General features: G+C 52.1%; 4 protein-coding genes and 2 long non-coding RNA genes across 9 annotated transcripts; 4 read left to right on the top strand and 2 right to left on the bottom strand.

The window, feature by feature from the left end:
* Positions 1-7,506: 7,506 nt before the first annotated feature.
* Positions 7,507-22,493, bottom strand: SLC2A10 (solute carrier family 2 member 10). The gene is made up of 5 exons (XM_058685840.1): positions 22,373-22,493; positions 14,482-15,762; positions 13,904-14,026; positions 11,580-11,715; positions 7,507-9,353 (listed from the first exon to the last, which is right to left on the bottom strand). Exons 1-5 carry the CDS (start codon positions 22,374-22,376, stop codon positions 9,275-9,277), a joined length of 1,623 nt encoding a protein of 540 aa, XP_058541823.1. The 5' UTR covers positions 22,377-22,493; the 3' UTR covers positions 7,507-9,274.
* Positions 22,494-28,168: 5,675 nt separating this feature from the next.
* On the top strand, positions 28,169-31,231 carry TP53RK (TP53 regulating kinase). The gene is made up of 2 exons (XM_058685845.1): positions 28,169-28,510; positions 30,046-31,231. The coding sequence occupies exons 1-2, from the start codon at positions 28,228-28,230 to the stop codon at positions 30,522-30,524; spliced, it is 762 nt and encodes a 253-aa protein (XP_058541828.1). The 5' UTR covers positions 28,169-28,227; the 3' UTR covers positions 30,525-31,231.
* Positions 31,232-36,315: 5,084 nt separating this feature from the next.
* LOC131485879 (uncharacterized) lies at positions 36,316-39,855 on the bottom strand. 4 transcript variants are annotated; one of them, XR_009249049.1, is made up of 5 exons: positions 39,774-39,855; positions 38,614-38,726; positions 37,482-38,154; positions 36,484-36,533; positions 36,316-36,400 (listed from the first exon to the last, which is right to left on the bottom strand). It is a non-coding gene; the product is annotated as an uncharacterized LOC131485879 (long non-coding RNA). The 4 variants fall into 4 exon arrangements; XR_009249048.1 differs by having other exon boundaries at positions 36,316-36,333; XR_009249051.1 differs by lacking the exon at positions 36,484-36,533 and having other exon boundaries at positions 36,316-36,403.
* On the top strand, positions 38,873-42,387 carry LOC131485882 (uncharacterized). The gene is made up of 3 exons (XR_009249054.1): positions 38,873-38,938; positions 41,219-41,451; positions 42,181-42,387. It is a non-coding gene; the product is annotated as an uncharacterized LOC131485882 (long non-coding RNA).
* Positions 42,388-43,390: 1,003 nt separating this feature from the next.
* On the top strand, positions 43,391-118,015 carry SLC13A3 (solute carrier family 13 member 3). The gene is made up of 13 exons (XM_058685839.1): positions 43,391-43,565; positions 71,251-71,516; positions 74,178-74,338; positions 84,523-84,589; positions 87,392-87,574; positions 90,482-90,607; positions 93,476-93,574; positions 94,549-94,653; positions 98,664-98,761; positions 103,810-103,922; positions 110,183-110,344; positions 113,548-113,685; positions 116,439-118,015. The coding sequence occupies exons 1-13, from the start codon at positions 43,455-43,457 to the stop codon at positions 116,613-116,615; spliced, it is 1,806 nt and encodes a 601-aa protein (XP_058541822.1). The 5' UTR covers positions 43,391-43,454; the 3' UTR covers positions 116,616-118,015.
* Positions 118,016-124,938: 6,923 nt separating this feature from the next.
* OCSTAMP (osteoclast stimulatory transmembrane protein) lies at positions 124,939-132,123 on the top strand. The gene is given in 3 exon segments (XM_058686414.1): positions 124,939-124,945; positions 127,310-128,394; positions 131,326-132,123. Coding segments are annotated over 3 exon segments (1,644 nt in total). The 3' UTR covers positions 131,878-132,123.
* Positions 132,124-140,449: the final 8,326 nt, after the last annotated feature.

Genomic DNA, 140,449 nt, shown 5'->3' with positions numbered 1-140,449 from the left:
TTCCGGACTTCCGGCCTCCACAAATTTCTGTCGTTTGAAGCCACCTAGTTTGTGGTGCTTTATAAGGGCAGCCCTGGGGACATTAATACAGCCCTCGTCGCCACCTCCTGCTGATGCAAGCTGATTTGCACCCCCCTTCTCCCCGCCCACCAGGACTGGCTCAGAAATGGACGATTAACCCAATCGGAACCAACAAAATGCTGGAAGGTGTTTGCTAACATTCCCAGAGCACATGAACCTGGAAGGACGCAGCCCGAGTCGCTGCTGGAAGAGCCTCTGGCCGGGCCCACCTGTGACCTTCCGAGCACAGATTCCCTTGTCACTTGCCTGTTCAGTTTCAGCTTCTGTGTAAAAGCTTTCCAGCCGCTGCAGGGAGTTAGAAAGCGTTGAATGGGGATGTGGCCCAAACAGCCCCAACGAACTGGGTTGTTATTTTTCCTTTCCTTGACCATCTCCTTTAAATTTTTTTTTTAATGTTTATTTATTTTTGACAGAGAGAGAGAGACAGAGCATGAGCGGGGGAGGGGCAGAGAGAGAGGGAGACACAGAATCGGAAGCAGGCTCCAGGCTCCGAGCTGTCAGCCCAGACAGGGGCTCGAACTCACAGACTGAGAGATCATGACCTGAGCCGAAGTCGGAAGCTCAACTGACTGAGCCACCCAGGCACCCCCTGACCATCTCTTTTAATGAGCCTAGAAATGAATTCTGGATTCTTCTGGCCATTCCCCAACGCTACTCTTAAAGAGGGCAAATAATCGACGAGGCAATGTCACAAACATGGATTCAAGACTTACCCACTAGTCCTAGCTCACCCTGGCCCCAGGAATAAGGGCTGGGGGGCGGAGATGGAGGGGATTCATTTGCTGGAGGGAACTGTAAGGGGCTCTCCTATGCAGAGACACTAAGACAGACACGTTTTGGAGGAAATCTCCCACCCGGCCTGCTAAGCCACAAAAATTTGTCACCAGAGCCTCCTGTCACTGCCACTTCTGAGCTCCAGGGTTTGGCCATTTCTGTGGGATCCTGGGGGCAGCTGGTGGAGGGAGGAAGGGCCAGGGCCCGTTCTCAAGCTGTGGTTCCAGGGACCAGAGGACACTGAGCTTGCAACTCCTCTCCCGTCCCCAGTCGATCCAATTTCAGGGACTCTTACTTGGACCAACCAACCAACCAACTAACCCATAGTGGTTTTACAAAATATGGTTCTGAAATGAAGTTTGGAAGGGAATCTTTCTTTCAAGCAAAGAAATCGCCATAACTCTGGCATGTCAAAAAAGCTGGCATTGACCACAAACACCCCCGACTCAGGAAAAGCAACGAGTTATCGATCGTGTTGCTATTATCTTCCCGATCCTTCTCTGTTCTTCTTTTACTACATTGTTGAGACACACTCCTTTCTTATGACCATAATTTCATAAGACCGTTTTCTCTAGAGACAATAAAAAGATTATGAAATCTTTTCTGTAGCACGGTGGCTTGAAACTTGTCTTGTTATTATTGAGGTTATAGAAAAATTCTTTGAGATTCACAACTTCCTGAGATGCCATGCTGGTGCCTTCCTCCACTGGGCTCGAGGTGCTCCCGGTCTGGGGCGAGTGCAGGGGAACTGGGGCCCCTTGACCTCCATGGGCGATGTTGTTTCTCTCTCCTCCGTCTCCACCGGACTCCCTCCAGCCCTGGTTCCATCTCCCTTCTGGCCTGGTCTGGGGGGACAGACCATGGGTGGAGTGGCCATGAAGACCTTGACAAAGGGGCCCATTGGCCAGAACTTGGTCACATGACCCTTTCTTCTGTAAGGGAAGCTGGGAAATGTCATCTTAGGGGAATGGCCATGGATCCAGCTAAAACAACGGGATTTCTGTTGCCAAAAGGAGCAAAGAGAGAGTGGATTTGGGGGAACAGTTAGTCTTGTCTGCCACAGGGCTTGCTTGGATATCGTACTCGTCACTTTGGCTCGCTCACAGTGACCTGTACTCAGTCACTTGGCCACATCTGGCTGCAAAGGAGTCTGGGGGCTGCAGTGTTGGGTCCGGGCAGCCATGTTTCTAGCTAAACATCGGGGCTCTAGTGCGAGGTGTAAAAGAAATAACAGATATTGGGGGGCAGCATCTGTCCCATTTCTGACAACTTCTGCTCATCTAGTGAGGTATACGGCCAGGTTAGCAGCTGACAGTGGGGGAGACAGAAGGGATGGGAGAGAGTTCAGTCGGGGGATCAGAAGAAGCCGCTGAAGGAGCAGAGGAGTGTGCCTGGGCGCATTTGGGGGTTTTGGGTTGTTTTTTTTGGTTTTGAGGGGTCTTTTTTACTTTATTGGCAAATAATTGACTAATCGTTGTACCTATTTAAAGTGATGATTTTAGGGGCGCCTGGGTGGCGCAGTCGGTTAAGCGTCCGACTTCAGCTCAGGTCACGATCTCGCAGTTTGTGAGTTCGAGCCCCGCGTCGGGCTCTGGGCTGATGGCTCAGAGCCTGGAGCCTGCTTCCGATTCTGTGTCTCCCTCTCTCTCTGCCCCTCCCCCGTTCATGCTCTGTCTCTCTCTGTCTCAAAAATAAATAAACGTTAAAAAAAAATAAAAAAAAATAAAGTGATGATTTTATGTACATATGATACAGCGTGATGATTTGACATACATACGTGTCGTGGAATAAAAACCAGGATCAAGGTAATTACACACCCATCACTCACAGAGTTAACACTTTTACGTATGTGTAGGGACAATGCCTAAGGTCTACTCTCGGAAACTTTATTTTTAAACACTTTTTAAAAATGTTTATTTATTTGTTTGGCGAGAAAGCAGAGAGAATGAGCAGGGGAGGGGCAGAGAGAGAGGGAGAGAGAGAGCATCCCAAGCAGGCTCCACACTGTCAGTGCAGAGCCCGACGCGGGGCTCGAACTCAAGAACCATGAGATCATGACCTGAGCCGAAACCAAGAGTGGGATGCGCCACCCAGGCGCCCCTGTGGGCAACTTTCAACTACGTGATACAGCGTTATTAGCTCTAGGCGCCAGGATGTAAACAGAGCCTCAGAACTTACTCCTCTCGTAACTGAAAGTTTGTGCCCTTTGACCTCCATCTCCTTATTTCCGCCCAGCTCCTGGCGATCACCATTCTACTCTCTGTTTCTGTGAAATGGGCCTTTATTTCTTTTTTTTAAGATTCCACATATAAGTGACCCCATACAGTATTGGTCATTCTCCGTCCGGCTTACTGTGCTTTGCATGGCGCCCTCCAGATTTAGCTACCTTGTTGCAAATGGCAGGATTTCCTTGATCTTCATGACTGAATAAGAGTCCCTTATGTAGATACATATACTGTATTTTCTTTATCCACTCATCCACTGAAGGACATTTAGGTTGTTTCCATATCTCGGCTATTGTGAATGATGCTACCTTGTCTCTTGGACACAGAGATTGCATTTCCTTTGTGTACATCCAGGAGTAGGATTGGAGGAACCCATGATAGTTCTATTTTTAATACCTTGAGGAATTTCCAGACTGTTTCCAAGGTGGCTGTACCAATTCACATTCCCGCTAACAGTGCACGAGGGCTCCCTTTTCTCCACATCCTCGTCAACACTTGTTAGCTCTTGCCTTTCTTATCACAGCCATCCTAACAGGTGTGAGGTGTCATCCCATAGTGATTTTGACTAGCATTTCCCTGATGAGGTTGGGCACCTTTTCATCTACCTATTGGCAGTTCATATGTCTTTGGAAAAAAGGTGTATTCAGGTCCTTTGTCTATTTTTAAATCGGATTATTTGCTCATTGGTTTCTAGGAGCTCTTTACGTATTTTGGAGGCTAGCCCTTTTTCAGATGTATGGTTTGCAAATAGTCCCTCCCATTTCATCAACTGCCTTTTAAATGTATTGGCTGCCGTGCAGAGGGAGTATTTGGAGGGGGAGTGTGAGGTTTGAGTTCAGGAATTTCAAGGGAAACCTCTTTGTCGGGTTGTAGGACTTCTACGTCATTCTCTGCCCACATATGAGCAGAGAGAGGATAGGATTCGAACGGCGGGGTCTGCAAAAGGGCGTGTGCGGGGATTGATTATAAGGTTGGGATGTGGGATCTGGGTTGGACGAGACGGACAGTGAAGGCTGTGAACTTTTCCGTGGATGCTGAAAAAGCAGTAAGGTCGGGGACTGGCATGTCGAGGTCAAAGGTCCCAGTGAGGTCAGAGAACTGTGGCCTTGGGGAGCATTAGAATATTAGCAGAAATGTTAGGATAGGGTGATCAGGAAGTGGGACATTTGAAAGAAAACATTGAAAGTATGCGTACTGTTGGGGCGCCTGGGTAGCTCAGTCGGTTAAGTGTTCGACTCCTGAAATCAGCTCAGGTCGCGATCTCGAGGTTGTGAGACTGAGCCCTGCGTCAGGCTCTGCTCTGAGCAAAGCCTCTTTGGATTCTCTCTCTCTCTGCCCTGCCCCCATTCATTCTCTCTCTCTCTCTTTAAATAAACTAAAAAATATAATAAAGCACGTTTACTGTTGAATGTGTTTTTGATGGAAGAGGTCGACATGGGACCACAGAGACTACCAGCCAGGAGGCCAGCCTGGCGAGGGGTCATCCAAGCGGATGTGGGGTTACGGGGAGGCCGGCAGGAGCCTAGGGAGGAGAGACTCAGCCCATCTGCCTCCTAAGCCTCAGCTCCCTGACCTGCAAGACAAGCATGGAAGTTCTCCACCCCTCAACCCCGGTGTGACGATCTCAGGTGCGGCAAATGTTTGATTTCGCATCTTGTCTCTTCTCTTCCTCCTCACCTCTCCCTCTGGATGGCCAGCCCTTCGAGAGCAGCAGGGAGATAATGGCAGCGTCTACACAGCCTTCTCCTCTAACCGGAGGAACCCGCGGCACTCCTTCCTCAGAGGACCGCGGAGACCTCGCTCTAAACCGGGTCCACAGTGACACTGAGAATGCTGCTCTCCGGGACAGCGTGAGGTAGGAACAAAAAGGCCACCTGTCTCTGTCCTGATGTTACGGGTCCCTGACCGTCGGCACCTACCTGTGGTATCACCCGTGGCATGTGCAACGCTCCTAGGCTCACAAACGCCACGTAAATATGCGGCGTCCTCCTTGACGCCCCTCCAATATGGGAAGCTCAGACTTACCTCAGGGCCTTTGCACATGCTGGCCCATCTGCCTGGGATGCTTTCCCCCCTCCAGATCTTTCCATGGCTCACTCTAGTCCTTTACGCAAGTCCCTGCTCGGATGCCACCACCGCAAAGAGGCTGTCTCTGATTCTCCCAGCTAAAGCTGCATGCGAGCACACCCGTCTCCCCCTTATCTCAGCAGTCCTCACTTCCTGACACACACCTGTCTCTCCATCCAGCCATCCAGCCATCCATCTACTTTTCCTTCCTCCCCGTCTTTCCTTCCCTTCACTACTGTGCCCCAGGGTCTGGAACAGCGCCCGGCACACGGTAGAATTCAGTAAATTTGCATTTGATTGGAAAAATAAATTAATATAGTTTCTTTTTACTTTTTTATTGTTTTTTAATGTTTTATTTATTTTTGAGCGGGGGGGGTGGGGGGCAGAGCATGAGCAGGGGAGGGGCAGACAGAGAGGGAGACACAGAGTCTGAAGCAGGTTCCAGGCTCTGAGCTGTCAGCACAGAGCCCGATGCAGGGCTCGAACTCACGAACTGCGAGATCGTGACCTGAGCCGAAGTCGGACGCTTAACTGACTGAGCCACTCAGGTGCCCCAATATGGTTTCTTTTTAAAATACATTTAAGCTGAAAAGCAAATCACTTAAAAAAAAAAAGTACTGGGTAAGTAATCTATGTAGTGCCATTTGGCAAACAGCAGGGAGGTACTTTGTGATGGGCCCACATACGTAAAAGGCTGTGCCTGAGACTGGGGTTTGGGAAATGCTTCCCTGAAGCTATTCTGAGATTATCTGGGAGAAAGAGGAGAATTTCTCACTCCCTGCCCTGAACATCTTTGACCAGTCCCTGTGTCTTTTCTAGTTGGTGCTAAAGACCCCTGATCACCTAGTAGGTACCGTACATTCTTCGATTTCTTTGGTGTCCTTCCCCCCATTATGATCGGCCACCTGGTTCTCGCCCTCTCTATCCTCCTCACCCAGGGCCAGACGCTCCTGGGGGCTGCTGGGACTCAACCACTTCTGAGCACCTACTATGGGCCCAGCTCTGAACTGACGTATATCATCTCTAAATAGTAGGTAGTATCCTCCCCATTACACAGATGAACAATTACCCAAGTTACACACCTAATTGTGCCCGTACAACATGTCTGGGATACGAACCATTCTTCCCTCCGTGACACTTTCCTCCACGTTCAATAACAGTCCCTCCAACTTACTCAATTCATGCTGCTTTGGCTACTCGATTTGCTTGGCATTGACTTCCAAAAGCCGTGACCCTTTACAGAGATTACGCCGGGAGCCCCAAGAATCCAGACGCAAGGGGGGCCTCAGAGGGAAAGGCCTCGAGAGCCGAGGCACGCACAGAAGGCCGTGAGTTAGCCACAGGCATGTCTTGTCGAGCTTAAACGCTATTTTTTCACTTAAGCATCGATTGTCACTATTAACAAATCGGGAAATTTGGCACCCAAGTCTGAGTTGCTAGATTTTCTTGAAAAGCCAGATGGTCGGGCCACGACAGGCCCACAGTCCTCCACGGCAGCCACCAGCTGGAACTGGATGTCAGACGTCCCCTTTGGAGACAGCCTGTGTTTGCCTGGTTCCGAGGACAACACTCCTCCCTACTAAAACTCACCGCAACCGGTTCCGCTCATTTACAGTCCCTGTCCCTCCACTGAGTTTATGACCCTGACCAAAAAGCGGGGAGTCCGGTCTAGGACTGGAAAAGCATTCTCTATGCTGATAGGAAAGGGGAATTGAGAGAGGCTTGAAGACAGATTTGGATCTGAACGGCCCTCCAGGACAACAGATGCGAGCGGGTGCACATTTTACTGGGCTAAAGGATGTGTTCGTTGCACAGAAGTCACCAATAATCACACCTGGTTGTAAATATTCTTTATTACAAACTCCATACCCCGCCAATTAATTCCCACACGAGGGTTTTGCAGGTGGTTTGCCAAATTCTTGTATCCAAAGCCAACGATCACTGCCCTGCAGCCACGACTTGACAAGATCACACTAGGAATAAACGCCCGGCGACAGAGGAGCCCCCCCCTCCCCACAGCCCTGAAGAACGAACGAGTGTAGTTTCGACATGAAACGCGGGCTGAAATTTTTGTTTACGAGGGCAAAGCAATGAAAATGCAGGTCAGATCGTGTTTGTTGTGTGGGGTAACAGCCTTCGAATACGGGAAGAATATTCCCTGAATTTGTCGTGCCACTCACGTGTCAGCCACAGACGCAACAGCGCTCGCAACGTGCATGGCTAACATTGTATCCATCACGCCCTTAAGCCTGGGACACCAAGGAAGCAGTAAGTCAAGCCCCCACTGGCAGCGCTCCCCCAACCCCCCCGGTGCCAAGACACCCCCCACGTGGGCAGTTTTGCGTGACCACGTGATGTCCCCATGTCTCTCGTAAGATACACAAGGAACCTCCAGGGCAGAGCGAGATGTAGCGAGATAAGGAAGTGATGGGTTTTTAGCATCTATTACTTTTGTTGTTAATAGAATTTATTGAAGTGTGAGCTTAAATAATTTAATTTCTCTAAATGGCTTTGTTCAACAACCAGCTGGCAAGAGTCCTAAAAACTTAATGACGGGCTCTCACAAGCTAGGCTGAGGGGCCTCCCGCACACCACTGGGTGCAAGAGAAGCATCTAGAACAAGAGGAGAGAAGCCGAGAGTCCAGAGTCTAGTGGCCACGGAGCAGGCACAGATGACCAAGGTCGTCCCACGTCAGCGCCCTGGGTCTGCGTTAGCTTTTCATTTGCCTCAGCATCCGGGAACTCATCTTTTTTGTTTTTTAATTTTTTAAGTTATTATTTTTGAGAGAGAGAGAGAGCATGCGTGTGAGCAGAGAAGGGGCAGAGAGAGAGGGGGACAGAGGATCCGAAGCAGGCTCTGTGCTGACAGCAGAGAGCCCGATGCGGGGCTTGAACTCACGAACCATGAGATCATGAAGCATGAGACCTGAGCTGAAGCCGGACGCTTAACCGACTGAGTCACCCAGGCGCCCCGGAACTCACTCTTGCCAGGCCCTTCCTCTGGTGACCTCTGGCCCGAGTTCCTTGCTTAATCTCTGACTCACCCCTCAGGGGCTGACCCTTAACAGTGTCTCAAAGGTGGGGGCCTCGGTAATTGAGGGTGAAGAGAAACCCCCCCCCCCAGGCCCTGACTAGCTGGATGGGACCAGCTGAAGACCCTCCTGCAGTCAGACAGGGGTTAAATACACCCCCGGGGGCCCAATCATCCCCATTCTGTAGATGTGGAAACTGAGGCTAGAGGGAGTTGTTACCCAAGGCGACAGAGGCAACACCAGCATCCAGGCTTGTCAGCCTCCAAACCCATCTCCTGTCTGCAGAGCTGTCCTGCACCATCCTGGAAACAGCTCCCAGGGCTTGCTTCACACACCATGTCAGCTCTTGGATTCTAGTGCATACGATTCTGGAATTCTATTTACCATTCCCCTAATTAAAACTCACATCCCCTGAAGAGATGGCCGGCAGCTTGAGAGCAGGGCTCACGCTGAACCTGTGTCGAATTAGCAGCATTTAGAATTCCAGCTCATTGGCATCGGATGTGATCTTAAAGAACTCCTTGGTCCAGGTCCCCCATGGTACATATCGGGGAAACTGAGGCCCACGGTCATGTCGCGATGACACCAGGGAAGCGGGACTAGAACTCAAGCAGCCTATCACCCAGTCTGAGCTGCTGGTGACAAAAGCAGGCTCCCCTCTCACCAAAAAGTCCCAGCCGGCTGGAAAAAGAGAGCTGAGAGTATGGTGTACCCTCATCTGCATTTGGGGGTGATGCCAGAAGAGACTTCCTTCCAGGACTGGTTCCTTAGAGGTTCTCTGAGAAAGCCCAAGGAGCAAAGGAGACTCCATGAGATGTTGTCAATATAGGTCCTGCAGGGACGTGCAGAGACAATGGGGAAACCGAGGCAAGAAGGCACATCGTCAGGGGCCCTCAGAGCCTGAGATTCAAAACGAAGACTTCTAGGTTCTCAAATTTTCTCCTCTTTCACCCGGGGCCCCACAGACCTCTTCTAAAGCATGGGTGACTCTTACAGGACCACTCAGAACTTGTGCCCCAGGGGCCAGGCAAGCAGGAAGCTGGAGACTGTCTGCTAAAGCCATGGTTCCAGCACCTTCCCAGGCAGACGGATTCCTCAGGAGGCGGCAGCGACCTCGATGCGGGTGTATGGGATGCCAGCAGAGCTCTGCCGGGGGCCAAAGCTCAGGGCGAACCTGTCAAGGAGAGTCGCAGGGCGGGGGTGGGGGTGGGGGGGGACAGCGAGTGTCTCCGTCTGTCTCTGATGTCAGGGCTTGATATCTGAACTCTAGGGACTAACTAAAGTGAGGACTGTCAGACCATGTCAAAGCCCCTCACTTTGACCTGTCTCCTCCTGAGGTCATGGCAGACCCAGCTTCCTTTCCCCACAGGCTGGTGGCCCAGCCTCCGTCATGTGACCCCAAGTTACCAGCCTGCACTCCCCTCCCTCAGCTGCAATTACGTCCTGCTTTAGCCCAAAGCCGGCTTCCACCTGCCTGTCTGCCTCCTTAGCTCCTCATCCCAGAGGAGGCGGCTGGAATCTTCTCCCAGGAAAGCCCGTATGGAAGAGATTCCAGTGGCTCCTGCTATCAGATTAAAGCCCGTTTCGTGTGTGTGTGTGTGTGTGTGATCTTTTTTTTTTTTTAATGTTTATTTATTTATGAGAGAGAAAGAGAGCGTGAGCGGGGAGAGGCAGAGAGGGAGACAGAAGATCCGAAGTGGGCTTTGCGCCGACAGATGTGGGGCTGGAACTCACCAACCACGAGATCGTGACCTGAGCCGAAGTCGGACACTCAACCGACTGAGCCCCCTGGGCGCCCCTAAAGCGCCTGTTTCTCAGCCTCCCCTGCAGGCGGCTGTCGCCAGGTTCTGTACAAAGGACGTGGGTGGAAAATGACAGGTGCATCGTCCCCCTCTGGCCCTCCCCTCTGCCGGGACTGTGGCGGCTCACCGTCCCGGGCTGTGTGGGAAAGGTAATACGGAAGAGAAGGCGGAACGAGCAGAGAGAAGGAGCCTGGGACCCCGGATGGCCTCTCGGAGCACAGCTGCCTCCCCAGCCGTATTCCGAGCAGCCAGATCCGTTTCCTAACCGACAGGGTTGGGCTGCTGAGGGGTCATCCAGAAAACAGGGGGTGTTCCCCTTGCAGAGAACAGTCAGGGGCGGGTTGGAGCAGGTTGGAGGCCGTTACACTGGACTAGTTCTGCGTCCCTTCGGGGACCAGGTTGGGTGGGACTTGGCAGGCCGGGCAGCTGCGGGAGGCGAGTTCTAACTCACTATTAGAATGACTTATTTTTTAAAAACCGTTTAGGGCCTCCCAGGAATAGAACGGGCAGTCAGGTGCTGGGGACTCCTTTTACTACAAGAAGTAACCAGGGACATTTGCCAAAGGCATATAGGATTACAGGTCCCTTCTGATGCCCCTATTCCTCTCTTCGCTTATTTGAATGGCCCAAGGCCCCACGAGGCTGAGATTCTCAACTCCTCGCTATGATCTAAAGACCTGCCACGATCAAGCTCCTACCAACTTGGATGGTCTGATCTTCTACCCCTCCTGCCACCCTCCCTCCCTCTGTTCCAGCCACCCTGGTTTCCTCGTTGTTCCTTGCATATGCCAGATACGCTCCCAACCTCAGGGCCTTTGCACTTGCTGTTGTCTTTGCCTGGAATCCTCCTCCCCCTCATCTTTACATGGCTGTCTCCTTCTCCCGAACTTAAATCGCACCTCCTCAAGGAGGCCTCCCCTCTCTGAGCACCTACTCTAATTTAGCCACAACGCCTTGCTCCTCTGTCCCCCTCTCTGTGAATCAGGCCTTCTCAACAGATTTCACTGTTTCCTTTTCTTCCAGCTACATATCACTCCCCCAAATGCTCTTGCTGATGCCTTGATGGGCTTGTTTATTTTCTGTCCCTACTCTCAGCCTCCTTTCTGCTTGTTTATTTAAGTCCCTACTCTCAGCGGCTCACTGTCTGTTTCCAAAGGCCCAGACACTGCCTGGCACAGAGTAGGGACTTAATAAACACCCACTGAACTGAGTAGATTAAGCCCACAATTCTCTGTCTGTGACTTTAAAAGGCCACCGTTATAAAATTTTCCTCTACGCTTCTCTGATTCTAAGATTCTGCGACATTAGGACTTTACTATTCTAAGCTCATGTGATCCCATAACGACATGGTTTTAAAATTCCCATGAGCCGGGCCTTAACGTCACATGAAATTCTGCTGTAGGTAGAGATCAACAACTCAAGGGAAACAGCTCCTGTATGAGGCCAAGACAAAACTGACCGCACGCAGGCACTAAGAGGGTCAGGAAGAGGAGAAAAACGCTCCCTTGCACACAGAAAGTGTGAGGACTAAATCCTGAACTGATTTGCTCAGGATCTGATGTGACTCTTTCCCAAGGCCCAGCCCTGTCCCCTCTCACCGTCTCCTCTGGAACAGCTGGTCTATCTCTGCCAGTGACTGGCCTTTGGTTTCGGGGACAAATACATAGATGAAGCCCAGGCCGAGGACAGCGGTCAGCCCGTAGAGCAGGAAGGTCCAGGACAAGCCGATAGTGCCTGGGAACAGGAGGGCGGGAGTGTGGGCAGGGGCCCAGCCCCAGCCCCACCCCCACCCCCACCCCCGACCAGATCCTCAGAAATTCCACAAACGGGTTATTGGGTGAATGGATTCAGGATCCAGGGAATCGAGTTTTGCACCGCGTGGCCTGTGTCTGACTCCCAGCTCCCCTGCCCTGGCCTCTCCCCCAGCCTCACCCAAGCCTCGAGTGAGGGCCAGGGTCTCGGGGCCAGCAGCCGGGACGCCCGAGGTGACCCTCGCTCCTTTGAAGCCTGTCAGCCCAAGCCGGGGAAAGGAGACGATGAGGGAAGGGCTTTGTTGAGGAAGAAACACAAATTATGTTCCAGAGCCATTACTATTCTCATGTCAGAGGCCATGACCTCTGAGCAACCTCCCTGACCAGCTTGGCCTCCCTTTAATCCCCATGCCAGCAAGGAGAGAGCTGGCCTGGGAGTCAGGAGGGCTCGGGGCCAGTTGTCTCCCTACCTGCTGGCCTTGGGAAGGACGCGTTGGCCCATATGTGAAATGGGGGTGGTCAGGGTATGATACAATTCTCATCACTCCCTCCCTCGCCTCCCCCACCTCCCCATCCTCCCTCCCTCCCTTCCTTCTGCCCATCCTTCCACCCCTCTCCTTCCCTCCCTTGCCTCCCCTCTCCTCCCATCCTCTCGTCCTCCCTCCCTTCCTTCCTTCTTTCCTTCTTCCTTCTTTCCTTCCTTCCTTCCTTCCTTCCTTCCTTCCTTCCTTCCTTTCCCTCTCCTTCTCCCCCTTTCTCTCTCAGTTATTCCACATAAAGGGGATGCTCGAAGGCTGAGGCCATAGGAAGCAGCCTGGCTTCCCTAAGACTGGGGGTGGGAGACTGACACTGTGGGCAGAGCCTTCTATCAGCCTTTCCCACAGGCCCCAGGGGTGGCTGTGCCTTTGAGGAGGAAATGCTTGGCTGCAGAAAATGGGAAAATAACTGAGCCCTAAGAACTGTGCCTTGGGGCTCACAGTGAAGGAGTCCTTCCCACTTTGGCCCCGGTGACCAGTGGCCTTGGGCCAGGAGCATCTCAGCAACTCGGAGGTCCTTTCTGGGTGGTCTCGGCCCAGAACACTCCCCTCCCCCCCCCCCCCCCCCCCCCCGCCCAACCCTACCATGGCTCAGACTGGGTTCGAATGCCAGGTAGGAAGAGATAGTTGTCATCCCAACTAGATAGAAGATAGAAGAAGCTGACAGGTGGGCATGAGCCTGTTTGAGCCGGTTTAGAATAAAAAAGCTCACAACTCCTATACCCCCCGGTCTCAGACACATTCTCACTAGCGTGGGTGCAGACTGGCACGCAATCAAGCCTGGAGACTTTTACATTCTGCACCAAGTCTGATTTAGAGAATAGTTGTCTTGCCACAGGTAGGGACTTTTCAAAAACTCCCCTGCTTTAACGGCAAGGGCCTTTGGGCTACGGTGAAGAAAATGGGCTTGTTGGGGGGGTACCAGAGCCCCACACTCAGGTCTCCAGACTCCCCCATCCCCCCACCGGGGGCTCGTTCCCTCCCCTCCCACACCAGTCAGATGGCTTCCAGATGCAGGACTGGACGTTTCAGCTCTTCCCTCCTTCAGCCCCAACTCCCAACTGCCATTCAGGCCCGGGCTACTCACTGATGGGGCCTGGAATGGAGTAGAAGCTTCAAAGGTCGTGTCTTCTCTCGTCGTGGTTGCCTTGTCTCCTCCCCCCTTCGCACTAACCCTCCTTTGCGGAGCTGCCCCTCCAACCTCTGTCCAGGCGGTTGGGTGAAGCGGTCCCCCACCCACCCTGACTCCAGGGGGTGGTATACACCCCAGGACGGGCATCAGAATCTTACAGCCCTCCAGGCAGGGATGGGCATCCCAGGACTTGGGTCAGAACACCGGGAAAGAAACGCTCTCCTTCCGCGGGGGTGCCCAGCCACGACATCCGCAGGTGGCCGTCTCGGCCACCACGAGGCCGGGCTGCCTGGGAAGGAAGCCCACAGCGTGGCAGGCAGAGCGGAAAGAGGGTGGAAGCTGGTGACAGCTTCGTGGCAGCCCGTGGGTCGGGGGAGCCTGACACTGGCCACCCTCCCGCTCTCCGTGACTTAAGACCAAAATCCTCCCTTTGGTTCATAAACTGGTTTGCACTGGGTTTTCTGGCACTTGACGGGACCTCGGAATTAGGTCACAGGACTCACCGATGAGGTCGAGGAAGGAGAGGCTGACGAGGAGGTTGCTGGCCCAGTTGAAGCTGTTACAGAAGGCGAAGGCTCTGCCCCGGATCTCCGCGGGGTAGATCTCGCTGAGGACGAGCCAGGTCACTAGGACAGGAGAGCAGGGCAGACTGGTGGGTTGCGGCGGGGACCGGGGCCTGGGACCCCCCGGTGCAGCGGGCAGCCCCCAACCACAGAGTGTCAGGCCCCCCACACCCACTCCGCCCGCTGCCTCCCTCCTACTGCGGTAAGAACTCCTTCTGAGTAAACCCCGAGTGAGCTATCCAGGGGCAACATTCAGGTCTTCTGAGGCTTGAAGCTTAAATAATTTGGGGGCCTTTGTAAGGAAAAAAGAAAAAAAAAAAACCAACTAGGAACAGGAAATTAGGCCCCGCCCTCCGAAGGAGTGCCCACCAAGGGGCACGGCCAGTGGAAGCTTCACTGGCCTCACGCTCAAGCCACCTCTGCTGTCCTTCTGAGACCCTGACTGACGCGGTCCCCAACCTTTCCCGCTGGGTGGGGTAGAAGGCCGCAGAGTCACCTGCGAGAGAACCCTCACCTACCTGGTCCAAATCCAAAGGAGAAGGCGCTCACAAAGACCATCATACAGACCAGCGCGGCCCAGTGCAGCAGGACACGCTCTGGGGCAGAAGGGGGTGCCGGGGAGGCGGGGCTTAAGGCCGGCAGGGCCGCGGCCGTGGGGTCCCCAGCTCCGGGAGGAGGCTGGATCGTCTCAGAGGTCGACAGGGCCGGCCTCCCTTGGTTCTCACTGGTTGTCGGCGGTGGAGGGGGAGCCGTGGCCCTCGGCAGGCCGGAGTCCCCAGGGAGGCCTGACAGCCTGGTGGCATTGGGCACGGCCAGGCAGCTTGGGCCGGAGGCCACGGGCACGGCAAAGCTGACAAGGCCTATGCCACTGACCGACAGGGCCATGAGGGCACAGCCGGCCAGTAACAGGGCCCTGCGGCCTGCTCGGTCCACCAGCCCCATGGCAGTCAGGGTCGCCAGCACCTTCACGGCCCCGAGTCCCACAGAGGCCAGCACCGCGGAGGAGCCTCCCCGGAAGCCCACCGCCTGGAAGACGGTGGAGGCGTAGGACAGCACATTGGGCTGCCCCGTCAGCTGCTGGAAAATCACCAGCCCCAAGCCCACGGCGGTCCGGCCTCGCATGTTCTCCCGCGCCCTGAAGAGGTCCAGGAGGGAGGATCTTGGCCTCGCCGGGCCCAGCTTGGAGGTCCCACCTCCCTGGAGAGGAACGAGGTCCTTGGGCGCCGGAGTCTCGGCGGTGCCAGCAGGGAGATAAAGGAGGCTGAGGGACTGGAGGAGGGCAGGCGCAGCGGCCCAGCTGAACATATGCCTCCATCCCCAGGGGGCGCCAGCCAGGGCGTAGTTGAGTGCATAGGAGAGCAGGATGCCCGCGGTGACGCCTGCCTCGTAGAGGGACACCAGCACGCCCCGCTGCCGCGGCCCCACCAGCTCTGACACGTAAATACAGCAGGCCATGGAGGAGAGAGAGATGGCAAATCCAGCGGCCAAGCGCCCCAGGACCAGCCAGGCCAGGGAGCCGGCCAGGCCTAGGCTCAGGCTGCCCGCCAAAAGCACCAAGTTGCTCCCAAGGATGGCCCGTTTCCTGCCATACTGGTCGATGAGGACGCCGCCCACCAGGGAGGCGAGGAGAGCCCCCAGGAGCAGGCTGCCCACCAGGAGCTCCTGCTCCGAGCAGGACAGCCCGAAGTCCAGCTGCAGTGGCAGCAGGGCACCCGATATGACTGCCAGCTCATAGCCGAAGGTCAGGCCACCCAGCGAAGACACAGAGGCACACAGGGGCAGGAGCAGTTGGGGACGGCCTGGAAAACAAAAGTGTCAGTTGAGGCTTCTCTAAAGAGGGAAGATTTGAGCAGAGATCTGAATTGAGCGAGGGTGAAAGCCATGCGAAATCTGGGAGAAGAACATTCTAGAGAGGGAACTGCAAACACAAAGGCACTGAGGCAGGACAGTTTTTGGTATGTTTGAACAATAACCATGAATATTAATAGCTAGTGCTTATATGGCACTTACTAAGCGTGTCTTAAGAACTTTATGTGTACTTACTCGTTGAATTCTTACCACAATCCTATAACATATTATTATCAGCATCATCCTTTAAGGCTCAGTGAGGGTAAGAAACCTTTCTCATGGTCACACAGCAAGTGGTGGCAGATGTAGCCAGAGAGGGCAGGCTCTTAATCGCTGTGCTATCAGCGGAGGTCAGCGTGGCTCCGGTGACAGGAGATAAAGAGACAGGAGAAGTAGCCTGATCACGTGGAACTTTTTAAGTTGTGAAGATGGTAAGAAATTTCATTCTTAGTGGAAGGAGGCAAGTCTTTGAAGGCTTGAGCTGGGCAGAGAGAGGTGATCTACGGTAGTCACCAGCACATGTGACTCCTGAGCCCTTAAAATGTGGTCAATGTGATTAAGGAACCTCAAGAGATGAGGTGACTTATCTCAGGTCAAAAGTAGCTGAGCCTAGATTCAAAGCCAGGCAGGCGGTCTGGTTCCACAATCCACACCCTTCACCACTCCGTTACAAAACCTTGGCAAATGGCGATTTTGCTCTCTTCTCTCTTGCCTCTATCTCTCCCCATCTCTGTCAGGCAATTTTTGTGCAGGGGAAGGAGTTTCATAGGTGGAAGGCTCACCCCCCCCCCATTTCTGTTCCCCCTTCTCCCTCCCAGCCCTGCCCCCTGGGAGGTAACCCCCTATCTTTCCCTGGCTGGCCCCGCGTTTCCTGCTCACGACCCGTGAACAAACCCCCTAGGAAGATTGTGCGACCCAGGTCCTGCCCTGTCTTCGCCTCCCTTTGCCCCCATCTCCCTCGGTTCCTGGAGTTCACTGGCAGGAGGGAAGGTTCTTTCAGGCCGTGTGAAGCAATCGGGTGAAAACAGAATTTGTTTGCCATTTCCTCAGCTCCTCTTGAGTTGAAAGGGAACCCAGCCAAGGGACTCGGAGGCAAAGGTGACTGTCGACAGGTTCCGCCGGAAAATGCATCAGGGTGGATTCGGGTCACGGTGGGAACAGCAGAACAGCAACGATAACAGTGAGACAGAATAGTAATGCAACCGAGTGTCATTGATTGAACATCTCCCCCACGGAAAGACTTTAGTGCCTTCGGTTAACTCATCTTCATAACCGCCTCGAGGTGGTGCCGGTGCAATTGTCCCCACTTTACAGACGGGGAGGCGAGGCTCAGAGTCTTCTCACAGGCAGGAAGCAACAGCGTCAGGCCTCCGACACTGATCCAAGTGACTCCCAAACCCATATACTTAAGAGCTCTGCTGAACTGACCTCAAGCAAGAAGGACAATCAAGGAGAGGCGGGGTGTGAGGAGAACAGGGGTGCAGGTTCAGAGAGGGAGGGGAAATACTGATACATTAGCCCTCAGGGAAACCCAAGTCACAAAGCATAGTGAAACGACGGTGCCCCAAGAAACCACGAAGGAGAGGCCCCCAAGGAGTCAAGGCCATTAGAACAACGAGGGAAGCACATTCCCTTCTTAAAGCTTTCCATGGCTCCCATCGCCTGCTCGAGCAGGTCCTTAGCGTGTCATTCCAGGCCCTACCTGAGCAGAAAGCCCCAGCCGAACGCCTCGGTCACTTTCCCACCCCGGCTCTGTCCGCACCTCCCCACCTGCCTCCCACAAGCCCTGCACAACTGGTTCCCAGCACACACCATCCATTTTCACGCCCACCTACCCCTCCTGCACTGCCTGTGCTCCCCACAGGTCCACGTATCCTTGTGGGTCCCAGCTCACGGTCACCTCCCAGAGGGGTCTTGAGTTGCACATGTCGGGTATTTGGCAACCCCCCACCCCCACCCCGGCCCCAACCCCGTCCTCTCTTGGGGCTCTGGTCTTCTTTGCCCTTTGTCTCTCAATCTGCTGGTTTGGGCAGAAATGGCCACCCCCACCTCCACCCCCACTGCCTCACTCCAGGGCCATGGCCATGACCCAGATCTGACCAACCAGCAGATTCCCAGGCCCTGGGCAGCGATGAAAACCACTTGGCTGAACCTGGGCCAGTGTATTTGCTCACTGTAGTTTACCTGCTTGGAGCAGTTGGGTGCCATCTTCCCCCTTGGTGGGGGTGGGAGGGGGGGGGAGGGTTCCCATGCCTGAGGCCATGGGATTTTCAGAGACAACCTTTTTTCTTTTTTTTTTTTTTAATTTTTTTTTTCAACGTTTTTTATTTATTTTTGGGACAGAGAGAGACAGAGCATGAACGGGGGAGGGGCAGAGAGAGAGAGGGAGACACAGAATCGGAAACAGGCTCCAGGCTCCGAGCCATCAGCCCAGAGCCTGATGCGGGGCTCGAACTCACGGACCGCGAGATCATGACCTGGCTGAAGTCGGACGCTTAACCGACTGCGCCACCCAGGCGCCCCTTCTTTTTTTTTTTTTTTAATGTTTTTAAATGTTTTTATTTATTTTTGAGACAGAGAGAGACGGAGCGTGAGCAGAGGAGGGGCAGAGAGAGAGGGAGACACAGAATCCAAAGCAGGCTCCAGGCTCCGAGCCATCAGCACAGAGCCCGACGCGGGGCTTGAACCCACGAACCGTGAGATCGTGACCTGAGTGAAGTCGGACGCTTAACCGACGAGCCACCCAAGCGCCCCACCTTTTTTCTTTTCTTCCTACTTTTTAAATTTCTTTTTCTTTCTTTTGTTTTGTTTTATTTTGTTTTGTTTTGGTTTAAGCTAGTTCAAGGGAGGCCCTGGCTAATTCCTGTACATCTTCCTCAACTTTCCAAGCCACGTTTTTCACTTCCAACCAACTCTGCATTCCCCCTTTATTTACTTACACCATCCCAAGGTTGCTGATGTGTCTTCCTTATTAAACTGGGAAGGGCAGGGACGGAGACTTCCAGTCTGTGCATCCTGAGCCCCAGCCCCGTGCTGCCGCCCAAGAGGGGCTCCGTAAGATTTCTGCCGAATGAACCAATGACTGAGCTGGGGACTAGGGAGGTGTCACTGCGTGGCATTCCAGGGGCCTGTGTCAGATACATGTGAACCTAAGAGAATGCTCCAGGACAGCCGGAGGGGTCCTGTGAAAGCCTCAGTCCTTCTGCTCACAGCCCTCAAGGCTCCCGCTCTATTCTATTCTGAAAAGATGCCAAGTCCTGATGGTGGCCTTCAAGGCCCTGCAGGATCTGCCTGCTCTCTCCTGGCTCCATGCCAGCCAGCTTCCTTGCTGTTGCACCTCATTCCTGAACTCAAGGCCTTTTACCAGCTGTCACCTCTGCCAGGAGAGCACCCCCCCCCCCCGCCCCATTCCTTCCCTCTTTCCCTCTGGTCTTTGCTCAGACATCACCTTCTCATGAGGCCTTCCCTGGCCCTCCACATAAAACTGCAACCTCCCCATCACATCCAGCACTTAAAAAAAAATTCTTTTTAATGTTTATTTATTTTTTGAGAGATAGAGAGACAGAGCATGCGTGGGGGAGGAGCAGACAGAGAGGGGGAGGCACAGAATCCAAAGCAGGCTCCAGGCTCCCAGCCGTCAGCACAGAGCCCGACGCGGGGCTCGAACCCACGAACCGCGAGATCATGACCTGAGCCAAGTTGGACGCTTAACCAGGCGCCCCTCACATCCAGCACTTCTAACGCCCTTCCCCGTTTATTTGTCTCCACGGTACTTCTCACCCTCTGGAAGAACAATACATTTTACATATTTATTGTTCTTCCTGACCAGAACATTGGCCCCAAAAGAACAGGAATTGTTTGTTTGTCCTTAGCTGTCTCCCTGATGCCGAGGACAGTTCCTGGCATTCAGCAAATACTTGTTAAATAAACAAGATGATGGAATGAAGGAACTCTGGGGGGCTTAGGGAGTCCAGAGAGAAAGGATCTGGACTCTTGGGTATTTGGAGACGTCTAGGGCCTGGAAGCGGCCACACTCCACAGCAAGTAGAGTAGATTCTGGCCCCCCAAGTTCGAGCCTAGCCTGGGTTTGGGAACTGCTCTCCCTTTCTATGAACTATCCGTCTACATATAGGTTGTATGTGAAGCTGTCTCACGCTGGAGGAAATCCCTTAATCCCCTAGGCCCCTCCCTGTGGAGGACAGGGCTTCCCAGGGAGAGAATCAGGGAGTAGAGGAAGGGGCAAGAGGTCGGGTTTGGGGTAGCTGTATCACCAGCTGCAAGTCCCCGGGAGCCTCCCGTGGGTGACCCTGGAACAGCATCTCAGCCAGAAGTCACAATGCCTTGGGGCCCTCCCCTACCGGAGATCTGCCCTGGCTTTCCCTGAAGCTCCAGGGAGAAGGCGGAGCAAAACTGAAATATGCAAATACCCTTACCTGGGAGGCTGGCCTCCAAATGTCCCAACACAGCTCATACTTAGGGAGCACTCACCACAGCCGGCCAGACTGCCACTTCTGGAAGCTCTATCCGTATCAGCCGACTTAATCCCTACAGCAAACCTATGACATGGGCCCTGCTGTCATTCCCATTTGACAGATGCAGCAACCGAGGCACAGAGAGGTGAAGACATTTGCCCAAGGGGGCAGTTTTGTAAGTGACAGGGCAGAGGCTCACCTTGGCCAGTCTTTGACTCCAGAGTCCCAACACTGGGTGTGATGAAAAAGGAAAGCTCACGTTAAGTGACCGTTCACCGTGGGTAGGTGGGGGGCCGAGCCCTTTTTGTGCATTTGCTCGTCATTTTCACGGCTGCCTTGTGATAAGCGTCTTGTATGTGGGTCGTTCCATAGATGAGGAAGCCGAGGGCCAGGGAGGTTGACGAGATGATGGACCCAGAGTGGGAGAACGGGAGCTGGAACCCAGGTCTATACACAGGACCCAATCCCTGAGAAAGGGAGCCCGGGAAAGCAGCATGGGGTCTCTGGGGAGGACAGAGCCCGGTGCCAGTTCGATTGCACCTCCCTCCTTCACTCCCACTCAGCCCCAGTTCTGTCCTTAGGTGATGTTCAGTCAACAGCTGTTGAATTAACTTAGGAGGCAGCAAAGGGGTAGGAGGGGCAGGTGCAAGGGACCAGGGTCAAGCTGAGTGTTCTTGGGAGGACCCCTCTGGGCCCAGGATTCCCTCGGGCGCTGGGGCAGTGTGCCTTGAGGGTTAAGAACATGGACTCTGGAGTCAGAGCTGGAATTGGTGACCAGTTGTGCCATGACTCTGCATGAGAGGCTGGGTGGTACGGTGGTTAGGAATGCAGACCGGAGCCAGAGTGCTGGGGTTCCATCCCAGCTTTTTTACTCCACAGCTGTGTGACCTTGGGCAGCTCCCTTAACCTCTCTGAGCTTCCCTATCTACAAATGTGGATATTAGTCATATCTGTGTTGGATGCCTGTCTAGCTTACAGTCACTGTTAGCTATTACGATTCTCCACAGAATGATCCAGAGTTGAGTTTTTAAAACACAATTAGGGTCATGTTCCACCCAGCTTGAAAGCCTTCTCCAGCTTCCTCTGTCATTTGGAATAGAATTCAAACTGCTCACCATGGCCTACAAAGGCCTACACAGTCTAGCCCCTTGCCTACCTCTGACCTCCCTCCCACCCTTTTCCCCTTGCCCACTGTGCTCCAGCCACACTGGCCTGACCATACCAGCTCACTCGTGCCTCAGGGCCTTTGCACCTGCTATCCCTCCCCCTAGAAGCTCTTCTTCCAGATCTTAGCAAACCTGTTTCTCAGCTCCAGTGCCTCCTCTGGCAGGCCTCTGCTCTCTCCCTACCTAAAGAAGCCGCCTCCCTCTCCAGTATCACATGACCTTATCCTATCACTCCTGGAGATTATTTTATTCATTTACTTGCTCATCCAGCTTCTCAACTGGAATGCCAGCTCCATGGAAGAGAGGACTATCGTCCACTTTGTTCCCCGCTGAGTCCCACAGTAGAGGGACGAATGACGGAGTGACCACACGAGGCTCTGGATCCAGAGAGAGACATGGAGATCCTAGTCCCCTGTAGCAACAAAGAAATTCTCTATTCCCCTTCCACGCACCCACCCAGCCCCAGTGCTGGATTCCAGTCTCCCTCTCCCTCATTGAATATCTCGGAAGCAGAAGTTTCGCCCGCGTTGCTCACGGCAGCATCCGGAGGCCTGGCAACAGAAGTGCTCAGCAAACTGATGAATGAATTTGCTCCTTTCGGAACCTCGATCTCTTTATCTGCAGGCTAGGAGCGGTCTCACTGGCCGGGGGTGGTTGTAAGGCTTGGAGCGGTCAGGAGAGGGCCTGCCCTGGGTCCGCAGCTCAGTATCAAGTAAAGAGCACTCTCGGGTCACTTTTTTCTGGGCAGAAAGGAGCCTGGAAGGAAGTGCGCCCGCGTCCCCTCCCAGCGCGCGCAGCCAGCCAGGCCCGCGGTCCCCACCCGAGTGGGTGGTTGGGGGGGGGGAGACGGTGCAGCAGGGGGCGGGGCGCGCACAGATGGGGTCCCCATCTGCCCCCGCGGGCAGCGCCCGATCTCCACTTACCCATGGCGAGCTCGACTCCCGTGCGAGCGGGGGCGCCGGAGCCGCAGCCGGGGGCGCATCCCCGGCCGGAGTCCCGCCTCTGTCGCCCGACAAACTTTCCGGCCCGCCTCCCGCCCTCCTCCTCCTCCCCGCCCGCCTGTCCACAGCGCCACCGCCACGTCGGCCGGCCGGCCTTGGCCCCCTGTGCGGGACCATCCCTGCCTGGCTGGGGTCCCCACCCACTGTGCTCCTCCTGGCTCCCGCCCACTGTCATCCCTGTTGTGGGGGACCCCCACATGCTCCTCTCCCCTGTGCTCCCTGCAGCCCACATTACTAGTCTGGCCTCTCCAGCGTGTATACACACACACACACACACACACACACTCACTCATGTGTCTACTGGGACCGACACACTCACATACCTGGTTCAGCCACTCAGACGTTCCCTGGATTCCCTGACCCTTCATTGGACAGTTGGGACAGTTGGGACAGTTGGGACACCTCCCAAGTACCCACAGGCACCGTGGTGGGCCTTAGCCACGGGCTGGAAGAACAAGACAGACTTTTTTTTTTTTTTTTTTTTTGGTAATTTAAAAAAAAAGTTTATTTTGACAGAGCGAGAGAGCGCACGCAAGCAAGTGGGGGAATGACAGAGAGAGAGAGAGAGACAGAGAGAGGCTGATGCCGGGTTCAGCCATGAGATCATGATATGAGCCGAAGTCAGACGCTTAACTGACTGAGCCACCCAGGTGCCCAAACAAGACAGATCGTGTGTGTGTGTGTGTGTGTGTGTGTGCGCGCGCGTGCGTGTTCTTGTGGAGTTTGCTTTCTCGTGGGGGAAGAGGAGAAGTGCATGACTGCAGGAGCCAGAGACGCACCAACAGTGATTAGCGCTGGGCAGGGAAGGAAACCAGGCTGCTGGGTGTACAGGCCCAGGTGGCTGTTCCAGCTGGGGGCCTGGGACAGCTGCCCTTAGGGGGGATATCTGAGCTGAGACCTTAGGTGCCAGGCAAAAAGGAAGAGCAAAGGCGAAGGCCTCCGTGGAGGGAGCTTGTGGAGTATAAAGAACAGAAGTGAGGCCATCGTGTCTGGAGCACAGGGGGAGGTGGGGAGAGCGGAGAGTGGAGGGAGATAGAGCCCGAGGGAGGGGCTGGCCAAAGCCAGATCGGTTAAGGCCTTGGGAGGTCAGGGTAGGGAATGCGGGTCTTATTCCAACGGACACAGAAAGAATCGGGGAGGTCCAGTGGGTTACGGGGAGCAATGGCAGAAACAGGAGGACCCGAGTGATGGAGGCTGGCGGGAGGTGAGAGAGAGGCTGATGTGGACTAAGGGAGTGGAGGAAAGTAGGAAGATGGCAGATAGACTCAAGAAGGACTCACCGACTGGGAGAGGAGCAGCCTGGGACAGAGCTCGGTTCTGGCTGTGCGACACTTAAGGTCCTCATTAGGCATCCATGTGGAAACAGGTAGGCAATTCCATATATGAGCTTGGAGCTCTGGAAAGGAGCCAGCCTGGGGACACCCCACTAATGCTCCTTCTCGAGCAAAAATGCACGTCTAAGGTCAGCACTCACACGGCCACAGGCTTCTCCGAACTCTCAATGCGTGTTCACACAAACACACTCGTCCACGGGCATCCACAGCCACACTCTCACCCAGCAGGGATCGTGCGCACACACACACACACACACACACACACACACACACACACGCGCACGCGCACGCATACACACACACACACAGAGCCATCTCAGCAAAAAAAAAGAAGCATCGACAACTCCTTCTGAGCCAGAGGACCCTTGTACAGTTCTGAAAATAATAATGCCTGGGGGCAGTTTGAAACATGGCTGCAAAATTCTTTGTTCCATCCCTTGAAATCTAAGTAGGTGGCTCCAAGGGGCCCTGCGTTGACTCCTGAGACTGAGTCACTGGGACAGCGACACCTGGAGCCCTGCTGATCTCTGTGACTTGCATTAAAGTCATGAGGGTGGGTACGTGTTTGCTGCCGGCCTCTATCTCCCCTAGAGAATAGAGAAATCCCTCTTCATTTGTTTCCCCCAAATGAGAAAGGAAATTATCTAATTGGTCCTTTGGGCAAGCATCTTCACACACGGCTTCCCTTGAAGGTGGGCAGGACCTATTAATTCATTTCCTAGACAGCAAAAGTGATGAATGTCATCTTAGAGATGAGGTTATAAAAGATGGCACTTTCCATCTTGTTCGTCCTCTCCTGGTGTCTCACTCACTCTCTCCGATGTCAGCTGCCCAGTGGAGAGGTCCAAATGGCAAAAGGTGAGGGTAGCCTCCAGGCAATAGCCTGTGAGGAACTAAATCCTGCCACTAATGGAATTGTCACACGAACAAACAAAAAAAGAAAGTCTGTGACGATACAAGAAAACGGGCACCAGAACTCATAAAAGTTGGATTTTCTCTGCTCTGAAAAGTCAGAGAGGGCCTCCCTGAGGAAGTGACATTTGGGCTGAGCATGGAAAGATGTCTGGATGGGCTGAGGCAACAAAGGGAGGGAAGAGCACTTCTGGCATAGGAAACAGCAGGTGCAAAGGCCCTGTCGCAAGAGGGAACCTGATAAGAATGAGAGACTGAGAGCAAGTAAATGTGTTTGAAGATCAGAGAGCAAACGGGAACTTGGTGGGAGACGAGCCTGGAAGGACATAGGGTCCCACGCAGGACCTCATGGGTCTTTAATCCTAAACACAATAGGGAGCCGATGAAAGGCTTTAAGCTAGGTTTTCCTACCATAGGAGCCAGAACCAGTCTGACCATAGCAAGCTTGGGACTTGCAAATATGTTTGTACAGTGGATTTTCCAAAGGAGGGGTTCAGACAGATTTGGTAACCATGGAGATGGCTATGTGGACACTAACAATTATGATAATGAAGCCACAAACTTGGGAAACCGGGCGTTATAAATAGAATTTGTTCCGGGTGATCTTTGAGTAGTCTGGGCTGACGAAAGGTGCTGGAAACCACACTGTGCCAACACAAAGGGTCTGATGTCTGAAAAGGTGGCTCGCCCTGTGTGTGAACGGCGCGCACGGACTGCAGAGCTGAGGGCTGGTGCCATAGCAACCCTTGGACGAAAGGGCCTTTCTTCAGTATTTCAAACAGTGTCCCGATGATGGGAGAAGGGAAAGGAACATATGCAGCGTTGCCTGCCATACACACCCTCACAAGCAATATCTTATTTAATCTTAATAAGTAATTGCCACAGTAAAACTAATTATCCTCGTTCTGAGGATGATGAATCTGAACCTCGGAGAAATGATATTTGTGCCTAGCTCCCTTCCTTCTTGCTTCTAGAGCAGGTCTCTGTCTGTCCAGGCCCAAAATGCCAGATCCTGGGGCGCCTGGGTGGCTCAGTCGGTTGAGCGTCTGACTTCGGCTCAGGTCATGATCTCGCGGTCCGTGAGTTCGAGCCCTGCATTGGGCTCTGTGCTGACAGCTCAGAGCCTGGAGCCTGTTTCGGATTCTGTGTCTCCCTCTCTCTCTGCCCACCCCCCGGCTCATGCTTTGTCTCAAATATGAACAAACGTAAAAAAAAATTTTTTTTAAATGCCAGATCCTTACTTTTCCCACATCCTTTGCAGTTACAGCAAAGGCACGTGGGCCAGTCGTGGCCAATGTCCTGTAGAGGAAGCCTGGTGTGAGAGGAGGGATGTCCAGCGAAGGGTTTTTTCCCAAATAAAGATGTAGAGGACATAGCACCTCTCTTCTTTAGACAGATGTGTTTGTGTCTTCATATCACGTGTAGAGCTTGGTGGCCAGCTTATGACAATAAGATGACAAGTGTAGGGACCAAAGCTGAGGCTGGCAAAGGGCACGAGGGTAGAAAGATGGAAAGACCTTGGGTCCTTAAAATTAAAAAGTGACTGAAGGACGCTTGGGACCCCTTACTTCCTAAAATTTTGTTCCGTCAGATAATAAATGAGCGTATTGTTTACCCAGAGTAAGCTATTTAGCTGACCAATCTGCTACGTTCAGCTTAAAATATCAAAACTATGGCAGTCTAGGGGCGCCTGGGTGGCTCAGCCAGCTAAGCGTCAGACTTAGGCTCGGGTCACGATCTCGTAGTTCATGAGTTCAAGTCCCGCGTTGGGCTCTGTGCTGTCAGCTCAGAGCCTGGAGCCTGCTTCGGATTCTGTGTGTGTGTGTGTGTGTGTGTGTGTGTGTGTGTGTGTCTGCCCCTCCCCCACTCACACTCGGTCTCTCAAAAACGAATAAACGTTAAAACCCCACAAACCTATGGCCGTCCACTAATTGCACCCTGTTCTAATTCCTCCCCTACTTCCTTTTAGTAATAATCTCCCCAAGTTTTAGCTGAGCTCACGGCTGCCCTGCTAGAGAATATGTCTTCCAGCTTCCTTTTCAGCTTCAGGGGCTCTGTGACTGCGTCTGGCCAATGGGATGTGAGTGGAAGTGACGTGTGGAACTTTGGATCAAGTTCTTAGCTGCCTGTCCTCACCCTCATCCTCCTTCTTGCCAGCTGGAGTGCTGGACAGCTGGGATAGACTCAGAGAAGGTAACAACGGGTTGAGGATGACCCATCTACACTTTTACATAAGAAAGAAAGGAAGCTCTCTCATAACGAAGCCATTATTTTTAGGTCACTGTGTTACAGCGACTTATCCTGGACCCTCGCAATAACCAAAACACACAGGCATTCAGTGGCGATACAAGTCAGGGTTCTTGCTGGAAGCCACACGAACCACCTTGCTCCTGTGTTGGAGCACGGGCAGCCAAGACGTGGAGTAACAGAGGGTCTTCCAAAGTTCAAGGTGGGTGTGGTGTTGCCCCCGGGACACAATGCTATCGGGAGGCCCCTTGCCTCTGAATAATGGATGCGGGGAGTCAACTTCATAGCTATTGTAGTAAGCCCTCCCTAAATAATAACAGCTTTAATCTATGGAATGCTTATTATGTGCCTGGTAATAGTCCCATGGGTTTTACCTCTAGTGACTCATTTAATCCTCACAAAGCCCTCTGGGATAGATATGATTCACAATCTTATTTTGTAGATGAGAAACTAAAGCATAGAGAAGGTTCAATAACCTGCTCTTGCTCAAACATGCCAAGCACATTTCTCCCCCGGGGCCTTTGCACTTGCTGTCCCCTCTGCCCAGAATGTTCTTCTTCCAGGCATCCATCCACAGGGCTCAAACGTCACCTGTTCACAGAAGCCTTCTTCTTTTTGCATAGAAGCCTTCTTAACTGTCTTACTTTTTTTTTTTTTTAATGTTTATTTATTTATGAGAGACACAGAGCACCAGCGGTGGAGGGGCAGAGAGAGAGGGAGACATAGAATCTGAAGCAGGCTCCAGGCTCTGAGCTGTCAGCACAGACTCTGGGGCTCCAACTCCGGAGCCCCGAAGTCACGACAGAGCGGAAGTCCGATGCTTAACCCACTGAGCCACCCAGATGCCCCTTCACTACCTTATTTACAATCTTACCGCTACCCACTCGCCGCCACCCTCCACTCCACCAGGGTGACCATATAATTTATCACCCAAACCAGCACGCTCCGAAGAGCCAAGAGGGGACACAATCGGTAGGTATCCTATTTCCGGAAAAGAGCCGCAGAACGGGTGGCAGTTCGTCGACTCCCGACCGGGAGGCGGGGCCGCCTCGGCCCCTCGGGCGGGTCTCCGCGCGCTGCAGGCCAGAGCCCGGGAGGTCGAAGCGCTGCCTCCCGAGCGCCGCCGAGGGTTTACGGAGACAGCCGAGGACGTGGGAGGCGGGGCCACGTCCAGAGGCGGAAGCGCCGGCGCAATGGTGGCCGAAGAGGGCCGGAGGGAGTGACGTCACCGGCAGTCTCCGGAGAGAGCCGACGGGCTCCGAGCGGCGGCGCCGAGGCGCAGTCATGGCGGCCGCCTGCGCCGCGGCCGCGGGGAAGAGCGAGGATCCGGCGCCGGAGGCAGCGGCGCTGGCCGCCGCCCGGGAGCGGAGCAGCCGCTTCTTGAGCGGCCTGGAGCTGGTGAAGCAGGGCGCCGAGGCGCGCGTGTTCCGCGGCCGCTTCCAGGGCCGCGCGGCCGTGGTGAAGCACCGCTTCCCCAAGGGCTACCGGCACCCGGCGCTGGAAGCGCGGCTCGGCCGGCGGCGGACGGTGCAGGAGGCCCGGGCGCTGCTCCGCTGCCGCCGCGCAGGTGAGGCGGCCCGGCCCGGGGAGGCCTGCGCCGCGCGGCCGAGGCCCTTTCCCGAGCGCCGCGCCTCGTTTTGCCTCGGTCTCTCTCTCTGCACCCGCCGCGTGAACTTCAGTTGGGAAGTGTCGGCCTTTCTCCCCCGCCCCCCTCCCCCCCGCCTTCGTTCATTTCATTCTTTGGCCTTGGCACCCGCGACGAGCACGTGTCCCGGAGCCGTTGCTCCTGGTTCAGTTCCCGGCTCTAACTGTCGCTCGGCGTTGAGCACGCCGTGTGCACCGTCTCCGTGTTCGATCATTATCTTTACGTTCGTGACTTCTAAGAAGCAGGTGTCATTACAAGTACGAACTCGCTGCGGAGGCTGTCGGGGTTCCAATACCGACACGACCGCTTCCCATGTAGCCTTACAACAAATTATTTACGCTCAGCCTCAGTTTCCTCCCCTGTAAAGGGGAGTCATGGTATGTTTGAGTGCGTGATTGGTACATAGCGCTCAGTAGATTTTAGACTCCGTGAACTTGTATATTGACTTTTTCATTAAAACACCATCGTCCACCACGGTATAGCCTTTGTCCTCAGATGAGAAACTGAGGCTCAGGCGGGGGAAGTAAATTGCCCAAGGTTGCACAGCTAGTGAGTGACCCAGCCAGGCTCCCAGCCTGTAGCCTCTGACTCAGAAACACCGGCTTTTCAGTTTCACACATCTTTTCTTTTATTAATATTCGTTAGGCACCTGCTTTACCCCAGGACATTGTTAGGTGCTGGGTGAGCTGGAGGAAATTCGGTCGCCAACAAGCAGACAGATCTCTTGCCCTTGCTTGGATGTGATGAAGCTATTTGTGTGTTCCTATTTTCAGTTTTCATCTGCTCTAGGATGTAAGGTCCACTAAGCAGGGATTGGCTGCTTTGTTTCCTGCTGTATCCCCACTGATAGGTCTCCAGTATCTAGAAAAGTGTGGTGGGCCCAATTGTCATTCAATAAATATGCATTGAAACTCGAATTCAATGAATTCTTTGCATTACTGGAGGTATTGTTCCCGCGTTATGGAAACAGAAACGGAGGCTGAGAGAATTGATGGGACTTTTAGGTCATACAACTAGTAAAGGAAGGATACCAGGATTTGAACCCGGCCTTTCCGAACGCAAAGATGAATCTCTCAGCTAGCGCACTGCTTGGCCTGTTTGTGTTCTGGTCAGGTAGAACAACTCTGACTGGGCGATGCTTACCCTTCTAGGTCTTTGTTTTGTTTTTAGGGAGTAAGTATGACAAATGCAATCCAGTCATAAAGGGTAGAAAGGAGGAGGGAGTTTCGGCACTACTAAACTTAGCTGTGGGGTGGCTTAAGGCGCAACCCTGCAGGGCATGAGCCGGGGAAACTTCCAGATGAGTTAAATTGTACTATTCTGCAGCATTCCTAAATTTTATTTTTTTTCCCTGAAATAAGCAGATATGCACTGTAAAAGTCTGGCCCAATCTTTGAAAATTAAGCTTAACATGAAGAGAGAATCTCATCCAATAACGATTTGTATCTTGATTGCAGGGATATCCGCCCCCGTTGTCTTTTTCGTAGACTATGCCTCCAACTGCTTATACATGGAAGAGATTGAAGGTTCAGTGACTGTTCGAGATTATATTCAATCCACTATGGAGACCGAAAAAACTCCCCAAAGTCTCCTCGGCTTAGCCAAGACGGTTGGGCAGGTTTTGGCTCGAATGCACGATGAAGACCTCATTCATGGTGATCTTACCACCTCGAACATGCTGCTGAAACCCCCCGTGGGACAGCTGAACATCGTGCTCATAGACTTTGGGCTGAGTTTCATTTCTGCACTTCCAGAAGATAAAGGAGTCGACCTCTACGTGCTGGAGAAAGCCTTCCTCAGTACCCACCCCAATACCGAGGCTGTGTTCGAAGCCTTTCTGAAGAGCTACTCCACCTTCTCCAAAAAGTCCAGGCCGGTGCTAAAAAAGTTAGATGAAGTGCGCCTGAGAGGAAGAAAGAGGTCCATGGTCGGGTAGAAGAGTCTGACAAGTACTGACGTGCTGGCCATTTGCGTCAAAGGGAATTTGAAGGAAGGCTCCGAGTATGAGATTAGACCTAAATAAAGGCATTGAGATCCTTTTGAGTGCTGTCTGTGATCATGCTTGTTCAGTGTCATTATCGTCTGCGGTCGGCTGTTCTCAACAGCTTACTGTGGACAGAAGACAAGTTCTAGGCAGAATTGGGTATTTAAAAGAAATCTAGAACGGGCTTCCTCTTCGGCCAGGCCGCGTATATGTCAGGTACCTGGGTAGTGGCATTGCAGAATGTTGAACCACGTGATGAGAACGTTACTCTTCAGTCTTTTGGGTGATGTGGGGACAGAGTCTCAGTTGGTGACAGATATCTTTATCAACCCACTAACCCAGCAGTTTTTTTGTCGTGTATATGACATATTCCCTCTGAAACCAATATAATGGGATACAGCCAGCATTTTAAAAATGAACTAGAGGGGCGCCTGGGTGGCTCAGTTGGTTGAGCGTCCAACTTCAGCTCAGGTCATGATCCCGCGGTTCATGAGTTCGAGCCCCGTGTCGGGCTCTGTGCTGACCGGTCAGAGCCTGGAGCCTGCTTCCAGTTCTGTGTCTCCCTCTCTCTCTGCGCCTTGTCTGCGCGCGCTGTCTCTCTCTCTCAAAAATAAATCAATGTAAAAAATAAAAATGAAGTAGAATCATAGAATAGAAAATATCAGAGTTCCTTACGTGTATTGTTTAATAAAACTTGTTTCAAGTGTATGTATAGATGTACAGATACCCAGGGTATCTACTGGGCTTTGATGTAAGACACATTTCTTTTTGAGAGTCTTTGCAAAAAAAAGATGAAAAATACTGCTGACCTCCAATTAGTCTCGTTTTAAAAAAGCAGGCTCCTAGCTTTCAGGCAACTGGAATTTACGTGATTTTATGCAGCATTGTTTTTATTTTTGTTGCTCCGTATTTCTATGATTACCTTGTGACTAAGACAAGTGACTGATCTAAAGTTCCTTTTAGTTTAAGTTCCTTTAGTAAAAGAAAGTGAGTTGATTTATATCACAGATAGTAAGTACGTAGAACAAAAGAGGTGAAATTACCTAGAAATGACTAGTTTGATAAAGCCTGGTTTAAGGGAAGGGGCCGGAAAACAGCAAAGATATGCAAAATGCCGCTTTTTTAGCTTGCACTTAAAACCCCTCCCAGCCTCAGTCTCTTCCCCAGAGATGTGTGTCTGTGGGGAGGGAGGTATAATAAAGTGCCTCTCCTCCTTGTCTGCACCAGCCAGCAAATAAGTACTTTGCCTTCTCTGTGCCCCGTATCATTGGCTACTGGGTGCACGGGCAGTGAGCATTTCCGTGGGTCCAGGACTGTGTGTTTCCTTCACCACAGTCAGCCCTGTGCCTGTGGCAGATGCCCAGGAATGAATGAAAACTTCCCTTCCCGGGTACTGGTGACCAGTAGACAGGAGAGTGAATATCGTTGCCTGGTTATCACTCGTCAGATACCGACCGTCCCAGGAGTGTTCATATTGGAATTGAAACAACTCTAAGGTATCATCCCCAGTGTATCGACGGAGAACTTGTCCAAGATGTCACAGGTAGCAAGGGAGACTTTTACCTGGCTCCCGAGCCCGTGTGGCCTCCACTGATGCTTTAGGAAACGAGATGCTGGAAAGGATACACTTTTGATAGATCTTGACCTTATATAACGTTATTTTCCAAGAACTTCAAGGGCCCCAGGGGCAATGATGTTTTCAAGGAATACTGTCAACGTGACTGAGAGCTGTCTGCCTCGGGGTGAGAATGACTGGTGGGCACACACGTGCAGGTAGTAAGTCGGGAAATACCTGGAGCTCGCCGCGTGCGGGGGACCTAAGGCTGCCCTTACTCAACGAGGAAACAGTGACATTAGAACTGGTATGTGAAGGAGAGCCAGGGGCACCTGGGTGGCTCAGTCGGTTGAGCGTCCGACTTCGGCTCAGGTCATGATCTGGTGGTTCACGAGTTTGAGCCCCACGTCGGGCTCTGTGCTGATGGCTCAGAGCCTGGAGCCTCCCTCGGATTCTGTGCCTCCCTCTCTCTCTGCCCCTCCCCTGCTCGCGTTCTGTCTCAACTTATTTTTTTCTTAATTAAAAAAAAAAAGAACCGGGAGGTGGGGGAGCGTGTCCCAGGCAGAGACCCATGAGGGACAAAGTTGGTAAAGGAGGGGCATCCCTGGGCAGCAAGGCCAGGGTGGCCAGTTCGCAGCGAGCAGAGTAGAGGAAGAGCGGGAAGTGAGATCAGAGAGGTGGGTGAGGACCAGCTCGGGGCCCTGTCACGAGCCCGGGTATTGTTCTCAACTCGACTGGCGGTTTTAAACAGGGACGCATCTCATTTACGTTTTCAAGGGATCACATCGGGAGAAAAGGCGGTAAAGGGGGGCTGGAGGGGAAGGGAAAAGCCTTTGCAACTGGCCGGGTCAGCGACAGTGGCAGCCTGGGGCAGAGGCCTTGGCGAGCGTGCAGCGATCCGCTCGGGCCCGTTGGTGTGTGTGACGCGGTGGCCAGCACGGCGGAGGCGGCAGCGTTAGGGAGGCTACAGTGACGTTTGCAGGCATCGAGGGCGAGGGGGGTCCTGGAGCAGCCACACATGTTCCCAGAACTGTCCATCTACGTACTCAGGCCCTGGCTCGGGATGGGAAACAAGGGATTATCACACAGTCCCAGGCGAGCAGTGGATTCCGTCCCTCGTTCAGCATCTCACAAAGGATCAAGCAATCCTCTGCAGTTCCAGATCCCTCAAAGTCCACATGGGGACAGCTGGCCCTCTGCAGCGGTGAGCCAACGGCACTGGCAGCTCTGTGTGAATTCCATCTGGAACCTTCCCAGACGCAGCTTATAAACCTCATTTTACAGACAAGGAAAGACGCTTCACGATGCAAACTATCATGTCTTAGGGTCACACAAGTTGCAGGGCTGGGATTCGAACCTCCATTTTTAACAACAGCCGTTCGCTACTGAGTGGTTACTAAGTTCTTTGCGTGCATCAACCTATTTTGCAGAGGAGGCAATTGAGGCACAGAGAAATGGAGCCTTGCCCAAGGGCCACGCAGCTAGTGAGTAGCAGAGCCGGGGAAATGTGATGTGATACTGAGATGTGTCCAACACTGAAGAGGACACAACGCCCACATCTTCTAGAACATTTAAAAGAGCTCTTGTGGGGCGCCTAGGTGGCTCAGTCTGTTAAGCATCTGACTCCGGCTCAGATCGTGATCTCACGGTTTGTGAGTTCGAGCCCCGTGTTGGGCTCTGCACTGACAGCTCAGAGCCTGGAGCCCGCTTCGGATTCTGTGTCTCCCTCTCTCTCTGCCCCTCTCCAGCTCGCACTCTGTTTCTCTCTCTCCCTCAAAAAGTGAATAAACATTAAAAAAAAAAAAATTTTTTTAAAGACCTCTTGTGACTGCGGGCCACAGCATGGAGCCACCCACGTTGGGCATAGTGAATGCTTCTTCAGTGTTCTCGTTAGGGGAGCTGACCACGCTCGCAGCATGTGCCAGCCGAGGGGACCCGGGCACACCTGCACTAGTGAAGGGATGTGCACGTAATCTCAGCTGTGACCGAGAAAGGAAACCAGAATCCTGATCCCAGTTCCAATCCAGCTTGTTTACAAAACCAGGCGGGCACCTTGTGGGCCATCGTTTGCCAAGTTGATTTTTTAAGATACTGCATTAAAAATGTGTGTCTTGATTACTGGGTTTTTAGGTGCCCCCTCGAATTAGTGCCCTGGTAAGAGGCTCGCTCACCTCATCCTGGTCCTCACCCGGCTGCCACTGACCGCTGGAACCCCCGGCCGTGGGAGCCCAGCTGACAGGGCCCTGGGAATCTTCTCCTTGAGTCCTGAATTCAGAGTGCCACAACTCCAAAGGACCCAATTCCCCTTTCCTGAGCCCAGACGAGTGGCCGTCCTGGCCAGCAGAGGTCGCCAAGTTACCGTCGTTATCCATGCAGGGGAGCTTCCTTCCCCTTCCATTCTCCTCCTCCACTTCCTTTTCTCTCTCCCTTCCCTCTCTCTCCCTGCTTTCTCTTCTTCTTCCTCTTTTCATCCTATCTCCCTACCTCGAACTTGGCTCACTTATCTGCCCAACACCGAAGCATCCCCGTGCGGCAGGCACCGTGCAAATCACCCAGGCTACAGTCAGCAAAGACGTGGGATGTCTGGTTCCCTCCTGCCCGAATTTTGTCATGCGCTCTCTCCCTTCCTCACGCCTTCATTCACTGGGTATTTATTCCACACCCCGGCTCTGTCTGGCTCTGTGCTGGGTCCCAAAGAAGCTACTGGGATGAGAAAGCCCACAGCTACCACCCTGGAGCCCCTTCCCCTCCCCCTGCACTCTGCTGCAATCGATGGTTTCCCCACTGCTCCCCACTGTTTCTGCCCTGCCCATTGACCCCCCCAAAACGTTCTTCCTTATAAAGCAGCCAGAGGCACCCTTGTAAAGCCAGTTTATGTCACTTGTCTAATCGGAACCTTGATGGCTTCCCATCCCATGTCTCCTTGCTTACCAGCTACATGATGAGGGACCCCCTCACCGCGCCTCTCTGAGCCTCGGTGTCCTCATCTGTAAGATGGACCCATTTTACAGATGAGGAAGCTGAGTCTCAGAGATGCTAAGCGACTTTTCTAGTCATCAGCCTGTAAATGATAGACATTGTGCCGGGCACTGTCTGTTGCCTACCCAGAGCCACACTCTTTATTCCTTCTGGACAGAACCTCTGTTTGTCCAGGTATCTATTAGGTGAGAATGGCTTCATCTCAGGGAAGGTCAGACCGGTCCCTGATGTACAGGTGGGCACGTGGCTCCTTTCTGGCCAGTAAGACAGAAAAACGAATCTGCAGAAGTTGCTTCTGGGGAAGATTTTCTTTCTTATAGAAAGGGAGAAGGTTGTGAGAATTCGCTCCATGCCCTCCAACACACCCTCACCAGCGTTTCCTGCCTTTAAATGCAGTGGTGATGAGTGGAAGTTCAGCAGCCGTTTTGGGGCCGGGAGGCCGACGGTGAAGCACCTGCGAGGGGAAGACAAAGGAGTCAAGATCGGGCAGGGTGTGAGTCCGTCCTTAGTGACGCGGGAACTCGGACCTTTCTTCCCTGACTTATTATTTGCATAAGTAAACATCTTCAAAGCCGAAGCTGCTTTAGTTGGGTTTTCTATCACTTGAAGCAAAAACATTCCTAACCAGAACAGATACAGATCCCCGTCCCCACCAAGCCACACGCGGGGTCACTGGCATCTGGCTGCCTTCCCCGGGGTGGGCTGGCATATCAGGCGGCACAGGCCTCTCGCCTGAGATCAAGGTGAAGGAGCCACGGCAGACAGTCTCCAGCCCCTTCTCTTCCAGGGCCGGAAGGTGAGAACCCTGGACTGAGGTTCAGCCTGTGCGAGGCCTGGCCAATGTGCCCGCAGCTTCCTCTGTGTGTCTGGCCCCTTCTGCTGTTACTCTGCCCCCACTTGCGCACGCTGTTCGTCCAACAGACAGTCCTGCCGCTATCTCAGGGTCTTTCTCCCTGCTGTTCCCTTTGCCCGTGACACTGTTCCCCGCAGACCTCTATGTGGCCTCCTCCCGCACTTCCTTTAGGCCTCTGCCGGATACCACCGTGAGATGTCCCCCGGGAGCACCCTCTATAAAAGGTGACACCCCCCTCCCCAGCCCTCCCCGCCCCTCCCCAGCTCTGTTTCCACCCCGTTCACCAGCACCTGCTATCCTTCAGATTCACCCGCTCGTTTGCATCCTGCTCGCTCCGTGGGCAGGGGGGCCATGTTTGGTTTCTGCAGTGGTGCCTGGAAGGTAGTAGGTGCTCTGTAAATATTTCCTGATGGCAGTGGAATTCCCTCGTGCAAGCGTAGCCTGCTTGTGGGAAAGAAAATTCATGGGGCCACATGAGCCTCCCTCCCACTGCCCGCCCCCCCTCGCCCCCACGTGCCACCTACCCACAGTCTTCCCTGCTGGAGGCAAAGCACAGTGTGGCCCCGGCCTGCAGCTTAGAACAAAAAACATTCAGAACCCTGGGGATTTGGTGCCGATCAAAGGCTTCCTCGTGTTTGTAAACCTTCACCCTCTGCCCAGGACACAGAAGGTTAGGGGCGGCCCAGAGCCCAGAGTTAGCCGCCGTTCCAGGCCAGGGGACTCTGGGCCTGCCCCTTCCCCGTCGCGAGGAAAGGCCCCCCACCGCAAGGCCGAGCAAGGGTTGAACCCAGCCAGGGATCTAAAAGGGGTAACTAATCCCACCCCCAGCCTGAGGCCCACCTGCCGGCCCTTGGATTCAAAGCCAATGTTACTCTTGGAGCTACGGAGGCCTGACCAAAATGTCACGCTGAAGGATGCTGATAGTGATGCAGCTCAGCGAGGCGGGGGGCAGGCGGGGAGGCTGTGAGTTCTCCCTTCCGTGGAGGGGGAGTGGGAAGCTGGTGCCAGCATGCTCTCCCCTGCCCCAGCCTTATTTGTCTTCATAGCACTAAGCACTGTGGGATATGTGATGTATTTCCCTCACTTATCTTATGACAGAGCAAATAAAAGGGAGGCTCCGTGAGACCAGAGACCTTGGTCTTGCTTGTTCACTGCTGTAGCCCCAGCGCCCAGAATGACACCTGGTATACAGTAGGCACTCCACGAATACTTGTGGACGTGGGCCGCCCGGGGGGGGCTCCGTCACGTAAGCAGCGCCCGACTCCTGATTTCAGCTCAGGCCATGATCTCACAGTTTCATGGGATCGAGCCCCGCATCGGGCTCTGGGCTGGCACGGCAGAGTCTGCTTGAGATTTTCTCTCTCTCTGGCTCTCTGCCCCTCCCCCACCCACACTCTGTCTCTCCAAATAAGTACATCAACTTAAAAAACGACTTGTGAATAAGTGGTAGTCATGATTTTGGTTGATGTTCACAATAGTAAAGTGCGACAATTTAAGACAGGTTCAAGTTTTCAATGCTTACTGAACCTCCGCTATGTTCCAGGTGCTGTTCCGGGCACTGGGGATACGGTGAGGTTTAATGAGGACTCCCGGTTCTCATGGAGTTTAATCTAGTAGGGAATGGTTTGAAACGATGACTCGTGCTGTGAAGGAAAGAACTCGGGGGAGACTCGACATAGAGTGTGTGACGCAGAGTGGAGGAAGGTTACGTTTCAGTAGATTGGGGGTGGGGGGGCGCCTCGGAGGAGGTGACGTTTGAGCAAAGACCCACGTGAGAAGGAAGCAGCCACTGAGATGGGATGACGCGGGGATGTGGGGGGGGACATCCAGGCGGAGGGAGCAGTCCGTGCGAAGAACCTGGCATGTTCAAGGAGCAGAAAGGAGGTCGTGAAGAGGGTGGCAGGCGGTGATTGAGGGGAAAGCAGGTAGGACGTCAGGTCAAAGAGCTAGGCATGGCTCGATCATTCATGTCCGTGCCCAGCACAGTGCTTGGCACATAGCAAGCCCTTAATAGCTGGGCTGGTGACTGTAATCAGTCGATCACATCGATGGTTATTTTCCTCTTAGAAATGGGGAGGGGCAGTGGCGGTGCGGATCATTGGAATTTCAGCCCTGTCGTGCACTAGCTGTGTGACCTCGGGCAAATGTCTTAATCTCTCGGAGCCTCAGTTTCCTCCTCCGTCTAACAGACAAGCCTAGTAGGGAATGAAAATAAATGCTGGTCAGACCATCCATCAGCTGTGGAAGTTCTTTAAGAATTTCCTCCCACTTTGGGGCAGGGGGACGGGGGGGGGGGGGCTGGGTAGGTCAGTCGGTTACGCTTTGGCTCAGGTCATGATCTCGCAGTTCATGAGTTCAAGCCCCGAGTCCGGCTCTGGGCTGACAGCTCAGAGCCTGGAGCCTGCTTCGGATTCTGTGTCTCCCTCTCTCTCTGCCCCTCCTCTGCTCATTCTCTCTCTCTCTTTCTCTCTCTCAAAAATAAATAATAATAATAAAAACCCTTAAAAAACAAAGAATTTCCTCCCACATTCTACGTGTAAAGGGGGAGGAAACAAAGACAGGGAGTTCGTGGGTCCAGCCTTGGAGCCGCTTTTCCTCCCACAGGGGCTAAGGTCCAAGCCATCCAACTAGGGGCCTTGTGTTGTGTGACTCACCTTCCGTTAGAGGCTCTTCTTTGAGGACTCGGCCTATGCGAGTCCTGGCCGATCTCTGCCACCTGCTTCCTCTGTGACTTTGACCGCTTCTTCTGCTGCTCTGCCCCTACTCGCTACCTATTAGTTACCTAATAGTAATAGTTACCTATTGTTGTTGTAACAAGTTGCTCCAAAACTTAATGGCATAAAACCACCGTTTGTTATGCTCGAGGATCCTGTGGGTCAGAACTCTGGAGAGGGCAGCACGGCAGAGGGCAGCACATCGGCCGAAGGACTCAAAGGCTAGGGGCCGGAATCATCGGAAGGCTCATTCGCTCACAGGCCGGTTAGCCCTTGCTGGCTGCTCGCTAGGAGCCTGGCTTACTCTCTGTGGATCCCCGACCCTCAGTGGGAAGAGCGTCCATCACGTTTAAGAGGAGCATATGGGAGGCACACGCAGGGTGGGAGAGAGATAGGTGCCATCCGGGGAAAGCAGAATCTGCCACGAGCTAAATGATAATAATTGTCACTTGCTGAGCACTTACTATGTGCAGGCACTCTGCACCACGGCCTTGCTTATTAATTCTTCCCACATCCTTGTGAGCTACGCCCCCTTCGTGTTTCCATTCCAGACAAGGAAACAGGCCCACAGGAGTTAAAGCTCTTGTCTAGGGTTGCATAAGAAGCCAAGAGGTACGGCTGGAATTTGAACGTCGCTTTGTGTAATGCAGGGCGACAGACGCAGGGAATGCGTACAGCTTATCCTACAGATTAAATGAGTTAAAACATGTAAAGTGCTGAAAGCAGTGCCTGGCACATAGTGAGTGCAGTATATTGCCATTATTATTATTATTATTATTATTATTATTACTATTATTATTCCATTTGAGCCACTGGAATAATAGGGAAACCTCTGCCCTGATACTAAGTACTTACTGTCCTCTTAATCTCTTAGCTCCTTCCAGAACAAGGGAGCCAGTCCAAGGGCCCTGGGAGCAACATACCCTGGTCCCAACTGCCTCCATCAGGCTTTGGGGAGTGACCACAGTTTCTATGACGTCAGCTGGACTAAGTCCCCAGGAATAGTTTTTCCCGTTTGGAAAACTGTCCTCCCACCCCTGGGCTTTGAATGTCCAAAGTGCTCCCTCTGGGGCCTCACCCTTTATCCGAGATTGTCTGACACTAACCTGGTTGGAACCTTTGATGAAGCCGGTTATGGAGCTGCTCAAGGTCAGGTGCCCGATCGGAAAGGACATGGGAGGAAGTTTCATCACAGCCTGCCAAGGGCCCATTGGGAAATAACTTGCCCTACGGGCTTACGGGCAGCATGGCAACGTGACCTACCTAGGAAGCGGGCACTGCCCCTCTTTCTGGTCCATATTGCCATCTTTGAATGAAAAGCGTTTACATTTTATTTGTATTTGTATTTATTTATATATTTTTAGAGAGACAGCACGAATGGGGGGAGGGGCAGCGGGAGAGAGAGAGAGAGGGAGAGAATCTTAAGCAGGCTCCATGCTCTGCGCAGAGCCTGACACAGGCCTCGATCCCACGACCCTGGGATCATGACCTGAGCTGAAATCAAGAGTTGGATGCTCAGCTGACTGAGCCACCCACGTGCCCCAAAGCATTTAAATTTTCAGTGAAAAGGACGCTCATTAGAATGGCCATCGTAAAAAAAAAAAACAAAAAACAAAAACTCGGTTAATAATAAGTGTTGGCAAAGAGGTGGAGAATTTAGAACCCTCCTCTGCTCTTCATGAGAGCTCTAAAATGGCGTGGACACTTGGGAAAATGGTCTGGCAACTCTTCAAGAGGTTACATACAGAGTTAACAAATGGCTCACCAATTCTACTCCTAGGTATAGACCCAAGAGAACTGGAAACATGTCCTTACAAAACTTTGTACAGGAATGTTCGCTGAAGCATTATTCATAATAGTCAAAAATGGAAACAACTCAAATGCCCATCAACTGATGACTAGACAAATAAAATGTGCTTTATTCACACAATGGAATATTATTTGCCCCGTAAAAAGGAGCAAAGCACTGACCTGTCATGCTAAGTAAAAGAAGGCAAACACAAAAGACCATATATTGTATGATTCCATTTATGTGAAATGTCCAGAACAGGCAAATCTGTACAGACAGAAAGTAGATGAGTGTTTATCTACCATTTGGGAGGTTGGGGGGTAGGAATTGGGGTGACCATTAATGCGTATGAGGTTTCTTTTTGGGGTGATGAAGTTCTCTACAACTGATTGTAGTCACGATTGCCTGTGTGAGTATACTAAAAACCATTGACCTGAACACTTTAGATGGGGAAATGATATGCTATTGTTATTTAAAAAAATTTTTTTTAAACATTTATTTTTGAGAGACAGAGAGAGACAGAGCACAAGTGAGGGAGGGGCGGGGGGCGGGGGGGAGACACAGAATCCGAAGCAGGCTCCAGGCTCTGAGCTGTCAGCACAGAGCCCGATGCAGGGCTCGAACCCATAAACCGTGAGATCATGACCTGAGCCGAAGTCGGACATTTAACCAACTGAGCCACCCAGGCGCCCCTCCTATTAAGTTGTTATTTTTCAAATGAGAACAGAATATGCCACTCTGCTTAAATCCCTACAGTGGTTGCCTCATCATCGCAGCGTGGGTACAACTGTCCTCACCCAGGCTTTCAAGATCCTGGGTTGTCTAGCTGCTGGCTGTCCTGATCACACCTCTGCATCCCAGGTTCTGGATCATTCTAAGCCACCCGGTTTGTTCCTGCCTTGGAGCCATTGCACTCGGCTTTTCCTTCTTCCGGAAGGAATTTTTCATTTCGCTTGAGTAAACACCGTGCTGATCGGGATTGCCGAATGGTTAAGATAGACGGGTGTTTATAAGATACTGATGTATTGTTTTCCAAAGTGGTTGGCTAAGTGATCATTTCCAGTAGCCATCTGTGAGGCTTCCAGTTGCCCTAGAGTCTGGCCAACACTTCACGTTGGCCTCTGTTTAACTTTGCTAGTCCAGTGGGTTCGTATCACCCTGAGATTTCAGTTTGTATTTCCCTGATGGCTTGTAATGTTGAGCATCTTTGTATGTGCCTAATGGTCATCTGTAGGTTTTTTTTTTTTTTTTTTTTTTTTGGTGAAGTGTCTTGAAATATTTTGCCTATTTTGAAATCGGGGTGTGTAACTTGGCATTATTGAGTCGTAATAGATTTTAGAATAGAGATACGAGTTCTTTGTCAGATATAGTTTTGAAGATATTTTTCCTGGATTATGTTAAATTTATATTTCAAATGCTCATCTTAGGAAAGGAGAAAGGTGTAAAACCAATGATTTCTAGCTTAAGAAGCTAGAAAAAAACAAACAAACCAGAGACAAATAAGCCCAAAGTAAGTAGAAAGAAGGAAATAATAAAATAAGAACAGAGGGGCTTCCCGGGGAAGGTGGAGCAGACCTAGTTTTGTCTACTCTTCCTGCGGAGGACGATTGGGAACCCTGTACCCAAGAATACTTCAGAGAGTGGAGAGGTGAAGGCGGGGACTTGGGACCCAAGGAACAACATGGTGATGGGTTTTCTTTCTGCCGACTCTATCTCAGACTTGGAAGCCGCAGGCAACCTGGAAATGGCAGCAGGAGCTGCCAAAGAGCCCCGACGAAAGCGAGCGCTCTGTAGCCAAAGGACCAGGAAAAGTTCAGCCAAGAGAGACCACTTTTAGACAGAACCTTCTCTACTCCAGCTGAACACCATGGGGAAAACATGGGAGCTCGCTCCCCCCAGCACAGGCTGAGTGAAGGGTCCCGACTTCGATCCTCACCGGGCTACGACCCTGTGTGCCAGCTTCCTTCCCAGGGTGGTGTCAGAGGAAGAGGAGGAGGGGGCTGGGACTTGTGTGCTCCCTGGTTAGTAAGGAGCCTCCTCTCCTGGCACCCCCTTTCCGTGTTTGCTGGTTTTGGTAGAAGGATGGAAAGACAAGCGACAGCCTGGGAGGAAGTGTTTGCAAACCGCCTATCGTATCCAGCGTATATAAATCACTCTCAAGCCTCTAAGACCACAAGGCGATGTGTCTACACCTCTATCAGAGGGGCTAAAACAAAAAAGTAGGGACAACACCAAATGCTGGCAAAGATGTGGAAAAAACTGGATCACGGATTCACTGCCAGTGGAAATGTAAAATGAGGCAAACACTCTGGGAAACAGTTTCGCAGTTTTCTTTAAAAGCCAAGGAGGCAACCACCGTATCACTCAGCAGTTGTGCGCCCGTGCATTTATCCAGGAGGAAGAAAACGATTCCTTCCTCCAGGCTCCGATCTCCAGACGGCTCACCCACCCCGGGAGCAAAGCAGAAACTAAATCAACAGCGGGGACCCCCGCTCGGCGCTGGCTCTGTGCCAGGCGTCGTGCTAGGCGTCAGCGCGCCATCCCCCTCAACCCTCCCAACAGACCTCTAGTCCGGCAGAGGCCACGATCATCATCGCCCCCACTTTCTGAACGAGTAAACCGAGGCTCCAAGGCCGTTGCTCCTGGCCACGCGGCTAGGCCGTGCAGAGCCTCACCTGGTCATTACCAACCGTTTAACGGGGGCGGTAAAAAGCGTGGGAAAGGTGTGGCCGCGGCCGCGGGTTAGACCCGAGGCCACGCTGCCCGGAGGGCCGGAGTCTGGTTCCCAGTTCCTGGGCCTGACTTCCCTGAACTTCGCCGGGCCTCTCGCCCCCAGGCCCAGGGGCGCAGGCACCACCCTGCAGGGGCAGGAGAAGGCGGGCCCCCGAGCGCAGTCCCCTCCCCGAGCCCTCCCCCGGGCTTTAAGCCGGAGCAGGGGAGCGGGGCGCGGGCAGTCCCGGGCTGGCTCGGTCCGCCCGGCGATCGCGCGGATATGGCGGCGCTGGCGACCGTGGCCAAGAAGGTGTGGAGCGCGCGGCGGCTGCTGGTGCTGCTGTTCGCGCCGCTCGCGCTGCTGCCGGTGGTCTTCGCCCTCCCGCCCAAGGTAACGCCTCGTCCGCCGGGCGCCCCCCCCCCCCCCCCCCCCCCCCGTCCCGCGCGCCCGCCGGCCCGCCCCCGAGGTCCCAGACCCGACCGATTTCACCAGAACCCCCCGCCCCCACCCCTCGACCCTCTCCCCCTGTGCCCTGCCCCCTCCAGCCCTTTCCGGGCCGCGCCTTGGAGCCGGAGTCCGGCCCAGCCTTCGGGATGGTTTCCCCCCCCCCCCCGTCTGCCGGAGCGAGTTCTCTTTGCTGGGCTCGGCGCGCGGGGCGCCGGGTTGAAGGCTTCCCTAGATGATCCCGATGAACTGTTCACGAAGGCCAAGCTGAAGGGCCTGGGGCAAGTCACTTAGCTACGCTGGACTTCGGTTTACCCAGATGTAACAGTGGAGGCAGCGACGGCGTTGGGGCAGATATTAAATAGGGCAATCTATGTACCTCTCTTCGAACTGAGCCTGGCCCACAGGAAGTGCCCGCTGCCCCACTGGCGGGTCTGATGCCAGGCCCCTTACCTGCTGCGAGCAGGCCGAGATCGGAAGAACCCCCTGGAGCCAGGCGCGGCCCTAAGCTTTGCCTTAAAGCGCGTCGTTTTATGTCATCCTTTCAGTGCCCCTCAGGGGGTGAGGATTATTTATCTCCTTTTCTAGAGAAGAAAAGTGAGGCTCAGAGAGAGGAAGTGACTTGGTCAGGGTCACATGGCTAGCAGCTGAGCAGGGATCCATTCCCTGGCTTGTCAGAAGCCGCTCTCAAAGAAAGCAATCCCTCCACCAAAGGCTGCAGATTGAGGTCGGGAATGTCATGATGAAAGTCAACACCAATGGGGGCCGGGCAAAGATGGGTGTCACAGGTCCCTATTGCGCCCCTCAAGGGCATAGGACAAGGCTCCTACCTCCAGGAAGTTGTTTCACTATCTCTCAACGTGAGACTAAATGTTCATAAAAAATAAAAGCAGAGAGAGGGTGTCAGTGGTACATCACCCAGCACCCGCCAGCAGAGACCAGGGGAGCTGGGAGAGGTATTCGGAGAGGGCTGCCTGGAGGAAGGGGTCCTCCTTGGGCACAGGGAGTGAGGAGGTGATACCAGTTGGTGCCAGAGAGACCCAGAACTAATGTACAAACATGGTCTTTAGTGTGGGATTACCTAAACGCTTCGACTTTTTTGACACAGAAGAGAGAGAGACAACAAATGCCCGAATAAGGATTACGTCACTTTCAAAAACCGTCCCGTTTCCAGCCAGGCGCTGACCTCAGGATCTTAGTCCAACCCCCTTTCTTCTTTGGGTCTCACTTTCCTTGTCTGTAAAATGGGGCCCTCGTGGTGCTGGCTTCTGAGAATTGATGTGAAAGGTTGAGCGAGGAAGTTGCCTCACTTCATGGGGCATCATTAGGGGAAGGACGGATGGGATCTGTGATGTCCCAGGTGGAGTCCCAGGGAAGAAAAGACAGAAACACCCAGGGTCTTTCTCCTCAGGAGGGGGTTCTGCAGGCTTCTGTCTGCTCTGCCCTCCAGCAACATCCACGAACTCAGGGACGGATCCAAGGGTTATGGGGCCTGAAGCATACAGTATTTGAGAAGTGCCTTTTAAGAAAAAGCACACGGATTTACGAAGAGAAAATTCAGTATAGGGCTGGGGAGGGGCTCAGAAGCTTAAGCTCCATAAGCTTCGAGGTGAATCCACGTCCATGGGAATCCTAACGTGCACAGGTGCAGAGAGCCTGTAACCTTCTGCAGGGGTGGTAGGCCTGATAAGTAAGGTGTTGTGTTGAGTGCTTAACGCTTAGTATGTGCCAAGCGCCGTGCAAAGAGCTTCTCAGGCATCGTCCTATATAATGTGCACGCACCCAGGGAGACAGTTCTGTTAGCTTCCCTACTGGCCAGCTGAGGAAATGGACCTCGGCAAGGTTAGGTGACCTGCCCGAGGTCACACAGCCTGTACCGAGCCAGAATGCAGGGTTTGTACTTCTCCTCATTGCACCGTATAGTCTTTCTTCAGTTGTGATTGAATAAGAGTCTTTCGTGTTCCCTGCAGATCTTGGTGGGGACGCTTTGTGTGGCCTGAGATGTCACTGCCTCTTTAAGTGGCTGATAAATGAGGACCTCCCAGGAGGCAGGTCTGGCTCTTTGGCGTGAGGGGGGGGGGGTCTTAGCCTCCCTCAAAGATCTGTATCCCATACTCAAAGCCTCACCCCTGATAATGATATACTTACTTACTTACTTATCATTATTTTATTCTTGGCTAGTAACTGACATGTTTCTCAACCTGCTGTGCAATGTGAATTACGCATCCTTAGAGAACATTGAACAGAGAACATGGCCGTTTTTATCGATCTGGGGCAGACGTTTAAAGCAAAGAGTGGGTGTGCTAGGCAAACACAGCTTCCAGACAATTTCTGTAGTAATCTTAACCAGTTTCAACCCTGTGCTAACCTCCCCAAACAAAGCCTGGGCAGGGGGCGGCTAACAAAAACTTCTGTTTGCTGTGCAAATGTAGCTTCGAGGCAAGTGTCCTTGGTGTCCGCTCCCACTCCCAACATCACATTGCCACTTCTGAGCCTCTGTCCCATGGAAATTCTGGAACCAGCACCAGTGCAGGTTATGTTGTACACATGGGTTCCCCCCAGACTTTGCAGATATCAGATCAGGAAAAACGATAGAGATGCTTGGGCATTTGCCATCTCCCCCTCATTGGGTCTTGATGATGGCTCCCAGCCACCACTCCTCTGATGTTCTGGGAGTCTGTGTGGTCGACAGGGTTGGCCCTCAGGCACCTGTTTCCCCCGGCGGCTGGTGAGCCGGTCTGCGGGGAGGTCAGGGTTAATCTGAAGAGCGGATGGGAGGGGGGGAACGATTCTTACATTATGTCCTCCTGGCTTGGAACGGAATGCTGTCAGCAGGGATGAAAGGAGTGGGATGCCCTTCTGGAATGCAGTGGTTGCAATTTCCAGTTCCACTGGAGATCCTGGCTCTTGCTACAACAGGGCTGGAGACTTAGGAGGTCAGGATGCTGCTGGAGGGACCACCCCCAAATCTTCCAAGAGTGGCCATTCTGGGAGAGGGAAGTTTAGGGACTGGCCTTGGGCGGCCAGTGGGGATAGATGAGGCTGTTAAGGCAGCTGGCAAGGGAGCGCTAGCCCCATGTGTTTGCAGGGAAGTCTTGCCCCCTTTCCTACCTTACAACCCACACCCACCGAAAGCAAATGTAGCCAGATTGACCAGGTGGCCAGGATGAGCTCTTGTAGTGGGTACTCACAGGTGACTCTTTCTAAGGACGCTTTGAAGAGGAGGAGTCTGGGGATATTCTAGGCAGGACTGCTACAAGCTGTGTTGTTGCACAGGCTGTGCACTGCGCAAGGGGCCTCGGGTTGGCAGTGAGATTGAACCACCCTGCACTTTACCTGCCAAGCGATGTATCCTGGTGCAGTGCTAGATCTGCCTGAGGAAGAGCTCCCCCCCCGCCCCCCGCCCCGTCCTAATTTGCACAAAGGTATCAAGTCTGGCTAGCAGCAGACTTGTTCTGAGATGGTGGAATTTTTTAGGCAACAGTAGTACACGTGTAAGGTCAGAGGCCCTTTGGCATTTTCCTAATTCTTGTGGGTGGCATTTAGGTGGGTGATGAGGAAGAATGGTCATTACATTCCCGGTTTGGAGTCTTGGGAATCAGAACTGGATTCCCATTCCACATGCCTGCTCTGTGACCCCGGGCAAGTCATTTTACTTCTCTGGGCTTCATTTTCTTCACTGACAGTGTGGCCACAAGACCACCGTCCTCCCTGGTTATTATTTGGGCCCAGTGAAATCATATACTGTGCGTGTGCCCTTACTTCCTGCTTTTAAATTCAGTGCTCAAGGCATGTCTCACCTCTCCCGTGCTTTTGCTGGAGAAACGGAGACCCAGAGAAGTCAAATGACGGACAGAGCACCAGCCTAACCACCGAGAAGACCTGCCTTTGGGTCTTGGCTCTGAAACTCTGAGACTGGAGGCTCTGCATCTCTGAGCCTTGGTTCCCTCATTTGTGAAGTGAGGACTCACACCCTTCCCAAGGGCTTTACAAGACTCAATTAAGAGAACATACAGAAATTGTCCCGTGGGGCACCACACGTAGTGTGGTTTCTAATAACTGTCAAAATGTTTCCCCACTTACCCTTTGCTGACTTACACGCCTTTCAAATTTTAGTGTATTTACTCTTTCCATCGCCTTAAGAAGAGGGAGTAATGACGATCCCCATTAGTACAGATGACGAGAACAAAGCACAGAGAAGTTAGGTAATGTTCCCGAGGTCACACGGCTACTGAACATTATTTTGGTCACTTCTCTTGGTCCTGGGTCTTGGAAGATAGGATGGCCGGGGTTCTTCGAGACCCTGACTCTTCCCTTAACAGGGGCTTCCCAGAAAACCCCACAGACCCCGCCCTGTGGGTCGAGAAAGTTCTCTGGCCAGATACTGCCCTGCTGCTTTTAATTTGTATCCTCTCATTGAACCCAGAAAGCTTGGAGAGGGAACCCCCCAAATGGACTAAGGTCTGATTTAGCTTCCATCATCCAAATTCCACCCACAACATTTTTGCCAGATCCCCTTTACCCCGCTCAGTATTACCATATTCCTGTCACCACCCCCTTCTTTCTTACATTACTACTGCCTTACTCCCCCTCCCCTCCTTTTCAAAAAACTTATATACAGTGACTTAAAAAGGAAATTTAATGCCAAGACCATGTATGGGAAAACCAGGATCACAAATGACTAACAGAAGAAAAGTAGCAATAAATAACTCTGGCATGTTGGTGAATTCTGGCTGTATCCTCCTGCCCGCTCGAAGCTGAGGGCCTGAGACCCGCCCTCTCTGTGTTGCACAGGGAGGCAAGCGGTCAAGGGAGGTGGTAAAGACAAGTCAGTACCAAACTGAGACTCTGTTTTGGAAGGAACGAGAGGGAGGAAAGAATCCGAAGAGTGTCTTCACCCCGCCCCGCTGAAATGGTTCCCCACCTGATAGATGGATTTGCTCATAGTCCTTTCCTCCCAGGATTTCGTGATGACGAATAAGTTCATGTGCAAAACTGCATCTCAGACACACATACATTTTGTTTCTTTTGCGTTCTGTCCTTTACACGCTTTCTTCCTGGAGGGATCTTTGAGGCTAATTGGGGGAGGGGAAAAGGGGAGATGCTTGTGGTGTTTGGCGGAATGAGCTGCATTGAAATGGTCAGTCCTAAGCCTCAGTCTACTCATACGGAGATTGGGTCTAATCATACTGGGATGAGTTCATATGCTTGAGGCACTTCGCCAAGTGCTGGCTCTTAGTAGGCGCTCAATACATGTCAGCTGTTGGGGCGCCTGGGTGGCTCAGTGGGTTAAGCGTCCACCTTCAGCTCAGGCCACGATCTCACAGTCTGTGGGTTCGAGCCCCGCGTCGGGCTCTGTGCCGACAGCTCGGAGCCTGGAGCCTGCTTCGGATTCTGTGCCTCCCTTGCTCTCTGCCCCTCCCCCGCTCGCACTGTCTCTCTCTCTCTCTCTCTCTCTCTCAAAAACTAAATAAACGTTAAAAAAAATGTTTAAGTAAATGTCAGCTGATATTGCAGCTACTGTCACGATGTTTCAGAACTTGGGGATCATTCTAGTTCAACTTCCGCAAAGAGGGAACTGAGGCCCAGAGTGAGTGAGTGACAGGGTGGGGTGAACTTCCTTCCCCTCTCTTTGTCCATTGATCCAGCCATCATGTTCCAGCTGACACTATTTCCTTCTGTCTTCTGTGGGCCCTCAACAAAGAATAAGAACAGCTCATATTTATTGAGCATTTAACTAGGAGCTCTGGTCCCCTCGCTCCCTCTGCTCCCACATTGACCTTGCCCTTTCTAAAATACCTCAAAATTGCTCTCACCCCAGGGCCTTTGCACTTGCAAAGACCCTCTGTCTGAATTGGTCTTTCCTCAGCTATCTGCAAGGCTTCCTTTCTCACTTCATTCACCTCTGCTCAAAGACGAACCTCCCTGAGGTCTTCCCTGACCTCCCTATCTAACAGAGGAAACAAAAAATCCTTCACACTCGTTGTTTACTATCTCTAGGAATTAGCTAGCCCTGGTAGGGGCTGAACTTCCAGGGTTAACAAGGTCCCAAGATGTCAGAGCATCAAATTCAGAGACTAGAAGACATGTGCTTGTTTCAATCTCCCACATTCTCCCCTCGCTGTAATCTGGCCTCATAGGCCTTCTTTGGGTTCTTCAAACCTACCGAGCGTGTTCCTGCCTCAGGACCTTTGCACTTGCTGTCTTCTCTGCCTGGTATGCCCTTGCCCCTGATCTTCCTGATCCTTCTGGATCCTTCTGGTCATTCAGATCTTAGCTCTAATAGCATCTCTTCTGAGGAGTCTCCCTTGATTTCTCCTTCTCAAGAACGCTTGTCCTCCTTACCCCCCAAACAACTCTCTAAACCAGCCTTCTGTTTTATTTCTTTCGTGGAATTCATCCCAATCTGAAATGGTCATTATATGTTCCCCGTCTGCCTCTCCAGCTAGACTATGTAAGGGGATGGCCTGTTCCCTACAGCATCCCCAGTGCCTAGGACAGCATCTGACATATAGTAGGTACTCAGTTAACAAGTGAATGAATGAATTTGGATTTGAACCTAGGTATCTCTGATTTCAGAAAACATGCACTTTTTTTTTAATTAAAAAATTTTTTTCAAATGTTTATATTTGAGAGAGAGAGAGAGACCACAAGCAGGGGAGGGACGGAGAGATGGAGACAGAATCCGAAGCAGGCTCCAGGCTCTGAGCTGTCAGCACAGAGCCCGACACCGGGCTCAAACCCGTGAGCCATGAGATCATGACCTGAGCCAAAGTCAGATGCTTAACTGACTGAGCCACCCAGGCGCCCTGGAAAACAGGCACTTTGAAAAACCGCAGACTGCTGCCCATTTGTGGAAGACTGGAGCTGGAACCAGTATTCCCAGCTCTCCTTTTTTTTTTTTTTTTTTTCATTTGGGAAGACTGAGGCCCGGAGAGGGCCTGGAGGGGCTTTCGCGGCCTCTCCCAGCCCGGTGGCCCCAGAACCCTCATCTGTGCCCTTACACGCTCTCCCGGAGGGTCTGACCCATTGCCCACACAGGCCCCTGGGCCTCGGAACCGCTCCTCTGAGGCCCGGCCAACTTTCCACTTTCCTGGAGCTCCAGCCAGGTGTGTAAACAGGCCCATGCAATTCCTGGTGATGCAGCAGGGAGCAAGATCGTCCCCTGACCAGACTCAACAGGACAGTGCCCTCTGGACTGATGAGCAGGATGTTCTGACACCCCCCAGACCCTGAAGACACAAAGTCAGCACCTTAGCAAGGCCGGACCCGGCCGGGCCTAAGCCAAGTCACGCACGCGCTCCCGAGTCACCCTCTCTGGCTAGGACGCATCAGGAAAGAGACGCACAAGGCCACAGTTCAGAGCACCTCCTGGCCAGTCCCCTCCCTTCCCTGAGCCTCAATCTCCTCACCTGCAAAGTGGGCATAATGACACCAACCTGCTGGGAAGACTTGAAGGTGTCTGATGCATAGTAGGTGCTCAATAAAGGAGCCTGGCTGTTACCGTTATCTGCATAATAAGGGTACCAGGCTCTTGGCCCTGCTGCCTGTCCCGGAAATTTACAGGCGAGGGGCAACGAAGGGGAAGGAGCCTGTGTTGTCGGGTCAGGGGAAGCACGACACACAGGACCGAACGGTGATCCCCAGTCGATAAAGAGGTTGGAAAAGGGCCTGGGGTGGGGGCACAGACCAGGGTGGGCCAGGAAGTGGGGTTTGATTTCAATCGTATTAAGCGCTCCTACGGGAATGTGCTGGTCCCTGGGAGGCTGCAGGAAACGAATTCAAGTTTGTCGACGTCCTGCCCCACAGGCCTAATTCATGGCCCCTTTTCTGTTCCCCAAGAGGCTCCTAAGAGTCACAGCCAACACTTCTCCAGCACGGCTCAAAGCACTCAAGATCCGCTAGCTAGCACATTTACGCTTCCTGCAGCTCTGCGGGGCAGGTGCTGTTAGCGTCCACATTTACAGACGAGGAAACTGAGGCACAGAACGGTTTAGTCACTTGCCCGAGCTCCCAAGGCTTGGGGGTGGCAGAGCTGGGACCCAAACCCTGGCACTCTAGCTCCAGAGTCGGTGCTCTTAGGCACGATGGGTGACACAGGGGTAATGGACCCATTTTATAAGCGGGCAGGTCGAGGCCGAAAAGCGAAGCCACTTGCCAACACCTCACAGTCACTGAATGAGCAGCGGGACTGGCATTTGAGCCTGGGTCTACCTGGCTGAAAGCCCACACTCCTTCGTGGTTCAGTGGAGGCAAGGGGTAAGGAAGGGACTGTTGTGCTAGACTTGTTGGGGACATCAGGAAAAGCTTCCCAAGAGACACCTGTCACCCAAGTAGGAGTTCGGAAGTCTCTCGGGGAGCTCTCTGAAGACAGGAACGAACACAGGGGGTCAAGCATGACATGTAGGAGCTTGGCTTTCGCCGCTCGGGTTCAAATCCTGGCTTTTTCATAGGCTGTGTAACCTTAGGCCGGTCGCTTGGCCTCTCTGTGCCTCCATTTTCTCTATACGCAGGTATGATGATAATCGAGGATGTTTGTGAAGGTTTCGACAGACGTTGGCTGACTTCACGGACAAATCGCCTACTACGTTCTAGGCTCTGGGGCACGCTTTAAATCAGGGATTCTCAAGCATTTTGCTCCCCAGGAGACGGCTGGTGAAGTCTGGGGACATTAATGGTTGTCACAGCTGTGCTGGAGTGGCCGCTGGCATCTAGCGGGTGGAGGCCAGGGATGCAGCGAAACATCCCCCCGTGCCCAGGACGCCCCACGACTAAGTCCTCGGGCCCCAGACGTCGGTGGTGCGGCGCTTGAGAACCCTGCCTTCAGTGTGTTTGTTATTTTGATCCCCACCCCCCGCCAGCCTGTGAGGCAGGCGCGGTCACGTGCCAAGGCCACGAGGGGAAGTGCAGGCCTGTGGGCACACGGCCTGGCTGCAGACGGCCTCACGGGGCCGAGAGGGTTTGGAAATGGAGGGCGTTCCAGGCGAGACGAAACCCCGGCCACCCAGCCTAGCTCACAGACCAGCTCCAGGCAGGCGGAGCTGACCCGTTGTCCCCTCTGCCCTCGGGACTCTCGGCGGGCGGGGGACAGCCACCTTTGCCTTGGCTGGGAGAAACAAGGGAAGCCCTTGTTCACTGCCACCCACAGCCTCAATTGTCCCCGAGCTTTCACAGGCTGCTTGCACCTTTCTCTCCTGACAAGCTGCTTTCCCCGCTGGCCGGGGGCCTGGAACAGAAGGGGGGGTGGTGAAGGAAGACAAATCCTGCCCCTCCCTGCTCCAGCCCCAAACACAGACGTGTAGACGGTTTGCTGGGGGGGGGGGGGGGGGGTGTGCGAGGGGCGCCCACGCCCGGGACCGGGACGTGAAATGTGGGGACCCGGAGGACACGGCAGATGCCTGGTGCGGCACCCTGCCCACGGGTCGGCTCCCGCCTCTTGTAGGGGACCCCGGGGACCCCGGGGACTGAGTCCCGTTCTGAGAGCACCTTCTCACCCCCGCTGAACCGACCGTCAACCCGGGAGGCCTGGCTCCGTTTCCCGCTCCTGACCTTTTTCTTCGGTGGGGCCTGGGCCTCCTCAGGGCCTCGGCTTTCATCCTCTGGAAAATGGGTCCACCCACGATCACTGGGCTGGGGTGCCCGCCCCCAGAATCCCTTTCTGAGGTGGCGAGGGCAGAGTCATGAGAATACGAGCCCTGGAACCAGACTTCCTGGACTCCTCTCGCTCTACCCCTTCCTGGCTGTGTGACCTCGGACAAGTGACTTAGCCTCTCTGTGCCTCAGTTCATCCTCCGTGAAATGAGGACACTGCTAGGACCCACCTCATAGGGGTGCCGTGAAGATTGGCTCATACACCTTAGAAACTTTCGGCTGTGCCTAGAACATAGGAGGTGCTACGTTCACGTTTGCTAGTTGTGTATTATTAATAGCGTTCGCGTTTACAAAGGAGCCCACGAATCCGGAGGTCTGGAAGTGCTTTACGGGAAGTGAGGCTTGCTCCCGAATCCTCTTGGCCTCCTCCCTTTCCTCACTGTGTGGGTTCTTCGTCTTCTGAGCTCTGTTCCCTTCCTCATAAGATGGAATAAGTTCCTCTCCCAGGGGCTGCCGAGAATATTAAGTGAGCTAGTGCTTATCAGAGAAAAACGTCTTTTTCTTATTCTTGGCCTGAAACCTGGAGCCCCAGAGGCCTGAGAAGTGAGGGATTGTGGGCAGTGGAGGGTCATTGTCAAAAGGGGCTTGGAAACTCCACAGGTCGGGCCTCAGCGGCAGGGGCCAGCTTCCCCCGTCATGCACCACACCGGCCCCCAGGATGCCTGGAGCGGGGCCAGCTGGACCAGAGTAGGGGTGGGATGATGGGAAACAGAACTGAGAATGTGAGGAGCAGGGCAGACCCCCAGTGCCTGAAGGAAGTGAGGCAAAGTAGTGCTTGCGGGGAATACGTGGCCTCAGCTGACCCGGGATGGATGCCAGCATGGCCAAGAACTTGCTCTGGGAGTGGGGGGGAGCACTTGCCCGCCTCGGTGTCCTGATCTGTCTCATGGGCCTGCCTACCGCATGGGGCCATGGTGAGGATCCAGGGCCAAGAGCTTTGTATCCAGTAAAGTGCCCTGAAATCGTAGGGACCCTGTCTTGTTCACCAATGCACCTTCCCACACCTGGCACACAGTAGGTGCTTAATAAATGTGTCCACAACAAATATGGAATAAAAACGGGTATTTCTAGTTTCCTGTGTGCCAGGCCCTGTCCACAAGTGATGAATGCATTCAGTCAAACACTATTCATTGAGCACCTACTGCATGCTGGTTGCCATCCCAGAGGAACGTGGCAGTGAACCGAATAGTCGTAAGTCTTTATACTTGTGGAACTGACGTTCTAGACGGGGAGACATTGAAAACACCCACAACAGGTAAATAAGTAAGGTCTAGGATATGCCAGATAAGAAGAAGTACCCCGGGGAAATAAAATCGGGGAAGGGGAGTGGGAAGTGGACAATGCAGTTTTAGAGTCAGGAAGGTTTCGTTGAGAAGGGACATTTGAACGACTACCTGAAGGAAATGACACTTGAGCAAAGCTGGGCACATGTAAGGGAGGAGCAAGGAAACGGCAGGTGCAAAGGCACTGAGGCAGAGCGCGGCAGGTGTGCAGGAACCATCAAACGATCTTCTTGGGCCCTCGAGACAGCCCTTCCCGGGAGACAGACCCCTGGCCCCCTGGTCATGGAGAAACTAAGCTCAAGGGCCGAGCTGGGATTTAGAGTCAGATCCTATGCCAGCGCCTTCAGGCCGGAGGTCCCTTCAGCCGGAGAAAGGGCTTCTGTTCGTACAGGGTGGGGAAGGGGATCTGAGGAGAGCAGGGTGAAACGAAGAAGCTTAGGTGTACCCCTGCCCCATGGTGGGAACCGAAGGGCCCTCTGGACGGCTAGGGAGACAGGCCCAGAGAGGTAAAAAGAGCCACCCAAGGTCCCACAGTGGGCGTTGCCCTCTTTTTTCGGAACAGCGTGTTCTGTCCTTCTTGGGCCGAGTCAGGCCCCTGGGGCCTCGTGGGTCCCGTGGGGCTCCCACCCTCCCCACCTGTCTGTCTGGCTCGTGAATGGTTAGTGAAGCTTGGGCAGCTGTGTTGTGTGAGCTACCCCAGGAGCACTTTTAATGAGTGGCTCCAAGAGCTGGAACTTGTTAGAACATCTGCTAATGAGTCCAGGGGTCTGACCCAGTCCAGTTCAAAGGGAGGGTAGGAGGGTGAGGTGACTGCAGCCTTCAGGTCTCCCGAGGCAGGTCACTTCCTACCGCTTCTTCCTCTTCTCCCCCTTGCGTCTAGGGCCTGGATGGACACGGGTGGGTCCTGCTTTCCTGGGTGTTTTCAGGCCCAGGAGAGGGTAGGCGGGAGCCCTGGTTGCAAATTAGAGACCCAGACCTCCCGGCTGCCTCCACGATTTCCCTCTGGGTCGCCCTGGGCTAGTTTCTGACTTAACCTTCCGCGCCCCGGTCTCCTCCAGAAAATGGGCACACGGAACTCACCCTCAAGGTCCACACTGCTTATCCTCAAGACTGAACAGACGCAGAGAGGGCGCGAACGGGCTTGTAGAAAGCCTTTCTGTTGAGGATCCTTTTGTTTTCTTTAATAGAACCTTCCAGACTGCGTGTAGAACCAAGGTCGCAGTAAGTCTAAGGAGCTCGGCCGCGCACAGAGTTGGTCGCTCAGTGCTGGCTGTTACCGTCACTGTCGTTGTCGGTGCTGAGCCTGGTCGAGGGCTCTGGGCTCAGACCATGTGGCGGGAGTCGCACTTCACCCCTGGCTAGAAATCCACGTGGAGGAAAGAGTCACGGAACCTGTCTGGGCCTGTTTTCTCGTTTCTAAACAGGGTCTTGTGCCAGGCAGCTGAGTTAGTGAGTGTCGGAGGCACGCTTGGTGGCTGGCCGGGGCAAGGTCTCCGGAAACGGTAGCCGAGTTAGTCTCCTCTCCCGCTCACATTGAGGCAGTATGACCTTGGGCAGGTCGCTCAAGCTCTCTGAGCCATGGTAGAAGGGGACAGTGGTTGTGGCTGTGGCTGCCTCACGGAGCTGGGGGTAGGGCTAAAAACAAGGAGTCCACGGGAACCCGCCTGGTGTGGAACAGCGTTCGGTGCATGTGGCCATGTCGAGTAGCGGTGGTATTGCTCTGAGGCAACGAGGGACAGTCCCTTGAGAGACTGGGGGCTGGGGGGAGAGAGGGGACATGCCCAGAGCGTTGCAGGCCTTTCGGAGAAGGGCCATGGCCACGTTCCCTTTGATCGCCCTCCCGGCTCTCTCAGGACGGCGTAATATGCCTCCTCGTTTACGAACGAGGACCCAGAGGCTCGGGAGGGACATGTGTCGGTCCAAGGCTTGCAGCGTGTTGAGTGCTGGATGAGGGTTTACTCCCAGGACCACGTGGCTCCCGGTGGCCTGTGCCCCTGAGCCGCAGCTGGCTTCATTCCCCTCCCTCTTTTCAAATGGAGGCCTCATGCCTAGATGCCTCTTGGCCTCTCTCAGGCTCTCTCTCGTCTTGCCAGGCTGGGCCTTTTCCCTGGGCCTGTCGTGTGTCTGCTCCAAACTCCCTTCCCTTTGGGGTCCATATCTGTGTCCCGCTTAGAATCACCACCTTTATCCTTACGGATCATTGGGGCGAAATAGCGCATTTCGAAGGGCAAGAGAGTAAAAGAAAAGCAAAGGGGGCAAGACACAGAGCTCGTCAGTAACGGGGGACGTTTTGTGAGGTGCTAACTCTGCCATCCATCGCTCCCAGCCCTTCACCGACGTTAACTTAGTTTCCCCTTGAGACAAGAACTATGAGTCGAAATCCTTATCGTCACCATCATCCCTGTGTTGCGGATGAGGAGACGGAGGCATAGAGTCAAGTCACGTACTCCAGGAAGCATAGAGGCAGGATTCGAACCCAGGCACCCCGGCTCGGGATGCCAACGGCGTGACTCATAGGGGCCTCTGCTTTTTGGGGGATCAGGCCCAGATTTCAGCCCCCGGGTCCTAGCTCCCCATGCAGGTCTTGTTGATCTCATCAGCTCCTGCCTCTCGGGGGCTGGCCTTCCTCCGCGTGCTGGACCATCCTGGCGATGGGGACACCATCGCTCCTACGTCACCTGTGAGCAAACCGAGGCTCCGATGGGGAGGCGGCCTGCTCGAGGTCTCTCACACCAGCAGCGATGGCTCCAGAGGTTCCGGTCACGGCACGGGCCCTGAGCTGGGGTCATGAGAGGATATGCCAGGAGGCTTAAGGCATGGTTTCTGCCTTGCTAGAGTTCGAGGCTTCCCACAGTCGGCCCTGCGCACTCCTGGGGAAAGGGCATTTTCTGGGCAGCGGGAGGGCACCACCGTGGGCAGCTGGCCCCAGTCCTGCGCCCTGAAGGGCTGGCCGACCAGCTCTCTGCCTGGCATGGGGCCTCCAACCGGTGCCCGCTGAGAGCTTGGCCGTGGCTCAGCGCCCTGACAAAAATGCCCACAGCGACCCAACAGGGAGATGGGGCGCAGGAGGAATGATGGCCACAGACACAGTTTCTGGCCAGCGCCTGACCCTGCCCTCGCGAACAGACCGTTTGCTGAGTGAGAAGGGGCAAGCCTGGGGGCGCCGGGGCAAAAGTGGCCTCGTGTCTGCCTGGAAAGCATTCCCCAGCTCAAAAATTAACCACCTGACACGGCATTTTCTTCTTTCTGCCCCACTCATCTCCGCGTATTTTGTCTGCAGACTTTAATCCCTGTAGTAACGGGTTGGCTAAATCCGAGAGGCTGGGATTTCTTTGGTGGGGGGTGTGTGTGTTGGGGGGGGGATTATAAGGCTTCCTGTAAGGGTCAGGGACTCTGGTGACCAACCCCACCATTCGTGGCTCCCACCCGGGGCCAGGAGGGGCGTAAGCCAGATGAGGCACCCACAGAGCAAAGTTTAAGCTGGGCTCTCCCTCATCCAGCCCTGCTCCCGGCTCCTCTGCCTGGCAAAGCTCAAAGCACAACAGTCTTTCAATGAAACAAGGTACAAGTTCCTCACCTCTCACTTGCTGTGTGACCTCAGGCAAGCCACTTTCATTCTCTGGGCAGCCATCGTACCAGGGCTTAGGGTAGACCACGGTTTCTCAGCCTTCACACTAGTGACGGTGACAGCGCTGGGAACAAATAATTCTTCCTTGTGGGGCCGTCCTGTGCATCGTAAGATGTTTAGCAGCATCCCTGGCCTCTACCCACCAGGTACCAGTAACACCCTTTCCATCATGGCAGCCCAAAGTGTCCCCAGATAAGTGCCCCCCAGGGGACAAAAGCCCCCCCCTATTGAGAACCATCGAATCGAATGATCTCAGGGGGCGCCTGGGTGGCTCAGTCGGTTAAGCGTCCAACCTCGGCTCAGGTCATGACGTCGCGGTTCATGAGTTCAAGCCCTGCCTCGGGCTCTGTGCCGACAGCTCGGAGCCTGGAGCCTGGAGCCTGCTCCGGATTCTGTGTCTCCCTCTCCCTCTGCCCCTCCCCAACTCGTGCGCTGTGTCTCCCTCTCTCTCTCTCAAAAATAAACATTAAAAAACATTTTATGCAATGATCTCAGGTTCATGCTGGCTCTCATATTTTAAGATTTATTTTAAGAATGACGAATAGCATTTTTGAAGCCTAGCTTCAAGAAATTAAACCTGTATTATTAAGACTATAGTACCATTACTCTCTGATTACTACTAATAAATAAAACATAACAGCTCATATTTATTGAATATTCTCACAGGACTATCGCTGGGTAACTGCTTCTTCTATTACATAAAATAAATCACTCTCTGAGGTGGGTACTATTATTATGTGCTTACAGCAGATAAGGCAACTGAGGCAGAGGCCAGTTAAATAACCAGATCACACAGCCAGAGTGTGGAAGGATTGCATTTCTAATGCAGGCTTGCCCAATCCCAATGCCCGTGCTATACTTCTGTTATGTAAAAGGATTAGAAAATACAGATATACAAAAAGCAAGACTGTAGTTTCTGGGAACAAGATTGCTAGGTGGGAGGCACTTCTGGTTTAAGTTGGTGGCATCCAGCCTTTTCTCTTCCATTCACCTTTCTGAAGCGGTCTGCAAGCAGCAACAAAGAGCAACAAACAGAACATGCCGTCGCGAGGAAAGGCGGCAGTCCCCAACGCTGCCCCGGGTGCAAAGAAGGGCTGACGACGGCAGTGGGGTTTGGACCCCACTGCGGGACACCAAGAGCGAGGCGAGAGCCTTCGCGGTTCCTGGGCAGAGGGCAGACTCTCCGCAAGCAGTTTTCGACTCCCTGAGCCCTTCTGGACGCTGGTGAAGCCTGGGGCATGCGCGGCAGGGAAGGCTGAGTCCCCGAGACCCATGTGACAACACAGATGAACTGGATGAGGAGGCTCGAAGACCCTCGGCAGGAAATAGGATGCTTTAAGGGGGCAGGAGGAAGACAACGGATGGATGACGACCAGCTGTATGGTTGTAATGGGTCTCGTTTTCTTCGTCGAAGAGGCGTAAAGCCCAAGGAGACCCCAAAGAACTGGGACATTCTTGGGACTTCACACTTAGTCCCCACAGTGAGCTCACTGCCTAGAGCAGAGACCCACTCCAGGGCAGTGCCGGTGAGACAGGGTTCCGAGAAAATTCGCAGAAAAATGCCTAGACACCTGCTGCCTCGGCTCCCCCCTCCCCTCGACCATCCCCTCTCCCCTCGACCATCCCCTCTCCCCACGCCTGCCTTTCACAAAGAACTCATCTGAAAAGAAGAATGCCCCTCATTCTGTGTTGATGTGGAGGAACCAGCATGAAAAATAAAAAGACAGAGGACATCGTAAAAAAGGAAACAATAAATGCTGAAGCGGCTGTGGTACCAAGTAGGAGAAACTACCGAACAGACGTTTCTCTGTGAAATATGAAACATAAAGAAATGATGGCCTTCCTAAAATAAATCTCAAGATCAGGAAATCAAAGGGTCAAAGAGGAGACCGTGAAAAGGAGAAGGGCGTGGGGAAAAAAAAAAAAAAAAAAAAAAAAAAAAAGCCCTGTTCCGGAAGTGGGTGGGAGAGAACAAAATCAAGCCGTTCTAGTCTAAAAGCCATACTAGAAACCGAAAGGTGGAAAAAGATTAAAAACATAACCGGGGACGTGATGTCCAGGTGGAAGACTGAACAAAATGAGGCATTAAAGAAAGAAAGGATGAGAGGAAAAATGATCCGTATGGAATCCAAAGGAAATCTGACTTCCGCCTAACTGGTGTGGCTCAAGGCGAAATAAGGAAACAGACAAAGGAAGCAGAAAACAGCACAACTCCCTCCACTTACATCCCGATGAGCCCCTTGTAAGTTGAACATATCGCGAGTCGAAGATGCGTTTCCTGCACTTAACCTACCGAATGGCACTGCTTAGCCCGGCTGCGCTCGGAACACTTACATCAACCTCCACCTGGGCGAAGTCATTGGACACGAAGCCCACTTGATAATGAGGTGTTGAATATCTCAGGGGATTTATTGAATACTTTAGTGAACATGGAGGGCAGAACAGTCGTATGGACGCGCGGTGGTCGCGAGCGTGTGGGTTGTTGACCCTCGGGATCGCGGTGGCCGACCGGGAGTTGGGGTCACGGCCGCTGTGCAGCGTCACGAGAGAGCCGGGCAACATATATGGCCCGTGCTGGCGGGAAAAGATCAAACTTAAGAACTCAAAGTACGCTTTCTACCGAACGCGTGTTGTTTTTGCACCCTCCTAACCTAGAAAAATCATTAAGTGAAGCCGTCGTACGTTGGGGACCGTCAGTATTAGAATCTCTAATAGCAGAAAACTGCCCCGAAACTAAAGGAAAACATATGCAGATTTTCTGTCTCCCAGAAAAAAATAACGTATAGAGACTCATCAACATTGAGATGTGTATGTCATGGTAACATTAAGGGACTAGAGGGTTAAACAAAAAAATCTTCTGGCTATCCAGGCAAAAAATTCTGGTGAGCTATAAGGAGGAAGAAATCAGGCTGGCCTCAAATTGCTGCACTAGAACAATGAAATGTCTAGTAATCTTCACAGAAAGGAGCACACCCCCAGTGTGTTACAGATCTAGTGCTTGTGTGTATTCAGAGACTGTCTTCTTTAAGAAAAAACCAGGGTCGCTTGGGTAGCTCAGCCGGTTAAGAGTCTGACGTTGGCTCAGGTCATGATCTGGAGGTCTGTGGGTTCGAAGCCCGCATCGGGCTCTGTGTGGACAGCTCAGAGGCTGGAGCCTGCTTTGGATTCTGTGTCTCCCTCTCTCTCTGCCCCTCCCCTGCTCGCACTCTGTCCCTCTCTCTCAAAGATCAATAAACTTAAAAAAAAAAAAAAAAAAAAAAAAAGACAAACCATATGTGTAGTTGAAATTTGGAAAGTAGGGAAAATAATGAAGAAATAGACATGTATTCATTCATAATCTCACTCCTAAAACAGCCTGCCCGATGGTTGCATATTCCAGATGCCTTTGCACACATCTCTTCTGATGGGATCCTCTCTGATGTAACATCCCCGGGTCATTATTATTATCGTCAGTCGGCAGGTGCAGGAACTTGGGCTCAGAGCGGTCAGTGGCTTGCCTTCAGAGCTCCGTAGTGGAACCACCACACACGGGCTTCCTGGCCCTCGAGCCCATGAGCAGCTCCATCCAACACAACTTTCAGTGATGATGGGCATTTCTAGCTGTTCCATCCGGAATGGTAGACCCTAGACCCTAGTCTCAAGTAGTGAGCTGAGCCCCTGAAACGTGGCTCACGTGACTGAGACACTGGAATTCTAAATTTCCTTCCGTTTTAACGAATTCAAACTTGCAGAGCAGCGTGTGGCCTGAAGCTCTGTATTTGGCCAGCCCGGCCCTGGAGATCTCGTTGGAGATCTTCTAAGAAAAAGGCTGGCCACTTTCCGTTCAGCATCCCCCAACCCCATCCACATGAAGTTCGCCCAAAGCCTGGCCCGTGAGTCAACCGTGATAACCAGGACCAGCCAGAGCTTCTGGCACCTGTCTTATTGGGCCGCAGCCTCCTTCAATGGCATCCCCACCCCTGGAGGCTTCCGTTGAGTTGCGCCAGCTTCTAATGGCAGAGGGGACGGGCCAGGCAGCTGAGAGATATTTCACCTGAGGCCATGACTCCCTCCACCGTGGGCCACCTCAGCAAGATGACCGACCTGTCCTGAACAAAGTGGCGAGGAGGCCAGTTGCTGACTCAGAGATGACCCAGAAAGGAAGTCTGTGCAGGACCAGACACCTGCCCCAGCCAGAAGTTAAATTTCAAAGGAATGAGGCCTTGGGATCATGTGACTCTGTGCTTCGACCCGAATCTGCCCTTGAGGGATCAAGGGAAGTCTCCATTTGCAGACCAGCAGAAGGAGCCTCCGTGCAGCCAAGTGGCTGGTCTGAGTTCATGGAAAAGAGGACCCAGACGCAGAGGTGGGACAGATGTGCTGTGGGCTGGAATAAAATCATGGATCCACCCGGACCCTACTCCCTGGTCCATTATTTATTTAATCTTATTTTTTGAGAGCAAGACAAAGCACGAACAGGAGAGGGGCAGAGAAGAGGGAGACACAGAATCCGAAGCAGGTTCCAGGCTCTGAGCTGTCGGCACAGAGCCTGACGTGGGGCTCGAACTCACGGAGTGCGAGATCATGACCTGAGCTGAAGTCGGACGCTTAACCGACTGAGCCACCCAGGCACCCCTCCCTGGTCCACTGTTTAAATGGCAACCAGGCCCGGGTGTGGTGAGATCTGCTTTTGAATTCTGCCTGGTCCTCAAGAGATCACTGTTCCTCACCAGACCTCTGTTTCTATAGCTGTAAAATAGGAATTTTAAAAGGGAGTGGAGATTTTAAATATAGCATCCTAGGATCCCTAGTACTCTGTAAACAACTTGACATTAGATTCGGATTTGGGTCCGTGTAAGCCCTTTTCTGGGATTTTACACCAATGAAAACCATTTAAACTAGAGATCATAAACCGGTGACCATGGGCTTGCTACTGTTTGCCGATGTGGGCTTTTTGTTTTTGTTTTTGTTTTTGTTTGCCTACACTTTGCTCTTACTAAGTAAATCTTTTAAAACTCTGAGCTTCCACATAAAAGCACAGTTTCAAGCTTCTTTTGAAAAAGCAGGAGATCTGGCATCGTGGGGCTCATGTTCTCATGAACCGGGCAGCAGTCGGTGTTCTTGGACAGGCCTGTACTTCCCGTGTGTCGCCGTCCCCAACTCCTCCCTGCTGCCCTCGAGACGCTGAAGCCCAGCGCCAGCTCTCATTTGTCACCAAGCTTGGGCTTTTCCACTCCCCTTCCAAAGGGATGGTTTTCTGTACCTACAGCACTGTCAGACTTGAGGAAACGATGTGATGTTTCTCACGCCAGCCCACTCCACTCACTCACTTGTCGCCCGCCCTTGAGTTTGGATCCCTGACTCGGATCGTTTCTTCATTCATTGAAGAGATATCCATTGAGGCCCTGGAGATAGACGTGAACAGATAAAGGCAAGAGTCCTGTTTGTTTGGAGCTTAGGGTCTGGTTGGGGGAAGAGAGAACAGGAAGCCAGCAAACGAGAAATACTCGGGTTAATTGTGAAGCGCTTGACGAGAGCAAGGCCAGACAACATGGAAATCAGACGATAATCGATAGCCTGGTCAGAGTGGGACTCCCGGAGGAGGTGACCTTTGAGAGGAGGGCCAAACAACAAGCAGGAGCCAGCTGCACCCGTGGTCAGGGTTGAGGGGACACAGCAGAGCGGGCAGCGGGTGCAAAGACCTGGAGGCAGGAACTGGCTCGGCCTGCTTGGTCTCTGAGAGCCCACCACTTAGTGTGTACGTAGGCAGCCGCCCTCTCCAGGCCTTGCCTGCACGCCTCCTGTGTGATTTTTGCTCTCTGGAAGTCAGTTCCGTCCTCAAGGCCTGGCAGGGATGGGGGGTGAGGGCCAGTACTTATTAATTCCCCGCCAGATGTCTGGCATCCAGCTGGTGATTGTGAATCCAGTTGCCCACAGGAAGCTGAGCTGGGGCAGGCAAGCAATTTGGGGTCACCTCGGCCCTGCTCCAATCCCTAACTAACCAGCAAGGTAATGAAACACACTCTTGACCCACTTACTGGCAAAGCCCCATGCCGGCCAAGGATCAACTTCCCAATTCCCGCCATTTGCCTCGGGTCACCTCCCCAGCTGACCTGTGCCGTATCTGGAGTGTTCCTCCGCAAAGGGCTATTGTTGACATCTTGGCGAGAGCACCCGGGGGGGGGGGGGGGGTGGGGAGAGAAAGAGGGAGCGAGTAGAGGGAGGAGAGCGAAAGAAACAGAGGGAGAACAGGGGAGGGGAGGAGAGGGAGAGGGAGAATACAGGCCTGGGACTCGGAGCCTTTGAAAGGCAACCCTTACAGCCAGAATTTACCAGAAACCGCCCCCCCTCCACTATATAATACGCGGTAATTGTACACTTCACCAAAGGACCTATAAGATGGCACCCCCGAAGCAGATGTATTTGAATGTTCACAGAAGCTTTACTCGTAGTTGCCCCAATCTGGAAACAATGCAAATGTCCGGCGGCAGGAAGACGTACAGATAGAGGGTGGTGTGTGCACAGGATGGAATAGTACTCAGCAGTAACAAAGAATAGACCGCTGACATACACAGCCACGTAGAGGAGCCTCATGGGCATTGTATGGAGCAAAAAGCATACAAGCTCATCCTGTCTGATTCCGTTTAAGTCCCAAGAGCATGCAAAACCCATCTATAGCAGGGGAAATCACAGCAGCGTTTTGGGAAGGGGTGTAAGGATTGACCTGAAGGGGGCAAGAGGGAACCTTCTGGGGGTGATGGAAGCGTTCTGTATCTCGAAGGGGATGTGATACGGGTGAGTTCATTTGTTAAACCTCACATTGTACACTTAACAGCAGATGCATTTGGGGCGCCTGGGTGGCTCAGTCGGTCGAGCGTTCGACTCTTGATTTTGGCTCATGTCATGATCTCACCGTTGGTGAGTTCGAGCCCCTCCTTGGGCTCTGCGTTGACAGTGTGGTGCCTGCTTGGGATTCCCTCTCTCTCCCTCTCTCTCTGCCCCTCCCTGCTTGCTCTTTCTTTCTCTCTCAGAAAATAAACTAAAAAACTTAAAAAAAAAAAAAACCAATGGATGCATTTGATGGTATGTAAGTTATAGCTCATAAAGCTGATTTTTGAAAAGCCGTGTTTTGTTTTGTTTTGTTTTGTTTTGTTTTTCTCTCCTGCTGTTGCTCTAAAATGTATTCAGCAGGGGATGTTCTTCTGTGGTCACTGGGATTAAAACTCCTGCAGACCTCGTGACTTCTCCCATCACTGTTGAGAAGTTCTAAAGTCCTCCAGTTACTTTAATACACAAGCACGGTCCCAATCCCGAGATCAGAACGGGCAGTTCCAGGTGATGATTGAAACAATGAGCTTGGTCGGAAGTGAAGCCTTTTCCAGCCCCCCACCTGGGAGCTCCACAGGCCCGGAGCCTGGTAAGAGGGCTCTCCTTTAGGGTTGGTCCTCTCCCTTTTTCTGGAGTTTCTAACTGTCTGACAGGCACTGTGAGAGAAGGCATGGGGGCAGGCAGAGGCAGGTCAGCACCTGACGGGCCTCTCTGCCCAGCTGGCTGTGCCTTCTGGGCCCGGGGCCTGGCACATTCTCTGACACGTTCTCTTGTGAGCATCACAGGGGGTGGAGGTGAGAGGGTACCCACTCCCAGCACCTGCCAGAACGGTCCCCTTTGGGGAGATGCTTTTCTCTGATAGGCTGCTCCCCTCCAGTGCTTGGATTTTCATGGGTCTGCTGCATATGAGCTCTTTGGGGGGCCCTAGAGCACCTGAAAGCAGACCTCCTAGGCAGGGCTTAAGTTCTAGTGAACTTCTCTCCTCGTGACCCACCTCCAGTCCTCCAGAAACACTTGGCCTTTACCCTTCTCGCCTCTTTGGAGTATGGGTCCAGCTAGGGTTGCCAGACGAAACAGGGTTGCAAAATTTCAGATAAACAATGAATAATTATTTTTGGTGTAAGTGTGTCCCACATATGACATGGGCGATGCTTATGCTAAAAAAAAAAAAAAAAATTATTCATTGTTACCTGTCCTGGCACTGACTGGACGTTTGGGAACAGCCTGCTTAGCTTCTCCCGCCTCCCCCTCCTGCCGTAGCTTCAGGCTGAGCAGAGGCCCGGGAGCCAGCACGCCTGGTTCTTATCCAGCAGGCTGCCCTGGTGGTCACTCTCATCACTCTGTGCCTCAGTTTCCTTATCTGTAAAACGGAGATTATCATGGGACCGACTTCACAAGGTCGTTCTGACAAGCGCAAGTCAATTGAGATAGCAGTTGGGACGGGGTCTAACGCGCAGTAAGTTCCCGGTACGTGAAGGTGTATGATCAGTCTTGATATGGTGCTGGTGTTGCCATCATGCAAAGAGGGAGTGAGGTAGCCTCCAGTTAGCTTCTGCTCTGGAGGAGAGAAGCCATAATAGAAGGGTGAGGCTCCAGGGATGGGGCGTTGGCAGGGGACAGGGTGGTTATTAGGAGCGTGCTCTTTACAAGAAGTGGGGCAGAGGCAAGAAGCAATGGCGGGCCACACATGGCGAGACCAGGCCAGTGGGCTCGAGGACTGGGAGAGGCTCCAGGGATGCCAGAGAGTCGAAGGATGCGGGAATGGAACAGGGGTAACCATGGATCGTGCAGAGTGGCACAGAGGCGCATGCTCTGGAGCCGGATCGCCTGGGTTCGAGCTCTGTCTCTACCTCAGCAACCCCGGGCAAGTCACCCGACTTGGTTGTCCCCTCAGTAGAGTGGAGAACGTAGTGCCTGCCTCCCAGTGATGGTGGGATGGAAGGAGTTAACGTGTGTGAATTGCTCGGCAGAGCGCACGGGCAACAGTAAGCATCTCGGTCGTTGCTAGTGTTCCTTTTACTTGGGAGTCCTTTAAATGCTTAAAGAAAAGAGGTTAAAATTAGAATTCCTGTCTAGACTAATTCGTTTGTGCGCGACAACATTACCCTGAGACTGAATGACTTCGGTCACAGCTTTATGTGCACGGCCGAATCTATGTCCCTTTCCAACCTCCCCTCAAAAGTGGGGGATAGTAATAGTATTTCTCATTGAATGAGTTCATACATGGAAAGTGCTGGAACTTAATAAACACTCAAAGCTGTTGGTGGTTTCGGTTGTCATTGTTCCTGTCCTTCTTTTGCATAGTGACACGAGGCAGGCTAGAAAAGGAAACTGGTTTTTCAGATGACTTTGTGTGTCCCATCAATGCTGGACCATTATGATATTGTCTTTTCTTTCCTTTTAGTGCCCTTGTCAGAATGACTCAGTAACAGGGTTACCCTGGCCTCACACCATGAATTGGGAAGTGTTCTCTCTCTCTATTCTCTGGAAGCACTTGTGTAAGATGTGTGTTACTTACTTGTTAAAAGTTTGGGAGAATTACCGTTGAAGCCAGCAAGCCTTAGAGGTTTTTTTGCAGGAAGGTTTTTAATAATCGATTCCATTTCTTCAATAGATACTGAAACATTCAGCTTTTCTCTCTCTTTTTCTGATGGTTGGAGACGTTGTGTTTTCTCAGGAGCTTTTCTGTTTCTTCTAAGTTATCACATTTATTGATATAAAGTTGCTCATACAATCCATTTATTATCCTTTGGAAACTGTGAGATTAGATCAGTTTATGAGCGTGGGGCCCCGTGATGGGATTACAGCCTTTGGAAAAAAAAGTGAGCTTTCTGCGTGCATACAACAAGTATGGACCAGGTGGGGACACAATGAGAAGACGCCCATCTGGGAGGAGAGCTGTCACCAGAACCCAAATCTGCTGGCACCTTGATCTTAGATCTTCTAGCTTTCAGGATTGCGGGAAAGAAATGCCTGTTGTTTGAGTCACTCAGTCCATGGTATTTGGTTATTTCAACCCCATGGTACATAAAACAAGATAGACGTGGCCTGTCTTCCTGAGCCAGCAGCAAAATTTGACAGAAAATAATTGTATACCTTAAAAAACAGTTGCATTATGGAACATGGGACCAAACATGGGCTGAAGAACGTCAAGTTTGCAACGGAACGTGATCCAGATTCCTGGGGTGTGGCGGCGGGGGGCAAGGCGTGGTGGTTTGCACGGATGTTCTGCCTAGAAGCTCACAGCAGCGTCCTGGAGCATAGGCATCAGCTCTCGACATCTGATTGCCAAATTGTCATAAATTTGGCCAGCCGGTTGTGAAACATAGATATTGTTTAAAATGAAATTATACGAACTTGTGATTCAATATATTAAAACAGAGGTAATAGATACTCAAAGCTCACCACTTCCTGATTATTTTACTCTCACCTGTGGTCTTAGGATTACCTATATCTGCTTTATTTACATCAGTATGTGTGGAGGAAATGCTACGTAGCGATGTGATATCTCCGGGCTCATTCCAACGCTGTGTTCAGTGATGTCTCTTGATAGCTTGAAATCAACCACATGGGGGTATTTACACCATAGAAGTTGACAAACACCACAAATCAGGGCTTAGCTTTTTGTTTTGTGGCTTGTCTAGATTTACGAGAGTGATGGAAAATGGTAAAAGTGCAGATCAAACTTAACAATGTGTGGCGGTCACAGCGGTTACATGGTGAATAGCCCACCCCCGCCCCGGCAAGATGAGGGAATATTCTTCCAGTATTTGAAAACTCTCACTTGATTCAGTAAAGAAGTGACTCGCGTCATTGGTGAATGAGTGAATTCCTGACATACTTCATTGGTTCCCTCTTGTCTTAATTATTAATGTAAATAAAAACATAAGCTGACATTCATAGTAGAACCAAATTCATTGGTCAATGAATGAGTGACTTCTTAGCTGAATTGAATAGTAATCAAGCAGTTTTACACACACGCGCGCACACACACACAGACACACAGAAAGAGCTTTGCAGAGCGCCAGTTGTCCAACATTTACCATCATACCTCTGCTCCCGAGAGACTTGGGGAGCAGAGTCTGTGAGGGTCATTTGAGTTTGAGAAGAACCAGCCATAGGGGACCGTTCCATGATTGGCGGGGTCACATTTGCTGGTTAAAGGGCAGTTAAATGCCCTTTAAATGGTTAAATTTAAATGGTTAAATGCCTCACTCATTTTCCTGGCCTCAACTCCCGGTCCGGTCGTTGAGAAAACAGGATGCGTCTTCGAGGTACGGAAATGGATTGTGGGTATATCTCACAAGTCTTCCCCGGCTCAGTAAATGACAACTGCTGAGATCAACAATTGGAATCGCTCCTGGTTCCTCTCTTTGCGTTACACCTCCTAACAGATTCTCCACACAGCTGTCAGGCTCTTCCTTGGAAACAGACCCAGAATTTGACCGCTTCTCACAACCTCCACTGCCCCCCGCCCCCCGAGACCCTAGTCACTAGTAATTTTTGCTTGGAAGATTGCCAAAGACATCAGTCCCTCTGATCCTGCCCTTGCCTCTCTGTTAGATGGATTAACTCATCCTAGTGTCTGCACGTAGCTGATGCCTGGCCTGTGTGGCCGAGGGTATGTTCTGTTCAGATGGTGCCTGTTGAGATGGAATACAGGTCAATGTCCTGTGGACTCTGAATGAAGTCAACCAAACCTCCTGGGAGTGAGAAATAAGGAGCATAAAATGGCACCAGACAGCACCAAATTCAAGAAATAGTCTGTGTTTACTGGAACATGCGAGGTCATTGCCTTGAGAGAACATAAGAAAGCGAGGTCAGGACAGTAAGTAGCTTTATTCAACAGTGACCATGTGAATAGTTAGACACTCTTTATGATGGATCCTATGGGATACTGATGCATCAGAAGTGAAGGCATTGTCATTACTGCACTCATGTTTCTAGAAGGTGCCCTTGTACTCCTTTGCAGCTCTCCTTCCCCCCCTCCTCCCCACCCCACAACACCTCCTGCCTGAGCCCTGACAACTGCTGATCTGTTTTGTTCCGGATCTTTAATATTACATTGTCAACTTGTCATAGGTTCTAATATTCAGCTGATAACAGTTGGGGGTACTTGGTTAAGAGCGATGACTCTGGGGGCACCTGGGTGGCTCAGTCGGTTGAGCGTCCACCTTTGGCTCAGGTCATGATCTCGCAGTCCGTGAGTTCGAGCCCCGCGTCGGGCTCTGTGCCGACAGCTCGGAGCCTGGAGCCTGCTTCCGATTCTGTGTCTCCCCCTCTCTCTGCCCCTTCCCCGCTCATGTTCCGTGTCTCTCTGTCTCTCGAAAATGAATAAACGTTAAAAGAAAATTAAAAAAAAAAAAAGCGATGACTCTGGAGGCCAACTGCCTTGTTCTGCACAATCATCGCCTTGCTCGTGACCTCCTTGCATCTCTGCTTCCTGACCCATAAAATGGGGATGCTTACTCCTCTGGGATTTTGTGAGGATTAAACAGTTCCTGGTACTTAACAGCCCAATAAATGTCGCTTATTCTTATTACTGTTTGCAGAGTGTGTGTTATGTGTTGGTCATTGTGCTAAGTGTCATGTCATGGATGTGCCAGCGGCCACTGCTTCACTCCCCACATCTCCCCTGGCACTCACCAGTCTGCACGTGCCCGAGATGCTCTGCACAAGTGTGTTCTCTCACCGCACGTGGGGCAGGCTGGAAATGCTGGAGAGTTAATGCTCCCAGGAGCAGCCTTCAACCAGTGACGGCCAGGAGTTGGCAGGTGAAAAGCCAGCTTCCTTGCCTCCCAGGAGGACAGCTCTGAAGCATGAGCTACACTCTCTCCCAGGGTCCCCCATCAGGACTGAGCCCCAACTGCCCACAGGGTTAATCTTCTCATTAATACCCAGTCTGTACTGGCTTCCTTCTGTTTCACTTCCCTGTTGCCTTTCCAGAACTTTCTGGGATCCTCTACCAACTAAACTATGTTCAGCCTTCATGCTCATCTCGGCGTCTACTTCTAAAACGACGGAGTGTTTCGTTTAATCCTCAACAGTCCTGTAAAACGGACAGGTGTCGCTTCCGCCTTGCACGCTTGAGCGACATGGGGCTCAGGTGATGTTATCTGTTCAAGGCCAAAGCTCTGGGCACTCACGCTCTCCACAGCCTCCCTGAGGAACATGCTCTGATGGGCGCTGCCCCAGGACCTCTTCTCGCCCTGCCACCTGGGGCTCCGCTGACCCCCTCCTGAACTACATCTCCCCCTTGCAGGAAGGCCGCTGCCTGTTTGTCATCCTGCTCATGGCGGTGTACTGGTGCACGGAGGCCCTGCCCCTCTCGGTGACAGCCCTGTTGCCCATCATCCTCTTCCCCTTCTTGGGCATCCTGCCCTCCAACAAGGTCTGCCCCCAGTACTTCCTGGACACCAACTTCCTCTTTCTCAGCGGTCTGATCATGGCCAGCGCCATTGAGGAGTGGAAGCTGCACCGGAGAATCGCCCTCAAGGTCCTGATGCTCGTTGGGGTCCAGCCAACCAGGTAAGAGGGACTGCGTCCCTCGGAGCCCAAACCCACCCTTCCTGGTCTGGTCTGGTCCGGTCCCCCAGGTCAACAAGCTTATCATGTCCCACCTGCCATTGACTCATTCAATCCCCGGACGTTCCGCAAGTCAGACACAGTGCTGGGCTCCTGGGTCGCTCTCAGAAGCGCATGAGAATCACCTGGGGAGGCCACTTGAAATGCATACCCCAGGCCCCACCAGGGGGGATTCGTGTCCAGCAGTTTTAGAGAGGGCCATTTTAGCAGTGTGACTCAGGCCACTGGGGGCTGAATCCCACCTTTCCTGCTCTGAGAAATGACTCCACTCCTCTCTCTTTGCCTGTAAGGTGAAGGTACAATAGCTTAGACCTGTAAGAGTGCAGTAAGTCCCGGCCGATATCATCCTACTTTGCTATTTAATAGCCCAGATGCCAAGGCTGGTGGGGAACGGGGCACAAGATGGCCTTGGAGAGATAGGGTGGCAGGGGTCCATTTCTGCAGGGCCTCAGGCTCCCTGGCTAGGATTTGAACTTTTGTTCTGAGAGAAATTAAACGACCTTTAAATAGGGTTTCAAGGGTGCCTGGGTGGCTCAGTCGGTTAAGCATCCAGCTTTGGCTCAGATCATGATCTCGCTGTCCATGAGTTCGAGTCCCGCATCGGGCTCTGTGCTGACAGCTCGGAGCCTGGAGCCTGTTTCAGATTCTGTGTCTCCCTCTTTGTCTGCCCCTCCCTCGCTCCTGTTCTGTCTCTCTTGCTCTCAAAAAAGTAAATAAATAAACATTAAAAAAATTTTTTTTAAATAGGGTTTCACTGTTCTTTTAATCTTTTTTTTTCTTTGCAATCTGTTGCATCTTAAAGATCCCTTGCTAGAATAATGTTTTTAAATGTCTAAAGCTCACAACACATAGGATGGAAAAAAACAACAACCACAGCAAAAATGCAGTCATCCAAGTAGATTTTTAAAAACACACATATTTGTGGGGCGCCTGGGTGGCTCAGTCGGTTGGGCATCCGACTTTGGCTCAGGTCATGATCTCGCAGTTGATGAGTTCGAGCCCCCGTCGGGCTCTGTGCTGACAGCTTGGAGCCTGGAGCCTGCTTTGGAATCTGTGTCTCCCTCTCTCTCTGCCCCTCCCCTGCTCCTGCTCTGTCTCTGTCTCTCTCAAAAATAAATAAACATTAAAAAAATTAATAAAAAAAAACCCCACACACATTTATGATATAGTCCCATATGCACTCCTTTACAGTAAATGATAAGATCTAGCGACTGACCTAATAACAACTACAATAACTCCCTCTAGCCCCAGTGTCAGTGATATTCCAAGATGTTCGCGACTATTACGACATGATATGAAAATATCTGTGATCTTAACTGGCGACCGAGTCCCAGGCACTTCTGCTCCTATTGAACTTTGTTGCCTTTGTCTATCCCCAAAGGAAATACTTGATTTCTATTAGATACTAATACAATAAAGATGCACCTCCCCCTCATTTCTATCCTGAATTTTATCCACACTGGTCATGAATCTCTGCTTTAAAGAGTTCTAAGGTGGGGAATGACATGACTAGATTTGCATGAAAAAAACCACACACAATTCCTCTAGGCTGCCGCGTGGAGAGCAGACGAGGAGTGAGACACTGGATGCAGCCTAGTTAGGAGACTGTTCTGGGCGTCCAGACGAGACAGGGTGACGGCTTGGACTGGGGTGATGGCAGTGGAGATGAGCTTTGGAAGCTCTTTGGTTGATAAAGTAGCCGGGGGTAATGGTTAGGGAGAAGAAGTTTCTACGTAACTCCTAGGTTTCTAGTATCGACTATGTGTCCAGCACTCTGCCCGACTCTGTAGCTGTGTTTCCTCATGTCTGTGGGAGAGAGTCTAGCTGTAGAAGTGATCCCAAGAAGTGATTTCGTTGTCAGAACAACGAAAACAGTGTGACACTAGTCCAGAAATAGATTTTTAAATGCCGCATAACATTCTAGAAGAAATCTCAATCGGTGGAGGAAGGAAAGGATTATTCAGTAAACGGTGAAGGTTTGGAATAACGGGCTTATCCTTTGAACAAAAAAAACTACTTAGATCTTGCTTCGTACTATCCATCTAAACAAATTCCAGGTCGATTAAGAGTTCAATGTAAAGCGAAAAGATCATGGAAGTCGGATTCCTGTGGGTGGGAGGGGCCGAGCAGTGGCAGGCAGGCAGGGGGTCAGGGCCTGTCTGGGTGTGCTGATGAGTTCAGGGGAGTCTGAGGCGGTGCCTGGTAGGAATGGGAGGGGAACTGGGAGAGGAGGCTGGCAAAGGTGGTTTGAGGGGATACGGTGGAGGGTCTTGGGGCGAACCAAGGCAATTTTATTCCGTAATGGAAGCCATCAAGGACTGGGGGACAAAGGGGAGAAAATTTCGGGGCTGGGTGTCTTTGGACTATTTTGCCTGGGAGACCCATGGCCAGGTGAATCCGTGGCCATGTGGAATCCGTTTCCTTAGACCTGAGATAAGGCTGGCGAATGGATCTGGTCCCCACTCTGTCGCCTGGCTTGTCCCCTCTGGGCCTTGGCTTTCCGTCGGTAAAACGAGTGGCTGGATTCCTCAAGGTGGCAAAGTGGGACCAGAGGACCTCCTGGGCCCCCGTTCTGGATACGTCTCTAACTCCCTCTGTTCCCAGGCTCATCCTGGGGATGATGGTGACCACCTCCTTCCTGTCCATGTGGCTAAGCAACACCGCCTCCACCGCCATGATGCTGCCCATCGCCAGCGCCGTCCTGAAAAGTCTCTTTGGCCAGGAGACTCGGAAGGACCTCGGCCAGCAGAGTGAAGAGAACACAGGTGAGGCTGTGGAAAGGCACCGGGGCAGCCCCCCGACCCAGCATGCACAAGAGTGGGAGCAGGGTGTCCAAAAGTTGCAGGGGAAGGTGAAGCAAACGCACTTGCTGAGCACATATTATGTGCCGAGTGTTTACATAATAATAGTAACTGACAATTAGCGACGTCAAACCTTGACACCTTTGTTTCTTTCTTGAATTGCATTCACTGAGTGCCTACTGTGTACCGAGTGACGAGTTCAACACTTTGCCTACACTGTCTCTTTTACCTCTCAAAACAACCTTATGAAGTAGGTACTATACTTACGCCTGGCTTCAGAGCATTTGAAGAGATGCTCAGCATCGCTAATCCCCAGAGAAATGCAATGTGCACAGACCCTGTAACCCGGCGGTTTTGCTCCTGGATGTACATGCCAGAGGAGTTCCGACACAGGTCCACGGGGGGACAGTTGGGACGGCGCTCACTGCCTCGTACTCCATGGTGGGGTGACTTAGTAGCCACGTGAACGCAATCACCAATAAAGGGGAAGGTGAAGTGCGTGCTGTCGAGCCCCATGCTGCTTTTAGGAGCAAAGAACTCGTTCTAGAAACGGATCTCACAGAACACAGTTGGGATTGAAAGAAGCCAGAATGAGAGACAGGAGACAATGCCATTATGCAAATTAAAACTTCACGCAAGGGGCCACTTTGCAAGAACATAAGCAGATGAGAGACTACAGATTAAACATATCAGCACGGTTGCTCTGGGAAGGATGGGAGTGGGAAATGGGATCCAAAGGGACTAAATAAAGAAGTAAATAGGGACGCCTGGGTGGCTCCGTCGGTTAAGCATCCGACTTCGGTTCACGTCATGATCTCACAGTTCGTGAGTTCGAGCCCCGTGTCGGGCTCTGGGCTGATGGCTCGGAGCCTGGAGCCCGCTTCCGATTCTGGTCTCTCTCTCTCTCTCTCTCTCTTTGCCCCTCCTCTGCTTGTGCTTGCTCTCTCTCTCTCTCTCTCTGTCTCAGAAATAAACATTAAAAAAAGAAAAAAACCGAATAAAAAGAACAAAAGAAATAAAACAAAAGAACGGCCTTGTACAATAAGCAGTGAGAATGGGATGTGATTCACTCAAATGCTGGAAACTGTGTTCTTAAGAAAATACAAGTAGCCGCTGCATTCTTAGATGACTAACCAAGGGCTCAGAGAGGGGAAGTGACTTCCCCAGGACACAGCAGATGAATGGCCGAGCCCAGGCTTGCACCCCTGGAGTCCGGTTCCAGAATGTGCTATCTTACCCATGGGACCAGCTGCATCTGTGAGAATGCAGTTAAATGTCTACCTACAAGTGGCTTGAAAAATAACGGTTTGTTTTCCTCAAATATCAAGAAGTCAGGTGGAGTGTCTGGGTGGCTCAGTCAAGATGATTTTGGCTCAGGTCATGATCCCAGGGTCGCAGGGGTCAGGCTTCCTGCTCAGAGTGGAGTCTGCTTGGGATTCCCTCTCTCTCTCCCTCTGCCCTTCTCCCCCACTCACTCTTTCTCTCTTTCTCTAAAATAAAGAAAGAAGTCAGAGAGAGGCAATTCCAGGATTGATTCAGAGACACAAAGATGCCAGGACTTTTCGCTGGCATCTCTGTGATTCCCTTGATCTTTCCCTCCTGGTTGCAGCAGCTGCCCTCTTCTGTCTGCTTTAAAATGTCTTCCTTTTTGGGGCGCCTGGGTGGCTCAGTCGGTTAAGCGGCAGACTTCGGCTCAGGTCACGATCTCTCGGTCCGTGAGTTCGAGCCCCGCATCGGGCTCTGTGCTGACGGCTCAGAGCCTGGAGCCTGTTTCAGATTCTGTGTCTCCCTCTCTCTGACCCTCCCCTGTGCATGCACTGTCTCTCCCCGTCCCAAAAATAAATAAAACGTTAAAAAAAATTTTTTTTTTTAAATAAAATGTCTTCCTTTTTATTTACATAAATGCAGTTTAAAAGGAAGCTTTAAACCAGTTCATGTGTGGACAGAAATCTCTAGTTCATCCCCAATATTGAGTCTGCCTTTGCTCTTTTAGTGATAGAACCCCCCACATGGGCACGTGGCTTTGCAGAGAAAAAGCTCAATTTCCTGGCTGCCCTTGCAATGAGGCGTGGTCACGTGACAAAGTTTGACCAATGGTATGCGAGCAGGATGGTGCCTGCAGCTCCCGGGTCCTGCCCTTCCTGCCCTCCACCCCTGCTGGCTGGAATGGGACCTGACCGAGAGATGGGGTGGGAGGTGCCACCTGGGAAGCCACATGTTGAGTGACAGATGGGGGAGCTTGGGATCATTTTTCCCGGATAACACAACCGACACCGTTCGTGAACCCCTGGGCTCTGAGTGTTAGTTGTATATTTTTTGAATACGTGTTAAAATTAATATATGTGTTAATAATCTAAACAGTGATCCATGTATCGTCTAAGTTCATCTCGTTTACTGTGGTATGAGTATCTGCCTATGATGCAGTGAAGGGTTTTGTTTATTTTATTTCCACATCGGCCCTGCGAGCTAGGAACAATGAGAAGTACCTTCCAGGTGAGGTTCAGAGAGATGAGGTGACAGGTCCAGAATCAATCACACTGTTGGTAAAGTAGCAGAGCCGGGATCTCTGCAAGGTCAAAATCTTCCAGGTGGAAGGGAAGAGATGTTCTACAACAAGAGTCAGAAAACTTATTGTGGGGGCACCTCGGTGGCTCAGTGGGTTGGGTCCGACCTCCGCTCACAGTCCGTGAGTTCGAGCCCCGCGTCGGGCTCTGTGCTGACAGCTCAGAGCCTGGAGCCCACTGCAGATTCTGTGTCTCCCTCTCTCTCTGCCCCTCCCCTGCTTGCACTCTGTTTCTCTCTCTCTCTCTCTGTCTCAAAAATAAATAAAAAATTTTTTTAATGTTTTAAATACATTTTTAGAAAAAGAAAACTTACTCTGTAAGTGTCCAGATAGTAAATATTTCAGGCTTTGCTGGCCACACCATCACTACTGCTCAAACTCTGTCCTTGCAGAGAGAAAGCCTCCACAGGCAATATGTAAATAAGCGGGTGTGGCTGGGTTCCACTGAAATTTTATTTATGGTTGCTGAAATTACAATTTTGTGTAATTTTTACATCACGAAGTATTACGCTTCTGCTGACTTTCTCCAGCCGCTTAAAAACGTAAAAAGCATTCTCCAGGCGCCTGGGTGGCTCAGTCAGTTAAGCGTCCAGCTTCGGCTCAGGTCATGATCTCACGGTCCGTGGGTTCGAGCCCCGCGTCGGGCTCTGTGCTGACAGCTCAGAGCCTGGAGCCTGCTTCGGATTCTGTGTGTGTGTGTCTCTCTCTCTCTCTCTCTCCCTCTCTGCCCCTCCCCCGTGCACGCTCTATCTCTCTCAGTCTCTCAAAAATAAGTTAACGTTGAAAAAAAAAATTTTTTTTTTTTAATGTAAAAACCATTCTCAATTGGCAAGCAGCAGGCCAGAGTCAACCCACAGGCCATAGTCTGCTCACTTCCACGGCTTCATCGGTTTTCGGACTGTTTCCCTTGGGCGTTGGGGCTTCAAGAGAACTGCCTCACGGTCACCCTGGAATGGTGACTCAGCTCCTTCTCCGACTTCTATCCCGGCTTCCCCACTTCCTCTGTTTTATACGCTGGGCTTCAGAGGAACGATCACAGATGTTTCCTGAGCACTTACTTCAGGCCAGGGTTCTTGGGGGCCTTACATCTGAATGACGTAGAACCAGCATTGACTCCATTTAGCAGATTGGCAACTGAGGAAGCAATTTAAGAAAAGAGGCTAGAGTAGCCTCCAAGGTCACACAGCTGCACAACAGGGGCTCTGGTATTTTGAATCTTGGCTGGCTGACTTCAGAGCCTGGACTCTTAACCTCTGCTAGTCTGTCTTGTACACAAGATTTTTTTTTTTTCCCCAAGAGTTTAGTGGCCAGGAAAAAAAAAAAAGAGAGCCATTTCCTTCATTGTAAAGATGGAAAAATCTGAGATCCGGGAAGGGGAAAGGACTTGCCTACAGTCACACACAGTGTTGGGTGCAAGGCGAAATCCAGAATCTTCTCCCATATGCTGTCGGATGTCAGGAGGTAGGAGACCCTGGGAAGCAGGGGCAGATACCTACTTTCACAAGTGGTAGGATCAGAGAGCAGGACTGATTAATGATCAGCCCTGAGTCCTGAAGGAAGGCTAATTCCAGTGCAAAGAGAGATGTTCCCTTCCACCCAGTCTCTGTGCCCTGTCCTGGTGGCAGGCCACGAGTGAGGACAGCGGAGGAGGGAGTGGAGACTGTTAGTGGGCCAGGACGGGGGGAGCAGGCTCCTGGGGGACCTAGGTCCATGAGGGACACCCAAAGCAACCACAAAGATGATAATATGAGCTCTCATTTCTTGAAGACCCACCAGCCAGACGTGGTGCTTAATTTTTCATACTCGTTAGCTCATTTACTCTTTTTTTTTTTTTTAATTTTTTTAACGTTTATTTATTTTTGAGACCGAGAGAGACAGAGCATGAATGGGGGAGGGGCAGAGAGAGAGGGAGACACAGAATTGGAAGCAGGCTCCAGGCTCTGAGCCATCAGCCCAGAGCCCAACGCGGGGCTCGAACTCACGGACCGCGAGATCGGGACCTGAGCTGAAGTCGGATGCTTAACCGACTGAGCCACCCAGGCGCCCCTCATTTACTCTTTATAATAGTACCAAGAGGCAGGTGAGCCCCATTTTACAGAGGAGGACACTGGGGTTCAGGGAAGCAAAATGATTTGCCCAAAGTAGCGTGGTTAGTTAGTTGCTGAGCTCTGGCTGAATCTAGAATCTACGATTGTAAAAGATGAGGCCGGCTTACCATCCTTCAAGATAACGTCATTCAAAAAGCAATGTTTTAGGCTAGGTTAAGCACTGCCCTCCTCCTTCACTCCTCATTGACGAGGCCAGAAGCGGAGGGTGGGGGGCCTTCCGAGGCCTTTTTCTCATCTGTGAAATGAGGACACCTCCCATTTCGTACATATCGTTGGGAAGCTGGCATGAGATTCGAGAGCCTGGCGCACAGGATGTGGTTGATACATGGCGGTTGTATAAAAATCACTGTAAGATTTCCAGGAATAGGGGAGGAGCAGGTGATACGACCCTACCCCTTGGTGCACCTTTAAGTTTCCTTGAACCTCTAGTGGAGAGGGATTTATTTGTTACCCGTCTCCTCCACGGACCCCGAGCCCCATGGCGGCTTGTGTCAGTCTTTCCCGTTGCCGTGAACAACCTACACGGGTAGAGTGTTGTTCACCCAGAACGCTGTTTGGCACGTAGTAGGGGTTCAATAATTGTGTGGCGTTAATGAATAAATGAAATGAATGGATCAGTTACGTCACTGTTCTTTTTAAGTTTTTATTTACTTATTTTGAGAGAAAGAGAGAGAGAGAGGGTGCAGGGGAGGGGCAGAGAGAGAGGCGGAGAGAGAGAATCCCAAGCAGGCTCTACACCATCAGCGCAGAGCCCACCATGGGACTCGATCCCACAAACCGTGAGATCATGACCTGAGCTGAAATCAAGAGTCGGACGCTTAAGCGACTGAGCCACCCGGGTGCCCCAGTCACATCACTGTTCCAAACCTCAGTGGGTTTGGAACCTCCTCCATGAAATGGGGTGTGAATACTTATTACCCAGACTGTTGCAACTGTTAAATGAATTAATGGATGTCAACCTGCCCAAGCTTGGGGGGCTTTGATACAAGATACCGAATTTGATACGAGAACTCTTTCCCGAATATCCCAGGCTTCAAGAACATACTATCCACACAGTTGGCTATTCCAGGTGAGACCTGCTAAGAGCCAGGTGGGCGCTGTTGGAAATGGAGCGAGATTCAAGAGGTGGGGGATCAGTGGTCCTGGGAAGAAGCCTGACTCTGCCACTGACCCACTGGGTCATCATGATCCAGGCTGTAAGCCGCCTCTCCGGGCCTCAGTTTCCCCAGATGAAAGGAGGACGGGAGAAACGGCCTAGCTCTCCCAGGCTCTTCTGAGGCTGCTGCAAGATTGCAAATGGGAAAGTTCTTTGGGTCCCTCAGGGATTGGTGTTATTTCGGCAAGACCTTCCATAAGCTCCAAGCTCCTAACCGGCCAGCCATTTTGGAGACCTGGCCCCCACTGGCCGATTTGCGCATGGTCGCTGGGATCACTGTGGTCACAGGAGGCACGGGGGTGCACCCTGGGTAAATAGTTAAGAACACTCAGCATCTTGGTTTTTCGTGGTGTGTGTGTGTGTGTGTGTGTGTGTGTTTTTCAACTGCATCCTCATGGGCTTTATTATCATCACGCTTATGAGGAAAATGATGCTCGGCATATAAGTTTTTCATCTTGCTGACTTGTATAAAGAGGTAAAACTCCTTCTTTATCTCGTGCACTATACTGAGAATTGCTATTTACTGTTGTACCTGCACAGCTTTCTTTCTCTGCCTTGCCAATAGCAGGTACGGTCTCATACTGGGGCCCCCCAGCTCAGTTGCTGGTGGCCGCCAGCTTCCGTAGATGAGTGACAGGGGCCAGGTGGGGACTGTAGCAGATTGCCTGTGAGCACAGGCCCCTCGGAGGGTGTGGGCAGTCTCCCCCACCTATAACTTGGGGTGAGTGTTTTCAATGCTGGCTGCACAAAAGAAGCAACTGCTGAGCTTTTAAAAAATACCGAAGCCCAGGTTCCTCTCCCAAGCTGCTAAACCAGAGCTTCTAGGGTGGGGCCTGGACACTTCTAGGAAATAATGCCATTCCTCAAGGGTGCCCAGAGCTGCCTTGGGTTGTGCCTGAGACGTTAGTGAGCTCTGCTGAGGTCTAGATGCCGTGTGACAGCTGTGGTCCCAACCCAGGTAGGAAGTGAAGGGTACAGAGGAAGGTAGAGGGGGGTTACTGGGTCCGAGTTCTTCACGTCTGGCCTTGCCCTGGGGAGTGACTTTGCCCACGATCATAGGTGTCCTATTAATGGCCCTGACTTCCTGCTTCAGTGCCCTGGCCTCTGGCCCCGCTCATTGGATGTGGCGGTTTGCTCCATCATAGGAGCCTTGGAACCCTCATCCCCGTGGCCCAGGGTGAGCTGATCTGCATTCAGCCTTTGGACCTCTGCTGGCGATCAGCAGGTCCAGCCTTGGTAAAATGACAGCTCCCACAGATCCCACTCCCTGTAAATACCAACAGGGAAGAAACAGCCCAGCGCGGAGAGGGGAAGGGACTTCTTCCCCAAGCACATAGTGAAACAGGGAAAGAGCTCCTCCCAAACACACATCTGCAGTTAAACAGCTGGAGTTTATTCTGGTTGCCCCAGTGAGAGAGAGCACAGGCCACCAACAGCCGTGACGGCCTCCATCAGACGCATTACAAAAGACCTCTCATGGGCTGTGGGCTTTGGCTGAGGCATTTGTGGGCATCTAAGGAACCTTGCTCTAGATTGAATGACATCAGGAGTCGGGGGCAATTCTACAGGTAAAGAAGTAGCAGCCATTCATTCGGCAAGAGAGGGTGTGCTTGGCATTTTGTGGCGGCAAGTGGCTTTGTGCTGTGACAAGATTATGCAGTGTCCTTGCTCTGTCTCACTTCATCAAGTCTCAGAGAGTGACTCTGTCTGATGTTGGCAAAGTGTAAGATGATTTAGCTCCAACAAGAGAACACATGGCAAATCTGGGCCAGACCAGTTCTGGACGTCAGGGGCCGCTTTCTTATTCTTTCTCAAGAGTAACCCACATTTACTAAATCCTTGCTAGGGCTCAGATTCCCGTTAAATTCTTTCAGTTGGGATCTGGTCTACTTTGGCTCACTACATCTAGCCCACCTCCTGTTTTTGTGTGTGTGTGTGTGCAACCTATGAACCGAGCATAGTTTTTATATGTTTAAATGGTTGAATAAATCAAAAGAATATTTTGTGACATGTGACAATCGTATGAACTTCAGATTTCAGCGTCCAAAACTAAAGGTTTAGCCACACATATTCATTTATGTATTGTCTGTGGCCATTTCATGGCAGAGTTGAGTACGACAGAGACGTATGGGCCCCCCAAAACTAAGATATTTACTGTCTGGTCCTTTACAGAAGAAATGTGCCAATCCCTGCTTTATTTGTTTATTTTTGTGTTTATTTATTTTTGAGAGAGAGAGAGAAACAGGGTATGAGCAGGGGAGGGGCAGAGAGAGAGAGGGAGACACAGAATCTGAAGGAGGCTCCAGGTCCCAAGCTGTCAACACAGAGCCCATTGTGGAGCTCGAACCCACGAGCCATGAGATCATGACCTGAGCTGAAAGCAAACGCCTAACTGACCCACCCAGGCGCCCCACCAATCCCTGCTTTAAATGGTGTCTTAGTCCATTCAGTCTGCTTGAACAAAAATACCATGGATTGGGTATTTATTTCTCATAGTTCTGGAAGCTGGGAAGTCCAAGATCAAGGTGCCAGCAAATTTGTTGTCTGGTGAGAGACTATTTTTTGATTCGTAGACGGCCATCTTCTCTGTCTACGCACGATGGAAGAGGCAAGGGAACTCTATGGGGCATCTGTTACAAGGGCACTAATCCCATTCGTGAGGATTCTGTGCTTGTTACGTAATCACCTCCTAAGGGCCCCACCTCCTAGTACCATCTCAGCGGGGGTCAGGTTTCAACATACGAGGCTGGGGGAGATGCAGACATTCAGTCTATAGCAAATGAGTCAGCTCCTTAATCCTCTTGACAACTCTAGAATTATTACTTCCATTTTATGAATTAAAGAACTGAGGTACAGCGAGACTAAGAGATTTTTCCAAACCCAGGTTTCTCAACTTCAGCACCGTGACGTTTTGGGTGGGATGATTCTTTGCGGGGGTGGGGGTGGGGGGCGCTGACTTGTGTACAGGAGGATGTTTAGCAACGTTCCTGGCCTCCACCCACTAGATGCCAGTAACACTCCCGCACCCCCACTCCCACTCCCAGTTACGACAGCCAAAAATGTCTCCAGACGTTGCCCAGTGTCTCTCGGAGGCAGAATCGGCCCCAGTTGGGAACCACTGCTGTAAGCTTCCATAGTAAGTGATGGATCCATGATCTGAACCCAGAACCTGTGTGTTCGGCTCTCCGTCACACCCTCAATGCCCAGGGATAGGTTCTCTTGTTCTTGGTGATGGTTTCAGCTGCAAAAAATCTTAATCCCTTCGATTGTTCTTGTCTCCAAAACACTATCGAAGGCTTCCAGGGAGACTGACCTATTAGGCAAGGGGTATCTTTAAAAGGAAGTCAGATCCTGTCCTGACTCCCCTTTGCTCAAACACTCCCCTGGCTCTGCTCACATCTGACTCGGCCTAAAGGCCGAAGTCCTTACTGTGAGCCCCAAGACCTCCGCGTGACCCAGCCCACCTCCTGCCCCCGCTCCCTCACCCCCGCTCCTTCCCTCACCTCACCTCCTGCCACCCTCTCCTTTACTTAGGCCCCTCCAGCCCCAGCCCCACTGCTCTCCCTTCTTCTCAACACACCAGATACATTCTCACCTCAGGGCCTTTGCACTTGCTGCTCCTGTTGCCTAGAATCCTCTTCCTGTGACTGGCTCCTTTTTTTTTTTTTTTTTTCCTCTTGGCTCCTTTTATCCTTGAGGTCTCAAATCAGCTGCCATCAGCTCATGGTGTCTTCTCGGTCGACTTGGTCACAGCCGCCCACCTGCTCCCCTCCCGACTCGGCAATCACTCTCCATCACACCACCCACTTTCTCCTACATCCCTACCTGAGATGTTCTTTCTTCATTGCTTGTCTGTCTCCGCTTCTGGAATATAACCTTCCTGGGAGCCGGGAGCCTGTTCTACATTATTCACCGTGTACTGCAAGCTCATAGCCAATAGCACATAGTAGGTGCTCAACAAATACTGAATGAATGAATGAATGAATGCATGCGTGTATGGGAGAGCAGGGTGACTGACCCATTACTTAGAGCTAGTCTTTCGTAAACATCCCGTTGCCAATGGCAGCTCAGGGGAGTCCGGAGCTGAGTTACCAGTCGTCTAGAGGACTTGCAGCGTCACCCCCGTCCACAGGCCCAGGACCATCTCCGAATAGGAATAGGTGGGACGGAAGGATGGAATCTCAGGTGCCTTTTTGAAAAGTTCAATTAACGGTATAGGAGGGGAACCCGAAGAAGCCCTTTCCGCTGACGACGCCAAGAATAGGAACACTCCTATCCACTCACCACATTCCACTAAAGACGTCCTGTTCTTCCCTCCCAGCTGCTGTGCGGAGAAACGGGCTGCACGCGGTGCCCACGGAGGTGCAGTTTCTTGCTGGCACAGAAGAGTGAGTTCCCGGTGCACTCGATAGAGGACCCAGTGCTTGATCCGAGGAGATGATGACCAAGAATTCAGTGCTGCAAGCAATCCTCCCCCAGCCCCGACTTTCTCCAAATGACCTAGTGCCCAAGTTTCTACCATTCATCCCTTTGGCTTAGGCCAAAAGAAAAAAAACAAAAAAACAAAAAAACAAAAACCAGGGCAAATGTGTCCGGCAAGGGCAGGGGAGCACATTAGGTCCCTAGAGGTCTGGTGCGGTGGCGCATCTGAGAGGAGGGGCCAGCCGAGCGGGAGCACGCAGCTACGAGACAGTGAAGGAGGAGAAGCACACAGACAGGGGTCAAGAGGCTCTAAAGGCAAAAGTATCCTCAGAGGCGATCACAATCCTCACAGCTGTGTGACTAAGGAAGCCTCTCCGCCTCGATGGCGCGTTCAGTGCCCGATGTCCTTTGTATTTGGCAGCGTGCTTAAGAGCTTGGGGTCTGGGAGCCCTGCAGACCTGACTCTGGATCTGGTTCTGCGGCTCGCCGGCTGTGTGATTGGGACAAGTCAGTCAGGTTGGTTTCATCCACCAATAGGTGGTCAGAAGGTGACACTTAAGCAAACACCTGTAGGAGGTGAGGGCCATGGGGGCCCCATGGGAGGAGCGGTCTCGGCGGAGGGGCCGGCAGGTGCAAAGGTCCTGAGAGTCCAAAGCGGCCAGGAAGCCAGTCTGGCTGGTGGAGTGGATGGCAGCAGTTGGGGTCCGAGCGATCACTTGTGTGGTGGTGGAGAGGCAGACCGTGAGGGACGTCCTAGGCTAATGATGTAGCCTTGACTTTGAACGAGAGGGGAGCCCATGGAGGCTTTTGGCAGAAGAGAGACATGATCTTATGTCTGACTGTCTTATTCTGTGGCCTCCGCTCCTTCCTGGCACCATATCCGGCGGCTTTGAGTCCAGCTTTGGGATATGGTTTCTGTGAGTGGCCCAGCCACTCACTAATACATGCAACCTAGGAATCTGTGTGGGCCATCTGCCCATGCAGAGCTTGTGCTGAATCTATGGGAAAAGACTCAGTCCTCATTCTTCTAGAACTCTGTGTCCACTGAATGAACACCCCACCCATTGGATGGGAGCTCCATATCCATTGGAATGGAAGTCCCCTCTCTGGGCCTTTGTTTCCCCAACTGAACAAAGAAGTGCTTGCACGAGGTGAACCCTAAGGCCCCTTCTGCTCCCCATTCTCATCGTGAGGCTGAGTCTGGTCCCCTAGGCCTGGGGACCCACAGTTCCTGCCAGGACTTTCACCCTGAGAAGTCAGGCCATGACGTCAGTCTCCAGCCGCCTCTTGTCTTCCCTTCTTGCCTTCCAGATAAGGGGCTTCTCATTAACAATTAAGGCCAGAAGATATTTGCAGTATCTTTGATTCCTTAAAAAAAAAAAATTGATCTGTTAGAGAGGGACAATCGTTAATGTCATTCATTTAGAAAAATTTTGTAATTGCACAATGAAGAAGAATACTCTTTTTTTTTAATGTTTATTTATTTTGGGGAGACAGAGAGAGACAGAGCGTGAGCAGGGGAGGGTCAGAGAGAGAGGGAGACACGGAATCCAAAGCGGGCTCCGGGCTCCGAGCTGTCAGCACAGAGCCCGACGCGGGGCTCAAACTCATAAGCCGTGAGATCATGACCTGAGCCGAAGTCAGATGCTTAACCGACTGAGCCACCGAGGCGCCCTGAAAAAGAATACTCTTGGACAAAAAGAAAGACGTACCCAGCATCTCAGTCCCAAAGACAGATTAAAACAGTTAAGGGAATACTATTCTAGACTATTTCTGGATGCCTCTCTATGTACATAAATGCATTTTTAAAATAAAAACATTGATAATGCTGTATATGCTCTTTTGTAACCTGCTGTCTCACTTAATGGAACGTAGTCAGCATCTTTTCACCTCAATAAATTTATGGCAACGCCATTATCTTTTAATTATATAATTAACAATTCTTAAATTCATTCTTTCCCAATCCTCTTAACTGCACCAGAAAAACAACCCAGAAAATATAAAGAATAAAGGAGGGAAACAATTCCATAATTTCACGCCCAAGAAAGGCACCTTAAAAATAACTTTGTGTATACCATTCTAAATTTTTCTTAATACTCACGTATTCATCAAATATATGAATATTTTTAAAATAAATTAAGCAGTGCAGTTACGTACCCTTTTTCACTTTATATAATGGACATATTTTATCCTAATAAACATCCGTCTAGATCATGTGGGGGTTTTTTTGTTTTCGTTTTTGAGAGAAAGAGACGGCACTAGCAAGGGAGAGAGGGGCAGAGGGGGAGAGAGAGAATCTTGAGCGGCCTCCACAGTGACATGGGGCTCGATCTCACGACCCTGGGATCATGACCTGAGCCGAAATCAAGAGTCGGACGCTCAACCGACTGAGCCACCCAGGTGCCCCTAGCTCATCATTTTTAATACTTGTGTTGGTGTTCCATCCAGAAAGAGGATCATTTTGATCTATCGAATCCCCTTTGGATGGAGATTAGGGTTGTTTGTGATGTAAACTATATTTAGTGCCCTGGTGAACTCATACCCACGCCCGAGGCACCTGCTCAATTATTTCTTGGGGATTAATTCTTAAAGTAAAACATTTGAGCTGAAGGGCTGCGCATCTTTAGAGGTTTTCCATGCCTGTGCCAAGCTGCCTTCTAGAAAGACCACTTAGTTCCCCCAACCCAAGCGATGCTCCCCCCCCCCCCCCAGAAGGCCAGAAATTCTGAAATGTGTTCTGAATGGCTTCTCTTTGGGTTTGTTTAAAGCAAAGACTGCCCTGAGGCGGAGGCTCCCTTGGATCTTCTGGCAGACTGCAAGAAGGAGGGGGAATACCGCAGGAACATCTGGAAGGGTTTCCTTATCTCCATTCCCTACTCAGCCAGCATTGGGGGCACTGCCACCCTCACGGGCACGGCCCCCAACCTCATCCTGCTTGGCCAGCTCAAAAGGTAAAGGCAGGGGCTCCACGGGGCACGGGGGTCTCTGCTCCTCCCACCCCTCCTCCTCTCCTTCACTCAACATTCGGGGAAATACGTACCGAATGCCTTCTATGGGCCAGGCTCTGGGGACCCAGCAGTGCACAAGCCCAGAGAAGGCCCCGCGCTGGGGAACTTCCATTTTGGTGGTGGAGACAAGCAATGAAGGAAAAGGCAGCTGGATACATATGCAACGATGTGACAAGTTATGGAATCAAATAAAGCGGGAGAAGGGTGCGGAAGGGACAGGAGTGGGTGCTATTTTACAGAGGCTGGTCAGGGATGTGCTGCCTCTATAGCAAGGTGACATCTGGGACCTAGAAGTTATGTGAGCACAGGAAGGAGGAACATTCCAGACAGGGATAACCGGCGTGGTCAAAGGTGAATGGCACAAAGACCAGGAGTGCAGAAGGCAGAGGGGAGGGAGTGTGGAGGGACAGAAGGTGAGTTGTTAGGACCCCAGCTTTTGCTGCCAGTGAGAGGGGGAGCCCAGTGCAAAGCTGAGAGCGAAGGAACAACATGATGTGACATCGGCTTTGAAAAACCAACCCCGGGGCGCCTGGGTGGCTCAGTCAGTTGGGCGTCCGACTTTGGCTCAGGTCATGATCTCACGGCTGGTGGGTTCAAACCCCACGTCGGGCTCTGTGCTGACAGCTCAGAGCCTGGAGCCTGCTTCAGATTCTGTGTCTCCTCTCTCTTTGCGCCTCCCCTGCTCATGCTCTGTCTCTGTCTCAAAAATAAATAAAAACATTAAAAAAAATTTTTGTTTAAAAACCAACCCCACTGGAGGCGTTGGGCTGTGGCCATGGTTGTGGCCGTAAGGTCCCAGGAGAAGCTCTGCAACCAGGCCCCCGGGCCAGCAGTGGAGCGAGCCCTGCCAGGAGCTAGTCTCCCCATTGCCAGAGCTGTTCCAAGAGTGGCTGGGTGGCCGTCTGTCAGGGCGGGAGAATAAAAGAGAAGGATTCTCAGACGGCATATGACTTGTCAATTCCATGATCCCAAGCCCCTGGGTTTGAAGATGTAAGCAATCCCAGGTATTGCCAGATTCCGTTCCTATGATGTTCAGATTCCAGAATCTGAGAGGCAAGGATTCTAAGATCCCTCTGCAAAGGGAGGGAACATCATACGTTCACTTAGTCCACGTGAACGCAAGTGTAAGCATTTGGCAAACACACACAACAGACGTATTTAATATTCAACATGGCCCCAAATGCGGGCCAGCTCCCTTACCCGGTACTCAGTCCAAGAATCATGGACTTCCTGAGATGATGGGGGAAAGCCGGCTGTGATGGTCGTCCTGAGAGGAGGTTTGCTATCACTTCCCATCAAAGTGGTTTTCATGGGAAATTCCGAGCACACCCGTCTTTTAACCTCCTAAGCCAATTTTCTTTCATTTGGAGAGAGACCGAGAGAGTGCGAGTGGGGGAGGGGCAGAGAGAGAGGGAGAGAGAGAACCCCAGGCAGGCTCCATGCGGTCAGCAAGGAGCCCAACACGGGGCTCGAACCCACGACACCGCGAGAGCATGACCTGAGCCGAAACCAAGAGTCAGGCGCTTAACCGACTGAGCCACCTACGGGCCCCCCCCGAGCCGATTTTAAAACCTTAACTTTCCACTATATTCTCAGGTCCCGAAACCTTTTGATTTTATTAAAAAAAAATTTTTTTTTAACGTTTATTTATTTTTGAGACAGAGAGGGACAGAGCATGAACGGGGGAGGGGCAGAGAGAGAGGGAGACACAGAATCAGAAACAGGCTCCAGGCTCTGAGCCATCTGCCCAGAGCCTGACGCGGGGCTCGAACTCACGGACCGCGAGATCGTGACCTGAGCCGAAGTCGGACGCTTAACCGACTGCGCCACCCAGGCGCCCCTGATTTTAAAAGCTGGTGATAGAAACCAGTGATTCTCAGCCATGGGTGCATATCAGAGTCACCCTCCCGGGGTGCCTGGGTCTCTGTTGCAGAGGTGTGGGATGAGGGTAGGGCCCAGCACTTTCCCAACTGACTCAGCCCGCTGCACGACTTCGGTTGTCTTTTCATCTTTGAGCAGGCCTGGCCATGCCTTGTGGGTTTTGGTCTGTGGCTTTGTTTGTTTTGTTTTGTTTTTAAGGACTGCAAAACGGAAAGCCAAGGTGGTCCTGCTTGCCACGTGGGGACAAGCTGAGTTGGGCCCCTTAGTGCCCTCAGTTAGAAGGAAGTACCAGCAAAAGGGCGTATGGGCTGGGAGGACAAAGCTGGAGCGCATCCCTGGGCTGGGCAGGAAAGATGTGGGCTCTGGGGCCTTCCAGGGCAGATGCTGAGTTGCAGGGTAGCGGGGAGCAGGGCAGGTGGGGGCCGTTGCTGTCAGAGGGTTTTCAGGCTGCCTGCCCACCCTGATACGAGCAGGACTTTGTTCCAACTTGAAAAGAAATTAAGGGAAAAAATGCTGGAGGCAGAAGTAAAAATATCAAATGTGAAGGATTTGGGGTAAATTACTTGTAAATCACATGCAAATCACACACAGCGTTTGACTGCATAAGCTTGGACCTTCTGGTCTGGCGGGAGAGGATTTAAAATGAATGCCAAATCATGCGGGGTTCTGATTCTCTAGCCAGGAGCGTGGGGAGGGTGGGGGAATGGTTGCCCTGAGTGTCGCCCTTGGCCTTCGCTCCCCAAATACATTTGATTACTTTACTCTGATTATATAGGTACATTGCAGAACACTCGGGAAATGTAGGGGGAGAAAACTGAAATACTTTCAATCGCACTGGTAATATTAAACGTACTGTTGTTTATTATGTATAAACTCCCATGCTCTCGCTGAGAAATCGCTGCGTGTATATACGCCCTGTGCATCCGCGAGGCTGACCTTGGCCGGCTCTCATCTCCCCTGTTTCTCCAGTTTCTTCCCACAGTGCGATGTGGTGAATTTTGGCTCCTGGTTCATTTTTGCCTTCCCTCTCATGCTGCTGTTCCTGCTGGCGGGCTGGCTGTGGATCTCCTTCCTGTATGGGGGAATGACCCTGAGGTACCCTCATGCCTACTGTGAGCTTTGAGCCGGACGGGAGTCCCCGCTTCCTTCTCGCTGGGTAGACAGCGGTCTTCCCAAGTCTAGTGTCCTCCTGTGTAAACGAAGGATCGTCACTAATCTCATGTCACCTTCTCCCAGGGTGACTGTCGCAGAGACCTCACCTCCCGGGGATATGAGGATTATGGGTAGTGTGAGCTGCCTGCTAGGCCCAGACCCTCAGTTAATGGCCCCCATCATCGGCAATTACGGTTGACGTCCTCCTTTAAGTACTCCCATTTTAGGGGGCCCTGGTGCAGGAGCTGATTTGGGGTGGCACAGGGCATTAACTAACATCGACTCATATAGTGCGAAAAAGAATCCCTTTATCAACTCCCATAGAGGGAAGCAAGCGTCTCTTAGGTGATGAGGACACCGTCCTACCTATCTAACATTTCCGAACCAGCTTTTTAAACAAAGAACGAGTGTCAGTTCCAGAGACGTAAGCCAGCAATGGTATCTGGCAGAATGTAATGATTGCCCTGCTTTTGTTTTTTGTTACGTTTTCCTAACAAGCGATTCTTGTTTTCCATTGATGGGAGCGATATAAAATGTTCTGTTTACATACATAATTAAAGACTGCACTGATGAATCTATTTGGAGGAAGGTATTAAGCAAATATGAGCCAAAGGCTCTGATCATGGCGTTCCTTGACCCAGACGCCATCCGGAACTCCCCCCTAACAGAGACTCGGGGTTCAAAGCCTGCATTAGCCCTGAGAAGCAAGTCCTGACCTCGGACTCAGATGCACCAGAGTTCAAGTCACACTTCCATGTGACCTTGAGCAATTTTGTAAACCTCCCCGAGCTTTTCATTTCTTCACTTGTGTATTAAGGCTAAAAATTAGCTACAGCAAAAGTACAGGCTGGATGAGGGAGGGTGTGTAGACTGCCCAGGACTGAGCCTGAACTAGAGCCCTTTTTTCCAGTCGACTTGTTTTCCTCTAACAGACATTTGCGGGATGCAGCCACAAGAGGCCATGATGGAGGAAATGCAGTGTTCAGCGACAGGTGTTTCTGGGTAACAGAGAAGTTTCAGGCCAATGACGTGACAACATCTTCACTCGGCAAATATCTGCTGAGTACCCACTATGTGCCTGCTAGGGTTGTAGGTATTGAGCGTGGGGCAGTGGGCAGGGCAGAGACCCTCCCTGCCCTTGGGGGGCTTGCACTCAAGGTGGGGAAGACAGACAGGGAGCAGCCAAAGGCAGCAGGAATGCCAGTCATAAGTGCCATGAAGGAAAAGACAGTGACATATGAAGGTGCACCCTGGAGGGCTCTCACCTAACGGGGAGGTCAGGAGACCCTTCTTGGGGAAGGGACTTTTTTTTTTAATGTCTATTTCTTTTTAAGAGAGAGAGAGAGCATGAAAGGGGGAGGGCAGAGAGAGAGAGAGAGAGAGAGAATCCGAAGCAGGCTCCAGGCTCTGGGCAGTCAGCACAGAGCCCAACGCGGGGCTCAAACTCATGAACCGCGAGATCATGACCTGAGCTGAAGTTGGACGCTCAATGGACTGAGCCACCTCAGGCGCCCCAAGAAAATTTTTATGTAAATGAATTTCTCAATCCTTCTCATGTGGCTCCTGAATTTTCAATTACGGTTAGAAAGATTTCCCCATTATAGGAGTTGTAAAAAAACAAACAAATAAACAAAAAACTCATGTTTTCATTTAGTTGTTTTTTTTTTTTTTTTTTTTTTTTTACACCGAACTCTTTGATCTGTTTGGGTTTATTCTTAGGGTGCGATTTGAGGTTTGGATCCAACTTCATTTTTTGCTCCAGATGGCCGCCCAGGTGTCCAACGCTGTTCATTCATTGGCACACGAAAGTTTTTACAATTTGATAAAGTCTGATCTATCTGTCTTTGGTTGCTTGAGCTTTTGGTGTTATCTCTAAGAAATAGTTGAAGTTGAAATCGAAGGCCAGAAAAATTTCCCCCTGTGTTTTCTTCTAAGAATTGTATACACCTAGCTTTTTTTTTTTTTTTTTAATTTTTTTTTTTCAACATTTTTTATTTTATTTTTTGGGACAGAGAGAGACAGAGCATGAACGGGGGAGGGGCAGAGAGAGAGGGAGACACAGAATCGGAAACAGGCTCCAGGCTCCGAGCCATCAGCCCAGAGCCTGACGCGGGGCTCGAACTCACGGACCGCGAGATCGTGACCTGGCTGAAGTCGGACGCTTAACCGACTGCGCCACCCAGGCGCCCCTACACCTAGCTTTTATATTTAGGTCTGATCCCTTTTGAGTTATTTTTTTTTTTAATATGATATGAGATAGGGGTCCACGTTTATTCTTTTTCCTGTGGCTATCCACTTGTCCTGGCATCATTTGTGAAAAGACTACTCTTTCCCCACTGAATGGTCATGGTACCCTTGCCAAAAGCCAGTTAAGCATGGAAGTACGGGTTTATTTCCATACTTCCAGTTCTATCCCGTTGATCCGTATGTCCAGCACCACTGACTGAATAGTTCATCGTTTCTACACCAGTCTGAGAGACCAGCTTTGTCGGAGACGCAAATCCCCAATCTATTTCTGGGCCTTTCTGTTTGTTCCATTGGTTTATTCATGTGACTGTTTGACCCCCTACAAAATCAGAAGCCTGGGAGTCCTCTGATCACATTCACTTTTTTAGAAGACCATCCAGGCTATAGGTGGGAGGGACAGATTTTGGAAAGGCTTCCCCAGGGGTAGGAAGGCCACTCCCAGCGGCAGCCGGTTCTGTCTCCGGAACAGAGAGAACGAGGCTTGGCGGGGGCGTGGTGGGGTCGTTGACAAGTTAGTCGTACCTTTGCAGTGGCCATTCCTAACCTCCCTGCTCTCTGTTCCAGGGGCTGGAGGAGGAAGAAGAAATCCGAGATCAAGACGGATGCAGAAGATAGGGCTCGAGCAGTGATTCGGGAAGAATTCCAGAACCTGGGGCCCATCAAGTGCGTGGTGTGGGGGTTCCTGGCGTGGGGAGAGAGCCTAGTGTAGACTTCACTTTCAGAAGAGTTACCTCCTGGCCTGACCATTGGATCCCTAGGGGCTGAGTCCCGGGTGGGAGGGAGGTCTCAGGACGATGGCCTGGGAGCCTAGAGGTGGAGGCTAGGAGGGTGGTTTACAGAGTCAGCCTCTTGCCCTGGTGCTGTGCAAACACTCTGAGGACCAGGAAGCCCCTCGGCGTGTAGTTGGGGTGGGGATCCGCTGCCCTGTCCTGGCTAAAGCACCGTTTCCCTTCCGGCACACGGGGTACCCCCTGCCTCGGGCAGCTGCCGGGACCTTTTTCAATGCATGTTTCCCATGTGGTGAAAACGCCTAGGAGTCAGGGGGCCTGCACCCAAGACTGGCTCTGCCGCCTACTTCCTGTGTAGCCCTGGGCAAGGCACTAACCCGCTCTGGGCCCTGCTCCCCAGTCTGTGAGATGAGCACCTTGGGTAGATGTTTGCTCGGACGTTGGGGGATTGTCTGTGTCTGCCCCTGTCCATGTCTGTCTGCCCCCTCTGTGCATGCAGTTATCTAACTTCCTCTGCGTGTGTGACTGCTCCCGTCTCACCTACCTCTTGGCTGTTTCCTTCTTTTCGGCTTTTCTGCCTCTCCTTTGCTCTTTCTTTCTCTCTGTTGAGTCTCCTCCTCCCCCCAAAACCTTGGGAAATTCCCAGAGGGAATGATATAAATAGCTTGGGGGGACGTGGTGTTTGATGCTCGGGAAGGATCCTGGGGGAGTGTGGAAGCCCCTGGACAGGAATCCCTTGCACCCCAGGATACCCTTCCCCTCACTCTGGGGAGTGAATTACCTCTTGCAGCTTCTCGGAGGCAGGGCCCGGGCCCGTCACAGCCAGCGGGCATCTGCCCAAGGCCTTCCCAACGCTGTGGTCCGCCCAAAGCCCACCATCACCGTGGCGCCTGCCTGTCTGTGCCACAGGTTTGCCGAGCAGGCCGTGTTCACCCTCTTCTGCATGTTTGCCATCCTCCTCTTCTCCCGGGATCCGAAGTTCATCCCTGGCTGGGCCAGCTTCTTCACCCCTGGGTGAGACTCGGGGGACCCGGGGGTGGAGCCCAATAGGGAAGATTCTGGGATGGGCCACCTGCGGGGGCGGGGGGGGGGGGGCGGGGCGGTGGCCGGGTGTGTAACTTTGTCCCGTGTAACTATAAACAGCCCCGTCCTTTACTCTCAAAAAATTCAGGTTCAGATGATAAAACGTTTGGGGTTCTCGCGTGTTAGGCGCTTCTGCCTTTGGAATCAGACAAAACTGGGCTCAAGCTTTGTAAGCTTGGCCACTCACAAATTGCGTACCCCTGAGATCATCATGCGCTCATGCATTCTACGTCTTTAAATGGCTGAACATCAAAAGATAAATGACATTTGTGACAAAGAAAATTACATGAAATTCAAAGCTGATTGTCTGCAAATAGAGTTTCATTGGGACACACAGCCACACCTATTCATTTATGGATGGTCCGCAGCTGCTTTCATGGTGGTTCGTTGGAGAAGAACATTCTGTGGGAGGCTGCAGGTGGCTTCTCAACGATTCTACTTTGGACTTGGGTTAGGCTTGTCATGAAGGCGGATATGTCTTTCAGATACTGCAACAGCCGGTTGGAACCGTAAGCCTGGAAGCTCGGAGGAGGTGTTGGCTTGCAGATATAAACCTGGGAGTCATCACATCAATTTGGAATTTAAGTCCAGTTAAGGAATTGATGGGGCCAGCTGGGGAAAGAGTAAAGGGAGAGTGCAGAAGATTCTGAGGACCCCCAACATTTAGGAGCTGGGTGGAGGAGAGAAAGGGGAGAAGCAGTCGGGGAGGTAAGGTGGAAAGCCTGGGGCAATGAACCAGCAAAGGCCAAGAGAGGAGAGCGTTTTAATAAAGAGTGAGCGGGCGACCACGTCAGATTCTGGTACGTCAGAACACGAGTAGATAGGAAATACGTCCTCTGGACTCGGTGAGAGCTCATGATTTCCCATCAGCACCATCCAGTAGAAATAGAACGTGAGCCACGGATGTAATTTTCCAGTTTTAGTAGCCACGTTTAAAAAGTCAGAAGAAACAATGAAATCAATTCTAGTCATATCGTTCACTTCACCCACTGTATCATTTCAACATGCGATCTACATAAGAAATTATTGAGATCTTTTACCTTTTTTTGCACTAACTCCTCAAAGTCTGGTGTGTATTTTCATTGCAGCCCATCTAAGTTTGCTCTTGCCGGATTTCAAGTGTCCGCTAACTGCCGGCTACCGTTTGGATAGAGCAGCTCTACTCACGTAACTCTTGGGGCCTCGGACTCCCCCCCTGGCTAAATGGGTGATATAAAGTCCTCATCTCATGTGGGTTGTTATAAGGAAGAAACGATGTCACTTCATCGAGCCAAGAGGAGAGGCTCTTACTTCCACTGTCTTCTTTTCCCAGGATGTAGATGCTTTGTTCTTTTTCTCAGATGAAAGATGGGTGTTGTAAACATGGCAACAAAGCAGAGAGAATGAAAATCACCTAGAAACTCAGTCTCCAATTCTGACACACATCTTTCCTGACTGAGACATGCCTGTCTGGGAACTGTTCTCCATCTCAATCCCATGGGTAGTTACAGGACTGTATACATTAGCCAAAACTCAAAAGTATATTACCCTTCAGATGGGCACGTTTGGTTGCATGTTCATTATACTTCAATAAAGCTAATTGCAGAGATATATGCAAACCAGCTAAAAAGAAACCTATCTAAACAGAAGATTTGTTAACAGAAATGTGAGTACAGGAGACATATAAGTTGTGATCTGCTTTTTTTCTTTTTTGTTTAATCATAAAAGTTATGCATAATCATAACAAATTCAAACAATGCTGAATTGAAGAACCAAAAGTTATTCTTCATTTAACCTCTGTAAATGAAGAGATTTTCACAATTAAAACTTCGTGTCTGACGATGTATCTGATATACACACACCCTCGCCCATAATAGTAGGTACACACAGACATATACGTATGCATATTACAAAAACTGGGAGAGTACAGTACTATAATCCTGGACAACCTGCTCTTTCTGACCTACTTCATTCTTTTAAAAAATTTTTTTTATGTTTATTCATTTTTGAGAGACAGAGCACTAGCAGGGGCGGGGCGGAGAGGGAGGGGGACACAGAATCTGAAGCGGGCTCCAGGCTCCGAGCTGTCAGCCCAGAGCCCGACGCGGGACTTGAACCCACCAACCGCGAGATCATGTCCTGAGCCGAAGTCGGCTGCTCAACCGACTGAGCCACCCAGGGCGCCCCTATTTTATAAGTTTTCAAAATGTTTTATTTATTATTTTTGAGAGACAGAGCATGAGCAGGAGAGGGGCAGAGAGAGAGGGAGACACAGAATCCGAAGCAGGCTCCAGGTTCTGAGCTGTCAGCACAGAGCCCGACGCGGGGCTCGAACCCACAAACCATGAGATCATGACCTGAGTCGAAGTCGGACGCCCAACCGACTGAGCCACCCGGGTGCCCCTACTTCATTCTTTTTAAATGCTCCATAGTAGTCTATAGAAGGAGAACATCTTAATTTATTTAATCAATTCCTTTTGGATTGTGTCTAATATTGCAAATAAAAAGGTTTTATTTGCAAGATACCTTCATTGTACTTCTATGTCAATGCTTAACGATTGATATTATCTTATATCTTTAAAAAAACAGATGCAGGGGCGCCTGGGCGGCTCAGTCGGTTGAGCGACCGACTTCGGCTCAGGTCACGATCTCGCGGTCCGTGAGTTCGAGCCCCGCGTCGGGCTCTGTGCTGATGGCTCGGAGCCTGGAGCCCGCTTCCGATTCTGTGTCTCCCTCTCTCTCTGCCCCTCCCCCATTCACGCTCTGTCTCTGTCTCAAGAATAAATAAACATTAAAAAAAATTAAAAACAAACAGATGCAGGGCATTTCATTATAGATAAACTATTATATATACATCGTCGTACGCAATTTAGTTACACGTGTCTGTACTAAAACTCTTCCTTTGTTTTTACTCTTATCCATCATGAACATCCCTGTTCATAGTCTATGTACGGCAGTCAAGTTTCCCTGAGGGTAAATTCCTAGAAGTACAATGACTGGATCAAGGGGTATTTACATGTATTGAAACACGTTGCCAGCTGCCCTCCAGAAGGTTAAACCAATTTATTTTATACCATCGGTATATGCTTTCCAACGTCCGCATTAGATACTATCCTCACCCTTTCAGGTTTGGCCTGTTAGCAGACAAATGATACTCCAGCAGCATTTTGGTTGATATTTCCCTAACGCAGCGATAATGGCCATCTTTTCCAGTTTCTCGGTCACTTGAATACTCTCCTTCCCAAATGTGTGGACTGAAAGGGCTTTTGTTGACGTGTGGCTCTGCGCCTCATTGAGTTTGGAGCCAGACGCATCTGGGTTCAGTGCCCGTCTCCCGCATGGACCATGGCCTGGCCTGGAGCAAGCTGCCTCTGCTCTGTGAGCCTCAGGTGCCTCATCTGAGATAGAAACTGTGTGGCCCCGAGAGACTTCTGTGAGCCTGATGTCTCGGCAAGAGGTGATGTGGATCCTTGAAAGGTGGTATTAGATTTCGAGGGGCTGTGAGGCTGCCCCCATCTGGTTTCTGCTGGCGCGACCAGGCCGCGTCTCCGTGCCGTGAGCTGCCCCTCCCAGGAGGAGTGCGAGCAGAAGCGGAAGAAATACCTAACAGAGTCTCAGAGAAGCCTTGGTTGTGTGATCCACGGGAACTCCGCAGATCCCGTATTCGGTGGCGCTCAGATTCTGCCCTCTGTGGTCAGGTCTCTCTTCCTGGGAGGGTCAACATTTGTTTGTCTCAGCAGCATCTAAGTACCCCGGGGAGCCGTGCATAGAAGGCTTTTGCATCACGGACAGTTGCATCCATGCTGAGTGCAGGCAGGATGCTGTCCAGTGGCCCGGAACAAGGCCCCCCTCGCAGAGAGCTCCTAACTCCCTCCCGCAAATCCTCGTTTGCAAATCTGCCAAACTTTTTGGCCTGCTGCGATGCCCCCGGGGTCACACGCTTTGGGGCCTTGTCATTGTAGGTTTCTTTCCGATGCTGTCACTGGAGTGGCCATTGTCACCGTCTTGTTCTTCTTCCCGTCCCAAAGGCCCTCTCTCAAGTGGTGGTTTGACTTTAAAGGTAAGGGGTCAGGGCTGGGGTCTCAGTGGGCTCAGTGACGACTGTGGCCTGAAGCATGGTCATCAGTGGCCCGGAGGCAGGGCCCGCGCCTGGGACCCGAGCCCCATGGCACTAACCTGCTTCTTCCCTTCTCTCTGTCTGAGCCATTACCTTGTCTGGGGCACTTCGGGCCACCACAGGTGACAGGCGGGGACAAGAGTCAGCAAGGAGAGCCGGCCGGATCCAGCTGGCCGGCTGCTTTGTACAGCCCACGAGCTAAGAATAGCTTTGACATTTTTTTAATGGTTGAAAACAATCCAAAGAAAAATATTTCATGACACAGGAACATTACACGAAATTCAAATTTCAGTGTCCATAAATAAAGTTTATTTCTTCAATAAGAAATTTGTGGACATTTATTCTCCTTAGAATTATATATAGAATAGCCTTGATTTTGCCTCTTGGCTCACAAAACCCACCATATTCACTTTCTGACCCTTTTGTAGAAAAACTGTGCCGCCCGTGGGCCCGAGGCCAGAGCTGTGACTCAGTTGCCCAAGGGGCTGGACGTGAGGTTCTCAAGCCAGGTTTTCGATGGCTAGGAAGTGGTAGAGACGGGCGCACTTCTGCCTAACGGCATTCCCGGTTACGTTCAAAGGATGCTGAGTCCCCCAGACTGGCCTTCAGGTGGCCAGTCTGTGACCCCGCTGGGATGGTTCCCAGCAGGTTAGCCCCTGTGACAGAGGGATGGGGCCAGTGGAATGAGCTCGGCACCAGGAGTCGGGAAATAGGGTCGTCATCTATTTTATTTTATTTTTTTAATTTTTAATGTTTATTTATTTTTGACAGAGAGAGAGACAGAGAGAGAGAGAGAGAGAGACAAAGTACAAGCAGGGGAGGGACAGAGAGAGAGGGAGACAGAATCCAAAGCAGGCTCCAGGCTCCGAGCTGTCAGCACAGAGCCCAACACGGGCCTTGAACCCACGAGCTGTCAGATCATGACCTGAGCTGAAGCCGGACATTTAACCGACTGAGCCACCCAGGCGCCCCATAATCTGTTTTCTATCGTTGAGACAAAAACTAAAGTAATAGGTGGGTTAAGCTCCAGTTTTAGGGGAGGGGGTCTGAGTGCGGGGCATAAGGTAAGGATCAGTAGGGAGCCGATTTCACAGGGCCCTAGAAGCGGCTATCGCAACAGAGCGAACACTGGGTCCAAGGAGCCCCGGGCAGGGGGCTTTCGGACCCTGCACACGGGCAGGATTCGTTTCTGCTCTCCGTCTTGCTTCCGACCGGCTTTCCCCATCATCCACACTGGGTACCACGGGCTGACCTCTCCATATTTCTCCAGCTTCTAAGCTTTGACCTCCTTATAGCCTCTGCTTCTTTACAGCTCCTGCTTTTTGTCTTCTGTAACTTCGGTTCCCCTACGGTGTCTTCTCTCTTGTAGTGCCCGCCTTCGCCGGACATCCACAACCGCAGCTTCCTGCCTCCTCCCTCCCGGCCCGCTCACGTCCCCTCTGCTTGCGGCCTGTAGCTCTCACCGTAGCACCCACTGTCTGTCCGCTTCCCGTGGACCTCCGAGAGTGAGACTCTGCCTGGTGTGGCTCGTTCTTACGCAGGCAGCTCTCCCGCGGGGCCACTCCTAGCCTCCTGGATAGCTGGCCTGTGGACCGGTTGCCCTTGATCGGGTCCCATCCGTGCCTCTGTCACCTGTGGGGGGTGGGGGGAGGCTGAAAAAGGCCAGGCATCCTCTCAGCCGGGGCTGTCGGGAGGGCACTGTGACATAGATATCTGGTATCCCAGCTCTGCTGCTGATGTGCTGGGTGACCCTGAGTAAGTTCCTAGGATGTCTGGGCCTTGTTTTGCTTTCTTTTTTTTTTAAATTTTTAAAAAATGTTCACGTATTTTTGAGAGAGAGAGAGAGAGAGAGAGAGAGATAGAGAGACAGAGTGCAAGTGGGGGAGGGGCAGAGAGAGAGGGAGACACAGAATCCGGAGCAGGCTCCAGGCCCTGAGCTGGCAGCACAGAGCACGACGCGGGCCTCAAACTCACAAGCTGTGAGATCATGACCCGAGCCATAGTTGGACGCCTAACCGACGGAGCCCCCCAGGCACCCCTGGGCCTTCCTTTTCCACTTAGAGAATGAACATGTCCCTTAGGCACTTTTCACCTCTGCCTTTAGTAGTTTTCTGGAACAGGGGTTGCAAACCAAATGCCCACAGGGAGGTAACAGTTTTGGATGCAGCAGGTGGGGGGGGGGGGGGAGGGCAGGAAAATGGGTTCCGTGAAACCGCGCCCTCTCTGTCCAGCTTTCCTTTTGCATTTTTGAAACAGAGACCAATGTCTATATCGTGAGGAAAACGGCAGCTGAGGGTGATCTTGAGTGGCGAGATCCTTCACATCAGGGCACTGTGGGGTCTGTGGAAATCTGGCAAGCCAGTACCCTTGAAATAAAGAGGCAGCTGTGACTCAGTTTCCACCGAGTGTCACCACGCAGGAAAGCTGAACTGGTTTCGCCACATTTGCTGACTTGTCAAGGGAAGCACAAAACTTTATGCAATCGCCCTGATTTTAAGCGTCAGCAACTGATTTCAGTGGAAAACCACAGCGTGGACCCACAACAGTAGCGTTAAAACGCGTCTGCGAGTTGGGTCTGGTCCACGGGGGCACAGCATGCCCCCTCTGTGGAGGGTTCTTCGGGCTGGAGTGTCTGGGGCTGCCTGGCGGGTGGGGAGAGGAGACTCCATGAGCTCTCCTGTCCTTGGGCTACCGGTGGGCCCTGGGCAGACTTGGCTGAAATGGTACATTCCAGCACTTAGGACTTACACGCAGCCCGACAGAGTGGCCAGTTTCCATGGAGAGCAAGTGACTTGATCAAGGTCACATGGCTAGCGACACAGAAACAGGAGGTGGAACCCAGGCACCCAGGCCAACCCAGATTTTCTGATCATGCCTGCTGTCTTCCATTCTTCCCCGGCTCGGAGTTGCCCTTGTATTTCTGTCCCTTTATGGTCACTCGACAAGTACAGATGCGTTGCCTGCTATGTGCTGGGTGCTGTGCTTGCGGATGACAATGAGGACGATGGCAATGGTGACTTCCATTTCCTCTCTGTCCACCAAGCTCTTCTTCCAGATATCGCGTGACTCACTCCCGTCACTCTACTCAGACTCTGTCCAAATGTCACCTCCCCAGAGAAGTCTTCCCTGACTACACTGTCCAGAAGAACATCCCCTCCCCCTTGTCACTCTTCACCCCTTTACCCTACTTTCTTGCCTTCATAACACATTACATTTCCTGACATTGTGAATTTATTGGTTTCTTACCTGCCTCCCTTCCTGGAATGTAAGTTCTCCAAGGCGGGTGGGGGGGGGGGGATTTTTTTTTTTTTTTTTTCTGTTTTGGCCACTTCTGAATCCCCAGTGTCCAGAAGAGTGCTTGACACCCGATAGGTCCTCAATTTATATGTGTTAAATGAATAACCAAGGACTTGTTCTGGGCCACAGCCGGAGCCGAACCCTTTGCACACGTGGACCCATTTCCTCTCCCCAGTGGGTCTCTGAAGTGACGTCACTAGCTCAAATCGCACAGCCGGACAGCCCAACGGACGGCAGAGCTAGGATTCAAATCTAGTTCAGATTCAGGGCCTGCTCCAGATAGCTCGCAGGCTAACACGGGGCGGGGAGTGTGAGATTCACATAGTTGGAGGCTCTGTGCTTTTAAGAAACAGCAACAGGGCGCGATTGGATGGGAAACTAAGGAAGCCCATCATGGCGATCATGGCGAAGGTTGAGTGCAGCAGGTGGCCTCTTTAGCACTTACCATGTGACTCATTGAATCTGCATGATGTTAAACCCTCCGTCAGGGCCTTTGCTTTTTCAGACCTTGCCTGCCTCTTTAATGAAATTATACTTTATCGCCTGAAGGCAGAGGACTGAGCCACCCAAGATCTCCGGCTTTTGCTTCCGGTAATCACAGTGTACAATTTGGAAAAAGCTGAAAAGGAGGAACAAAATGTCCACGGCTGGGTGACCCAGGAATTGTCCTGGGAAGTCGGGAACGGCCATGCATGGGCCGGACCTGACCTCCTGCCTCCCTGGTGGCCGCCTCAGGGACAGTTTCGTTTCCAGAGTGTTCACTCTGCACCAGGCATCGGGCTAAGCCAGGCACCTAACATCAGCTGACGAGCATTTTGGAGTGCACGCAGTGACACGGGGATTTGGCCGTGAACCAACCAGGACCCTCTCTGTCCACCAGCAGCTCTGCCATTAACCTCGTCAGTGTCTACGAGGGCCCCCCCCCAGGGACTCTGTCTGTGCCACGTGTCAGCTGAGGAAACGGGGGCTCAGACAGGCGAGATCACGTTCAAGGGCGTGCGGCGAGCCAACGTTGGAGCGTCTGTCTCCAGACCTGCGCTCCCAGCACAGGGGTGGCAAACCTCGGCCCACGGGCCAAATGCACCCCTGCCCTTTCTAAGTAGAATTTCCTGGGGACACCACAGTGCCTTGTCTGCGTCTGTGTATATATGCTACAGTAGTGGCCTGTTTGCAACAGAAGCTTGCAAACCTGAAGCAGCCGCTCCCCAACCCTTATAAAAGTTTGCCGATCCCCCCCCCCCCCGTTCTAACCAGTGCACGCAGACACTGCCGCTTTTGTAGAAAGAAAAATCATCCCATAACTCCACGGACGGAGGATACCCTTAGTTTCTTCCTTCCACTTTTTTCTCGCCCTCACCCATTCAGTTACAAAAAAGAGCCTTTTCTCTTGTAAATGAGGAGAAAGCAGCACTCCTCCAGAAGGGGTTTGGGGAAATTGAAAGGATGTCCTGCATGTACGTGGGGTGCCCGGTTCCAGGAGGTTCTCACGCCGTGGGAGCCATGACAATGATTTTCCTTCTGAATAGAGCAGATGCCCCTCATAATGCTGGGGGGGTGTTTTTTCCCTAAAGCTCAAATCAGATGCTGGAGCCAGACTGTGGCTCCCTGGGGACCCCCCCAGCGGTGCCCCCACAAAGATGGGGCCGCAGGGGGTGGTGACCCTTCTTCAGCCTGAGTGTCCTCTCTCCACCCAGCTTCTAACGCGGAGACAGAGCCCTTGCTGACGTGGAAGAAGGTCCAGGACACGGTGCCCTGGAACATCATCCTTCTCCTGGGAGGGGGCTTCGCCATGGCCAAAGGCTGCGAGGTAAGAGCGGCAGGCGGGCTGCGGGCCTGGGGAGGTGGGCGCAGGTCGTAGCCCCAGCTGCAGGCTCCGACTCAGAGCGCCGGGGGGCTGCGCGGGCGCTGCGGCCACCGGACCCCTCGTTTACCAGACGGGGACAACCAGGGGCTCCTACCTCACGGCGCCGCACTGAGGGCTGGGAGCTGTGCGGGAAAAGAGGGATAAGGTCTGATCCGGATTCCCAAGGAGCTCACGATGAGCACACTGCTACTCGCGACTTCGGCTACTACCCAGACTCGAGGGGTTCCGCGAGCAGAGGAATAACGTCGTCTTGGGCTCGCCCTGGGCCAGGCCCTGCTCCACGTGCTTTACACACCCGAACGCATCTAAACGTCCCAACAAGCCTCTGAGGTAGATGCCCCTATTATCCCCGTTCGATAGATTCAGACACCGAGGCACAGAGAAGGAAAGTAACTTGCCTAAGGTCACACAGCGATGCGCTCAGGATTAGAATCCGGGTCGTTTGGTGCCACAGCCTACGCTCTTAACCACCATGGTAGAAATGTTAGATATCATTACTATTAATTAGGGTTATTACGAATGTTGTTCTGGAGGGCTCTGGGAGCTAGGGCTGCAGCGGGGTGAGTGGAGCATACAATTTCAGGAAGGGCCGCCTCAGTGTTGTCTCATCAAACGCTCACGCTGACCCTAGGGGGCAGGTAACCTGTGTATTCCCACTTTACAGGTAGGGAAACTGAGGCACGGAAAAATTAAGCAGCTTTCTTAAGGTCATACAGTTGCATTCGGCTCAAGAGCGGGGGTTCCAACTCCAGGCAGGCTGCTTTCAGAGTCCTGCCTCCTCATGGCTCGTTTTGAAGAACTTCCCAAGAACAGGTTCCGCCTGAAGCGCTTTGCAAATAATGGACTCCTCTAACCTTCATCAACACCCCTGAAGTAGATGGATTGCTTGTCCCCATTTCAAAGATGAGGGAACTGAGGTAACTGGAGGCTAAATAGCTTGCCTATGTTCATGCACCCGGGAGATTGTTGGAGCCGGGATTTGAACCCCCAGCTCATGATCCTGGAACCCACCCCTGCGTCTCTCCTTGTCCGCCGAGGCATTTAAACCCACAACCAATTAAGGGTTAATCTGAAATTCAGATGAAGGAAACCTGAAATTGCCTCTCGGATTGCTTCCTTTCTTTAAAAAGTTCTTTTTAATGTTTTTATTTATTTTTGAGACAGAGAGAGACAGAGCATGAGCAGGGGAGGGGCAGAGAGAGGGGGAGACACAGAATCCGAAACAGGCTCCGGGCTCTGAGCCGTCAGCCCAGAGCCCGACGCAGGGCTCGAACCCACGGAGTGTGAGATCATGACCTGAGCCGAAGTCGGACGCTTAACCGACTGAGCCACCCAGGCGCCCCTTGTTTTCTTTCTTTCACTCAATTTTAATTTTCAGTTGCAAACAGTGATGCATAGAAGACATCCGTAGGTTATATGCTAGTAAGAAGCCTCCGCGTGAGAATTCAAGTGTCTGGATCCCAATCCCGGCTCTCCCACTCTGCGCTGTGGTGCTTTGGGCAAGTTGCTAAACCTCTCTGGGCGCCGGTTTTCTCATCTATGAATTGGATGGAAGTTCTTCCTCTTCGGGGTTGTAGGACGTGACCCAGAGCAGACATGTGCGAGAACTCTCCGTGCGTTCTCTCGGAATCCTCATTCCGTGGCTATTGTGGGCGGGGGTCCCAAGGAGCAGACTCTGGGATGGACATGAGTGAACAGGGGCATCAGCTTAGGCCCTTGAGGCGCCCCCCTCTGTGGAAGGGGGAGGAAGGAAGCAGGAGAGGGCGGGGGGGGCGGTGCCCCACGACACCCCCGCCAACCCCACAGGGAGCACGGAGCTGAGCTGGCCCTTCAGAGACGCCCCGATTGGTCTGAGGCTGCCCGGTCTGATCCCGGCATCCCTCCATCAGTCTGCGCCGGTGAGCAGCCCCAGGAGTGATTGTGACCTTGGGCAAGACGACTCCCAGGCCCGAGACAGTGCTGGGGCCCCCGGGGCCTCCGGAGTCCGGAGTGCTAATCTGTCACCCACAAGGGTTTCACCAAAGGTCAGCTGAGTGGCCCGCTCAGGTTCTCCTTTTTATGACACGTAGATTTATTTTACTCATTTTTTCCCGACACATAACACACACGAATACAATAGTATAGACTTCAAAAGGAGCAAATGAATGGTTCAGCAAAAGTACTGTCTCCATTTCAGGAATCCTGAGGACCGGAGAGGTTAACTGATCGATCCTAGGTAACACAGCTCGTAGGTAGCATAGCATAGCTGGGATTTGAACTCCTGTCTGTCTTGACTTTTCTCACCACTGCCTCCTCCTGGGGATGTATCAGGGAAGGCTTCCCGGAGGAAGTGGCCTGTTATCCGGGTCCCAAAGAGGCCATGCAGTGCAATGGGAAAAGGCCCGGGCTGTCGAACCAGACTGCCTGGGGCGGGGGGTGGGGGTGGGGGGTGCGGGTTGCACATCTTGTACCTCAGCTGCGTGTTTCAGATTCCTCATCTGTAAAATGGGAATAATAATGGCGCCGTGCCACAGACTTGTGACAGTTATTGGATGAGTCGATGCCCGTGGAGACCTCAGAACGTGGCCGACGCAGTTGGTTATGATGACCGAATGTGGGAGCAAAGGGGGAAATGGCGTGGAGGTTCTTGCCTGAGCAACTTGCCTGAGCAGAGGAGACGGTCCTCTACCCCAGAGGCTCCTCTGAGCTTGGGATGTGGTGGGAAAAGCCCCGCTCTCGGCAGGGGGAGGGGGGGGGGGCTGGGCCGCGGGGCCACTGGCCATCTGGGAGGTCAGTCTGGCTCCTGGCCCGGCCCTGGGCGGTCGCCGGGGTTTCTGTTCAACAAGGCCTTTGTGTGGCAGCTGCCCGCTTCCCCCAACCCCGGCTGGTACCATCCCCTGCCCAGGCCCGCGCGGCCTGCCCCAGGCGGGACCAGAGCGCTCATGGCACGTCCCGCTTCTCGGCCCCTGCCCGGTACCCTCGCCAGGCCACAGCCAGGCCTCCTGGGGCTTACAGGTCCTCGGACGGGGTCCAGGGTGAGCCTGGGTGTGTGGACCCCCAAGTGCTGGTTCAGAAGGGCTGGAAGCAGCTTTGAGCTTGAGCAACTCACTTAAACCGGCTCAGTGTCCTCACTACGCTTCTCTCCCGCTGTAAAAACTGCCCATTACTCCCGATATATTCAGACTCTAGTCTGAAGGCTTCCTGGGCCTACACACAAGGCCCAGCATGGCCTGGCCCCTGCCTACCTCCCTGTCGTCGGCCCCTGCCTCTGTCCCCTGATTGGCTCCCCTCCAGTCCCACTGGCCCCTCGATGCTGCTCAGCTACCCTAGACTCATTTGCACCCCTGGACCTTTGCATCTGCTTTCTTTCTGCCTAATGCTCTTCCCTGAGATCTCTGAGTCCTGGCCCTTCAGGTCATTTCCAAGGTCACCAACTCAGAGGCCCTCCCTGGCACCATCTCTAGAGTAGCCTCGCCTATAATCCCTCTCCCTGTTACCACCCCACTTATTTCCTTCCTTATTCCCTTCCCCCAGATTGCCCTGTTCATTTCTCGGTTGGCGTCTCCCTTACTAGAACGTCAGCGCCATGAGGGCAGGGATCATACATGTCTCATTCACTACTGTTCCAGCATCCAGAAGAGTCCTGGTACATAACACGCGCAATAAATACCTGTTGGGCGTGACCCGTAAAATGGGCTGTTTTTAGCACTGCCGATATGATGTGTGGAAAGTGCACAGGGCTGATACATACCGGGTGCTAAAGCCAGGGCCACCTTACCATCTCGTGAGTTGAAAATTGGTCTTCCTCCGGCACCTTTAAGCATATCTCATTTCCTCTCCATCCGAATAAACTTACCTACAAACACATTGAGGTTATAGGAGCTTGAGAGTAGCAAACCCTGTAGGCAAGCAGAGATGTGTTTATGCTCCCTATCCCTCATTTTCTGCTGGAGAGTCACCTCGATGACGACGGCCATGGTGATGACGACGGCCATGGTGATGACGATAATGATGACGGACGACTGACTGGCATTATCATGCCATTGGAGAGGTAGCCTGTTGAAGAAAGTGCGAGAGTCCCAGCTCAAAATTCCAACCCTACGGCAAATTACTTCACTTACTCAGGCAAGTTACCACCTCTGGGTGCCTCAGTTTCTTCAGTCATAAGATGGAGATAATTATACCACTCACCTCATGGAGCTGTTACGGGGATTAAATGAGCTAATATTAGCCCAGTCTTTGGACGAGTGCCTCGCACAGAGTGAACTCTACATTACGTGCGTGTTGTTGAATTAAAGAAATAGTAATGAGTCCTATCCAGGGCTTACTATGTAGAGGAACCGTGTTTTGCGCGTCTTTGTCTGATCCTTACCGCCAACTCCTTGAAGAAAGCGAGGGACAGAGATGTTCACCGATCTGCCCAACATCGTACAGCTTGTAAGCAGCACAGTGGTCTGAATGTTCACACGTGTGCAGGAAGCCTTCTCTTTTTCCTTTCCCTGGATCAAATTCACTGGTTCTCTTTCCCTAGGAATTATTATACAGAGTTGTATTCGAACCGCTGAGCCTGGTGTGTTTTCTGAGGCTCTTAAAGATGGTCAAGCCTCTCCCTTCCCATCCTGCAACATGGCCTCAGGCACCTCTTGACATCTTTGGGGGGCCATAAGGAACACAGTTTGACAACCACCGCACTGGGCAATTTCTGAGTGTTTCCCCTTGTGACTCGAAGCTACTAATGACAGCTGGCACGTGTGGGGCCCTCACCAGGTACCCAGGCATTTTCCAACTGCTTTATAGATTAGCTCCTTTTCTCCCAACAGTAACCTTCTGGGACAGGCGCTGTTACACCCTCGTTTACAGATTTAAACAAAATTAAGGCACAGAGAGGTTAAGTTGCTTGCCCGGGACAGCACAGCTAGAAAGGATTAAGGTGGGGAACAAGGTCATTCTGATTCCAGAGCCCTTTCTCGTTCCCCCTGGAACACCATGGCGCTGTGTGTTTCCAAGGAAACAGAGCTTTGATACCGAAGGGACTGGGAAAGGGCAGGCGAAGCCCTTTGGAGTCCCCAAGAGAACCCAAGGAAGCAGGGGGTTCTGCCGCTGCCCCTGCGGGACTGCCCTCTGACTGCAGAGGCTGAGCCAAGGACCCGTAGGGGCTGCGACCTTGGCCGGAAGCCCACCACCCAGGGGCCCAGCCACTGGGAAGCTTTTGGCTTCTCATTCATCCACGTCATTAATATTCCTCCTCTCCAGCCTCTCTCCCTTAAATCGCGCACACGGCCGCCAGTCTCCTAGGAGTGGCCTCTGGGAAAAACCAGTGGCCCCATTTTTTCTTTGCACGGTTCCCTGGGCCAGGGGAGGGCTGGGACCTTGACTCTGCCACTCGCCATAATTTCTAGGCTATCAAACAGTGCCGACCGAGGTACAGATGTAAAAGAAGCAAGTTAATTTTACAGTCTCTTCTAGAGAAAAATATCTTTAAGCGTTTATGATTCGTTCCTTCAAGGTAACTTTTAAGTCAAATTCTGGGGACAAGTATAGTATAGTATTTTATTTATGTAAATACGTAGGGTGCTTGGGTGGCTCAGTCGGTTAAAGCGTCTGACTTCGGCTCAGGTCATGATCTCTTGGTCTGTGAGTTCAAGCCCTGCGTCAGGCTCTGTGCTGACAGCTCAGAGCCTGGAGCCTGTTTGGGATTCTGTGTCCCCCTCTCTCTCTGCCCCTCCCCCACTCATTCTCTCTCCCTCCCTCCCTCTCTCTCTCTCTCTCAAAAATAAACATAAAAAATTTAAAAAAGTAGTATGCTGTGTTCTAGAATCCATTATGAAATTTTAAGTTCTAGAGAAGCGGTAAATTTTCTTTTTTTTTTTTTTTTTATACGATTGGTTTAATTTTTTCTCAGCAGGAGAAAAAAGCGGTACATTTTCTATTAACCATAAAAGAAATGTGTAAAGATCCTTTGAAAACACCGAAGCGTGCTGGTCTCAGAGGATACTGGGTTGCGAAAAGGGCTGTGGTAAAGGTTCACTTGATTGAATATCTGAATACCCCTGAGTGGAGTAACTCCTGAAGAAGTCAGCAGAAGAGAGCCTGGAGACCATTCTGTAGCACTGATGGTCACCACTGTGGTCCGTCCTAACGACCTTCCTGGGCCCAGCCCTCGGGGGGTGGCAGTGGCAGCTGGGGCTGGGCCGGCTCTGAACACAGGCCCCCCGCCCCCGCAGGAGTCGGGGCTATCGGCGTGGATCGGTGGGCAGCTGCACCCCCTGGAGAATGTGCCGCCCCCGCTGGCCGTGCTGCTCATCACTGTCGTCGTGGCCTTCTTCACCGAGTTTGCCAGCAACACGGCCACTATCATCATCTTCCTGCCCGTCCTGGCGGAGCTGGTGAGAGTCCTGGGGGGGGGGGGGGGGGGGGGGAGGTGGGCCCAGGGCGCAGAGGGTGGGTGCTCCAGAAATCTCTCCCCTGCCACTTAGGAGCTCCGTGGGGGGCTACAGTTGCCATCGCCCTCTTCTAAACCGCATGAACGTGTTAGACCCTGATTTTTTTTTTTAATACTGATTTTTTTCTTTTTTCTTATTTAAAAAAAAATTTTTTTTAACGTTTATTTATTTTTGAGACAGAGAGAGACAGAGCATGAACAGGGGAGGGGCAGAGAGAGAGGGAGACACAGAATCCGAAACAGGCTCCGGGCTCTGAGCCGTCAGCCCAGAGCCCGACGCGGGGCTCGAACTCACGGACCACGAGATCGTGACCGGAGTTGAAGTCGGACGCTTAACCGACTGAGCCACCCAGGCGCCCCTGATTTTTTTTTTTTTCTTTAAGAAATACACAGAGTAAATATTTTCAAAAGTGCACCCAATTTCTTCCTTCGGAGAGGTTTCTAGGAAGATAGAAATTGTCAAATTTGGATTCAGACGAAGTAGAAAGATCTGAGTAAGGCAAATAACCACAGTAGAAACTCTAATGGTAGGCGCGGTTCTAACCTCCCTCTAGAGAAGGGTTTCTCAGCACTATTGACATTTGGGGCCAAAGAGCTGTCTGTTGTGTGGGGCTGCCCTGGACACGGTAGGACGGTCAGCAGCCCTGGCCGCCACCTGCTAGGTGCCAGCCAGGAGCTTCCCCTAAATCATGACAATCAAAAACGTCTCCAGACGTTGCCAAGGGTCCCCTGGTCGGGGGTGGGGGACAAAACCATCATCAGTTGAGAACCGCCGCCCTAAAAAATCACCAGCCCGTCCTCAGAGGGTTAGCTGGGTGACAGCTAGCAGACCTTCAAAGGGCAGATCGTTCCCACCTTATTCAAACTATTTCAGAGCACGGAAAGACAGAGAAAGCCATGCAACCCAGGAATAAGGTTGGCAAAACGCAGACGCTGAAACCAAAGGACAGCAGAGCCGTGGGGGGGGGGAGGGGGGCGGGGTGTAGTCACGACTCAATCTCACACGTAAACACAGATGCAAATAGCAAAATAGATCTGGGCGCGAACCAAAAGAACAACGCATCCCCATCAAATAGAGTCTATGTTAGGAATTTCAAAACTGATTAACATTAGAAACGATGGGCTTGGTTCTGTATTTAAATAGATTAGAGAAGACTTTAGCGCAGGATTATCTCAATAGAATCCAAAATTGATCAGATTAAATCAGCGTTGCAACTCCAGGCTTTGTGTGCGAACAGTAAGCGAACCAGGCACGCTTATCTGAGCCACTTTGTTTTTGGCTTTTGTCGGCTTATTTCAATTTGTAAGGGAGTTCGCACTGCATCAGCACACGGAGATGTACTTTATCCTTCTTCAGGGAATAGAGGATATTCTGTTACCAGAGTGGATGGCAGTGGGTTTATTTCAGATCTTCAGTGATGGACACGTAGGTTTGCTTCCAGCCTTGGCTGTGGTCCAGCAATGCTTGCCGGACCTTTCCTTGTCTGTGCGCCTTTGAGTCCATCTAGATACGTTCCTGGATGAGATCCCTGGATCGGAGAGCTTGTGCGTGCATACTTTTGTTAGAAGTGGGCAAACTGCCCTCCAAAGTGGGCATGCCATTCTCCCTCCCGCCAGTAGTGAGGGGAGGGGGGGTCCCCAAACCTTGCCACGTGTGACTGGACTTAATCACACCCTTCACCGGGCTCTGAGGGAGCAGATGATTGGGAGAGATGGGACACTTCAGGGTGATGGGGGGAGGAGAAGCAGGGACCCAGCCAGGTCTGTTGGGGCAACTTTTGCTGGAGAAGACACTGGCAAATCACACAGGCTTCCAAATGTTGCTTGTCATCAAAACCCAAACGTTTTACGTGTCAGGGGACAAATTTAGCACTGAGGAAAGTTATATGCTTTGGGTTATAAAAATTTGCCAGAGGGGCCAAAAATGTCCTATTTTATTTTATTATTTTTTTTTATTTTTTTTTAACGTTTATTTATTTTTGAGACAGAGAGAGACAGAGCATGAACGGGGGAGGGTCAGAGAGAGAGGGAGACACAGAATCAGAAGCAGGCTCCGGGCTCTGAGCCATCAGCCCAGAGCCCGACGCGGGGCTCGAACTCACGGACCGTGAGATCGTGACCTGAGCTGAAGTCGGATGTTTAACCAACTGAGCCACCCAGGCGCCCCTAAAAAATGTCCTATTTTAAATACAATAGCAGAGAAGAAACCCACGTGAATTGTAGATGAATATGTCATTTGGGAGAGGTGACGAACCAGTGGCCCACTGAACGAGGTCAACACACAGACATATTTGATTCACACAATCTTAGAAATCGGGAAATGCTTATCGACAGATGTGTCCTTGAAATCTGGTGAGGCCCCAAGTAAAGGTGTGGACTGTTTGGCCGAGGGAAGGACCAGGCAGGGGACTTGTTACTTTGTTTTACTATTTAAAAAAAAAAAAAAATTGTAAACATTTATTTATTTATGGGGGGGGGGGGCAGAGAGAGAATCCCAAGCAGGCCCCACACTGTCAGTGCAGAGCCCAACGTGGGGCTCGGATTCATGAACCTGTGAGATCGTGACCTGAGCCGAAATCAAGAGTCAGACACTCAACCGACTGAGCCGCCCAGGCGCCCCAGGACTTGATATTTTAGAGCCATGGTTCTCTGGACCCACAGCAGCAGCAGGGAACTCATTTCGAATGCAGGCTCTTGGGGCCACCCCAGACCTGCTGAATCAGAAACTCTGGGCAAAGTGGGGCCGCCATGCCGTGTTTTAGCAAGCCCTCCGGGTATGATGCTGCACTCTCAGGCTGGAGAAGGTGTGTTCTAGATAAATCTTCCCAGCCCATCCTCCCCAGTGAGCATGCAGTGTGGCCCCAGGATGTCACTGACCTGGGGAATGTCCTCTCCATGTGTCCTTTGATTTGGGTTCTCTTCTTGTCTGTCTCTACTGTTGCCTGTGGATCTGCGTTTCTGGTTCTATCTCTCCTTGTGTCGTCTCCCAACCTGTCTTCTCGTTCTCTGCCAGTCTCCGTCTATGCGTCCCTGTGCGTCTCTTTCCGTGTCTTACCTGTTGTGGCTTTCAACCGTCTCCATCGGTTGTCATCGCTTCTCTCTCTTTCCCTGCCCGGGGTCACCGCCCCTTCCCCTGCCTCGGTCCAGGCCATCCGCCTGAGGGTGCACCCCCTCTACTTGATGGTCCCCGGCACAGTCAGCTGTTCCTATGCCTTCATGCTCCCGGTCTCGACGCCCCCCAACTCGATTGCCTTCGCCTCTGGACACTTGCTGGTCAAAGACATGGTGAGTCCTGGCGCGTCCCGACAGAGGCCCGAGACGGGGGGTGGACAGCAGGTGCCGGGTGAGACGTCTGGGCGGGACCCCCGGTCCCACTTTACCAAACACCAGTTTCTGAATAAGTCATTCGGAGCCGGACCAGGGGGATCCGCTTTAACAGACACTCTGGGATGATTCTTGTGCTTGGACAATTTCAGGAAATGGCCTTCGTGATGACTTTCCAGAGTCTGCTTCAGGGACAAGGGACTTCCTCCCCTCTCCGGGCACTGCTCTCTTTTCTTACTTGTTCCTCCGGCTGCTCTGTGCCTGGAATCTTTAGGAGGGAGGAACTGGGGTAGCAGCAGTGGGGAGACCCGCCGGTGTGTTCCCTCTCCCCTCGTTCCCCTGCTGAACCCTCTCCTCCCTCCCTCCCCTGCCTCCCCTGCTGCTTCCACTGGCTGCCTGGGGCACTCAGGGAATGCAAATCCAAAGCTGGTGTAACTGAAGAGGGTGGTGTTCCCAGTCCAGGCTCTCCAGGCACAGATACCCCAGCAGGAGCTGGGAAGGGAGAGAGAAAGGGGGTGGACAAGAGTGAGAGACGGAAAGAGGTCACAGAGCAAACAGAGAGAAGGAGGAGGCTGGTGTGCCTGGAATTGGGAAGATGAGACCAGAGGCCCGGGAGGGGAGGTCAGTGCACAGCATGCAAGGCACAGACTTAGGATATTATTCAGCGCACAGCGGGAGGACTTTCAAGGGATTTAAGCAGGGCAAGGCTGGGTCTGAGAGCTCAGGGGAGGGTCCCACAGGGTCAGCCAAAAGGGTCCTTGGCTTCACGCAGGACAGAAATCAAATGTGAGCCAGAGACAGTGAAAACAGAGTTTACTGAAGAGTATGAGAGACAGAGAATAATGGACAGAGTGTCTGGGAGACCCTCAGGATGGAGAGAAAAATGAGTCTCCTCGTTGCTCGGGGTTAGGGGTTTATACTGGAAAAGGGTCTAGGGAACGCGTGTGTTCCTTTGCAAATCCGCTAGGTCCAATCAGAGAAGAGTCCGGTGAGCAATAGATGTTATTCCATGAATCCCCGAAGGTAAGGGTACGTGTTTGGGATCTGGCCCTTAGGTGTTATCAGGTGTTCGGGGCCTAGGACAAAACAGAGAACGATTCACTTTCTTGCTTCCCCCTCGAGGTGGGAAAAGAGCTTCTTGGCTTATTCAGAGGCAGAATCCGGAACATGAGGATACAGAGCCTGGCAGAAAAACAGCAGAGATGGAGACTTTCTAGAGTGGAGTCCCTTCAGCTGTCCGATGTCACAGGGATGTGGTTTCACTCGTGCTCCTCCGAGATGCCTTTGGCTGCCGGGTGGAGTGGACTGCTGGGGGCTGGGGGCCAGTGTGGAAAGGGAGGCTGCTTAGAGAAGGCAGAAATGGAGATGTGACGCCCATCCTGGGAACAAAGAGACACGAGAGAAATGGAGAGGCTCTGAGAGGTAGAGGCCCGCCAAGAGCACAGAGAGGGACAGAAAGATGCCGAGGGGCACAAGGGGGCACAGAGAGGCGCTGGCTCTGGAGGCTTGGGTCCAGACAGTGATGATGTAGGCAGTTGACGTAACGAATGTGGGACTAAGCAGGCATTTTGAGGCAGGCTCCCAGGAGCGCAGCCCTCCTCCTGGTCGCCCCAAAGCTTAGGCGTGTCCCCTTCCAATCCTCCAAAGTTGCCAGGGTTTGAAGGTACCCCCAAGAGCAAAGGCAGGATAGCACGACACAGTTCGACATTGTTGCTTGGCATACGCCCTTCACGACTTGATGCCCTTTCCGCGAACCATCCGTGGCAATGTTTACTTAACAATTTTAATCAACTTACATTTTTAAAAAAAACTTAAAGAAGAGTATTTGAAAAGAAGAGTTTCCGCTGCAATCTGTACATGGAAAACTGGTAACGTATGCCACAGAAGGGAAGTCTAAAAATAAATGCAGACCAAAGAAAGCAAAATAATTACTTTTGCTCCGATAGCAACCCCTCCTTGTCAAAGAGGGCCATTGGTGAGGAAGAGAGAGCGTTAAGGGCGTGAGGCGCACCCGAGGGAGACCTTCTCTGTGAGGAAAAGGTCCAAAGGGGGATTGAAAAGGGAGTCACTTGCTTACCGTGCAGTTCACAGCTGGGCAAGGCCAAGATGGAACATCAGAAAACCCCGATGAGAAACAGGGATTTTCAGCCCCAGGTTGGACTGAGTGGCCCAAGAGGTTGGCCCCGGGGAAGAAGCAAACTTGTTCTAGCCACGTGTTCTAGCTTCTTAAAAAGGTCAAAACTTCCATCAGACAAACCTTCGAAACAAGTAAGTATAGCCTTAAGTAGATGTGTAGTGTGTATGTGTGTATGTGTGTGTATGTGTGTGTGCGTGTGTGTTACTGGTCAAACCAGATCATTTGCAAGCTGTGTGACGTGGGTAAGCCAACTTCTCTGAGCCTCAGTTTCCTCTTCTGTAAAGTGGAAATAATAATAATAATCACCTGCGAAGGGTTGCTTTCAGGGTTAAGGGACACATCTGTGTGACAGAGTACCTGACACCTAGAAACCACTCGACGCTGGGGACATTTGCAGCTCTTTGAGGGACAGCCCAGGGTCATGTAAAGATGGGAGGGTTGTGGGCATCCACCAGCCTCGTGTCCTGGAACCATCGCTTCCGGGCTGGGAGACCTTGAGTGAATGACTTCCTTGACTCTGCGTGTGGGTTTTCCCATCTGTACGATGACCCCTTCCTTACTGTGGGCTCCGTTTCAGGTGCGGACGGGCCTCCTGATGAACCTGATGGGTGTCCTGCTGCTCAGCTTGGCCATGAATACTTGGGCACAGACCATCTTCCAGCTAGGCACCTTTCCGGATTGGGCCGACATCCACTCAGCCAACATCACATCACTGCCGTCCGCCTTGCCCAACGACACATTTCGGACCCTTTGAGCCCCGCTCCGGGACTCTCTTTGGGCTGGGCCCTCCCAGAAGGCTTTTGCCATCACCCGCTGCTAGGAAACAAGCTCTCTGAGCTGTTCTGTGGCTAGGATGCACAGGAGCCTTATTTCAGCAACCTGGAATGGTGTTTGTCTTAAACAGTTGGAAACGGGGGCCACCGAATCGCATGGGCACAACTGACATCCCCCACTGCCTGCTTTAGGTTTCACTCTGGAGAGATCATCTCGCCTTTAGAGCTCGCCTGCCTCACAGAGGCTTTTGGGGCTGCGTTGTGCCAGTCCTTCACAGGCGGTGTGTGTTCTGCTCGGCTGGCGCCCCTCCCGTGCCCGTCGTTTGAATTTTACCGCTACCAATCCCCGGCAGCTAGGGTTATTTCCAATCCCTGGAGACGGGGGGAGGGACAGATGACTTCCTGAGGAGGTGGAGGCTGTGCAAAGCCTCCCTGCTGCTCCTCTGTGCGCCTGAGCACGCCAGGAGAGTTCTAGAAATCCCAGCTGACGCCTCTACCCACCCTGTTTAGGATTTTCCTGTTTAATCGAGTCAGTTTGACCATAATTCTGGGGTCAGGCCAAGCCTGGGCCCTAATGTCTCACGAGTGGCCCAAGGTTCTTCCAGCAAGGACTGCCGTCCTTTGAGGGCCTTTGAGGCCATCAGCCCTTCCTAGTTCCAGCAGCTGGTCTTTACCTCCCCACCCACACCCCAGGGGGTAAGCATGTTTAATGAGCCAAGGCCACGTATTTCAGAGATGAGAAAAAAAAAAAAAAAGTCAGAAGATAGATTGGAGCCTCGTAAGAGGCCAGGGTGAAATTTCTCAGGCAGGCAAAATATCGTAACCCTCTTCTCCAGACGGGATCAAGGGAGACTCCCCTGAGCCAGTGGCTGGTGGGAGCTGTCCTAGAAGATGGGATCCCTCCCTGTTTCCAGCAGAAAAGTCTGGGCATCCCCCGTGAACAGCACCGTATTAGGTCCCGTGGGTGCTCAGAAAGTGGAAAGAGCCGCCCAGCATTAGCCTGGCTCCAGCAAAGGTGCCAGGAAGGGGTCCAGAAGCCTTATGTCTTCCCTTCCTACGCATCTGAGGGCTGAGGTTCTCTGGGCAGCGTGGGCTGGGAAGGCAGCACCCAGAGACTGAAATCAGTACAGTACAAGTGAGTCACAGATGTTTCCCTGGGAGCAGGAGGGAGAGAGGAGAGGCCTCCAAGTTGGAGAATGCGATGCATCTTTTCCCACGTGAGCACTTTAGTATTTAGCCACAGTTACAGCCCATGGGGGTTGGAGGCTGCTCTCCTGGAGAACAGGGGACGGGAGAAACCCATGGGACCTGTAACCTGATGAATTGTGATTTCGAATCCTGATTGAAAACGCTATAAAATAAAGAATGTGAATCAGCAGTGGACCTAGAGGTTATTTGCTTTGTGGACATAAGAAAGTTTTAAAGCCACAAACTCCTGAGCTGGGAGTTCCACAGAATTGACCTCCCTGACTTAACTTCCTTATTGCCCTTCCTCCTCCACTCTAACCACATGCTTCAACTGTCCTGCCCCGGGGCCTTTACACATGCTTCCCATCCCCCCCCCCCCCGCCCCGCCCCCCGCCCCTGCCAAGAACACTTTGCTGCCACATATGTGCTTGTTTCCTCACTTTATTCAGGCCTCTGCCCAAATGTCACCTCCCCGGAGAAGCTTCACTAACCATCTAGTCTAAAATCTTGCCCTCATTACTCTCCAGCTCCTTACTCTGCTGTATTTTTCTTCGTCGTGTTTAGTCAAGACACCGTATTGTGTATTTTCTAGAATATCAGCCTATCAGAATACAAACCTTATTTTGTTGAGTGCCGTAAGTCTGGTATCTAGAATGGTTTCTGGCACATAATAGGTGCTCAGTAAATATTTGATAAATGAATCTGTACCAAAATTTATGAGCCAGCAATCTCGGCCTCCGATCTGAGGTCTACTCTATTCATTTCTTTGTTCACTCCTTCTTCCACTCATTCATTCAACAATATTTATGTAAAACCTGATTATGGCCTCCTTCACTGTCCCCATCCACATGAAACTTACATTCTAGCTAAGGAGACAGGCAGTGGGCAGGTAAACAGATAAAATCACTCTGGGTCATGAAGCAGGGTAAGAAGAAAATGAAACTGGACAATGTGACCAACTGACTCAGAAGCTACTTCGGCCGGGGGTGGTCAGGGAGGACTTCTCTGAGGAGGTGGCATTGGCCTGAGACCAGGAGTCAGCCACGTGCCGATGGAGGCATGGGAGGAAGGTGGGCCGCAGGAGGGGTGCAGAGTCACTGGAAATACACATGAGACTCGCGTCCGGAATGCAACGGGTGTCGGAAAGAGCAAATACAAAACAAAACATCTGTTTTAGTTAACTGGCTACATTAACAAACCACCCCAAAACTCAGGCCCCAGAACACAGCAGCTTTTTGGCTTATGTTTCTGCATTTAGACAGAGATCTGCAGGGACGGTTTCGTCTCTGCTCCAGATGGGGTGTCCAGGGCAACTCAGCGGGGAGTTTAGCTGGACCTTGAATGTCCACGATGACCACGGAGCCTCCGCGGTCATGTGGCTTTTCCAGGAGTCTAGCCCAGACCTCTGAACCTGACGGTGGGCTTCTCAGAAGGCAAAAGCAGTAGCTACACAGCCCCTTACGGGCCGGGCTCGTGAATCGAAGAACTCAATTCTGCCACATTCTATTGGTCAAAGCAAGCCAAGGGTTACCTGGTTCAAGGGGAGAGGAACAGGTCCCAGCCTTCATGGGAGGAGTGGTATCCACGTACAGAGAGGGGAAGAGGCTTGGCCGCTGTCTTTGGAAGACGCCTGCCCTGACACCCAGAGCAGGGAGAGATACGGTTGTGCCGTTCTGAAGCAGGGCGTCGAGATGGCCAGAGCTTGGTAAAGAGATGCTCGAACCCATCTGCAATCAGATAAATGCAAGTTCAACCAAGATGCCAATCCCACCAGTGGGAACCGGGAAAGGGAACAATACGCGATAGTGAAACAGAAGGAAACAGACGCCCTCCCGTCCTGCGGGGGAGACGATAACCCCTCACCGGCAGCCTGGCAAGCAACTGGGCAGTAATTAGGGGGAATTTGTTACCTGCGTTCCCTGTGGCCCAGTTTTCCTCCTTCTGGGTTCGTGTCCCGGCGAAATCATCCCACGGTTCCTACGGGGACAATGTAGGAGGATGTTTGGGCACCGCCGTTTGAGGAACCCAGGAGCTGGAGGCCACCTAGATGACCACCATGGGGGTGGCAGTATTTAAGTAAAATACGGGGAAGCACACCGTGGAAAGCACGACAGCTCGCAGAAGTGATGAACAATGGGTACGTGGAAGGACTGGATAGATACGCGCGTATTCTGGTGCATATATCAAGAAATTAGAGAGTCAGGTGGGCAGAAGAACGGAAGTGGTGACGTCAAATGGAAAACAAGGCGAATAAAAGCCACTAGATGAGGGGTTCAATGAGCCACTTTGGACTCCTGGCTCTACATGCGACAAGCTGTGTGACCCTGAGGACGTCCTTTATGCTTTGGGCTTGGGTTTCCTCATCTGAGAGATAAAGAGTGCGTAGTCAGGGTCTTGAAAGGAAATATAGAAAGTAGCTAATTTGAGGATAGCTTAGGAACAGGTCTAGTTACAAGGTGTGGGCAGAGGACATGGAAACCATGAGGGGAAGTGCAGATCCTCGGTGGTGGGAGAGGGGTGAGGGAGAGGGGGTGGCTCCTTTACTCCTGGGACACATACAGCCCAAGACGACTCTGAAAGGGGGACACTGCCTCGGATCTTTCTCTTCAGCCACCCTCAGCTCTCCCACTGGCGTTCCCCATGACCAACCCAACTGTATCCGTCGGGGTTCTCCAGAGAAAGCAGAACCAACAGGATGCATATATGTGCATCTATATGTATACCTAGGAAAGAGTCCAAAGGCAATCCGCTGGCAGAATTCCCTCTCGTTCAGGGGAAGTCAGTCTTTTGTTCTACTCAGACCTTCAACTGATTGGACGAGGCCCACCCCATTAGGAGGGGGCAGTCTGATTTACTCAGACTCCATTGATCTAAATATAAATCTCATCCAAAAAGTCCCTCACAGAAACAGCTAGAATAACATTTGACCAAATAGCCGGATGCTGTGGCCCAGCCACATGGACACGGAAATCTCACCATCACACCTACGGAAGCCAGAAAGCGGGAGGGCCCTCTGAGGCAGCCCATCCAGGTGAAGCTCCAGGGATCAGGGCAGGGAGGAGAGTGGAGACTGTGTCTGGAGGGGTAAACCGAGAAAACACGGCACGGAAGGTTTAGACCAAATCGGAGCTTGTAATCTAGCGGTCCCTGGGTCTGCCTCCAGCCCATAGTCAGGGTCTCTTGCCCCCTCTCGTGAGTTTTAAACTATTAATTGATTGCTAATATTTTAAACTCAGAAAATGTCACGTTAGAACCTAGTTTTGTGCTGCTCTTAGAAAAGAAAGTGTCAGAAGGTCTGGCAACATGGGACCCTATTGCTATCTGGCAACAGTAGTTTGGAGTTGAGTAGTGGTGGTGGGAAAACTCAAGTTGGAGGGTAAACTCTCTTGTTTGCCACAGTCCCCACCCCTCCTTAATGTCTTAGGCCGACTCTCTTCATTGTATTTTTTTTTAATTTTTTAAAAAATTATTTATTTATTTTTGAGAGAGAAAGAGAGAGAGTGTGAGTAGAAGAGGAACAGAGAGAGACGAGACACAAAATCCAAATCAGGCTCCAGGCTCTGAGCTGTCAGCACAGAGCCCAACACGGTGCCCGAATCCATGGACGGTGAGATCATGACCTGAGCCAAAGTCGGATGCTCAACCGACTGAGCCACCCAGGTGCCCCAAGACTCTCTTCATTTTATTTATTTATTTTTAAATTTTTTGATGTTTATCATTTATTTTTGAGAGAGAGAGAGACAGACTGAGAGTGGGGGAGGGGCAGAGAGAGAGGGAGACACAGAATGTGAAGCAGGCTCCAGGCTCTGAGCTGTCAGCACAGAGCCCGACGCGGGGCTCGAACTCACGGACCATGAGAATGACCTGAGCCAAAAACGGATGCTTAACCAACTGAGCCACCCGTGTGCCCCAAGACTCTCTTCACTTTAAAACACAGATTTTTAGGAGCGCCTGGGTGGCTCAGTCAGTTAAGTGTCCGACTTCGGGCCGGGTCATGATCTCATGATTCATGGGTTCAAGCCCTGCGTCGGGCTCACTGCTCTGTCAGCACAGAGCCGAGAGCCTGTTTTGGATTCTGTGTCTCCTTCTGTCTCTCTCTGCCCCTCCCCCACTTGTATTCTCTCTCTCTCTCTCTCTCTCTCTCTCTCTCTCTCTCTCTCTGTCTCTCTCAAAAATAAACATTTTTTTAAAATGTTAAAAATAAAAACACAGGTTTTTAAAACAGAGTACAAAAAGGAAGATAATATATCCCCTTAATAAATGTTATACTGATTACATTTCGAGAGGATACTATTTGGGAGACATTAGGTTGAAATAAAACACCTGATCAAAGTAAATTTCAGTTTTTTATGTGGCTACTAGAAAATGTCTAATTATATACTCGGCCCACATTCTGTTTCTGTTGGATTCTATTATCTGTTTGGTAAGACTTTAGCCGCCTCCCCACATTCTCAGACCGAGGGGGTGGTGGCAATATTCTATGCCCACAGGCTGTACAACTCAACGACTCCCGTGTTCCATGGACTACTGATTCTGACTCTGGACCTGAAGGCTCACCACTTCCTCTTCCTGTTCTGTCTTATGGTTCTGAATCTTCCACCCAGAAATTCCCCCCAACAAAGCTGCTTCTATTTCTGATGATTCAGAAGACACTTCTGGATGTAGGATTTGGAGCCAGGCCAGCTTTACAGAGGCAGAAGTGACTGCCTACATGTGCTGAGAAGAGCCAAAAATATCTTCTGCCCCTTCCCCCGCTGCACCACCGAACTCCCAGATCTTACGTATTCCTCGGAGGCCTTCAGGAAATGGTCAACATGGTCCTTTAACCGATCGGCTGTCCGGTCTCAGCACACAAACTGGGCGAATGCCGGGGTCTTCCGGGATGGCTCCCCTCGGACCAGCACGATGCCCTGAAATTTCCTGTGCGAGGGGGACCCAGGCTAGGGATCCGACTTGTGGGCATCACAGAGGCCTGTGTTATCGGGGAGGTCTGAGCAGCCTGGGGCTCACGGAGGCCGAGCTGTCAGCCCAGGTCTGAGAAAGCAGGGCAGTGCTCTGCATACATTATTTCATTGAATCCTCAAAGAATCCTAAGAAGTAGGTAGGAGGAGTCTCACGAGAGCAGAGTCCACACAAGTTCAGAGAAGGACAGTTTTCTTGTCCAAGGTCGCACAGCACAGGAAGTGCAAAGCTGGCATTCAAGTACAGACCGCCTACCGTCAGCCCGGGGCCCCTGCAGTTCGGAGGGACCCTCAGACGGCTCCCTACGTCAGCCCCACGGAGGCTTTCTGCAGAGGTTGTGAGTCGAGAGCCCTCTTGCTGGCTTCGGCCCACGGACCTGTTAAGGTTGGTCCGCACAACGGTCTTTTCTTTTTCTTTTTTTAATGCTGGCTTGAAAAACTTGGAGACTTTTACGCCCAAAATGGGAATGACGGGCATCTTCGGAAACATTGGGAAATCTGGTCATGTTGGGCCTTTGTGCAAGGGACCGGAGCAGGGTAGAAGCTGTCCTTTCCGAAAGGGTCTACACGCGGCAGCTCACTGCTGTTTCCGTGTGTTCTGCTCTGCCCCTTAGCGGGCTGGCCTCCGCACGTGCATGTGTTTCCTGCTCCCTGCCTGCTCTGTGCGCTCCATGTTTGGTGCCCGGTCTGAGTCCCTGGAGGGGCTCGTGGTCTGGGAAGGGTGTCAGGCCCTCCGAGGGCCACAGGTGTCTCATTCACTTGTGTGACTATGAGAATGTCACTTCCCCTATCCGGGCCACAGAACAGCCCCCTTCAGACCTGAGCAAGTGGCCGAGGCAACGTGTCCTTATAAAGGAAAATGTGGGGGAGTCTGGAATACGGCTTCACTGGCCCATCCCGTGGGGGTGGAGGCCTGGGGGCGCAGGGGAGGCCTCCCTGGAGGAGGCAGCCTGCTGGCAGTGATGGAGGACAAAGACGCTGGGGGGCGAAGTGTCTGCTTCCGGGCAAGGACTGGCTCTCAGGACAGCCCAGAAGTATATCTGCCGGACAATGTCTACAGCAGAGCACGTACACAGGGACCTCACACTTATTAAGTGCCTACTGTTTGCACTTTCGGGTGCATCTGAAGGTAACCATGAGTCTTGTGAATCCTTCCCTCCACACCAGTAGAGCAGAGTGGTTGACCAGTAGACTCTGGAGCAGGACCGTTGGGTATAAATCATGGCTCTACCCCTTCCTGGCTGAGTGGCTTGGTTAAGGGAGTTAATTCTTCGGGGCTCGTTTTCTGAACTGAAGAATGAGATAACTTACCAAAAGGGTTGTCGGAAATAAGGATTCAGGGGATTCAAACAGAACTATCGAGAAGCCTGATGCTTAGCAAGTGCTCAGTAAATGTTAACTGTTACTGTTGTTGCTCCCTCTTAAGAGGAGGCAACTGAAACAGAGAGATGAGGTCACCTGCTCAAGGTTGCACAGGTAGGGAGGGAGAGAGCTGTGACTTGAAGCCAGGTGCATGTCAGGCTAACGACAGAAGGCCAGCTGGAGAGGGAACCAGCTGAGTGGAGAGCCACTATGCTTGGAAAAGAGTCTCAGCCAAGGTGCCAGTGTCTCTGGTGGGTTCCCACCACGCAGAGTTGGGGGTCGGGTCCTCTTGGGGCACACAGCTGTGGAGGGTGAGGGCAAGGCAAAGCCAAACAGGGCTCAAGTCCTGGTGTTGCCACTGCTGAGCGGTGTGGCTTCTCTGAGCCCCAGTTTCTTCCTGTGCGAAGTGAGAGCAGTTCCACCTTCCTGCTATCAGGATTACAGACATCGCTTGGAAAAGGCTCTTTCCTCCCACACCTTCTACCCACTCCCGCCTGCCAGAAGAGGAGGAAGCAGCTTGCCCGGCCCTCCGGGAGGTGGGCCCAGGCGGGGCGGGACAAGGTGACCAGGAGGGTTTAATTACAGGCCAAAAAGCAGAAGCACCAGGGTCTCCTAAGTTCTGGAGAATGCAGTTCCCCCCACTTCCTCTCCACCTGCCCATCGCTGCCTGAGCCTGCCCGCCCGGATCCACAGCTATTCAGGAAGCATGAAAACAGCTGAGCACCTCGCCAGGACCGGGTAGGTCTGGGGACCCTGGACTCTGGGACCACAGGCAAGAAAACGGCAGTCGGGCATGGCGGGTGCGGGCTTCGCCCCCAAGCTCTGCCGTTCCCTGGCCGTGTGACTTCGGGTAAATCTCCACCCCTCCGGACCTCGGTTTCCCCAGCTGTGAATGAGAGTCGTGATAACGACTCTCATTGCAAGAACTGACCGAGAAAACGCACGCCCAGCGCTTGCCATCACGCTCGGCTCGGAGTACGCGGGCACAGCAAGCAGGTGCTCCTTGCACAGTAGGAGGAGGTTTAGTCCTGAATTGAGACGCCCTCCGGGGCTAGAAAGGCCACAATTCGTCTTGTCTAACTGCCAGTGGGTCCGTGGTGCTGCCCAGCTTGTAGCAGTTCCCGGGTTCGTCTACTCTCCCAGCCTCCCGGCCCGCTATTTTCTACCCTGTCCTTCCTCTTCAGGCCTGCCCTGCACGGCCTCGTCCAGTACGCTAGTCACACCACAGCTGACACCCGCGACGCTTGTGGCGTATCAGGGACACCAAGGAGCCACTCGCTGCCCCGGTGGCACGGAGCTCCAGTGACAGATCACAGCCCATGCAGTACTTACTACGTTCCAGACACAGAGTGGCCCTCTGAGGTCCTACTTCACGGCACCAATTTACAGACATGAGTCCGTTGTTTATGCAAACGAGAAAACTGAGGCCCGGAGGGATTAGAAACCTCGACCAAGGTCACACGGACCGTGAATAGTGAGGCGAGGATTTGGACCCAGGCAGTCTGGAGGCCACGCCCTTAATCATTGCTCCTTTCCGTGTCGGAGGAACTGAGATGTACGTGCCCACACTTTGCCCGTCCATTCACGGTCATCTGAGCCCGTGTCCTCTGCCTTCCCATCTGCTACATGGGATGACCACCCTGCTCTTTTCTGAGACCCGCCCTTAGATTTTGTGCTGTCGATCATACCCCCCTGCCCCCACCTGTGAGCCTCCCTTTGTCCACGCCCCCTCTTGATCGGCAAACCTGCTAGAGTCTCTCCCATCCGTGTCCCGGCCCCACCATCGGCCATGGCACCATTTCTGTGCCCCTTTATTGAGTCTCTCCTGGGCCCACTCTAGTGGGGTTTTGGCCCAAGGTGCCACCAAGCTACCCTTGGGCTGTCTCCAGGGACCTCCTCCACATGGCAAAATCCAATGGTCATTCCTCAGCCCTCGGCCTTGTTGACCCATCAGCAGCACCTGACCTATGTGGTCGCCCCCCTCTTCTTGGAACATTTTACTTGCTTGGCTTCCCAGACACCCCATCACCTTGGCTTCTCGGCCTCCTCCTCGCCTCCAACCTGTTCACCCTGGAGTGCGAGGGCTCAGTCCTTGAGTCTCTGTCCTCCCCGCTTAACACACTGTCCTGAGGAGTCGGCTCCTGCCCCCTGGCTTCAAGTGTCATCTATAAATCAACGACTTCGTATCTCATTTATTTCCCGTCTCTGGAAACGACGCCTCGGTGTTGCAGTCGCTCGGGCATCAAACTCCATGGTCATCCTCCACTCCCTCCTTCTCCTCGCTCCCCCAGCCAATCAGACGGCCAGTTGTAGTGGTTCTTCCAGCAGAACGCACCCAGAACCCAACCTCTTTTGACTACACCTCGGCCGTCATCTTTAATGTGGGCTGGATGAGGGCGGGGACTCTTGTCCGTTTCATTCATTCCTGTTTCTCCAATGGCGAGCACACAGTAGTTGCTTGCTGAATATATTTTTTAAATTTTAAACATCTATTTATTATTAAGAGACAGAGAGAGACAGAGCATGAGCGGGGGAGGGGCAGAGAGAGGAGGAGACACAGAATCTGCAACGGGCTCCAGGCTCTGAGCTGTCAGCACAGAGCCCGACGCGGGGCTCGAACTCACGGACCGCGAGATCGTGACCTGAGCCGAAGTCGGACGCTTAACCGACTGAGCCACCCAGGCGCCCCTGAATAGTTTTGAATGAATAAATATAAGGACAGCAGAGTAGAAAAGTTCCTGAGTGGCCAACGGATCCACGCTCCTGCCCCTCCAAATTATAGAGGAGATCTTGAGGCCCGTGGAGAAGGGATCACACAACAGGCCAGCAAGACTGTGAATTCAAGTAAAATAGTATGTCTCTCTCCCCATGTTTTTTTCCTTTTTCTTATTCTCTCTCCTCTGCGCTTCTCTCTCCGCGGCTCTTTCATTCCCCGGGGCCGGGCACCCTCACCAAACCGGAATGGTGGACACAGGCAGCCCAGACATTCACCCTCACCTCCCCAGAAACTGCACGGAAACTGGGCGCCTCCCAACAACTCCAGTGGGAATAGCCCTAGGGCAGGCTCTGACTGGTTCGGGGTGGGTGGTGGGGGTTTAGGGGTAGCCACGGGGGAAGGGTGCCGAGCCCTGTGGCTAAGGGGTGGAGCCTGTGAGCAATCTAAGGGTTTTGTGGATCAGGGGCCTTGGGCAGACAGCCAACCCCTCGTCCTCCTGAAAGACGTCCCCCCAATTTCCTTGTGTGCAGGTGGAGGGTCTGGCACTTGGGGCTCCGCAAGGCCCTTGTCCCACTGCAGGCTGCCTGGGTCGCCTTCTCTCAGCCTGTCCCAACCAGCTGTGGCCAGCTGCTAACCCAGCTCCTCCTGTGCGGTTGCCAGGCCGTTGCTGCTGCGGGTCTGACACACCGCTGGCTCGTGTCCTCGCTGCTTTACCCTCCGGGACCCTCAGCCACAGTGGCCACTGTCTGCGGCCTCTTGGTTTTCCTGGTCCTGGGCTTGGTGCCCCCCGCACGCTGCCTGTTTGCACTCAGCGTCCCCACCCTGAGCACGGAACAGGGCCGCCGCCTGCTCCTGTCCTGGAGCACCGCCACCCTGGCCGTCGCCGTGGTGCCCAACGTCTTGGCCAACGTGGGCGCGGCCGGGCAGGTGCTGAGATGTGTCACAGAGGGCTCCCTGGAAAGCCTGCTCAACACCACTCACCAGCTGCACACAGCGTCCGGGGCTCTGGGCCCCGCTGGCCAAGCAGGCGGCCGGGGCTTGACCCTCCAGGCCCAGGGCAACGGCTCTGTATTCCTGCTTCACATGCTCAGGGTCACTCAGCAGGTGCTGGAGGACTTCTCTGGCCTGGAGTCCCTGGTCCGGGCGGCCGTGCTGGGGACCCAGCAGGTGGTCGCGGGGCTCTTTGTGCTGGGCCTCCTCGTGGACTCCGGCTGGTACCTCCACCGCTACCTGACGGACCTGCGGTTTGACAATATCTACGCCACACGACAACTGGCTTTGCAGCTGGCCGAGGCCCAGGCCACACACCTGGTGGCCTCCCCCCCAGCCTGGCTGCTCTGGGCCGCCCGGCCGAGGCTGTCCCAGGGGGAGCTGCTGAGCTGTCTCCTGAGGCTGGGACTGCTCACCCTGCCCCTGATGGCCACAGCTGTGATGGTGGCTACAGACCACGTGGCCTTTCTCCTGGCTCAGGCAGCCGTGGACTGGGCGCAGAAACTGCCTGCCGTGCCCACCACGCTCACGGTCAAGTATGATGTAAGTAGGGTGATGGGAAGAGAGGACTAGAGTCCTCTAGGAAGCCCCCTCGGAAGGGCTAGGGTGTGTTAACCATTTGATCTGCAACTGAATTTTATTTGCCTTCGAGTCCCAGCCCTTGGAGAAGCTACGGGAACCTGGGGCATTCACAGGCTCCTGTAAGTCCCACCGCAGCCTGATGCACTGGGTTCTATTTTCACCCCGAGTACAGGAGAGGACACAGATACCCAGAGGCTTTAAAATAATTCAATGCTTGGGGCGCCTGGGTGGCTCAGTCGGTTGAGCGTCCGACTTCGGCTCAGGTCATGATCTCGCGGTCCGTGAGTTTGAGCCCCGCATCGGGCTCTGTGCTGACAGCTCGGAGCCTGGAGCCTGCTTCGGATTCTGTGTCTCCCTCTTTCTCTGACCCTCCCCTGTTCATGCTCTCTCTCTCTGTGTCTCAAAAATAAATAAAATGTTAAAAACAATTTTAAAAAAATTAATTTGATGCCCAAGGTCACTCTTTTCTTACGTGGCAGCAAGTCTTAGTCTCTTTTTCCTCACTTGTACAAAGTGGATCAGTCCCCCTCACCCCACAAGGTTATTGTGAGTCTTAACAAGTGGTAGTTTGTAAAAGTACCCAGGCGCTCCAGGCCACACAGGAGGGGGTTGATAAATAGCGGCTATCATTAAAAGCTGACATCTGTATATATCAGACTGTATATATTGAATGATCTAGGCCAGGAGTCCGCCAACTATGGCCCGCGGGCCAAACTCTGCTGGCTTCCTGTTTTGGTAAATTAAGTTTTATTGGAACATAACCATGCCATTTGTTTACGTGTTTGCTGTGGCTTTTCAACAAAGTTGATAGTTGAATCAAGGACTGTATGATCTGTGTATGATCTAAAATAGTTACCATTTTAATAGTAACATATAAAATATTTACCATCTGTGTTCCATTGGATATATTTATTATCCGATCAAGATTTGTGGTTTTCAATCTTTTGCCAAAAATCTTTTTTTTTTTAATGATGAGATCTCACACAAAACTCCACTGCATAAAACCAAAGTTCAGACTCTGAGTGAGTAATATTAATGGCTAATATTTAGTAAGTACTTATTATATCCTAAGAAAGTGCTTTCTCAAACTGCATGAAATCAATTTAATCAACTTGGGAGGTTATGGCCACTTTTTTTTTTAATGAAATCAAATAGACTAGAAATTTATGAGACTATATTGTAAAGGATAAGGTTAAGGTTTTGTTTTTATGACATTTTTCTCTGATCACAATACAATCTGTGCTTGGAAGGTGCTGTGAAACGCGTTTCATATGGGAAGGGGGGGGTCACAGTAAAGAAATGTATCAGGCATTGTCCCGAGGGTGGCACCTGATTTACCTTATCTCATCAAATCCAAGATGTCATTGATTGCAAATCACATGATCATTTTTATGTGTCATTAGGAAAGAAAATGCTGCCAGTCAAACCAAGACGCAATGCCTTCTTATCATTTAGAATTTTTTTAATTATACTTTAATATATACTTCTTATTTATTTTGAGAGAGAGGGAGAGTGGGGGTGGGGCAGAGAGAGACAGAATCCCAAGCTCGATCCCAAGAACCATGAGATCGTGACCTGAGCTGAAAAGAGTCAGATGCTTAACTGACTGAGCCACTCAGGCACCTCTTATCATTCAGAATTTTAATTGTATTCATATAAAATAGTTCACTTCTCATTTCACATAGACTTATCTTATCTTTCTCAGGTATGGAAAAAAAAGAAAAACGGTGGATTCGTTTTGTGACGTTTTCCTAAAACGTCCTTCCATTCAAGCCTGACTCCTCTGAATGGCTCTGCTTGAGTTCTCAGCGTCTGTGGGTTTTCACCCAATATTACTGGCCTCTGTGCCTTCGAGAGCTGGTGATGCCCCGCTATCATTTCCAGCATTTTCCTCCAAGCTGCAGACGCCCACTCTGCAAGCTTTCTTGCTGGCACCCTCTGGCCCTCTCACAAAACGTGAAATGGCACAACTGTGGAACGGGGTTACAAGTCCCATTGCTTGAAAGACACATCTTGATCTCAAAGAGGTTGAAATGTGGGGGGAGAAATGAATCCCCAAACCGACGAAATGTGATAGCTCACTGTGCCTGGCCGAGAAGTTGGCCCTGGGCAGACCAGGATCCAACCCAAGAAGTCTGGCTCCAAAGGTCAGATGGTTAACCTCTGACCTCCCTGCCTCCCCCTGCTGTGCTCCAACATACCCCAAGGGAATTGTAGAGCTTAGGAATAGGCTCAGGGTGTTGGCACTCCCCTTGGCTGGGACTGATTCCCGGGCTGGCCACATGTAACACTAGGGGACCTTAGATTTCCCATCTTTTGTCTTTTTTTTTTTTTTTTTTTTTTTAGTGTTTATTGATTTTTTAAAGACAGAGTACGAGTGGGGGAGGGGCAGAGAGAGAGTGAGACACAGAATCCGAAGCAGGCTCCAGGCTAGGAGCCCTCAGCACAGAGCCCGATGCGGGGCTCGAACCCACAAACCCGGAGATCATGACCTGAGCCAAAGTGGACGCCCAACTGTCTGAGTCACCCAGGCGCCCCAGGTTTCCCATCTTTTCAGCAAGGCTCGTTCTGGGCTCAAGCTCATAGGATTGCCCATATTTGATGAAAAACACGTCTAAAATATTCACTAAAGGGCTTAGCAAAGAGTAAATGACCAAAGCACCCGTTTAGTATTCTGCTCAGAAAGTAATAATGAAAACAGCATTTGTACGGTGCTTTTTGTTTGTCAAAAAGCCTGCCTCAGACTCCCCATCTCATCTGGCCGTCCTCCACCCCCAGGAGGCTGCCTTAGTTCTGCGCCCATTTTGCAGATGAGGACAAGCCTGCACGAGTGGCGGGAGACAGGGGATGGCTGGAGCGTCTGTTGACTTGGCCTTTTTCTCCTCTTTCGAGGCCACGTACACGGTCCTGGGTTTCGTCCCCTTTCTCTTCAACCAGCCGCCTCCGGAGAGCCCCTTCCTCTCTGCTCACAGGTCCTTCCAGTGGGAGCTCCGCCTCACCTCCCAGGGCTGCCGGCTGCTGCCCGCCCAGCGCCCCCACTCGGCCGCCTCCCTGGCTGCCGGCGCCCTGCAGTTGGCGGCCTGCGCCACCGTCCTGCTGGAGACCTACGCCCGGCGCCTGCGGCACACCGTCGCCGCTTCCTTCTTCTCGGCCCAGGAGGCCAGGAGGGCCCGCCACCTTCGCGCCCGGCTCCAGCGCAGATACGACAGGCGCCCAGGCCAGCAGCTGCCCCCGGAGACCCCCTCCTGCTCCTGACACCCGGGCCTGCCAGCACCCGGCCCGGCATGTCCTTGCTGTGTGACCTTGGGTGGATTGCTTCTCCTCTCTGAGCCTCAGTTTCTATGCCTGCATAATGACTGCATAATAATAACCCATGTGACCTACTTTCCACGGAGGGGGGGGCGGGGGAATGTGGGAAGGGAGGAATTCGATACTGGGGGGTAAAAAGGCCTCGAGAAGCAGTAAAGCATTCTGCACAGTGACCCACGAGGAAGTGCAGAGACAGCCCCAGGTTCCTCCAGACCAGCTGGGGATCAGTGAAGGCTCTCACCTGCATCAGGGGCCTCCGACTGGCAGATGGAAACTTTGCCTAGCGAGATGTGCCCAAATGCTCCCGGAACTTATTTATATGTCCCCCGAATCTTCTGAGGTTTAGCAGCCTAACATTTTCTTGATTTTCTAAATGAAGTATTTATTAAATCCTAAATTAGATTATGTTACTCCTTTGTTTCAAAATCCTTTGGGGATTTCCCGACCAGGCTTGCCAGCGTTTAGCAAATAAAAATACATGATACCTGGGTCCATTTGAATTTCAGACAAATAACAAATACGGGTTTAGTGTAAGTACGTCCTTGGGACTTTCTTATACTGAACATACTTGTAGTAAGCCTGCATTTGCTGCTTATCTGAAATTCAAATTGAACCGAGTTATCCATATTTTATCTGGCAACTGTATCCCCATCCAGGTTCTAGTAAACCCCCAGCTCCCTCCCCTGTGGGCTTGGTATTATTCCCTGTTTTCCCCTCCAGGTCATTCTCTGCCCTTCTCTTTCCCGGGAATCAAAACTCCGTGAATTGCATCACCCCGGCTCCCTTGGCCTCTGACTTCCAGTCGGGCTCAGCCAGTGGGAGTCACTGGCAGGCCATCCAGAGGGAGAGAGGAGAGAGATGTCAGGGTATTCATTCCTGCAGCCCTCTGGGCTGTTTGGCAGGGACGGCATTCCATTACCAGCAGCCACAGCTCCTGTCTGGCTGGGGGGGCCCCTTGTCGGTGGCTAGAGATCCCCCTGGGTTCTGAAGGGGCACAGCTTCCAGGGTTGCTGGTTTCTGAAGGCCTCGCCATCCTTCTTCCCTTTACCAAGTCCCCGCCTCTGTACCTTCCTCAAACTCTCTTTAGTTTCTCCCTTTGAGACCACCGACCCTTTCCTGCCAGGAAATTGATGTGCCCTGGGTCACAAAGCCCTGCTCAAGCCAGCCTCTCCCTCCCTCCCTCTGCCCCCCGGCTGCCTGGACTTCAGCTCCTCAGACACACCAGGCTGGCTTGCACCTCAGGGCAATGCCCTTGCTGTTCCCACGTCCTGAAACACGCTTCCTTCACGTCTTGGCATGGACCGTTTCTTTGCATCCTTTGGGGATTGGCTCAAACGTCACCTCCTCGGGAAAGCCCTCCCTGACCACTCTACCTAATATTGCCTTATCCCAGCCAGTTTCACTCCATCACAGGAGTGGGCGCTTGCTCATCTGTGAGCCAATTCTGGCCTGCTGCCTTGGTTTGTGACCAGAATTTTATTGGAACATTGCCACACCCATTAGTTTGAGTACTGTCTCTGGCTGCTTTTGCTCTGATGGCAGATTTGAGCAGTTGAGATGGGGACTGCGTGGCTCACAAAGTCGGAAATATGTACTATCTGGCTCTTTAACTAAAAGGTTTGCTGACCCCTGATCTATCATATCAAATTGTTTCCTCTTCTCCATAAATACCCTCATCGATATTCTTTACTATCTTACGTATCCATTTAGAGATTTAGCTACTTCCTTGTTTGTTCCTTGCCGTGTGTTTCATGTCGCCCCGCAAGAGTGTAAACACCGTACGATGTGTCTGGTCCTCCACGGTATTTCCAGTTCCTAACGCATTGCCTGGTGCAGAGTAAGCACTCGGTAAAAATCAGTTCAACGACCAGGTATCTGGAGGTGGGACTGCGCCGCCCCCTCTGGTCTCAGCTCCTTTTCCTGAAGATTTGGGGCTTGCAGCAGGGAATGGTCAGGCCCTGGAGGCAGCCCGCGTTGCACCAAAATTTGTGGCCAAAGGGGAAATGGACAAAGCGGTTGAGAAAGAGTTCCCCAGGCAAGTGTTTGGACTTAAACAGCCAGCGTGCGCTGTGAGTCACCAACCGGGGTTAGCTGAGCCCCACTCTTGCCATTTTGCCACCCACTCCCCAAAGGGAGTTGTGCTCATCACCGAGGGCCATCGTTGGCCTCACGCGACACCCTGCCCCACCGCAGCTCCGTTCCCACAAAGCTGCCTCGTGGCTTATTTAGGCAGTGGCTCACCCACATGTTTGTTTTTTTTTTTTTTTTAATTGCACAACTAATCCGTGAATCCTCGTCCTTACAAAAATTAGAGCGGTACAGATAATAATAGCTAGAGTCTGTTGGGTGCTTATGATGTGCTGGGAGCGTGCACAGAGATGCCCACAATCCGCTCTCGCGAGTCGGCGTGGGCTGGCTCTAACATGCCGTTAGATGTGCCCCAAACTCTGTGAAAAGCTTGGTGTACATAACCTTATTTAAACCTCACAAAAGTATATGAGATAGATGGTATTATTCTTATCCTTCTTTCAGAGGTGGAGAAACCGCATTCAGAAAGGTTCGGTGTTTTGCACAAAGTCACACAGCTAGTAAGCTGCAGAGACAGAATTTAAATCCAGGTAGTCTGGCTTCCAGAGCCCCCCTTCTATACCAAAAGCTCTCTGAGGCAGGCACAGGGGTCATCATTATGCCCATTTTACAGATAAGAAACCTGAGGTTCAGAGAGGATTATGGGATTTTCCCCGAGTCATAAATGCTAATGTTGACCTTTCTCCTACCCAGGGAAGAATCCAAACTTCAAAGAGGAGAGTTGAGGAAGGGGGAGTGCTAATTTCCCTTGACCCCAGCAGTGGGGAGCCCTGGGGTCTCAGGGTTGGAAACTTGGCAACATCAGAAGCCTCTGCTGGCTGCCACAGGCCCAGCTTTGGGGATGCGCAGCCAAGAGGGAAAGGTTCCAGGTGAGAAGTTCAAGTCCCCTGCTGCTCCCTCTCACTGCCCACCTGGAAGTGCCCACGTGACCCTGGAAATGAGTTCGAACGCTGACTTCCAATCCCCACTCTGGCACTTGCTGGCTCCATTATTAAGAGGAAGGAAAACAAAATCAAAATATCTCTACACTGGGAGACAGAGTCCCTGACCTCTAATCTCTTCAATTAACACCCACCTTGTTGTAGGGTAGGTGTTCTTGGTTATTTACGGCTGTGAAGCAAACTACCCCCAAAGCTAGGAACCTAAAACAAAGATCTATCATTAGCTCACAAAGTCCTGTGGGTTAACTGCCCTCTCGCTTATGGTTTCTTGCATGGGTGCAGGTGGAGGGGGACAGGGGCTGGGGCCATTTCCAATGGCCTCTGCACTCAGTGTCTGGGGCCACGGGGCTCCTTAGGTGTCCTGGACAGAGCATCCTTGAACATCTTACCGGAAAATTGGGGCTCTGGGGGGCCAGAAGCAGCACCTGCCAGGCCAGTTAGGAGCCGCGCTGGAATCTGCCAGCATCGCTTCTACCAAAAGAATCCCAGACCAGAGGGAGTGGAGAAATGGACCCTGCCTCTTGACTCTTGCAAAAGAGTACGTGGGACACCTCCCTGCGGCACCCTTGGAAAACCCAGTCCCCTACTGCGGAGCAGGGGAGGCCAGGGGACCCCTCTGGCTTTCAAAGAGCAGAAGCTTTCCTGAATTCGGCTGGCAAGGACTGTCGGGGGGGAGGCTGTCTATCCACTTGCATTCTCCAGATGCTACTCCGGGCAAAAAGGGAAGGACAAATGGAGATAATCTCTGTAACATGGCAATGTTATTTTGAGTCAGCCAGAGACACGTGCAAATCTCAGCTCTCATGGGGTGATTTTGAGACACCCCATCGCCTCTTCGGGCCCCTGTCTCTTCACTCGCCGTCGGAAGGAAGCCAAGGCGGTGGAAGCAGTCTGGGAAGCTGCAGGACCACAGACCCACGCCGGGCCCCGAGGCGGGGGCTTCCTCAGGCAGCGAAAACCCAGACAGGAAAAGGCTTTCCTCTTGGTCACAGCACTGCCACCATCTGGCGGCAGAGGGCGCCCGTGCACACGGCCAACGCGTGCCCCGCGGGCGGCGGCCACAGGGGTTCCCAGGCACCTGGGGGCAACGTCACGCAGCCTGCTTCCTCTGTAGGTGCTTGGAGCAGACCTCGTCTGGGAGCTCTTCCCTGACACTGGCGTGGATGGGTGCTCCCCATTTCTTTCACCCAAGGTGGGGAGCACAGGAGGTGAGAAAGCAGCGTAGAGCATGAAATTTAAGGAGGCATGCACTGAGGGTCACGTGTCTGTAGGATCTGTCTCTCTCCCTCTCTGTCTCTTTCCCTCTCTCCCTCCCCCTCCCTCTAGAACTGGTTACAGAAGATTACAACCTTCCCAGAAGCCCCCCCACCAGCAGCCATTCATGACTCATTAACTAGAATTAGCCACTTGTGCATTCCAGCCCAGTCACTGGTGAAGGGTTGGGATTACCAAGACTGGGTGAGATGTTTTTCACATGGTGGGTCACCAACTGTGGATCAGGAACCAGGTTAGCAGATTGTAACCAGTATTTCTTAAAAAAAAAAAAAATGAAATAGACTAGGAAAAACCAGCATACATTGCTATAGCAAGCATAAGCATAATTTTGTAGACCTTGTTTCACTGTGTGTGTGTGTGTGTGTGTGTGTGTGTGTGCTGGGATGCTATATGAAATGTATTTTTGTGTGTGTGGGTACTGGGAGAAAAAGAAAACTGGTGTCTTACATTAATTGTTTGGAATGGGGTTGGTGATGAGCCAGAATGACCTTTCCAGTGGCTCTGCTGACGTGTCACTTTCTTGGGGACGCATTCCCTGAATCCTGTACCCAAGCCTCACTGCAGAATAGACATGGCTCTCCAACACACATTGCCATAATAGCTTCAAAACTCTTACGGTGGGGTGCCTGGGTGGCTCAGTCGGTTAAACATCCGACTTCGGCTCCGGTCATGATCTCACGGTTCGTGGGTCCGAGCCCCGCGTCGGGCTCTGTGCTGACAGCTCGGAGCCTGGAGCCTGCTTCGCATTCTGTGTCTCGCTTCACCACTTCACCTCAGTTTCCCCATCTGCAAAATGGGAGCGGTCGTGCCCACTCTGCCTAATTCCCAGAGCTGACTATTCATCCCAGTGACCCAGATCAGTCCCTAACTCAAAACCAGTGAACATGTGTTCAGTTATTGAATGGGTTTCCCTTCCCATGGCGATAGACTTTACTTGCTGACAATTGGCGATAGCCCGATTCACACGAGTCCTGCTACTATCTATTGCGATGTAGCAACCACCCTGAACTTAGTGGCATAAACCAACAACCCATGTAATAATGCTCGTGGATTGGGTTAAGAATCTGAACAGGACAGTGGGGATGGCTCGTCTTCGCTCCGTGATGTCTTGGGCCTCAGCTGGAGTGACTCAAAGGGCCGGAGGCTGGAATCTGGGGGCTTCACTGACATGTCTGAAGTCTGAGCTGGGATGTCCCATCTGGACTGTTGACCAAAGTACCTATAGGTGGCTGCTTCTGTGGCTTGGACCTCTCATAGCATCTGGGTTCTGAGAAGGAGCATCCCAAGAGCAAGCATCCAGGAACAAGTGTTTCAGGAGAATCAAGCGGAAGCCGGTGGCTTTTTATGACCTATTCTCAAAGTCACATACCACTGCTTACGTCATGCCCTATCTGTTGAAGAAGTCCCAAGTCCACCTAGATCCGAGAGAAGGGAACATAAACCCTACCTCTCATGGAAGCAATGACAAACAATCTGGATCATTATGAAAGACCTCTACAATGGGGGGCCCCTGGGTGGCTCAGTTGGCTAAGTGTCTGACTTTTGGTCTCAACTCGGGTCATGATCTCACAGTTTGTGAGATGGAGCCCTGCTTCGGGCTCCACACTGACAGCACAGAACCTGCTTGGGATTCTCTCTCTCCTTCTTCCTCTGCCCCTCCCCATCCCCACATAAATAAGTAAACTTTAAAAGCTTATTTCTAAAAACAAAAAACAAAACCCCTCTACAATGTGTCTAGGCCCATAGCAATATTTGTTGAATGACTGAGTGAATGGAGCCTCTATTTCCCCATCGGTTGGCATGACCTTCGCTCCCACCCTAGGAACCACATGCCCACGACTGGGGGCATCTGGGCTGGGCACTGAGCTGAGGAAATCGTGTACAAAGTACAGAGGCTCCAAGGCAGGAAGGTGCTTTCCACGGCTGCGGTCAGAAATCACCACAGACTGAGGGGCTTAAAGTAACAGAAGCTTATTCTCTCACAGTTTTTGGAGGCTGGAAGTCTGCAGTCTAGGTGTCAGTGAGGCCATGCTCCCTCTGAAGGGTCAAGGAAAGAATCTTTCCTTGGCTCTCCTAGCTACTTCCTTGGCTTGTAGCCGTAGTGCCAGAAGAAGACCTCGTACATTGGATTTAGGACCACCCTGGTCCAGGATGACCTCATCTTAACTAATTATATGTGCAAAGACCCGATTGCCAAATAAGGGCACGTTCTGGGGTGCTGGGTAGACATGACCTTTGGGGGGACACTATTCAACCATCACACCTGATAAGCCGGATAGAAATATAGAGGCTCTGGCTGAGTAAGAGGGAGAGGTGGGGAGGTGTCGCTTCATGCAGGGCACTCTAGGGCTCACAGAAGGAGTTTGGGCTCATTTTAAGTGCAAAAGGATGCCGTTGAAGGGTGTAAGCAGGGGAATGGCTTACATTTTTAAGAGATCACTTGATTCTGTATGACGAGGCTGTAGAGCGAGGGGCAAGAACGTAGTGGAGGTCCACTATGGGAATTGGGATGGGTCCACAATGGCAGTTGTCCCACCAAGAGGTTAGAGACGGAGGAAAGTGCTGGAAGAGGACGTGATGGTGAAAGGTGGATTAATGTGAGGGGTGTTTTGGAGGTAGAATCGAGGGATTTGCTTACGTACTGGATGTCAGCAGTGAGGGAGAGAGAGAAATAATTCCCGAATATTTGGTTTCAGCGACTGACGCCGTCACTAAGATGCCTTTACTAAGATGAAGACTGGAGATGGACAAGGTAGGGCGCGGGAAAATGAAGAGTTCCGCTTGAGATGTACTTAGTTCATTGTCAGGTACTGCCCTTTGCTGCCAGCAACTGAACAGCTCAGTTAAGCAGGAGAGAGAACTGAGCTGGCAGACTTAGAGGGCAAGAAGCCCAAGGAACCACTTGCATTTAATAGGGCTAAAAGGATTGCTCTGGACCGCAGCCAGGGAGGACTGCCACTCTCTGGACTGGGAAGGAGGAACCGTGGGCTTCACTGGCACTTGGTACCCTGGAAAGAGCTGGGTAAGGGACCGCTGGGGTTGGGGTGGGGACAAGGGGAGTGGGGTCCTGCTTCCTGCTTGGCCCCCGCCTGCATCACATTGGAGACCATTCCTCTCTGGACCTCAACGTCCTCATCTATAAAATGGGACTAATAATGCCTGCGTAGCCAGTGTGGGAAATAAAGATAATGAATATAAGACACACAGCACCACGTTTGACCCTGAGTAGGATGCTTTGCTATTGTTACTGCTGAAGATCCCAGAGAAGAGTATAGTGCCGAGAGGTGGAGCGTGTGTGTGTTTGGGGAGGGTGGGGGGGTGGGGAGGGATAAGAATGGAGATTCTACAGCCAAACCACTGGGCTAAAATGCTAGCAGCGACACCCCCCCCCCCTTACTAACCTATGTTAGTCATTTAACCTCTCTAAGCCTCAGTTTCTTTGTCTGCGAAGTGGGGATCTAATAATAACATCCCAATAGGATATTGTGATTATAGAATGAATTACTATGCGTAAAGCACACAGAGCATCACCAGGCAGTTGTAGGAGCTTCATATACCCTAGCATCATTCCTTATAAAGACTGACAGTGGGGGATGTCTTGCTGGTGCTCCCAAGATACTGTCCTGCCAAGTTCCCCATCATTCATTTCTTGTCCATTTATCAGATCGGTAGACTGAGAGTTTGGGGTCATACATAAGGCAGGGGGGAGGATACATGTTAACATAACTGTCATCACTTAATATATTCACCCCCTGCCCCAGTCGAGCCACAGCTAAGCACTTGGCATGGATTTTTTTCCTCTGTCACTCATGTAAGCCTCCCAGATGAAGAAATCATTTTTAAAGAGCATAACCGATGGGTTGGAAGCAGCAGACAATCCCACGGCATCTGCTCTGTGCGGGCACCGAGCTAGACTCCCTGGAAAGCAGCCCTTTCATGAAGCTTAGTGGGTTCCACCTTCAGGAAGAAACAAGTTCTTTCCTTCATTCAACTACCATTACGCGCCTTTTCTGCAGCGGACACAGAGCTAAGGATTCCTAACTGGTTTGTGCCTTGTGAGTGGCACAGTCTTAGAGATGGGAGAGATCCTTGTGAGGGTGGGGCACACCCGCCAAGAATTTCCAGATCTTCTGCTGGGGGGAAGAAAGGAAGACTAGGGGGACGCCTGGGTGGCTCAGTCGGTTAAGTGTCCAGCTTCGGCTCAGGTCATGCTCTCACAGTTCGTGGGTTCAAGCCCCACTTGGGGCCTCTGTGCTGACAGCTCAGAGCCTGGAGCCTGCTTCGGATTCTGTGTCTCCTTCTCTCTCTGTTCCTCCCTCGCTAATGCTCTGTCTCTCTCTCTCCTTCAAAAATAAATTAAAAAAAAAACGTTAAAAAAAGAAGAAGAAAGACTAGGAAAGGGT

Source organism: Neofelis nebulosa, chromosome 9 (genome assembly GCF_028018385.1).
Source record: "Neofelis nebulosa isolate mNeoNeb1 chromosome 9, mNeoNeb1.pri, whole genome shotgun sequence".
In the NCBI taxonomy this organism is placed as follows: domain Eukaryota; kingdom Metazoa; phylum Chordata; class Mammalia; order Carnivora; family Felidae; genus Neofelis; species Neofelis nebulosa.
Note: the sequence above shows the minus strand (reverse complement) of the source record. Positions and strands in the feature narration are given on the sequence as shown.

Coding starts and splice junctions, on each gene's coding strand:
- SLC13A3 (XM_058685839.1), top strand. CDS start 43,455: ATGGCGGCGCTGGCGACCGTGGCCAAGAAGGTGTGGAGCGCGCGGCGG. Junction 43,566..71,250: donor TCTTCGCCCTCCCGCCCAAG/GTAACGCCTCGT, acceptor TCCCCCTTGCAG/GAAGGCCGCTGCCTGTTTGT. Junction 113,686..116,438: donor ACTTGCTGGTCAAAGACATG/GTGAGTCCTGGC, acceptor GCTCCGTTTCAG/GTGCGGACGGGCCTCCTGAT.
- SLC2A10 (XM_058685840.1), bottom strand. Junction 11,716..13,903: donor CTCCTTCCTCGACCTCATCG/GTGAGTCCTGTG, acceptor TCCTGTTCCCAG/GCACTATCGGCTTGTCCTGG. Junction 9,354..11,579: donor CAGCTGTTCCAGAGGAGACG/GTGAGAGGGGAC, acceptor TCTCCTTGACAG/GTTCGCCCTGAGCTTTGGCC.
- TP53RK (XM_058685845.1), top strand. CDS start 28,228: ATGGCGGCCGCCTGCGCCGCGGCCGCGGGGAAGAGCGAGGATCCGGCG. Junction 28,511..30,045: donor GCTCCGCTGCCGCCGCGCAG/GTGAGGCGGCCC, acceptor TCTTGATTGCAG/GGATATCCGCCCCCGTTGTC.